Source organism: Macaca fascicularis, chromosome 3 (assembly GCF_037993035.2).
Source record: "Macaca fascicularis isolate 582-1 chromosome 3, T2T-MFA8v1.1".
In the NCBI taxonomy this organism is placed as follows: domain Eukaryota; kingdom Metazoa; phylum Chordata; class Mammalia; order Primates; family Cercopithecidae; genus Macaca; species Macaca fascicularis.
The window spans coordinates 177,231,973-177,376,151 of record NC_088377.1 but is presented as its reverse complement, the minus strand read 5'-3'; the positions used below and the strand labels follow the sequence as shown (position 1 = coordinate 177,376,151).

General features: G+C 40.8%; 3 protein-coding genes, 1 long non-coding RNA gene, 1 other non-coding gene and 2 pseudogenes across 16 annotated transcripts in view; 2 read left to right on the top strand and 5 right to left on the bottom strand.

Annotated features, from left to right (window-relative positions):
* The window catches only part of SLC13A4 (solute carrier family 13 member 4), a 46,799-nt gene extending 29,932 nt beyond the window's left edge, over positions 1–16,867 (top strand). For both annotated transcript variants that reach the window (XM_005550864.5, XM_005550863.5), the window contains exons 9-16: positions 2,959–3,078; positions 4,199–4,300; positions 6,014–6,115; positions 6,808–6,905; positions 7,120–7,244; positions 12,455–12,616; positions 13,869–14,006; positions 16,407–16,867. In XM_005550864.5, coding sequence (XP_005550921.1) covers positions 2,959–3,078; positions 4,199–4,300; positions 6,014–6,115; positions 6,808–6,905; positions 7,120–7,244; positions 12,455–12,616; positions 13,869–14,006; positions 16,407–16,544 — 985 coding nt within the window. In that variant the 3' untranslated portion in view covers positions 16,545–16,867. The remainder of the gene's footprint in view (positions 1–2,958; positions 3,079–4,198; positions 4,301–6,013; positions 6,116–6,807; positions 6,906–7,119; positions 7,245–12,454; positions 12,617–13,868; positions 14,007–16,406) is intronic.
* The window catches only part of LOC141409935 (uncharacterized), a 250,137-nt gene extending 230,283 nt beyond the window's left edge, over positions 1–19,854 (bottom strand). For 4 of the 7 annotated variants that reach the window (XR_012432907.1, XR_012432908.1, XR_012432910.1 and 1 more), the window contains exon 1: positions 19,685–19,854. This is a non-coding gene — a long non-coding RNA (uncharacterized lncRNA). Of the gene's footprint in view, positions 1–6,097; positions 6,883–10,818; positions 10,893–14,695; positions 14,735–19,684 lie in introns of those variants that run through there. The other 3 variants (XR_012432912.1, XR_012432911.1, XR_012432913.1) reach the window with 3 other exon arrangements.
* A 3,320-nt stretch (positions 19,855–23,174) lies between these two features.
* On the bottom strand, positions 23,175–36,152 carry STMP1 (short transmembrane mitochondrial protein 1). 2 transcript variants are annotated; one of them, XM_015447360.3, is made up of 3 exons: positions 35,583–36,038; positions 25,409–25,462; positions 23,175–24,136 (listed from the first exon to the last, which is right to left on the bottom strand). In XM_015447360.3, exons 1-3 carry the CDS (start codon positions 36,021–36,023, stop codon positions 24,062–24,064), a joined length of 570 nt encoding a protein of 189 aa, XP_015302846.3. In that variant the 5' UTR covers positions 36,024–36,038; the 3' UTR covers positions 23,175–24,061. The 2 variants fall into 2 exon arrangements, with proteins under 2 accessions (XP_015302846.3, XP_065398676.1); XM_065542604.2 differs by lacking the exon at positions 25,409–25,462 and having other exon boundaries at positions 35,583–36,152.
* LOC123572578 (U6 spliceosomal RNA) lies at positions 32,499–32,602 on the top strand. Its single transcript, XR_006697146.1, has one exon. It is a non-coding gene; the product is annotated as a U6 spliceosomal RNA (small nuclear RNA).
* Positions 36,153–37,398: 1,246 nt separating the features above from the next.
* LOC102140625 (large ribosomal subunit protein eL15-like) lies at positions 37,399–38,338 on the bottom strand (annotated as a pseudogene).
* An 8,659-nt stretch (positions 38,339–46,997) lies between these two features.
* On the bottom strand, positions 46,998–48,730 carry LOC135970254 (protein max-like; annotated as a pseudogene).
* Positions 48,731–50,695: 1,965 nt separating this feature from the next.
* Positions 50,696–142,942, bottom strand: NUP205 (nucleoporin 205). 4 transcript variants are annotated; one of them, XM_005550859.5, is made up of 43 exons: positions 142,898–142,942; positions 131,083–131,225; positions 128,007–128,178; positions 125,341–125,485; positions 124,602–124,761; positions 123,694–123,922; positions 122,782–122,961; positions 116,055–116,230; positions 113,385–113,501; positions 113,086–113,223; positions 109,898–110,048; positions 108,330–108,535; positions 106,808–106,990; positions 104,116–104,166; positions 103,331–103,540; positions 99,836–99,935; positions 99,298–99,435; positions 97,799–97,988; positions 96,337–96,457; positions 94,579–94,660; positions 93,909–94,073; positions 93,456–93,580; positions 86,791–86,905; positions 84,994–85,143; positions 84,333–84,404; positions 83,813–83,970; positions 83,377–83,457; positions 82,453–82,644; positions 81,415–81,682; positions 81,217–81,315; positions 77,852–78,000; positions 75,436–75,627; positions 74,426–74,547; positions 72,756–72,894; positions 70,150–70,276; positions 65,283–65,359; positions 62,856–62,984; positions 62,229–62,355; positions 56,065–56,231; positions 54,403–54,526; positions 53,833–53,961; positions 53,198–53,271; positions 50,696–51,041 (listed from the first exon to the last, which is right to left on the bottom strand). In XM_005550859.5, the coding sequence occupies exons 1-43, from the start codon at positions 142,923–142,925 to the stop codon at positions 50,889–50,891; spliced, it is 6,054 nt and encodes a 2,017-aa protein (XP_005550916.3). In that variant the 5' UTR covers positions 142,926–142,942; the 3' UTR covers positions 50,696–50,888. The 4 variants fall into 4 exon arrangements, with proteins under 4 accessions (XP_005550916.3, XP_065398675.1, XP_005550917.3 ...); XM_065542603.2 differs by having other exon boundaries at positions 122,786–122,961; XM_005550860.5 differs by having other exon boundaries at positions 122,797–122,961.
* Between the last annotated feature and the right edge of the window lie 1,237 nt (positions 142,943–144,179).

The window sequence follows — 144,179 nt, the reverse complement described above, 5'->3', positions numbered from 1 at the left end:
CGTACCACTGCACTCCAGCCTGGGTGACAGAGCAAGACTCCATCTCAAAAAATAAATAGATAGATAGATAGATAAATAAATAAAAATTTTAAAAAGAAAAAAAAGGGGAAAATCAAGTCATTAGAGCTAAGTGAGACTGGAGAAGTCTAAGACTCTGCAGGGAGAGCCCTGCTCAGGGAGCTCGCCCATCTGCTGGGAGGAAATGCCTCCCTAAAGAGGTGACCATGTGGAAACCTGAAGGACGGGAGTAAACTAGATGAAGGGAGATTATCCAGACAAAGAAAACAGTGCGTAGGAAGGCTCCGAGGCAGGACAGCAGAGCACATAAAAGAAAACGACAGAGGGTAAGAGGAGGCCAGGGAGCTGCACGGGCAGATCTCCAGGGCTTGGCAAGACCCACTGAGGAACTTGGACCACATCTGAAAGGCTTTGAGATGCTTTTAAAGAATTTTAAGCAGTTAGTGAGGTGGTCAGATTTATAGTTTTGAAAACTCATTCTGGATGAAAAAGACAAAAAAAAAAAAAGGGGGGGGGGGAACAGATTGGAAAGGAGAAAGCAGACAGCAGGAAGGCAATTCAGGACACTGCTGCAAAGTTGTCCAGGGCAGCCGGTGGCTTGGCTGACAGCGCAGTGGGGAGGAGGAACAGTCAGGTTTAAGGGAAACTCAGAGGTCACTTGCTGGGTCTCAGGAAGGTTAGACAGGGCCTGAGAGAGGGAAAGGCTGTCTGCGCCTCTCAGGCCCCTGCCCTCAGCAGGTGAAGGAATAGAGGGGAAAGAGGAGGAATGGGGTCTTGGAAAAAGTGGCATAGAGGCTGAGATGTCCAGGTGAAAACAGACCTGTGACTCTCAAGGGAAATATTAATGTTTAGGCTGAAGGCATAGATTTGAAGTGAGCAGCCTGCAGGGCTGGGGCCATGGGCATGCCACCGGTACTGGGACACGGGCCACCATGCCCAGACAGGCGTCATGCTTGGTTTAATGTTCTGCTGTCCCTGCCTGGATATTCATAATAACCTTTGGGTAAAGGGGCCACATATTCATTTTGCCTTCTGGTACGGGAAGTTACAGGAGTGGAGGAAATTACCTAGAATATACAGAGTAAGGAGAACAGAGGACATAAATATAAAGCTCACATATTTAACAGACAGAAGGAAACAGTATCAGACAGCAGAGAGGAAAGGGAAATCTAGTGCCACTCTACCCAAGGGAGGAAAGTATTTCAAGAAAAAGGAGCCGGGCGCGGTGGCTCAAGCCTGTAATCCCAGCACTTTGGGAGGCCGAGGCGGGCGGATCACAAGGTCAGGAGATCGAGACCACAGTGAAACCCCGTCTCTACTAAAAAAATACAAAAAAATTAGCCGGGCGCGGTGGCGGGCGCCTGTAGTCCCAGCTACTCAGGAGGCTGAGGCAGGAGAATGGCGGGAACCCGGGAGGCGGAGCTTGCAGTGAGCCGAGATCGCGCCACTGCACTCCAGCCTGGGCAACAGCGTGAGACTCCGTCTCAAAAAAAAAAAAAAAAAAAAAAAAAAAAAAAAAAAAAAAAAAAAAAAAAGGAAGTGCCTACAATATTTAATGTCAATGAATGATGATGCAAAGTAAGGATGAAAAGGTATCCATTAGATTTGGTGACATGGAGGTTACTGGTGATGTAGGCAAGAGGACCTTGGTCAAGTGGTGGGAGAAGCCAGATTCTGGTGAGTTGAGGATTCTGGTGAGTGAGAAAATAGAGAACTGACTGTGAAGGGAAGGAGAGATGTGGGATGATAATAAAAGTAAAGTAGAGGACGGGCACTGTGGCTCATGCCCGTAATCCCAACATTTTGGGAGGCCAAGGCAGGCAGCTCACCTGAGGTCAGGAGTTCGAAACCAGCCTGGCCAACATGGCAAAACCCCATCTCCACTAAAAATACAGAAATCAGCTGGGCATGGTGGTGTGCTCCTGTAATCCCAGCTACTTGGGAGGCTGAGGCAGGAGAATCGCTTAAACCCAGAAGGCAGAAGTTGCAGTGAGCTGAGATCATACCACTGCACTCCAGCCTGAGCGACAGAGCAAGACTCTGTCTCGAAAAAAATAATAATAATTTAAAGAAAAAAAAAAAAAGGAAAGGAAAGCAGGGTCAAGAAAGAGTTTTCAAGATGGGAGACATTTAAATGCTGGTAGGGATGATCCAGATGAGAGGGAAGTTAAAGATCTGCGAGAAGGGATCACTGATAGAGGGATGTCTCACACCTAGAGGAGTTTTACACCCAGCCCCGAAAACAGAGACCCAGGGAAAACACAGCGTAGGTCATTTAGGCCTGAGCCTTGTCTAGGCAAAAGCCATGGCTCAAACGGCCTGGTCCATCCAGGCTCCACAGGAAACAACACTTGGGCTGGGGAGCCACAGCTCTGCCTGCTGATGAATGAGCAGTTCGCCAAACAAATCCCCTCTACCCTGAGACCAGTGGATGTTTAATAAAGATTTGGAGATTGCAAGTCCTGGTTCTCTTATGGGCACTGTAATATCTAAAAACTTCATTAAGCCCTAGAGCTTCAAATTCTCCAGAACTGTGTCCCCCAGTCAAAACTTACATTCCTTTGGTGATTTTAGAAACAAAGTATACCAAGCTGCTCCTTTTTCTGTTGTCTTGAAAACCAGATGAATAAACTTAGCAGAATCTTTAAGGGCAAATACGTCCTGAGTCATTCTCTTGAGTGCAAAGTAAATACACTTTAACAATATGAATTTTAGTTGTTTTGATTCCTTTTCTTAGCTAGTTTCATGATTCTTGTCTGGGCTCTCTACAGTTGCAACTGTCAACTAAATGAGTCTGTAGACAATGTTTTACCATACTGTTATCATTATCTCCCCACTTAGCCCAGCTGTATGTTTTAGGGAGCATTTGGCATACTACCCCAAAATACCATATGGAAACCCTCCCTTTTCTAATTGCTGACCTGCTTCTTTACCCTCCAGCCAGTATCCAGCCGCAGAGGTGGTGAACTTTGGCACCTGGTTCCTCTTCAGCTTCCCCATATCCCTCATCATGCTGGTGGTCAGCTGGTTCTGGATGCACTGGCTGTTCCTAGGCTGCAAGTGAGTCCCAGGGCCCTTTCAGCAAAGCACTGAGGCCCCCCTGTTGATCCAAAGGCCATGGCATGGGCCCCGGATGGCTCTGTGCAAGGGGGACTGCTAGGTAACCACAGAGGATGCCCAAGGAGAATGCAGTGGCCTGGACTGAGAGTCAGGCGCTGTCTCTTCTAGACATTCTAAATATTTGTGAACTCTGTACTTCACTCTCAGCTCCACAAGAAATGTTCTTAATTCCAACTAAATGGTTAGAGAGCCTGTCCAGTTTATACAAAGTCTGACGTGAAGAGTATTTAATGTCGTTTTATTGCTCTCAAAGCATATAGAGTACTTCCAATTACTCCAAGAAATAAGAAATAAAAAATATGACTCCAAGTAGAATTTGCATTAGGTTTAACTTTATAGGCATGGGTGATTTATACTTAGTAGCCTGAATAAAATATGCTCAAATGCCTCAAAATAACAAGTCAGTCTACTCCAAATTTGATCAGTTTCAAACACATAAAGGGAAGATAATATAATGTTTTGCTATTAGTCCATATGCTCCCATTGGTCAAGAAATGTTCTCTGACTTTTCTTTTTACTCAGACTGTTGTCAAACCAATGACGTCTATATACTTCTTAACTCCAGTATTGCCAATATAAAACTAACACTGTGTGTTCCATATATGCAGATGTTTGTGTGTGTGTTTGGCTAGAGACAAAGCTTCTCTGAAGTAAAAATGTTAGTTATACATCTAGACACATAGTGGAGTAAAAGTTGTAGTTTATATACCTAGACACATATACCACATTACACTAATTATTTTACTTATGTAAAAGACAAGTAGGTAGAAACGACCCCACGCGAATACACGTGCACAAGTCCTTGAGACATCACTTCACACCAATATACCAGAGACAGACCCAGATGGATATCCCCAATAGTCTAGGGCACAAGGTTGATGAGGGTCCGGATAATGTGGCAGATAAAAGCCATATGAATAGGTGGGGGATAGAGGGATAGAGCATGTGAAGAGGAGAAAAGTGACCGCAGCAGGCGAGCGGTTTAGTAAATACCTAATATTTGATCTCTGGGCCTCAGAAGTGTGTTTTCTTTCATCATTTGCTCATTCTCCCCTCTCAGTTTTAAAGAGACCTGCTCTCTGAGCAAGAAGAAGAAGACCAAAAGGGAACAGTTGTCAGAGAAGAGGATCCAAGAAGAATATGAAAAGCTGGGAGACATTAGGTAAAAATCAGCCATTCCTCTTCTCTCCTCCTCCAGCAGAAACACAGCAGGTAAAGTGAGCACAGGAGGAGCCTTGTTCTTGACAGCCCCTGACACTGGGAGAATTTTCCACAACTCTGAATCAGGCATTTAGAAGATGCTATTTAATGCCAAAGCCAAGCTGGCCCAGATTTCAGGTGGCCACCCTTTCCCTTTGCTCCGTTTGGAGTCCAAGGTATAGCCGTGGCATGGGGTGGAGTGCTGACCATGGGGCAGACGGAGGCAGAAGAAGGGAAAGACAGCACAGTCACCCTCTTGGAAAATGTGAATTCCTTCCAAAGCCAGGCCTCCTCTCATTGCTCAGACATGCCACCACAGTGGTCCAGTTATCACTCCCAGGGAGATGGGAGACGCTGTGCTATATTTAGGGCAAAAAGCAGTATCAAAGACAGACTTGGAGACCGAGGGCCCAAGAAATCTCTAACCAACCCTCAGCCACTTCTATCAGCTTCTCCACAGGGACCCAGCTTCCTATTTAGTGCTATTTCTCCTTTTATGGCAATTGGCACACACAACTTTGCATAACACAATCCAGGTAGACACTGTCCTATTTAAAGCTTTAAGTTATAAAAGGAATACATGTACATCGTAGAACATTTCAAAAATACAAGACAGTATAAGAAAAAAATTAAAATTGACTGAATTCTTAGCACCCCGTGTTAACAAATGTTGACACTTCTTTCCATGCTTTTTTGTGCAAAACTCTATGTATTTTTGGTAAAATTCAGTCCACACCGAAACCATTGTATACCTTGCCTTTCTCAACTCAACACTGTACTCAACTCAACAGTGTACAATATGTTCCATGTCCTTAACTCTGCTGTGGAAACAGGATTATCAGTAGATGCATCTCATTTTAACATAGAGTTGTATCAAAATGTATTCAGTGTATGAAATATCATTGGATATACAGGATGCTTCCATTTTTTAATAGGTAATAAATGTCTCAGTATGCACTTCTGGTTAGATGATGGGAATGACCAACTTTTTTTTTTTTTGAGATGGAGCCTCGCTCTGTCGCCCAGACTAGAGTGCAGTGGCACAATCTTGGCTCACTGCAACATTCGCCTCTGGGGTTCAAGTGATTCTCCTGCCTCAGCCTCCCAAGTAACTGGGACTACAGGCACCCGCCACCATGCCCGGCTATTTTTTGTATTTTTAGTAGAGACGGGGTTTCACTGTGTTAGCCAGGATGGTCGCCATCTCCTGACCTCGTGATCTGCCCGCCTCCGCTTCCCAAAGTGCTGGGATTACAGGTGTGAGCCACCACACCCGGCCAGGGAATGACCAACTTTAAGGCTTCTGATGTATATCATCAAATGGTCTCAAAAAGGTTGTAGCAATTCCTCTTCCCACCAGCACAGTGTTTGGGGGTGCCTATTTCACGGCACTCTCCTTGTAGGCTGTATTTGAAATTATTTTATAAATGTACAGTGCTGTGTTCTCTTGCCCTTTCCACAGAAGTTTCTCCAGGGAACATGGTTAATGTCATGTTTTCTGGGGCCACTCAGTCTTCTCCTCATCTCACTGTCAGCCATTCATAGTGGTTAGGCAGTGAGTGTGTTTTATGTCTAGGGTATTGAAACTCTAAATACAGAAGCTTCCAGAAGCAAAGTGAAAAAGCTAGGAGAAATTACTCAGTTCCTGAGTGGGTCTTTCTGTTTTATTTTATAGCTACCCTGAAATGGTGACTGGATTTTTCTTCATCCTGATGACCGTACTGTGGTTTACCCGGGAGCCTGGCTTTGTCCCTGGCTGGGATTCTTTCTTTGAAAAGTAAGTGATATAATTTCCTCCTTAAGAACAACTCCCTCACCCCAATTCTTCAGGCAAGAACTACTGGCATCCTTCATAGACTCTCAGGGGAAGATATGAAGCCAGGAAGATTTCATTCCCTGGGGAATCCACTCTTTTTAGGGAGGCTGCAGTGTGAGATCAGGAAGGAAAAACTCCCTTTGGAGTCCTGGTCTGGGGCTGGGATCCAGTGCCGCAAGTGGTCTCATTACATAAGCTCTTGGAAGCTTGGTTACCTCATAGGTGGTTATGAGAGTTAAAGGAGAAAACATCTATAAAGTACCAACTGTAAAGAAAAGAGACCAACTTCTCACTTGAGAAGGGAGGCACATGGAGGTGTGGCCTTCATAGGAAAGAGGTCTCATCCTCTTCTATTCTCCTTTATCTAACCATCTTCACTCCTGATCACTCCTTCTAGGACTTGCCCCAATTAACGGGCTCACAAATTCACACCAAGACATCTACTCTAGCCAGGCCCTGCTTCCAGACATTCACCATTGCCCATTAAATCCACTGTGGATAGCATGGCAGCAACTGGCAAGAACTAAGGTTAATTTCACCTCTAGACTAAGTCCTAAAAAGAGGCACTGTGTTAGCACAGACTGCCCCGAGACATCGTGTTACTCCTGAAAATTCCTGACCCTTCTCCTCAGCGATGCTTGTCTCTTTACTAGGAAAGGCTACCGCACTGATGCCACAGTGTCTGTCTTCCTTGGCTTCCTCCTCTTCCTTATTCCAGCGAAGAAGCCCTGCTTTGCGAAAAAGAATGATGGTGAGAGAAGGATCAAGGGAAGAAACTGGGGGTGGCTCTAGTTGAAGAATCCCCAAATCAGACTAATACTCCCAAAGAGATTTACCAAGGTCCTTCAGATTCCCACCCCCCGAAATAGCAGTATCCCAAATCATCCACTTCACCAATTAGGTTCCTATCTCCACAAATCACGCCTATCAGGGTTTATCTGGCTTTACATCTCTCTCTAATCCAGGAGAGAATCAGGAGCACTCACTGGGGACCGAACCCATCATCACTTGGAAGGACTTCCAGAAGACCATGCCCTGGGAGATTGTCATTCTGGTGGGGGGAGGCTATGCTCTGGCTTCTGGTAGCAAGGTAATTCTTGAATTCCAATCTTTTTTTTTTTTTTTTTTTTTTTGAGACAGTCTTGCTCTGTCGCCCAGGCTGGAGCACAGTGGCATGATCTCAGCTCACTGCAACCTCTGCCTTCTGGGTTCAAGTGATTCTCCTGCCTCAGCCTCCCAAGTAGCTAGGACTACAGGTGTGCGCCATGATGCCGGCTAATTTTTGTATTTTTAGTAGAGACAGGGTTTCACCATGTTGGCCAGGCCAGTCTCGAATTCCTGACCTCAAGTGATTTACCTGCCTCAGCCTCCCAAAGTGCTGGGATTACAGGCGTGAGCTACTGTGCCTGGCTTGATTTCTGTTCTTATGGGTGAAATACTTTTCCAGCATCTTTACCTAATGAATCATTATGGGCATGGGAGGAAAGACTCAATGGACCTGAGAAGTAGATGTTCACCGAGTCCCTGGGAAGGGAAGCAATAGAGCAGCATGGATGTCCCCTCCTGCCCTAAGCTTCTCAGTTAGCACTACTGGAAACAGAGGAACAGATCGGCTGTGCCACACAATCATGATACATGGGCATCGATACTTCATCTATGGGGCCCATGCTGCTATAAGCAAAAGGTTTATTGGAGTTTGTAGCCATCTCCTTCTGGGATTTGACAGTGGCAATAGGAGATGGTAACAGGAGATGGACATCGGTAATAGGAGTGGTAATAGGAGAACTCTGTAAGGGACCAGAGATATTTCAAGTGACACATGGTGAACTATCTGTCCACAATACATAGACTGAGCCCCTTTGGAAAATCTAGGCTAAAGCTGATGTAAATGCTTCTTGATTTTCTAATTGGGAGGAGTTTGGATGAGATCTTTTAAGTGGGGTGGGGATGTGAGGGGATGGTTGAATTTCCTAAAGTGTTAGCCTTCCCTAAAATAGAAAAGAGTCCTAAGAATGAATTAGGTTAAGGTTCAGACTATTTCTCCCTCCAGCTTGTCTACGTGCATTATCCCATGCTAAACTTAGTTCCCATTTTTTTTTTTTTTTTTTTTTTTTTTTGAGACAGAGTCTTGCTCTGTCACCTAGGCTGGAGTGCAATGATGCCATCTCGGCTCACTGCAACCCCTGCCTCCCAGGTTCAAGCAATTCTCATGCCTCAGCCTCCCAAGTAGCTGGGATCACAAGCACACACCACCACACCCAGCTTAATTTTTGTACTTTAGTAGAGACGGATTTTCACCATGTTGGTGAGGCTGTTCTCAAACTCCTGGCCTCAAGTGATCCGCCCACCTTGGCCTCCCAAAGTACTGGGATTACAGGCACGAGCCACTGCGCCCGGCTTGGTTCACTTTTGATGGCCTAAAATACTATCTGCATTATTAATAAGAAGGTCACAGAATATTACACTAAGGAGAACCTTAGAAAGCATGAGTCCTATCTCCTGCCCATGGTGAGATTTCCCTCCATGGCACCTCTGGCTTGGACACTTCCAGTGACAAGGTACTCCCTGTGCAGGGAACAAAGAATAGTTGTTCCTTATTTTCAGCTCAGGTCTTCTGCATGTTGTCTGTCCACTGCTGGCTCTAGCTCTGTTCTCTGGGACCCTCTCCTAGCTAATAATTATTAACATGAAAAAATCAAGAAGTAGTGACCCATACCATCTGGGTCTCTCTCCTCAGGACTCACTACACTTGGCCTTATTCAAACATGGTCCACGGGGTGGCCAGTCTACTGCCAAGCAGAGTAGTTACATTACCCAAGCCCCATTTCTCAGCTCTGATTCAAGCAGCACCCTGCATTTTTATGGAAGCTTTTATAAAGCATCCTTGGCACTCATGTCAACAATTATATTACAACTGCAGTCAATTAGAACGCTTCATTCTTTTAACTGTTCATCATTACTAGACTTTCAACCCATCCTATATATATGCTATCAATATTTCTCATTCCAAGTTCGGAATATTTATATTTATCTTTATTTAATTTCAGTTGTTAGTTTTGGCCTTTGACAAGATTGGCCTGGCAATGTTTTACTTTTTTTTAACCAAAATTGGGCTGGGCACCGTGCCTCACGTCTATAATCCCAGCACTTTGGGAGGTCATGGCGGGAGGATTGCTTGAGTCCAGGAGTTTGAGACTAGCCTGGGCAACATAGTAAGATCCTATCTCTACAAAAACAAAAATTAGCCCAGTGTGGTGGTGTGCACCTGTAGTTCCAGCTACTCAGGAGGTTGAGGTGAGAGGATCACTTGAGTCCAGGAGTCCAAAGCTGCAGTGACCCAAGATCCCACCACTGGACTCCAGCCTGGGGGAGAGAGGGAGACCCTATCCCCTGCCACCAAAAAAAAAAAAAAAAAAAATTGTGCACATATTAGAGATAGTACAGTTATTTCTGTAAAGCCTATGCCTCTGCTAATTTTAGTAATAATTTGGGTAGCATATGTCATTCCTACTGAGTTTGAAATAATTTCAGTTTTGACATTAGTGAAGAAAATCCACTGTAAAATGTTTTCATAACAAGAGTTTAAAAAATTGAGACTTCCTTTGATTGTGTTTTTTTCTAACTTTGAAGTCTAATGTATTTCAAATTATAGTATAAAATCGTTCTGCTGGAAAAATGATTGCCACTAAATGATTTCACTTCACTAGGCCGGGCATTGTGGCTCACGCCTGTAATCCCAGCACTTAAAAGAGGCTGAGGCAGGAGGATCACTTGAGGCCAGGAGTTTGAGGCCAGCCTGGCCAACATGGTGAAATGCTGTCTCTACTAAAAATACAAAAATTAGCCGGGCATGGTGGCGGACACTTGTAACCCCAGCTACTTGGGAGGCTGAGGCAGGAGAATCGTTTGAACCCGGGAGGCAGAGGTTACGGTGAGCTGAGATCGCACCACCACTGCACTCCCGCCTGGACGACAGAGTGAGACTTCCTCTCAAAAAAAAAAAAAAATTTAGCCAGGGATGGTGGTGCACGCCTGTAATCCCAGCTGCCTGAGAGGCTGAGGCACGAGAATCGTTTGAACCTGGGAGGCGGAGGTTGCAGTCAGCTGAGATGCTGCCACTGCACTCCAGCTTGGGCAACAGCACGCAACTCTGTCTCAAAAAGAAAAAAAAATTATTTCACTTTACCTACCAGTACTATTTGGATAACATGTTAAGTAAAACTCTATTTCTTTATATAATGTACCATTTCCACTCAACTAACTGCTCTTCCTCCCCTGCCTCTGTCCAATGAGTGAGGTTTAATGTGTTACCAGAGGGAACAATTAAAGAGTTCCTGGAGGCCTTGGGGCTCTGAAACAAGCATTAATTGATGCAGTCTGCACAGACTGGGTTTGTAAGCTCTCAGTCAGTTGAGAGGAAGAAAAGGAAGAAAAGTTCTACAAGGTGAAGTGGCTACAACAGAGAGAATTCTGAAGGCCTTTGGTTGTCAGTTGTCTATGAGCTCGCCAGGAGGTAGCCAGGGTACTATAGAGATGAAATGAGCTTTTGATGAATTTGGAAGAGAGGAGAAAAAGTAACATGCTGACAGTGTAGGGAAGGAGGTCTTTAAGAGTAAAACATGTGTAGCAGGACTTAAGAGCTTGAGGAATCATAAATGTCTCACCTTGCTTTCTGCCCCTGCTCTCCATATCGTCATTATATTTGCAGTTTCTACGGTACCATGGGAAAAGGCAGAGCCTGTCAACACAGAAGAGACAGAGGAAGGGAGGCAGGATGCATATGGCAACCTGGAATTTTTAATACAATACTCAGTGATACCTTTCATTTTGTAGGAGACGGAAATAGCCCTCCCTATTTGCAGGTGAACATCTTACAACCAAATGAATCATTACAAGTGGGAATATTTATTTATTTTTATTTTTATTTTTATTTTTTTGAGACAGAATCTCACTCTGTCACCCAGGCTGGAGTGCAATGGCACAATCTCGGCTCACTGCAACTTCTGCCTCCTGGGTTCAAGCAAGCCTCCTGAGCAGCTGGGATTACAGGCACGTGCCACCACGCCTGGCTAATTTTTGTATTTTTAGTAGAGACAGTGTTTCACCATGTTTGCCAGGCTGGTCTCAAACTCCTGACCTCAAGTGATCCACCTTCCTCAGCCTCCCAAAATGCTGGGATTATAGGTGTGAGCTACCTCACCCAGGCAGAATGTTCATTTATTTAAGTGGATGTGTGTAACTGTTGCTAGTGGAATAAATTCAGGATGGTCAATATGCCTTCGTATCTGTGTCTTCAAAAAGCACTGGCAGGCCAGGTGAGGTGGCTCACGCCTATAATCCCAGCACTTTGGGAGACCAATGTGGGAGAATTGCTTGAGCTCAGGAGTTTGAGACGGGCCTGGGCAACATGGAAAGACTCTGCCCCTACAAATAAAAAGATCAGGGCATGATGGCATGTGCCTGTGGTCCCAGCTACTTGGAAGGCTGAGGTGGGAGGATTGCTTGAACCCGGGAGGTTGAGACTGCAGTGAGCTGTGATCATGCCGCTGCACTCATCCTGGACCCTGGGCAATAGAGCAAGACCCTCATCTTAATTAAAAAAAAAAAAAAATCCTGATAGTAGAACTAATGTCAGCCACGATGGGATTTGAACCTAAAACAGGTTGGGGCTGAATGACCAGCCTCCATGGCACTTAGGAGGCACCTTCTCCACTAAATGGAAATATACTTTTATCCCTCTCTACTTTATTACTCCTGTAAAACCTCCAGTGCTCAGCTCTGCCTGCTCGTCTCCCTAAAAAGACAGGAAAGGCTACTATCTACAGATGTTGATACATTTTTCCCGTTTTTAGGTAACAAAATAAACTGATTTCAAAAGCTGAATAAAGGGCTATACTTGGCCCTCTGTGAAGGGCATTGTCGAATCAATGCACAGGGTAAGGATGTCAGAGGCTAGAGAAAGGGTAATGAGATTGAAGTTGAGGAGCAAAGATCTCCAACCTCTGACAAGTTGTCATGGCAAAGTCCTAAGAAGGATCATGGCAATTAGGGTGGGTGGCTCTCCATGCCCCATGATGAAACCGAAAGACCAAATGTTGTACAATCATAAAAACCAATTTTCTGAGCTACAAAAATGATCGAATCATAAAAATCATGAACCCCTCTGGCTCCATTCAGACTAAAGATCAGAGGATCCCTGGTGGTCCAGCCTTCCAACATCCCTGACCTTCTGAATTCTAAGAACTCTAGCTGGGATGTGTTTCTCCTCCTTTCTTCTTACTGTAACACCTCTTCCTACAGAGCTCTGGCCTCTCTACATGGATAGGGAACCAGATGTTGTCCCTGAGCAGCCTCCCGCCATGGGCTGTCACCCTGCTGGCATGCATCCTTGTGTCCATTGTCACTGAGTTTGTGAGCAACCCAGCAACCATCACCATCTTCCTGCCCATCCTGTGCAGCCTGGTGAGTAGCGCGGGGCTCCCAGATGTCCAAACAGGCTGTCCCAGGGGCCTGGAGTGGCAGGCCTAGCTCAGGGCAGCTTCTGTGGCTGTAGCCTCTCCTCTGGTTACTGCCCACAGCCTTCACTGATTGGTGTTCAATTCCCATTTTGAAAAATGAAGTTTTTCAAATAGCAACTAGCAAATAAAAGGATTCACTAATAAATCACAGCAAGAGTTCTAGAAATCCTTGTCCAAAAGAGTAGGATTAGTTTAGGGGCAGCCCTGAGTAGAAACCAAAGAACATACAAAATAATCTTCAAACCCTATCATTTCAATTCCCCGCAATCATCATCAACCTTTCTCTCCTGAGATAAAACCTGAGTAGGGCCAAAGAGGTAGCCACAGAAAATGGAGGTAAAACACACACAGCTGCAAAGACTGAGATCACAACTCAGACAATCATCACAGCCTCCACTGAGATTCACTGTCCTCCGGGAAGTTCTGAGGATTGGGAGCAAGGTCAGCTTTGCTCCACAGCCTCAGACCAATTTGTTGTGAATGGAATAGGGGAGGGGAGCAATGGCCAGTTCTTAGCCTGGCCAAGCAGCCTGAAAGGTGATGCATCCGACCCAATGCTTCATCTGTCCCATTCTGGGAGGCAGAATCCAGGAGATGAAGGCCCCTCCCCACCCCAGCAACATAGTCTCCTACTGCTCTTTCTAACCCCAGCCCCACACTCTCTGCTCATTGCTCAGATGACCCCAACTTCTCCCTTCCGTCATCTTGCTTGTGTGAGCAAGAGAGTGCAGTTAAAACTTGGCAACATTGAGAGCAGGACCATGGATTCAAATCCCATATAAAACAATTATCTTCCCTAGGAAAAAAAAACACCTTAGTTCTGTACCCTAAGACTGAGGGATCCCCACTTCAATCAAAGCAACTTATTCATGAGATTTGGGTTTAAGGAAAGGAAGTCTTAGCTAAAGAATAAAGTTTAGGAACCACTTCCTTAGAATAACACCAAAAAAATCAAACATCCCTTCTAGGGAGTAACTCAAAGCCACATTTCCATGTGGAGCAAGTGAGCAGCATCAGCCTATTCAGGTTGCCAAGGGCACTGCATGCCCCCGAGGGCAGGGACCTAACTACCCCTCCACATAGTGTCCTGCTAAGGTTAGCCAGCACCAAGTCATCATTAAAGCATGCTCGTTACGTTAAGCACAGGAAATGCAAGCCTAATCTCGTGAAATGTTTCTGTGAATTCTCTCTTCTAGTCTGAAACGCTGCACATTAACCCCCTCTACACCCTGATCCCAGTCACCATGTGCATCTCCTTTGCAGTGATGCTGCCTGTGGGCAATCCCCCTAATGCCATCGTCTTCAGCTATGGGCACTGCCAGATCAAAGATATGGTGAGTTGGGGTGCCTCTCCCTGCCAGGCCCAGCTGCCATGAGGACAGGGATGACCAGCTCTGCAGCCTTCTTTCAAAGCTTATTTTGTAGCAGTGTCCCTGGCCTGTCAACACTAACCCAGTGTGGTAGCAAGAACAGCACTTATAAAAAGGTTTTTGGTTGGTCTGTAAGCACCAAGGATAGCAAGAATGTGCTCTCCCCAGCCCTTCCCTGGAAAGAAGTGGGTACCTAGGTAGAGAAAGCTGGAACACACAGGCTGTTGCCCAGTTCCAGAAGGCATGAGCCTGCGCAAAGTTTTGCCTTCGTTTCTTCATTAGGCCAGTGGAGACATTCATTGAGAAAGCTACTGGTTTATTCACAGAAAGATGAGAATGAGAAAGTGTATGAACATAGGGTGAAAGGTATTTTGAGAAAACAGGATTCTTCTGCTCAACTCACCCCCCAGGCAAGAAACCCCTGAAGCAACAATGGAAAATGAAGCATCCACCATTCATTTTCATTTTCAGCTGGGCTCACAAACGATGGCTTTGAGATATTTTGCTGCTGACTTTAGTGTTAGGTCTATCTACCTTCTGCTCCTCTACCTATACACTATACTATGTATACTATGCTGCTATACTTAATATCCAGGGCTGAGGGGGTAGAGGAGAGGATGGAAAACACTGATACAAATTACTGATGGTCTTACAATTTTTTTTTCATGGGAGCCAAACTTGTTCTCGCAGCCCTGTAAAGCAATAGAGGAAAGAAAGAAGTTTCAGGCTGGTGGCAGATATTCAGGTCCTTTTTTTTTTTTTTTTTTTTTTGAGACAGAATCTCACTCTGTCACCCAGGCTGGAGTGCAGTGGCGCAATGTCAGCTCACTGCAACCTCTGCCTCCTGGGTTCAAGTGATTCTCATGCCTCAGCCTCCAGAGTAACTTGGACTACAGGTGTGCACCACCACACCCAGCTAAGTTTTGTATTTTTAGTAGAAATGGGGTTTCACCATGTTGGTCAGGTGGTCTTGAACTCCTGGCTTCAAGTGATCCACCTGCCTTGGCCTCCCAAAGTGCTGGGATTACAGGTGTGAGCCACTGCACCCAGCCTATTCAGGTCCTTTTGACTATTCAAACTGCTCATCTAAGTCATCCGTGATACTTCCTGGAATGGGGTGTCCCAGTCATCCCTCTCCCCTCCCATCTTACTGAGTAACCCTCAGTCTGCTCACACTGAGCTCTACCCCAGCTCTCCTATCTCCCGCTTCTTCTGCTGTGTGTCCCCACCACTGACCTCTGGCTTTCTACACGGGAATCAAATGATCAGAGGCAGTAATTTTCAAAGGTACCAGGTGACAAGAAGTGAGGCAGTCTTGGGTTCTATTCCCAGCTTGGGCACGACCTTGACTTCAGTTTCCTCATCTGCTAAATGACGAGGCTCCAGCTGGATGCTCCATGGGGTCCCTTTCAACTCTAACACTCCTTAATTTAGCCCTGCTAGAACCTGCCCTTACACCTGTGGGGAAACATGGACTGTCCACCATGCCAAAATGCCCAGGGGACCCTCACCAGACAGCAGGAGAGAGAGGACATGCCTAGCCATTTGCTTGAAACAATTTCCCAGTATCCATTTTCCCCTTGCAATTTTCCCAACTTAATGCCAGCTAGTGACTTGTTTTGGCTACACGCTGTATGCCTGGTTACTCATTGGGAGGGTGCCAGCTATCCTTACAGGACACATTTTTCCATCTGGCTCTGCCAGCCCATCATCCCTCACCTCCCCCACTTCACCTGTGAGCGTCAATGTCAAGGCAGAAGTGAAAAGGGTCAGTCACTGAGGTGTAATTCCCTCAGAGGAAAGACGCAAAGGCCCCACTCCAGCTAGCACACCTGTGTCTCCTTCCTGAGGAAGAGCTAAGCAGAGGCAGCTGAACTGTTTCCCCAGGTGAACTCAAGGTACTCTGTTTCCACAAGCTGTTCCTTAAAAAAAGGTAACAGTAGCAAAGGCTTCATGTAATATAGCCCCTCCTACAAGTTCCCTGTATTGGCGCATAGGGGCTGAGAAGTTCCTGCTTTACAGAGATCTGGCTAGTTTTGTTCAGCACATTTCCCTAAGAGTGAGCTGCAGAAATACCTCTTCACGTTCCGTAGAGTGGGTGTTCCAAGTAATTAACACACCTTCTAGGCTTCCACTTGAAACCTAGTGAGAGTGCTGTGAGCATGAAGTGGACATGACTCTAACTGTCCCCTTCCCGCCCTACCACAGTCCTGTGCACCCTACAAGGCAATGCTAGAGCACACCAGACAGCACTGGGAACTAATCTGGGCCACAAGGCATAGGCTGCAGGAGCAGAAGGGGGACTTGGGGATCTGTGCTGCTGCTGGTCAGAGTGACTAGGGTGTGCTGGTTTGTGTCCTGTAGGTGAAAGCTGGCCTGGGAGTCAACGTTATTGGATTGGTGATAGTAATGGTAGCCATCAACACCTGGGGAGTTAGCCTCTTCCACCTGGACACTTACCCAGTATGGGCGAGGGTCAGCAACATCACTGATCAAGCCTAATGCAAGTACACAAACTGGCCCAACCACAGGAGCTGCCAGTACCCAGCAGAATCTGGACCACAGGCAAAGAAAACCACTAGGACCACCAGGAGCACACAACCCCAGACCCACGCCGGAGGGCATCCCTCCAACAGAAGATTCCACCACCTCAAGCGAACTGCAGGAATCCTCCAACAACCACAAACACATGCTTAGCTGTTAGTGTCTTCTTCTCGCCCTCAGCACCAGAGCTCAAGAAAACCTAAAGTTTCAATACAACCATAGGCTCACAGAAAAAGAAAATAAAAATTAAGTTAAAAAAAGAAGACAAAGAAAACCTAAAATTGTATCTAGTGTTTGTAATCCATTCATTCTGAAGACAGGAAAAGAAGGCCTGTCTTACTTGCCTTCAGAGGCTAAGCCGTGCAAACTCACTAGGTTTTATGTTATTTTTAATACCTTCTTAGGAGTGGAAGATACCCAAGCCATCCTACCAAGGCAGAGTGAAACCAGTGACATCTTTTTTGGGGGAAACCTCACCCAGAACTTGAAACCTAATTGTCAGCTCCTTTCTCTTGCTCTTTTTTTTTTTTTTTTTTTGGAGATGGAGTCTTGTTCTGTTGCCCAAGCTGGAGTGCAGTGACACGATCTCAGCTCACTGTAACCTCCACCTCCCAGGTTCAAGCGATTCTCCTGTCTCAGCCTCCTGAGTAGCTGGGATTACAGGCACGTGCTACCATGCCCAGCTAGTTTTTTGTATTTTTAGTAGAGATGGGGTTTCACCATGTTGGCCAGGCTGGTCTCCAACTCCTGACCTCAGGTGATCCACCTGACTCAGCCTCCCAAAGTGTTAGGATTACAGGCATGAGCCACCATGCCCGGCCATCAGCTCCTTTCTCTTAAGTGCTTCTATCCTAAGTTCCCTCCACAAGAAGGCATTCTTAGTAGGTCTTCTTCATGGCAATCAGTACTCTTTCATCACTACTTTGATTCCCTGTTAAGCATCTCTCTTCAATGGCTCCCCTTTACCTTGGCACCAAATTCCCATAAAGATATAGTGTTCCCTTTCAGAAAAAGGCTGGTGTTGTTCTATTAGTCAAAGGAAAGGGAAGTCGGCCGGGTGCGGTGGAGGCAGAGGCTGCAGTGAGCTGAGATCGCACCATTGCACTCCAGCCTGGGCGACAGAGCGAGGCTCCGTCTCAAAAAAAAAAAAAAAAAAAAAAGGAAAGAGAAGTCAAGAAAGAAGATACATTGAGATTAACATCTCTCTCTCCACCTGTCACTAACCACAAATCTATTGCCTTGGTTAAGTTTTGGGAGGGAGGGAAAACTTTCCTACCAGTCTTATAAGGGACACCAAAACTATAATTAAGACCACAGCACTATTATTATATTACACTGGCTTGCTTCTGGATATAATAAGTAGTTTGTTCCTGAGAAAACAAAGTACTAAGTAGTAGCCAATGGTCCAAACACATCTGTCACTTCCTACACATCCCTACATGAGCCCCTTGAGGGAGAAGAGCTGTCTATGCCTCTTGAAATCCCCCAGCAACTTCTACAATGTAGTAAGCTGTAAGTGCTCAATAAATGTGTCCCATGAGAAAAAAGCTGTCTGGAAATCAAGGCTTCTTTCTCCTCCTGAAGATCATGCCATTTTCTCCATGATAGATATCCTTGCTACATGACTGGCTATAGCTCTCAATCCGTCTAGTTTGTTGGCATTACAGATTTTTTTATTTCTACCATCAGTTGCTTGCTAAATATGTCTTAGGGGAAAGGGAGTCCCCTACAATTACTGCACTGTTTTAAGTGATTTTAAGTTACTATTGATAGCACGTGCAGTTTTCCCATAATAATTTATCTATAAAATCACTCCCTTAATTGATCAAGCATCCGTGAGTTGTAAAGTTTATTTTGGAGCAAAAGAAACAACCTCACACATCTGCTCCAACCACAGAATGTGACTGACCAGGGTTAACAGGAACATTAGTGCTTCTGCCCTGTGAGTTAGACCAAAATTATTTGTCCAGTGTAATAGTTAAGACCTCACAAGCCCAAATGAAATACCAATGTTAGGTAAGCTACAGCTGATTTGATCCAGCCAACATCTCTAAAGTCATTTGCTTTAAATTTTCAAAAGAGTCAGGGTGTTAATCTTATTATCAGAAGAGCCAAACATCACATTTATGACCCATCACAGAATGCAGATCCTTTGCCCTTAAGTCAGATAGTAGGACAAAGGTGTAGATAATCAGTAAGATTCTGGGAGTATAAGTAAAAAGAGAAAGAAAAGTTGATTTAGAATTAAGTGGACTTAGAATTACTGGCCAGTATTCAACTATGTGAGAACCTGACTCACTCCTGAAGGGAAAGCTGTGCCAGCAACTGCTGCCAGGTGCTCCGAGTAATGAATGCATTCAACTAGCCAATTTAGAAAGAGCGTTTATTTCAGTCTGGTCTACTAACTGCTCTCTGTTCTTTCCCAGAACTGGAGATTCAAGCCAAGCAAGGTTGCCCATTCCAGTGACAGGAAATGGCAGATATGATTAATAACTCCTTGTCATCTAAATCACTCCACTGTTGGATAACTTCTAGCCCTCCTTAATAGTCTTGTGTCTCTTGCAAATATAATTTAATTTTACCTTCTAATATTTTGTGGATGATGAAACTGTGAGTCAAAGTCACTAAGTATAGTTGCATCTTATTGTTAAGTCAATTCTTTATCAAATTTGCTTAAAGTTGCCTTTGAAGTTCCATTAAGTCAGACATAAAGTACATGGTACACAATCTTTCACATTAATATTTGCATATCACAAACACTCATGTACCATCTTTTAATAAATAAAAAGCAGCTAGTTTTCCTTCCAACGTCAGAACAAATCTGTATGTTCAGCTATACAATAAATGAGGTAGTTGGCTTCACATTTGGGGTCCGCGGTATTTGAAAAAGTCTCTAAACACTAGAATCACCTCAGGACAGCAAGAAACTCAAAACCATGAGAACACAAAGGGAACCGAGACCACCTGAGTACACAGGTAGCTCAGTGGGGCTGTCCTCACTGAACGAACACTGAACACAACTGCATGCACTATTTACGTGGCACCTTTTTTGGTCCCAGTCCTGTACAATTGTGTAAGATGATGCAACAGCACTGTACCTTTCATAAGATCCTCCCACTGAGGCTGTGATTCAGGCAGGCCCAGGACCCAGGGTTTGCAGCGTCCCACTCTGGGAATTTCCAGAAGGTCTCGCTGTTCTCAGTTCATTTTTCTTTCCCTGTGCCTTGCAAAACATGCCATATGTTAGGTCTTCAATGCTTGACTAAATACACTGCAACCAGATTTGGGAAAGGTATAAACTGAACACTTGAAAATCTAAGTGTCACAAACTCCCTATTAAGACCAGGCAAGATCTCAAAATATTTTCCCTTCACCACCCTATTCCTTTCCATAAGGCAAAGCCCTAATAGTCAATAGGGAAAAAAAGAACTCATTCATCTGTAAGGAATGGAAATGCTACATGCAAAACCCAAGACTGGAAGTTTAAGAAAAGCCTCATTTGCTTCCAGTACAGTATATAACGTTCCTTCAGGAGGAGTAACTCAGAAAGGCATTAAAAATGTGGGAGACCTCAGCAGAAAAACAAACACCAGCATAGTATCTAGGGAGTGAACGGCTTAGTGGAAATGAAAACATTACACATGTGTACATATGCTCTATGAGGCAACGTGTATAGACAACTAGAAAAACCACACAGCCTACTTTTCTCTACAGTCACACAAACTCATTGGGTAAATGAGTTAGAAAAGAAGAAATAAAATTGCTCCTTTAAATCAGAATCAGGTAACTGCTTAAATACATAAAATACCAAATCAGAAGAAAGGTCTAAAGATATAATTTTGGTAACTTCAAAAAATTCAGCCTCTTTTGACAATTTTAAATAAGGTTTTTTTTTTCTTGCTTTGTTTTTGTTTTGTTTGGGAGGATTACAGTTTAGGGATAAGCTTTTCAAGTTCACTGTATTTATTAAGTTTCCAGCACCAATCCTGAAGTCTTGTATTTCACATGTCAGAGTGATCTGCACTAGTATTTTGAGCAACTTTCATTTTATGATCAGATGTGGCAGAAGTTTTCCTACCCATATTAGTAGGAGTTTTCAAACTTTTTTTTTTTTTTTGAGACGGAGTCTCACGCTGTTGCCCAGGCTGGAGTGCAGTGGCGCGATCTCGGCTCACTGCAAGTTCCGCCTCCTGGGTTCACGCCATTCTCCTGCCTCAGCCTCCTGAGTAGCTAGGACTACAGGCGCCCGCCACCGCGCCCGGCCAATTTTTTGTATTTTTAGTAGAGACGGGGTTTCACTGTGGTCTCGATCTCCTGACCTTGTGATCCGCCCGCCTCGGCCTCCCAAAGTGCTGGGATTACAGGCTTGAGCCACCGCGCCCGGCTCAAACATTTTTTAAAGGAAAAAAAAAGGCATATCTTGTGGTGCTTCTTCCCACCGCTCCATTGATTTGTGTGGCAAGGGTTCCCACAAAATTCCCAGGGAAGGGGTAACTTTCAGTGTCACAAACCCCATTCACAGCAAGGATTTTCAACTGCACCCTAAAACCATGATGGTTCTGGGTTCCTCCAACATATAGCTCAGTGAAGATCATCTTGCCTGAGAACTCTGAGGTCCTTTTCATTGCTGCCAAGAACATAAAACTAGGAGAGGGCATCTGAATGGTGAATGCGAAGTCAGCCTGCACTGTGTAGCAGTACACATGATGAAGCTGAACTTAAGAACTGATCTGCTGGATGGATCCCACTGGTAGAAATGGTCTCCTTGGCAAGGTTAAGTGTCACCCCTAAGGGAAGCCCTAAGTCCAAATGAGCCTTGTTTATAAGGTATAATACAAAGAGACCTAACTTCTAATAGCTAAGTGACCTCCCATCCCAAAGCAGCCACTCTGGGAGACCACATACACCATAGCAATGCTATCATGGTTGGTAACAAGGAATCTCCCTTTGGAAACAGCTTTCTAAGCTTCTAGCATTTTTAATACCCACAAGGTAAACCTTCATCCTTTGGGGCTCTAGTTCATTGCGCTAACAATTCAAGATCAAATCTTGTGAGCCAGATGGTATGATCCAGGTGGATACTGTAAATTTTCATCAGTATCAAAAACAGTGACTACAGAATAATGACAAATTTTTTGTGTTGTTCATAAGCTGATTCCAAAAGTGACTGCAGAACTAGCCAAAAAGCAACAAGTTTGTACTAATAGCTACTATTTATTAGATAGTCTGCAAAGCACTGTGCAACATTACATACATTATCTCAATAATTTTTTTATGAAAACCCCATGAGGTGGATATTTACGTCCACATCTACAGATAATGCCAGAGTTTCTGAAAGAATAAGCTACAAACCCCTCTGACACACAATTTACCTATTAAATGAACCTAAAAGTTTAAAAAAGCTGGGCGCAGTGGCTCATGCATGTAATCCCAGCACTTTGGGAGGCTGAAGTGGGCAGATCACTTGAGGCCAGGAGTTCGAGACCAGTTTGGCCAACATGGTGAAACCTCGTCATTACTAAAAATACAAAAATTAGCCAGGTGTGGTGGCAGGCACCTGTAATCCCAGCTACTTGGGAGGCTGCAGCCCGAGAATCACTTGAACCCAGGAAGAAGGGGATGCAGTGAGCTGAGACTGTGCCACTGCACTCCAGCCTGGGCAGCAGAGTGAGATTCTGTCTTGGGAAAAAAAAAAAAAAAAAACTTAAAAAAAAAAAAAAAAAGAATAAGCCACTTGCCCATGATCACGCTGCTAAGAAAAGTCAAACCATAATTTAATCCTAATCTGTCTCACACACAAAGACAACCTTGACAGGAATAAAACTTACTTCCATGTAGGAGAGATGCAACTCGTCAAAGAGAAGCAGAATCACTTTATCACATACAGAATCAGTGTCATTACTGTCTGAAAAAAGATGCTCTGCACAATTCTGCCAATGTATTGATTCTGAACCTGCCATGTCTTCAAAAATGGCATTATTAGTGAAGCTGCTCAACAAGCCCTCTGAAACAAAACAGCTAATGAAATGGGTATTTATATTTAGTCTAAACTATACTTTTAGGACTTTATCTTATAGCTCTATCCTGAATCGATATGTTTAATAACATTAGGAATGAGGTTATCATTGTAACAGCAAAAGAACAACCTAAGCATTCACCAGTAGCAGATTAAATCAATTATGTTGTATCTATTCAAAAAAATATTAGGCAGTCAAAAAAAGAATGAGGTTCCTTGCTACTTACTTGCTGATATAGAATGATCTCCAAAAAAAAAAAAGAAGCGAGGGTCAGACCTCTGTGTATAGTTACTATTTGTGTTACACATGTTTGTTTAGGCACAGACTCTTTCTCAAAAGTGTAAGGCAAAGTGGTAACAGTAACTTGTCAAAGAGGAGCCAGGAGCCAGAGAACAGGGGTGGGAAAGGCCCTTTACGTGAAATTACTTTTGTATCTTGTCCTATGGGAAAAGTTAATTATTCAATTTTTTTTAAATTTAAAAACAATACAAGCTGATTATACATTTGACAAATACAGGGAATTTCTGACTGCAGGATAAAACAAAGCATCAACTACAAAGAGAAGCAGAAATTCTTCTTGAGCTGCTGATTTTACTATACATTTGGGCTACATTTTTTCTTAAGAGAATCACTACAAAGTAATAGTACAAATACCTTTTTTAATGTGAAAAGGTATAAAATCTCCTTTAAAAACTTTTCACTTATCCATCACATAACATCAAATGTACCTGTAATCCCAAGTATGATTCTTCTGAGAAGGAAAAGTCAGATCAAATACATCATTAAGGAAAAACATGCACACTAAATAGACTACGAACTCTACTGGGACAAAGACCATTATTTTGCATATTTTTTCATTCCCCAATTCCTGACAGGATTCTCAGAATCATTTCTTAGTTAATGAACAGCAAATTGACTCATTGGTTAAATTAGCAACTACAGAGCTGCCTAACAGCAGTACAAAATAAATGAATAATTCACCAAAAACTAGCTCTAGATATTAATTTTAATTACTTTGTAGCAACATAATTTAGTACCAAATGTTTAAAAAGTACCCATTATAATTGCTAAACTGTGAAGTCACTATTATTTGTATCTGACCAGCTATACAAAACTCATCTGTTTTTCTCTTGACAAAAGGTAGTAAAAATCGCAAACAATAAAGAAGACGCTACTCATTAAAAGTCATGTTTACTAATCTAGCACCATAATTCCAGTCTTAGAACCTCCCATGCAGTTGGAAAGGGAATATGGGAAGAGGTGAGTATGTTGGAAATGTAGGGTAGTTCTCAAATTGGGGCCCCATTTTGCTTGCTCTAAAGCAAAAAACACAGGGTCTACCAAAGAAGAGAAGTGCTAAGGCTGGAGTCGAAAACAAAAGCTTTTGGTTCAGATGGTAAAGGAGGCCCTCAAGAGCAGTAGAATCAGTGTATCCCGAAGGCAGTGCTGGAGGCAGTCTCATGCACTAGGGGGTTTCTTCTTGGCATCCAAGTCCTTTTTAATTTCTTCAAGTTTTTTAGCCAGGTTTGGTATCTTTAAAGAGAAAAAAGATTATTATAATTTTGCATCTACCTAATCAATATTCTTGTACTTCTTTTCCTCCAAAGATAAATGGTTTTACAAGCTTTTATCTTCCTCCGAAAGAGATCTCCTAAACAGTGGTTCTTTTTGCTTTCTTTTTTGAGATAGGGTCTCTGTCACTCAGGCTGGAGCGCAATGGTGCAAACATAGGTCACTGCAGGATTGACCTCCAGAGTTCAAGCGATCCTTCCCGCCCCAGTCCCGCAAGTAGTTGGGACCACGGACATGCCACCACGCCTGGCTAATTTTTTATTTTTTGTAAAGATGGGCTTTTGCCACATTGCCCAGGCTGGTCTCAAACTCCTGAGCTCAAGCAATCTGCCCACCTCGGCCTCCCAAAGTGCTAGGATTACAGGCGTGAGCCACTAAACCCGGCCAATAGTGGTATTTCTTAGCCTCATAACTGCATAGAAAGATATCAGAAGTTGTCAGATAAGTATGCTTCTCTCTGAAAGCCACTTCTACTTTTGTATACCCACTTCCACTCGATCTGGTGCCAAGTAAAGGTTGTGAGTATAAACAATAAATGTGACATAATATAGCCTTTGCCTAGAAAACTATGACTCAAACGAAGGTTGACAAAGGAATTCCCTTTGTCATACAAAAAGCTTTACAACAAGACAAATCAATATCATGTTTCCCTTGCTTGTCTTTTTCAAACACCTGTCCAGAATCCCCATTCGTAGGCTGCTGTACCACCTGGTTTTCAACATCGCCATCTATAAAGCGAGGTTAATACAACTTCACAAAACTCTGTCCTCAAATGTGCTACCCTTAGAATTTTGAAGATGGAATACAGATCTATATTTTTCAGTCCCCCTACCCAGATGCATCTCCAAAATTCTAAGTCATCTCTACTACTGGGTAGTGGGGCTGAAAATATTATCCAATTAATCTTTAAATTCTCACTTATCACATGATTTCCCTAAGAATTTTAAGAGCCCAACTTAATATTACTCTGAGCTAACAAGCCACAGCTAAGGATCTTCATGAGCCCAGCTGAACTGAAGGGATTTTTCCCTCTTGTGGTGATACGGAAGAGGACAGATGTTTCATGAGCTGTATTACTTTTTCAAACAATGGCAAACCATTCTCAATATTCAGGAGTTTGCCTCAGCCCTATGGACCTCATTTATGCTGGAAGTCACACCTTACCTCAAACAAAGAAAAGTCACTCTAAAACAGTTACATGGAATCAAGGCAGTCATGGATATGGCCACTTACGTCATAGTTCTGAGCCAGATACATTCCAACCACGTTGCCCAATGTAAATCCAAGCTGAAAAAATAGAATAGTAAGAGTTACAGTGCATACTGAGTCCTGTGCCAGTATGATTCCAAATTAAAATACGAAGACAGTATCTTCCTAAGAAGCCTAGGACAGTTAGAAGACCTTAATGTCCCGTCTAGGGCTGTGTACAACATGAGAGTCACATTTTTCTTCTATAAACACAGAGATGCCCTCTCCAGAGGCTAAAGAGTATACAAAAGAATAAATGGTGACACCAACCAAATGTAAGAAAAAAATAAAACCGCAAAAAATAATAAATGGTAACACTGTATAAATCTACCCTAAATTCTCTTATCCCCTCACAACTCACATAAATACTTGACTACAAGTTCTGGAAACTCAAGCCAAAGTTCAGATTTTTCTTGTGGAATGCTGCAATTTTTTGTCTTTTTTTGGTTATGGATATTGTTATTCCTTTTCAAATCAAATCAAAGTTATTCATAAAAGTTATACTATAAAAATACTTTCTAAAGTATTCACTCAAGGCCGGGCACAGAGGCTCACACCTATAATCCCAGCACTTTGGGAGGCCAAAGTGGTGGATCACTTGAGGTCAGGAGTTTGAGACCAGCCTGGCCAACATGGTGAAACTTCATCTCTACTAAAAATACAAAAATTAGCCAGGCGGGGTGGCTCACACCTGTAATTCCAGCTACTCGGGAGGCTGAGGCAGGAGAATCACTTGAAACCGGGAGGCAGAGGTTGCAGTGAGCTGAGATCATGCCACTGCACTCCAGCCTGGGAGACAGAGCAAGACTCCATCTCAAAATAAATAAATAAATATTCAGCCAAATCATAGGATCTCAGAGAATGAAGGGACTCTTCACAGTTTACAATCTCTTCATAGTTCAAACAGAGGACCTTGAGGCCCAGGATGGAAAGGGACTTCTCCAAGGACATTCACAACAAGGAGGACAAGACAATCTACATTAGCTTCACACTCAAAAACTAAAATATGTGATGAGAGAAAAGAAGAGAAAACTCTGACACACCACTGAGAGCACATATGGCTTAGCACTCTGCCACAGGTACAGTCTAACATGCTAACAGGTACAGTCTGGCAGAATATTTAAGGTCGGTGGGAAACACAGTGACAAGAGACAGGTGCAACATTTAGAAAACTTTAAATATTTATCCCATTTGGTGACTATTTTCCTAAACAAAAACTGGTTCATGAAATTTAGATATACCCAAAAGGGCCAAGGCTCCTCAGCTTTGAGTTTTAATGATAATAATTCCCTGTTTTCCTCTGGTAATTAAGAGGCTCCATCTGGAGCTTAATTTTTCATTTTATAAATTCAAACTAGCATGAATTTTTTTCATCATTTTCTTTAATCAGTGTTGCTTTTATTCAATCAATACACAGCAGAGAGGTTTTAAAAAAATAAAGTGTGGCACTTAACACCATCAATCACACATGGCGTGACTGAACCTTATCTTCAAGTTGGAGATGCACATAGGGGAACAGAATGCAGCTGAGTTCTTAGTACGCTTTAAACTTACTAAGCTTGAAACACCAAAAGCATAATTTAAATTGGTTTGTTATTAGCAAAAAAAACATAGAAGAGGCTATCTAATCTCTAATCATAGACCATTCTGATCATTTGATTAATCAGATATGGCCTGCAAAATCCTACTTTTACCAATGTTGCACCTTGAAGCAGAATGATTTTTTTCTCCTATGGGTTGAAACCAGTTAGGAAGAGGTTTTCCAAATCCAGAAGGAGTATTAAATTTGCTTAAAAGAAGAGAAAAAAAAAAAAAAATGAAAGTATTAGCTCTAACACCAAAAAGAAAAAACATGGGATTTTAAAACTTTCAAAAGAAATAATCGAGTTCGGTTCCACCACTATCAGGCAGTGTGCCTAAAGCAAGACACTTAACCTCTCTGGATCTTTGCTGATTTGAGCTTCCTGATTTATAAAACATTATACTCACAATGTAATGTCCAGCTCCAACATTCTAAGATTCCTAGTTCTTACCATATCTGTCTCTAAACAAATGTGGCATGTCTAACGTGGCTTCATTTTGGCAACTTCGCCAGGCATCAGGGCACATGAAAAACTCATGATTATTTTAAAACACAACACAAAACAAAAACCATAAGCCTCTAAACAAATCATATCCAATTCCAGTTTCAGAATACTACCAGATCTACCAAAGGGGTCTTTTAAGATTAAATACACAAGAAAAATGTCACTAAGACAAATGTTTCCGAATACTACCGGATCTACCAAAGGGGTACTGTAAGATTAAATACACAAGAAAAATGTCACTAAGGGAAAAATGCATGAAGCCAGAAAAGCATATACAGTATGTTGTTCATGGGATGGTCAATAGGCATGTTTACACACAAAAAAAACCCCTAAATCTGAGGAACAGTGACTCAGTCTGAGAGGTTAGACTGGAGTCAGATTATAGGAGGTCTTGGATGAGTCTGAAACCTCGTGGTAGGCCAAGAATGCCTAACTTCTTCCAGGCCAAGACCTGGAAACCTCATCAGTAGTTCTGTCAGGTGAATGCCATCACAATGCCCTGCTTCCTCTACATGGTCACCTGTTAGTATTCCCTGTAGAGAAGACTGTGGCATAAGGAGTGCAATGCCTTCTTCCCAAGCTCAATACTAAGTGCATTACTATCACACCCTCTCTGCAATAATTTTGAGACTTTACGGGTATGAAAAAGTAGCTTCTTTTCACAGGAACATTGGGGACAATTAATGGTACAACACTGCAAGTTTGAAAACAGAGGACTGAGATGAGGAAAGTAGTGTACAGGAAAAATAGATGGGAAGAAGATGCTGGAGCTAAGAGCCTCAAAAGGGAAGTCTAGACTGGCACAGAACAGTACACAACAGAAGAATTGCATTGTCAGCTCTATAAATAGAGAGTACACTAAGAATCAGTGAAGCTCCACAATCCATTATCCACAATTCTGAAACCCAACTCAATCCAAACTACATTACATCATAACTCATTTGGTAACAAAAGCATACCTGACCTGAACTAACAGCAGACTATTTATAGTCATTATCACATTTTAGTGTGAATAATCATTTTTTGCTATAGCAATAGAAATCTTTAAATATAGGATCCTGCCTTAGACCTCCTCACTGGAGAATATGTCTCACAGCAAAAATATTAATACATTTGATTACAAAGTGCTATCCCAGATGCTGCTGGGGGTGTTAAGTACCGAGGTACATGATGCAGCTTATTACTTTTCTAAAATCTAAAAGAAATCTGATTTCCCAAATACATACGGCCCCTAAAGATTTTGATTAAGGGACTGCAGACCTTAATATACTAAAAATCAACTTCATATTTAGCCCCATGAAAGGATTAAAAATGATCTCTGCCCTTAGATAACTTATATGATGAATAGGAAGAAATGCTAGGTAAAATAGTTGTATAACAACAGAAGGCAGGACCCCGCACAGGATTTTCAATGTTAACAGATGCTCCAAAAATCAGAACTAGGCCATGCATTAAGTGGCAAAATGAATGATACAGAAGTGATTCTTTTAAGAAATCATACTTGAAAAATATGTACCTCAGGTTGATATTAAAGGCTCTAAATATGCTAAGTGTTCACATTTAAACTGGTGATATGGTTTGGCTGTGTCCCCACCCAAATCTCATCTTGAATTCCTACATGTTGTGGGAGGTAACTGAATCATGGGGGCAGGTATTTCCCATGCTGTTCTCATGATAGTGAGTAAGCCTCATGAGATCTGATGGTTTTATAAAGAGGAGTTCCTCTGTACAAGCTCTCTCTTTGTCTGCTGCCATCCATGTAAGACGTGACTTGCTCCTCCTTGCTTTCTGCCATGATTGTGAGGCCTCCCCAGCCATGTGGAACTGTAAGTCCATTAAACCCTTTTTCCCATATAAATTACCCAGTCTCGGGTATGTCTTTATCAGTAGTGTGAAAATGGACTAACACAACTGGCAAGGGAAATGTGAAGAATACTGAATGTGGAAAATCAAGGCACAAGATGGGAATGGAGATGTGATGACTGGCATAAAAGAAACAGGCCTGACTGGAAAAGAGAATTTGAGTTAAAGAATGGAGAGAATTAAGTATGGAAAGCTGGGCAGGGCTAGATGATGGGCTTCAAACAGCAGGTAGGGCAGCCAGGCACAATGGCTGTGCTTGTAATCCCGGCACTTCGGGAGGACAAGGCGAGAGGATAGCCTGAGCCCAAGAGTTTGAGACCAGCCTGGGCATCATGGTGAAACTACATCTCTACCAACAAAATGCAAAATTAGCCAAGTGTGGTGGCATACATCTGTAGTCCCAGCTACTCTGGAGGCTGTGGTGGGAGAATCACTTGAGCCCAGGAGGTAGAGGTTACAGTGAGCTGAGATTACGCCACTGCACTCCAGCCTGGGCGACAGAGGCAGGGGAGTTTCCTTCACCTGCAGTTGTGGTAGGGAGCCACTGACTACGCTTTGCCCGCAGCAACATGATGAAAGCACTGCCTGAGAAGCATTCTCCTGGTACCTATACTCAGAAAAGGCTGAGGAAGCAAGGATCTACTAGATGATGAAAAGATGTAGGAATTAAAAACGTAATTTTATTTATTTATTTATTTTTTTTAAAGAAAACTAAGTACCTATTAGAGAAAAGCTGATTACTGTGGTGGCAAGCAAACAAGACTGAATTGTTTCTATTGATCAATAAAGATCAATGGAATAGAGTGGAGAGCCCAGGAATACACCATAAAGGCTTATTATGGTCAAGTGATTTTCAACAAGAGTGCCAAGGCACTCAATATGGAAAGAACAGTCTTTCCAAGAAATGGTGCTGGGAATAATCTTTTCAAGAAATGGTGCTGGGACAATGGGATATCCACATGCAAAGAATAAAGTTGGACTCCCACCTCACACTATATACAAAAATTAACTCAAAATGGATTAAAAACCTAAATGTAAGAGCTAAAACTATAAAACTCTTCGAAGAAATCATAGGCGTAAACCTTCATGAGTGGGGCTGGGCAAACAGTTTTCTCAGATATGACACCAAAAGTACAAGTAACCAAAAAAAAAAAAAAAAAAAAAATTGGACTTCATCAAAATTAAAAATGTCTGTGTTTCAGAGAATACCATCAAGAAAGTCAAAAGACAACACACAAAATGAGATAGAATATTTTCAAATATATATCTGATAAGAGATCTGCATCCAGAATATATAAATAATTCTTACAACTGAATGACACAAAAAAACTCAATTTAAAAATGGGCAAATTGGCCAGGCACAGTGGTTCACGCCTATAATGCCACACTTTGGGGGCCAAGGCGGGTGGATCACCTGAGGTCAGGAGTTCAACACCAGCCTGGCCAACTTGGTGAAACCCCGTCTCTACTAAAAATACAAAAATCAGCCAGGCATGGTGGTGGATGCCTGTAGTCCCAGCTACTTGGGAGGCTGAGGCAGGAGAAACTGCTCGAACCCAGGAAGCAGAGGTTGCAGTGAGCTGAGATTGCACCACTGCACTCCAGCCTGAGCGACAGAGCGCAACTCCATCTCAAAAATAAATAAATAAAATTAAATTAAAATTAAAATGGGCAAATGACATGAAAGGATTTCTCCAAAGATACAAATAGCCAACAAGCACATGAAAAGATGCTCAACATCATTAGTCACTGAGGAAATGCAAAGCAAAAGCATAAGGAACCACGTCACACCCACTAGAATTGTTTTAACAAAAAGAACAGCTACAACAAATGTTGCCGAGGATGTGGAGAAATTGAAACTGTCATACATTACTGGTGAAAATGTAAAATGGTGCAGCTACTCTGGAAAACAGTCCAAAAGTTCCTCAAAGAGTTGAGCATAAAGTTACCATATGATGCAGCAATCCCACCTTAGGGTATATAACCAAGAGAACTAAAATACACATCCACACAAAAACCTGCACACAAATATTCCTAGCAAGATTACTCATCATAGCCAAAAGTGGAAACATCTTGAATGTCCATCAACTGGTGAAATAATTAACAAAATAGAAATAAACGTAACAAACAAGGTGCAAGATAATTATTCAGAAGTTAATGAAAAGACATGAGACCTAAATAAATGAAGAAATGGATCATAACAGTGAAATAGTAAGGCCAGGCATGGTGGCTCACACCTGTCATCCCAGCACTTTGGGAGGCGGAGGCGGGCAGATCACATGAGGCCAGAAGTTTGAGACCAACCTAGCCAATATGGCGGAACCCTGTGTCTACTAAAAATACAAAAATTAGCTGGGGATGGTGGCACACGTCTGTAATCCCAGCTGCTTGGGAGGGTAAGGCACGAGAATTGCCTGAACCCAGGAGGCATTGGTTGCAGTGAGCTGAGATTGCGCCACAGCATTCCAGCCTGGGTGACAGAGGACTCTGTCTCAAACACAAAACAAAACAAAGACATAATAGTGTAAAGGCTTCAAAAGCATAAGTCATCAGGAGGGCCTCATGGAAAAAATATCAGAGTGGGACCATAAAGAGCATTTAGGAAGGTAAAAAGGATAAAAGGAAAACCAGCCAGGTGCAGTGGCTCACGCTTGTAATCCCAGCACTTTGGGAGGCCAAGGTGGGTAAATGACTTGAGGTCAGGTGTTCGAGGCCAGCCTGGCCAACATGGTAAAACCCCATATCTACTAAAAAAATAAAATTAGCCAGGCGTAGTGGCACATGCCTGTAATCCCAGCTACTTGGGAGGCTGACGTAGGAGAATCACTTGAACCCAGGAGGCGGAGGGTGCAGTGAGCCAAGATGGCACCACTACACTCCAGCCTGGGTGACAGAGTGATATTCTGTCTCAAAAACAAACAAACAAAAGCAATAAATCACAATAACAGCATCATAGGCAGTGTGCACAAAGCCCTCAGCAGTGCCATCATGTTAGCTTCCCTCCGAAAGCATCCTTACAATAACTCTAGCTAAACCTTACGAATAAGGAAGCAGTAGCTTTCCTCAGGTAGTGTTGGTTACTATCTGCAAAGAGGTGTCTTCTACTGTGGTAAAAGAAAGAGGGGGTGCTCACTTTGGCAGCACATACACTAAAACTGGAATGATACAGAGATCAGAATGGCCCCTGCGCAAAGAGGACATGCAAATTCCTGAAGCAATGCATTTTTTAAAAACAGTCTAGGAGCAGTGGCTCAAGCCAACACTTTGAGAAGCTGAGGTGGGAGGACTGCTTCAGCCCAGGAGTTCAAGACCAGCCTGGGCAATATAGTGAGACCCTATCTCTACTATTAAAAAAATAATAATAAAGAGGAAAAAACTGCAGTAAAAGAAAAGGGAAAAACCACAGGAACAAGGTCTCTTCAAGATAGAGACAATGGGCAAATATTTTAACCTGAGGAGGAATATGAACAATGGAAGGAAGATATCACCAACACAAGCAAACACAGTGGTTTTCAAACTGTGCTCCACAAATCACAACTGTAGGAGAAACATCTTAGAGGGTTCCTGAATATGTAATGACAATGCACCTGCTTAACTTGTGACTGTTTCATCACTTCTAAACCTTTCCGATCACCTACCCTTCTGTAAGAAGCTAATCCCCACTTCTGAGAAGTAACCAATCTGGGTTCAAATGACACCCTGCAAAAGAAAAACTGAACACTATCTGAATCCTTGTTGAGTGCCCCTGTTTTTAAGTTTTTTAACGTGTTAACTCATTTTTAATCCTCACAACAAAACCGTGAGGTGGGTTTGCATTTTCAGGTGTGGAAATGGGAGCACAGAAAATTTCAACAGCCCACCCACGCTACCACAACTTGAAAATGATGGGACGCAGGGTTCAAAGTGAGAAGTCTGACTCTGAAATTTAACCTCTTAAACACTAGAACGTGATGGTCATTGTTTTATAGATGAAATGACTGAACACAAAGAGAAATACTTGCTCAACTTTAGAGTCAGTGGCTCATTTGACAGAGGTGGAATCAATGTGAAAAGTAGTGCTATCCACTTATTTAAAAAAAAAAAAAAGCAGTGAGGTGGGAGACCAGAGGGTGAGAGAACATCAGGGTTCCAGTTACTTCTGAGCTAGGAATATAATGGACAGCTTTAGCATCTCTCCTTAAATGCCGAGAATTCTGAATTCTCAAATCAGAATATGACCAGGTACAGTGTCTCATGCCTGTAATCCCAACACTGTAGGAGGCCTAGATGAGACCTGTCTCTACAAAAAAAAAAATTTAAAATTAGTCAGGGGTGGTGGTGTGGGTCTGTAGTCCTAGCTACTACTAAAGAGGCTGAGATGGGAAGACTGCTTGAGGCCAGGAGTTAAAGACTGCACTGAGCCATGATTGTGCCACTGGACTCTAGCCTAGGTGACAAAGAGAAACCTTGTCTCTAAAAAAAAAAAAAAAAAAAAAAAATTACGCAGTAAAAGTTTATTGCAAAACCAAATAGACCCATTCAGCAAAACCACTTAGAAAGTTAATTGTAACTGAGTCATGTCCTCTCAGTTTATCAATGAGCAACAGATACAGCAGGCAGCTCAATTACATCATCCTATACCCTGGAGCTAAGTGATACCGCTTTTAATCTAGTGTTTACTACAAGAAAATGACTGTCATTATTCTGAACTCACAAACTAACACCTAGTTAGGACACTACAGAAACTCCTAGAGGCAAAGAAGCAGCCGTCTTAGCTGGGCAGATTAAGGACACTCTTTTGACTAATTGGATTTAACAATCCATTACCATCTTTCAAAAGTACAGAAGAGGCACGTTTTGTGTTTTAATCTTTGACAAAGATACAGCATTTGGGACCAGGTGCGGAGGCTCACGCCTGTAATCCCAGCACTTTGGGAGGCTGAGGCAGGCGGATCCGGAGGTCAGGAGATGGAGACCATCCTGGCCAACAGGGTGAAACCCCGTCTCTACTAAAAATACAAAAATTAGCTGGGCCTGCTGGCGCGCGCCAGCTACTCGGGAGGCTGAGGCAGGAGAATCGCTTAAACCCAGGAGGGGGAGGTTGCAGTGAGCTGAGATCGCTTCACTGCACTCCAGCCTGGCGACAGAGCAAGACTCCATCAGAAAAATAAAGACACAGCATTCGGGCAGGAGCGGTGGCTCACGACTGTAATCCCAGTACTTTCGGAGGCTGAGGCGGGTTGATCACTTGAGGTCAGGAGTTCGAGACCAGCCTGGCCAACTCAGTGAAACCCCGTCTCTACTAAAAATACAAAAATTAGCCGGGCATCGTTGCGCGCGCCTGTAATTCCAGTTACTCGGGAGGCCGAGGAGAGAGAAGCGCTTGAACCCGGGAGGCGGAGGTTCCCGTGAGCCGAGATCGTGGCACTGCACTCCAGCCTGACGACATAGCGAGACTCCGTCTCAAAAAAAAAAAAAAGAATTAGAGGTTGAAAGCACCAAGTTTTGAGTGCACAATAGCTTGGCAGAAAAACTTTCACTTGAAAATTTGATGAGCAAGTCCTCCTGGAACCTTCACTAAGCAATCTTTGAAATATACCGAGTTTTGCCAGAAAACTCGTTTTTAACTCAAATAAGGAGCCAGGAGAAACAGTCTGCTTACTCATGCTTAGTCATTTCGGGAAAAATTACGTGTATACCAGTGTCTGACTCATTCCTCCAAGTCTGAAAGGTCTGATGAGGACTTAGCCTCTCGGACTTTGTGAGGTGGCTAATTTACGGTTTATTTCTGGCCCTCCTACCTCCTCAGAAATGCCAACTAGCAAGGCTCCACAGCAGGGACCGGCCGGCGACTATGTAATGGAACAGGAGCGCAGAAAGAAAGGGGGGCGGACTACGAAAAATCATCAAGGACCACACAAGCTTTAATACAAGTATTACACAATAAGCGCGGGGCGCGGCGCACAATAAGTGGCTCTGGAAACGCACACTCTCTGACACCTCAAAGTTTTAGGGACTTGGATGGATGCAGAAAAATAGGGGCAAAGGGATTTTCTGGGGAGGCAGGAAGAAAACGGCCGCCCTGAGAGGCGACGACCAGGCGCGGGGGCCGAAGGGACAGCGGGACCCACGCCCAGGCCGGGTCGGCGGGGTCGGCAGTCCTCGAGGGGGAAATGGGATCCGAGGCACGCCCCAGGCAGCGGGCCCCGCTCTTCGGCAGCTCCACTCACCAGGAACTGGAGCATGATGTCGGTGGGGAGGGCGAGGAGGGCGCGAAGGACTGCTGCAGCTCCGCGGGCCGGTCCGAGCCTACCTCCCCATGCGCGGGGGGCGGAACGCCCCGTCGACTTCCGGGTCACACCCCGTCCCGCCCTGCCTCGCTCCTCCCGCCCAGCCCGCGCCCGGAAACGACTCGCAGCGACGCAGCGTCCCGGTTCCCCCTGGCGGAGCGCGTCGGCCTCACAAGCTGAACCAGCCGGGCAGCGAGGGCGCGACAAGACTTGCGAGGAGCCAAGTCCCGAGCCTGGCTGGGCAGCTTTGAGCATCCCGCCTCTGTAAACCTGGGCCGGGGCCCAGGAATCTGTGTTATTCTCAGCACGCGGACGATTCTGATACACAGCCCAGCTTAGGGCTCTCTGGCCTAGAAGGACTGCATGAGCAGCGGGTCCCATCCCTAGGTTCGCAGCTGAATCGTGGGAGCTTTTGCAACATCCTCTACCAGTGCCCAGCTGGACTTTGCGGGGAAGAAAGAAGGCTTGTAGCTCGCAAAGCTCCGCAGGTGTGCTGTGTCATCAGCGTTGAGGACCCAAGGTGGAGAGGCTGGGTGTTTAAGAGGCTCGGATGGCGGGCTTTGGAGTCTGGTGATACCGGATGGGGCCCATGCTGCCGTGTGCCGCACGCCAGTCACTGAGATGATGAGTTTTGCAGCAGAGAAAGGGTTTGTTCACCAGGCAGCCAGCCGAGGAGACGGGAGAACAGATCTCAAATCTGCCTCCCCAAAGATGGGTTTTAGGGATATTTATGGGATAGAGGAGCAAGGTGGTCTGAGGTGTGGGGAAAGGCGATTGGAGGTCAGGAAAAGTTTGTCAATGGGTGATCTGCGGGAGGTAGTCAAGCTTCATGGCTCTTCATAGGATACATGGTCACAAAAGGTCATCCTTAGCATGATCTGAGGGTGGAGGTTTTGGCCCTCTAATGTCAGAAGGACACCCATAAGGCTTTCATGCAGGCCCAGTTGAGGGGTTGGTGGTCCCGGCTGTACAAGAACTGACCCAGGCCGGGCGCGGTGGCTCAAGCCTGTAATCCCAGGACTTTGGGAGGCTGAGACGGGTGGATCACGAGGTCAGGAGATCGAGACCATCCTGGCTAACACGGTGAAACCCCGTCTCTACTAAAAAATACAAAAAACTAGCCGGGCGAGGTGGCGGGCGCCTGTAGTCCCAGCTACTTGGGAGGCTGAGGCAGGAGAATGGCCTGAACCCGGGAGACAGAGCTTGCAGTAAGCTGTGATCCGGCCTCTGCACTCCAGCCTGGGCAACAGCGAGAGACTCCCTCTCAAAAAAAAAAAAAAAAAAAAAAAAACCCCAACTTCCTGAAAAACAAGAAACCTTATCAAGCAACCCAGATGTCAGAGATGTTATCCATAAGGAAGCCAGTGGGAGCTTAGATATATATTGTTTAGCTCTGTGACTTTAGCTATATGGGTTTGATTAAAAAACTAAGAGCAGGTGACTAAAAACAAGTGAGAGAAATTTCATTTGGCAGTCCTCATCAGGTTGACCCTCAGTTTCACTGGCTCAGCTGGGTTTCTTGCCTAGCATGGCCATAGGTCCTGTTGACAATTTAGTATCTCATCGCTACAAAGAATCTGTTCTTTCAGTCTTTTGGTCTGTGTGTGTATGTGTGTGTGTTTTCTCTCTCTTTTTTAAAGAATTTATTTTAAGCCTATTATACCACACAGTATGTTTTAAACACTAACTCCCTAATAAGATAAAGCAAAGACAAAAAAGTTCATCTTATTAGAAACAAGATATACCATCACTTACTGTCTTCAAACATTATTGCACTTTAATTTTCATAATTTGACAAAGCATTGATGAAACAATCTGCAGACTAATTTTAACAAACAACACCTGTAAGCAGACATGACCGTCCTAAATTGCTTATTAGGTATGAATTTTACAAACTACTTATATTTGCGGTAACGGTAGAGCTGGAGAGTATAGTGCCTTCTCCAAGCTGCCCAGCAAGAACCATCAGTATGGGGGAACTTATGACACTTTCCAAGGCCACGGCTCTTTCGGCCTGCAGCTGTCAGCCCACACATCTCCCTGTGTTTGTGGACTGGTTTGGTGATCGATTGGGTGTCAGGATTTCTTTTGATAACTTTGTGGAATGGATCAATGAGGATAACCTCAAAATATTTGTATGTAAAATCTTCACCAACCCAGTAAGAATTCAGGACTTTTAGAGCCCCACAGTTGTGTCCGACTCACTCCTCTGCAATGGACTGAAGGCTTCAAGCAAACTTTAGCTGGTTAACACCATGATGGACAGGCTTGCTGTAAGTTGCACCCTTAGGAACTGGGCGTTTTCGGCCACCACGGCGAACGCGAATCCTATCTATAACATAACCTTGCTTGGCCTTGTAGCCCAGCTGGTGTGCTTTATCAGGCCAGGTGGGGCAGGGAGCCTGCGGAGAGCAGAGAGCTGGAGGTACTGCCAGCAGCGGACCCTCAGAAGAAAGCACATGACATCAGACTGCTTCTTCCTCCATTGCTCCTGGATGTACTTGTATGCACCCATTTTGGCTTGCCTGATGGATGCTGCCAGACAGAAAGGAAAAAGCCTTACTCCCCCTGGTCTGTGTTTTAACATTAATGCTGATCAGTTGTTGCATTTAAACTGCAAAGGAGAGGGGATATAACGAGGCATGTCTAACCTCTCATACCATCATGTCTGGGAACTCAGTTTTAAGGTCTTGCTGGAGTCCCTTTGGCCAAAAAGAGGGTCTGTTCAATCAATGGAAGGGATTTAGGATGTTTAGTTTACCTAGCTATAGGAATTTAAGCAACGTTTCCTATTTCTGCTTTTCTCCAAACATCTTTCATTGTTCTGTCTTCCCCCACCTGCTTCCTGGTTTTTCTGCTTTCCAGCATATTGCCACTGCAACCGACCTGAGTTTATTTATTAAATGGCTAACCAATAGAGACACTCTATGGTTATCCATTTGTATTAGTCTGTTTTCGCACTGCTATAAAGAACTCCCTAAGACTGGGTAATTTGTAGAGGATAGGCATTTAACTGACAATTCTGCATGGCTGGGGAGGCCTCAGGAAACTTAGAATCATGGTGGAAGGCTAAAGGGAAGCAAGGCACATCTCACATGGTAGCAGGAGAGAAAAAGGGAGAGGGGAGCTGCCAAACACTTTTAAACCATCAGATCTCTTGAGAACTCACTATCACGAGAACAGCATGGGGGAAACTGCCCCCATGATCCAATCACCTCCCACCAGGTCCCTGCCTCAACACGTGGGGGCTACAGGGATTACAATTGGAGATGAGATTTGGGTGGGACCACAGAGCCAAACCATATCACCACTTAACAAGTAAACTCAAGTAAGTTGAGTTTACTCAGTAGGATCTCTCTCTCCTTGCCATTTTCGAATGCAGGGAAAGGAAAACTGGTGGGTCAAGATAGTGGCAGATGCTCCACAATCAACTACAACTAGAAAGGGCAGGGTCTCTTTGAACTAAGGTGGCTGCCAAGAGGGAAGAGGGAAGGGATGCTAGGAGATGGCTACAACACACCATACTTTCCAGTCTGTCCAGGTTAAAATTTGACTCAAGACTTAACCCGTGCTTCTCAACTTTAATCTTCATTCATATCACCTGGGCATCTTATTAAACTACATGTTCTGATTCAGTAGGTCTATGGTAGGGCCTAACTTTCTACATTTCTTTCAACCTCAAATGATGTTGCTGGTCTATGGACCAGACTTTGAGTTGCAAGATGCCAGACTGTGAGCTACATTAAGAGTGAGGTCTTCACCTGTTGAGCTCATGACTCCATCCTCAGCGCTCAGTGGGTGTCTGGCACAGCCTCTCAACACAACATAAGGATAGTTATTAAAATGTTTTTCGTAGGACCTTATCCTCTCCTTAAGATAAAGGCTTAAATGAAGCCCGGCTTTCCCTCTAAGGCTTTTTCAAAGGTATTTTCTCTAGCTAACCACAGGGCATGGAGAAGCAAGGCAGGACTCTTTTGCTCCCCACTGCTACTTTCCGAATTATCCCTTCAATATCCTTATATAAAAACACTTCCTTTACTTTCCTGTTTGCCTTTAGCCCTTTTTTTTTTTTTTTTTTTTTTTTTTTTTTTTGCAACAGGGTCTAGCTCTGTTGCCCAGGCTGGAGTGCAATGCCACGATCTCAGCTCACTGCAACCTCCACCTCCTGGGTTCAAGTGATTCTCCTGCCTCAGCCCCCTGAGTAGCTGGGATTACAGGCGCCCGCCATCATGCCCAGCTAATTATTATATTTTTAGTAGAGACAGGGTTTCATTGTATTGGCCAGGCTGGTCTCAAACTCCTGACCTCGTGATCCACCCGCCTTGGCCTCCCAAAGTGCTGGGATTACAAGCGTTGAGCCACCGCACTCAGCCTACCTTTAGCCCTTCTTAATGTCTTAATCTATTGATTTCTGAGGCAGTCTCCTCATTCACTGAAGGCTTTGGCATCTAACCCACGGCCTTCCTTTCAGTGCCACGTTATCATAATCTTGGGTGACTTCAAGGCCGTATACACTTGTACTTTCCAGAACTCCTTCCTTCCAGTGACCTTCACCTTCACCCCCCTTCAGCAGTGCTCTGCCGTGATCATAACACTTTGTCATATCGTAGACCTGTGAAGTATACCCCAAAATCCTACCTCCTCTCCTATCAGCCCTTTGACTTTAGCCAGATCTCCACTCAGCTATTCCATATTCTCATGAGCTATGTGCTCCCTTCTGGAAGGCTTCAATCCTTTTCTGTCTAGTCTATACCCCAAGAGACCAGCACTTTAAGGACTGTTACTCTCAATTCTCTTATCCAGTGGTCTTCTCTGATACTTGCCTTTTAAATTCTAATTTTTGATCTCCACCTTTTCCAGTCCCATACCAGTGATTCTAAGCACCAAATGGAGAAAAGAGGGATCATTCAGCAAATGATATTCATCTAACTAGGATCATTACCTGGAAAAAATAATGATGTTGGGTTCCTACTTCACACTTTGCACATAAATTACAGATAACATAAATGGCACTGCACACATAAATAACAGCTTAAACAAGACAAAAAATGTTAAAATCAGTAGGAGAAAAAGAGAGAAGTTATTTTATAATCTGCAAATGAGAGTGGAAGCTTTTTCACATGACCAACATGATACAAAATCCAGAAGCCATAAGAGATTGAGAAAATCAACTACATAAAAATTTAAAAATTCTGTAAACACTTTTTGTGAAACAAGTGACAGAGCTAACTTCATTTATATAAAGATCTGCTACAAATCAGTGAGCCCAATGGCTCAATAAAATATGGCCAAAGAATTTGAACAGTCCACAGAAAAGGAAATACAAATGGTTCAAACATATGAAAAGATACTGTGGGTAGCATTTACATTAATACTAAGAGAAACGTGGATTAATACTATAATGAGGTACCATTTTTCTCCAAATTGGCAAAAATCAGAAAGGTTGGCCGGACGCGGTGGCTCATGCCTATAATCTCAGCACTTTGGGAGGCTGAAGTGGGCAGATCGCTTGAGTCCAGGAATTTGACACCAGCCTAGGCAACGTGGTGGAACCCCATCTCTACAAAAAAAATACAAAAATTAGCTGGCTGTGATGGTGTGCGCCTGTAGTCCAGCTACTTGGGGGTGCTGAGGCAGGAGGATCGCTTGAACCCGGGAGGTCAAGGCTGCAGTGAGCTGTGACTGCACCACTGCATGCATGCCAGCCTGGGTGACAAAGTGAGACCCTGTCTCAAAAAAATAATAAATGAAATAAAATTGAAACAGCTTGATAACATACTGTGTTGGAAGAAGTGGGGGAACAGGCACAGTTTACACAACATTGAGGGGGTAATGAGTTGTTACAACTTTCATGGAGGCAGTTTGGCCAGAACTATAATTTTAAATAAGCATAACTTTCTCCTAGCAATTGCTGAAATTATGCTCAAAAACATTCATGGTAGAAAAAGGTTGGAAACAATGTTAACCAATAAATTACTGATTAAAATAATGCTATATATCTACATTGAAATACTTGTGCAAAAGAAAAGAGCTTTATATGTGCTGATATGAAAATATCCTCAAGTGAAAAAAGCAAGGTGTTGGTATGCTACCATTTGAGGCATTGACAAAGGTATCAGTGGGAAGGAGTGTGCTATTCAATAAATTACAAAATTATCCATATGAAAAAAAGTAAACGTAGCTTATACCATTCACAAATATCAATGCCAGAGAAATTAATGACCTAAGGAGGAGGCAACATTTTTAAATGCCAAAAGAAAACACAGAAGAGTATCTTTATGATTTCAAGTGGGAGAAAATTTTTAGATAAAGAGCACATACCATCAAGGAAAAGATTTGACACATTAAAATGTAAACAAGTATACCATAAAAAAGTTGAAAAGATAATCCAACAGACTGGGTTATCTGAAAAGAGAAAACTGAAAAAAATTGAAGCCATACTGAATGGCTTCAATTCAGCATATGTAATTCAGCAATTACACATAAATTCAGGATGTGTAATTACCTCCTACACATCAAAAAGAAAAAACCCAATAGAAAAAAAATGGGTAAAGCTTTTTAAAGGGGGGGAAAGAATGGTACACAAACTATGCAAATCAATCAAGGTAACATTTTATACCCATTAGACTGGCAAAATTAGAAAGTATGATGACTGGGCCGGGCGCGGTGGCTCACACCTGTAATTCCAGCGCTTTGGGAGGCTGAGGCAGGCGGTTCACGAGGGTAAGAGATCGAGACCATCCTGGCCAACGTGGTGAAACCGTGTCTCTAAAAATACAAAAATTAGCTGGGCATGGTGGCATATGCCTGTAGTCCCAGCTACCTGGTAGGCTAAGGCAAGAGAATCATTTGAACCCAGGAGGTGGAGGTTGCAGTGAGCCGAGATCACGCCACTGCACTCCAGCCTGGCAACAGAGCGAGACTCCATCTAAAAAAAAAAAATTAGCCCAGCATGGTGGTGTGTGCCTGTAGTCCCAGCTACTGGGGAGGCTGAGGCAGGAGAATCGCTTGAACCTGGGAGGTGTAGGTTGCAGTGAGCCGAGATCGCGCCACTGCACTCCAGCCTCGCAACAGACCTAGACTCCATCTAAAAAAAAAAAAAGGCCAGGGGCGCATCCCAGTTGCAAAGTTTTTTAAGAACAAGATATTTGAAGTATCCCTCCATGGATCACTTATTATAATGGGAAACATATATTTTACAACAAAGATGTGTGTCAAATACCAACTTAACCAGGTGGTCAAGCTTAATATAATTGGACACAATGATATGCACCTCCTCCTGATGTGATCCACCGAAATCAACTGTACAAGGGTGGTATTCTGGCCACAAGTGTTTAACCTGAGTCTAATCAAAAGAAAACAAATTGTAGGACCTTTTCCAAAACAGCTAAAAAATGTGAGTTATAGGCCGGGCGTGGTGGCTCAAGCCTGTAATCCCAGCACTTTGGGAGGCCCAGGCGGGCGGATCACGAGGTCAGGAGATCGAGACCATCCTGGCTAACATGGTGAAACCCCGTCTCTACTAAAAAATACAAAAAAACTAGCCGGGCGAGGTGGCGGGCACCTGTAGTCCCAGCTACTCGGGAGGCTGAGGCAGGAGAATGGCGTAAACCCGGGAGGCAGAGCTTGCAGTGAGCTGAGATCCGGCCACTGCACTCCAGCCTGGGCGACAGAGTGAGACTCCGTCTCAAAAAAAAAAAAAAAAAAATGTGAGTTATAAAAGCCTCCCATCCTCCGAAAAGCCAGGGAACCGTTTTAGAATAAAAATTGACTAAAGAGATAGCTAAATATTGGGCCGAGTGTGGTGGCTCATGCCTGTAATCCTAGCACTTTGGGAAGCCGAGGTGGGCAGATCATTTGAGGTCAGGAGTTCGAGAGCAGACTGGCCAACACCGTGAAACCCGTCTCTACTAAAACAAATACAAAAATAGGCCGGGTATGGTGGTGCACTCCTATAATCCCAGCCACTCAGGAGGCTGAGGCACTAGAATCACTTGAACACGGGAAGCAAAGGTGGCAGTGAGCCAAGATCGAGCCACTGTACTCTAGCCTGGGCAACAGAGCGAGGCTCTGTCTCAAAAAATAAAACAACAAAAAAAAAGAGATAACTAAATATAATGTGTGATTCTTTTTTTTTTTTTTTTGAGACGGAGTGGCGTGATCTCGGCTCACTGCAAGCTCCGCCCCTGTGTTCACGTCATTCTCCTGCCTCAGCCTCCCAAGTAGTTGGGACTACAGGCACCTGCCACCACGCCCGGCTAATTTTTTGTATTTTTAGTAGAAACGGGGTTTCACCGTGTTAGCCAGGATGGTCTTGATCTCCTGACCTCGTGATCCGCCCGCCTCGGCCTCCCAGAGTGCTGGGATTACAGGCGTGAGCCACCGCGCCCGGCCAATGTGTGATTCTTAATTGGATCCCGGTCAAAAAAAAAAGTTATCAAGTGCATTTTTGGAACACTTGAGGAAATTTTAATGGAAAGATTAGATATTTTTATTGTATTTTATTGTCAAATTTCTTGGATATGATAATGGTGTTGTGGTTAGGAAGGAAAATATCCTTGTTCTCACTTGCTAAAATAGGGATAAAATGTCATAATGTCTACAATTTAGGGAAGAAAACTAGTGTATATACACAAAAAAACAAAGCAAGTGTGCAAACTGTTGACAACTGGTGAATCTAGGTGAAAACTGTATGGGTTCATGGTACTTTTCTTCCAACTCTTTTGAAGATTTAAAATTGTTCAAAATAATTGGGAAGGCCGGGTCACACCTGTGATCCCAGCACTTTAGGAGGTGGAGGCGGGCAGATCACCAGAGGTCAAGGAGTTTGAGAACAGCCTGGCAAACAAGGTGAAACCCCGTCTCTACTAAAAATACAAAAACTAGCCGGGCATAGTGGCGGGCGCCGGTAATCTCTGCTACTTGGGAGGCTGAGGGAGGAGAATCACTTGAACCCGGAGGCGGAGGTTGCAGTGATCTCAGATTGTGTCACTGCACTCTAGCCTGGGTGACAGAGCAAGACTTAGTCTCAAAAAATAATAATAAAATAAATAAGTTGAGAAAATACTAGACAAATATTTAGAAAAGGTTATGTTGTATATTAACAGCTGTTAAAGCTCAGATAAAGTTCAGACATAATTTTTATATTACCAACTGACCAAGACTACAGTAGTAATGACTGGGAAGAGTGTGTACCTCTTTTTGATTTTCTAACCCACCAAACTGATTCACTCAGTAAAAATGACATATTTAAATCCTACATGTGTTTAAAATTTAAATGTAGCTTTTAAAAACAAACTATCCAACACCTGGTTTTATCCTCTTTGCTTGCTTCGCTGAAGAGTGCGTGCTGCACCTGGCGCCCCCTCTGCATGCCCCAGGTAACAGAATGCAGAGGTCAGGCTGAATGTCAGCCTCTCCCCGCTGTGTCACACAAACATTTCTGGTCAGCAGCACCATGCAGCTGCAGGCCTGCCCGCCACTCCCTCCCACACACTTCTCCACTGCCCCAGATTCTGATCCACAGTCAGTGGTAATTTGGGACAAAATGGTAAGAAAACAATATGAAACGTAGTAAATCCAAAATCTTTATTTTTTTAAGACTATAGTCTTATAGTAAAGGGAGGAAGCCTTAACTTGCAAGACAATTCTTGCAAGGATCTGTACAACATACTTTTTATTTCTATAGAATGGAATCAAACCCAGACAGAGACTACAGAATGTATACTAGAAATTAGCAAATGCCAGGAATGGAGCAGGAAAAAGACAAGTGAGGCATAAACACACAAAACCCTTCACTGGGATCTGTTGACCGCAGCCAGAACCAGGGCTGGATCACACAATGTAGGCAGCTACCAGGGCCACAGGAAGGGAAGTAGCTAGGGCAGGGAAAGGCCCACACTGGGATACGGGGTTTAGCACCAGGTAAATTACTCTTGGTATTTACATACAAAATCAGTTGGCTCTATTTCTTAGACATACACACAGAAAGGAAGATTTGATCATTACTTTATGAATCTGTTATTTTGCAATACCGGTATTATTAAGAAATAGGGACAATTCACTCAGATTCAAATTTCAGTAGCAGGAAATAAATATCAAAATACCATCATTGGCCCTCAATACAAAACCTCTACAACACCCAATATTACCCTCCCTGCCCAACCCCAAAGGATCACTCCCTGGTGGCTGCCACTTCACTGCTGCCATCTCCAATACATACCACGGTGTCATGCAGCCCTCCTTAAGGCTGGCACCGTAGGCTTAAACAACTGGCTGAGAAGCAGGAGTGAAACACGCCAAAGGCTCTGTGCTGCAAACACGACCCCTCTTTTTTTTACACCACAAACTTCTTTAAGGATCTGGTCACTCAATTGGAGTGATAAATAGCTTTTTAGAAAAAGAGGAAAAAGTCCTTAAAAAGGAGAAAGTGTAAATCTGATTACTCCAAACCAGTCATCTTTTTTTTTCTTTGAGATGGAATCTTGCTCTGTCACCCAGGCTGGAGTACAGTGGCGCAATCTCGACTCACTGCAACCTCTGCCTCCCGGGTCCAGGCGATTCTCCTGCCTCAGCCTCCCGAGTAGCTGGGACTACAGGTGTGTACCACCACGTCCAACTAACTTGCATTTTTCAGTAGAGACCAGCCAGGCTGGTCTCGAACTCCTGACCTCAGGTGATCTGCCCGCCTCTGCCTCCCAAAGTGCTGGGATTACAGGTGTGAGCCACCGCACCCGGCCCAGTCACCTTCTTAAAGTAGAGCAGTTCACAGATTCTCAAAGTCTATTAAACAGAGGTGAGCGTGGACCTGGAGGCAGCCTCGGGGGGGCAGGTGTCCTCCAGGCAAGTGCCTGGCAGGGCTGGAGGCGCTGGTGGAGTGGGCTGGACACTGTGCTCAGAGGTCAGGCTGGTTATCTGTCCTCTACAGAAAAAGCTGCCAAGCTAGGGTGTTTTGGTCTAAAAATTATTGGTGGGGACAGGGAATCCCTGAAGGGAATACGTTTGTTTGTTAAAAAAACAAAAACAAAAACAAAAACAGTTATAGTGGAAATGGGAAAGGAGCACAAGAGCTTTTTTTGGGGGATGGGGTAGGGAGGGGGACAGACTTTTGCTCTGTTGCCCAGGCTGGAGTGCAGTGTTGCCATCTAGGCTCACCGCAACCTCCATACCCTGGGCTCAAGCAATTATCCTGCCTCAGCCTCCGGAGTAGCCAGGATTACAGGTGTGCGCCACCAGGCCAGGCTAATTTTTGTAATTTTAGTAGAGACAGGGTTTCACCATGTTGGCCAGGCTGGTCCCGAACTCCTGACTTCAAGTGATCTGCCCGCCTCAGCCTCCCAAAGGCGTGAGCCACTGTGCCACGCCCCAAGAGCTTTTACATAAACATGTAAAAAACATTTTTAAGGGAGAAAGAGAAAAATAGTCTCTGAAATGGTTCTGAGGAAATGGAAAGAAGGATGATGGAAACAGTCTTCATTGCTGGTCTGCCCTGAGTAACTCAGCTGGCCTCCATCTGGAGTTTCTTCCTACTTCAGGGCTCTTCATGCTCCAACTCTGAGCTGGAGTCGGAGCCCCCATCAAAGGCAGAGGTGGTGCTGCCCTTGGCATTGGTGTAGAGGATGCTGTCTGAGGAGGGATAGTTGGCCTGTGGCTGGGCACTTGACCTCCCCTTCAGTGCACGGACTTCCTGCTTCAGAAGAGCATTCTACCGCTGAGGTCATCGATTTCTCACTGGCGTGTGGTTTTTCCCTCCACATATGCTGGATATACTCTATGGCTTTGTCTAGGATTTGGGCCCCGGATGCCTTCTCTCCTTGGAGTATTGGGACTGAGTCCCACAAACTGAAAGCTGCCTTTGATGTGGTCCCTACGATTTCATTCCAGTGCATCATGATGTGTGGGGAAAAGAAAGAGAGATCAGCCTGTTACTGTGTCTATACAGAAAGAAGTAGACATAAGAGACTCCATTTTGTTCTGTATTTGAGATGCTGTTAATCTGTGACCCTACCCCAACCTTGTCCTTGCAAGAGACATGTGCTGTGGTGACTCAAGTTTTAAAGGATTTAGGGCTGTGCAGGATGCGCTTTGTTAAACAAGTGCCTGAAGGCAGCTTGCTGGTTAAAAGTCATCACCATTCTCTTAATCTCAAGTACCCAGGGACACATACACTGCCAAAGGTCGCAGGGACCTCTGCCTAGGAAAGCTAGGTATTGTCCAAGGTTTCTCCCCATGTGATAGTCTGAAATATGGCCTCGTGGGAAGGGAAAGACCTGATTGTCCCCCAGCCTGACACCCGTGAAGGGCCTGTGCTGAGGAGGACCAGTACTAGAGGAAAGAAGGCCTCTTGGTGGTGGTTGGCAGTTGAGACAGAGAAAAGCATGTGTCTCCTGCCAGTCCCTGGGCAATGGAATATCTCAGTGTAAAACCCGATTGTATGTTCCGTTTACTGAGAAAGGAGAAAACCGCCTTAGGGCGAAAGGTGGGACTTGCTAGCGCAATGCTGCTCTTTATGCACTAAAAAGGTTTATGAAGATGTCTGCATATGCATATCAAGGCACAGCACTTTTCCTTAAACTTATTCATGTCACAGAGATCTTTATTCATATGTCTTACTGCTGACCTTCTCCCTATGATGATCCTATTATCCTGCCACTTCCCTTTTTTCTAAGATGGTAAAGATAATTATCAAATAAATACTAAGGGAACTCAGAGACTGGTGCCGGCGTGGGTCCTCTGTATGCTGAACGCCGGTCCCCTGGGCCCACTTTTTCTCTCTATACTTTGTCTCTGTGTCTCATTTCTTTTCTCAAGTCTCTCCTTCCACCTAACGAGAAACACCCACAGGTGTGGAGGGGCAGGCCACCCCTTCATCGATGGGCCCATTTGTCAGCCGCAGATTGAAATCTCTGTTGTAGCTTGTCACTCTCCACCTCGATGTCATCATTATCAGTCATTTCCTACAACTCAGGGAGCAGCCACTGCAGCAGCAGCAGCCAGGGAGGAAGAGGGATAGAGGAATCTGAGGAAGTCACTGACAAGAAGCAGCAGAGTTCCCCTGCCTACATACACGCACTCACTTGCTCTCACACACACAAAACATGGGCAAGAACCACCTCCTCACTCCCAAAATCTCAGTTCTAAATTTAGCTATATGTCTTATCTGTTAAGAAGGCTTCATACTTCAGAAGTTTATAAAATGCTTTGATTTCACGCCCAGGCTCTTTGCTAATTATTTCTAGGTTCATGCCTGTGCTCCTGATGATAGAGATAATCATATACGTGACCAGCAGAGCAATATGCACTGACTACATTATGGATCCATTTATTTATTCTTTCACATCCAGGACTTCTATTTATTAACAGAATGTTTTCCAGCTAATGTTTATATCTGGTGGGCAGTAAATTAATTACAAAATATAACATTGACAAAGCCTTTATATTTTTCTTTTTTTAAACCTGACAGCATAACTTTCTCTAAGATAAAGCTATTTTAAAAAGATGCTTGAAGGCCAGGTGCAGTGGTTCACGTCTGTAATCCCAGCACTTTGGGAGGCTGAGGCGGGCAGATCACTTGAGGCCAGGAGTTCGAGATCAGCCTGGCCAACATGGTGAAACCCCATCTCTACTAAAAATACATTAGCTGGGCATGGTAGCACACGCCTGTAATCCAGCGAGAGGTGGAGGTCGCAATGAGCCACGATCATGCCACTGCACTCCAGCCTGGGTGACAGAGTAAGACCCTGTCTCCAAAAAAAAAAAAAAAAAAAAAAAACCCAAAACCCAAAACCAATGCTTGGAAGCCATAGAAGTTTTAAAACAACAACACTAGGCTGGGCGCAGAGGCTCACACCTGTAATCCCAGCATTTTGGGAGGCCAAGAGCGGGTGAAACCCCATCTCTACTACAAATACAAAAATTAGCTGCGTGTGGTGGCGGGCGCCTGGAGTCCCAGCTACTCGGGAGGCTGAGGCAAGAGAATCGCTTGAACCTGGGAGGCAGAGGTTGCAGTGAGCGGAGATCGCGCCACTGCCCTCCAGCCTGGGTGACAGAGCGAGACTCTGTCTCAAAAACAAAACACAACACTATAACACTATAGAATAAGTATCAATTTTATTCTATAGTGTTATAGCGTTTATTTTGTTACTACATGAAAGTGAGGACTTTCTCCTCTCAGCAGTCTCTCTTAAGTATTAGGCTGAAATAATTGCTGGCTGGAAAAGGAAATTTGCAGTTTCAGATGATGTAGTTACTTGAACATGAAAACAACTGGGTAAGAAATAGAGTGGTGATCATGTAAATGTTTTGTCCTAGTGATAGCCATCATATTAATTATATGAGAAATATTGGCAGATGATTAATTTGAGAAATTTCACAATCATTTCTAAGGAACAAATGCAAATTACTGTAGAGTCAGCTCTCCATATCCCCAGGTTCAACATCTGCAGATTCAACCAACCACAGATCACAAATTTTTTGGGGAAAAAAAAAATATAACAGTAAAAAATAATACAAATGTAAAAACATAGTATAACCACTATTTATATAGAATTTACATTGTATTAGGTATTATAAGCAATCTAGAAATGACTTAAAGTATACAAGAAGATGTATCTATATTATATGCAAACACTATGCCATTTTATATAAGGAACATGCATACCAAAACATAGGTTTTGGTATCCGTGGGAGCCCTGGAACCAGTACTCACCAGATATCTAGGGACAATTGTATTGTCAACTTACATGTAAAAAAGAAAAAAAAAGGCAAAACCTAAATAATTTTAGGAAAAAGCTTAACTTTTTCAGACATTTTCACAGTATTGAGTACACCATTCTATAAGAACATGGCTATAGTTTAGTAACCCTGAATATTGTAATAGTGCAATGTAGCTACAAAGGGTAAAAAAATTAGAATTTTCAGACTATGCCTTTAATTTGGCATTCAGAATAATATCTCTATGGGAAAATCACCACTGTTGAAGGTTTATTTGTCAGATTCCTGATAATACTGATCATTTTCTAGATAAAAGATCAAAAGATTAACCATACATTTGCTTTGTTTTTTTAAAAAGTATTTATTTTTTACTAGTGAGGATGGAACTAGGCAAAGTTTACAGAAAAGATGTCCATATACAAAGAAAGAAATAGCAAAATATTTTTGGTCATAATTTAGAAAGAAATTAATCTATAAAACGGAGACAGTTCTCCCCAATTCATCTCTCTCATAGAAGAGCATAAGCACGGGCTCTCAGTTCCTTGATATCCTCAAGAGGCCACGGATACGTCTGACAAGAGCCTGTATGAAACTATATCGAGATCGAACTTTTGAATATAATCCTTCAATGTCCAGGAGTTTCTTTTGTAATGATTCTCCAAAAGCACTGATTGCATCAGCCTGAAGCTAGAGGTGACACAAAAGACATTTTGTTAAAATTGTTGTCTCAAATATTCCTTTTATTCTAAGTCTTCCAATTTAAAACACTTTAGAATTTTTGTAATGTGGTTCTTTCAATGTAAAATACTTTTGAATTTTTGTAATGTGCTACTAAATTAACTAAACATTCACATTTTCTACCTTAGAATTTTTTGGTTTAATTCTCATGTTTTTCCTGCTTTCTTGTCTTGTATACATTTAAAAACCTGCTTTAAATAGCAATGAATGTTGATGCTGATGCTGATATACTAACATACAAACAAAAACATTTCCTAAAGGGCCATACAAGAAGTCAGTAAGACTGGGAGGGAGGGAGGGAGGGAAGGACGATGTGGGGAAGGAAGGGAGGGAGGGAGGGTGGGAGGGTAGGTGGGAAAGAAACTTTTACTTTTTATTTCATTTTGCATTTTTTAAAAACCAACTTGCATGCTTTTGTTTTTTAAAAATATTCATGTGCGGATAAACCTGGTATATGCTTTAGAATTAATATATATTCTAGAATGCATATGTAGTTTCAGATGGATATTTTTGATGTTATACTAAAAGACTAAAATTAAGTACAAAATTAGATGAATCTACCTGTTTTCAGTTTTGCATTAAAATCACAGTACAAAGTGAGATTATTAATCCTGCATTTTTTTTCTAGCTTTTTTACAAAGCAGTCTAAATGAAATAGTAACAGTTATTACTTCAAAATATATTTATTTTTGTTGTCCTAGCTACTCAGGATGATGAGGCAGGAGAATCACTTGAGCCCAGGGGGTTGAGGCTGCAGTGAACTGTGGTCACACCACTGCACGAGAGAGCGCCTGGTAACGGAGTAAGACCTTGTCTCTTTTAAACAAACAACAAACCTCTGAATATCTTTGACTAATTTTGTACATGGCCTCAATTAACACTAGTTCTCCTAAACAAGCCTAGCCACAAAATTCCTTTTATTTCCTATTATTCACCAAAGAGTCCGGATTAGGATGGGAGCGTGGTATCCATGATATCTAGCAAGGTGTGCTTTGGAGGTTGCTGTAACTGCACCTTTCATTCCCAACCTTGTTTTAAGAAAAATAGCAAAAAGAAGGATTAGGGAGGAGCAGAGGCTTTATCAAATCACGGCTAAGGACATGCAGATGGCTAGTAGAGGATCTAGCTGTAATTCATTTTCCCCAACATCACACACCCTGATACCTGCTTTGTTAGAAACATAACTTTGCTATCAGTTTAATACGAGGTTTTCATTGTAATTGTTTTTGGCATGCTCTTCATTCATTCCAACACTATTGATCAACAGGTTAGTAAGAGCACAGTGTTGTGTACTATGGTCTACTACAGCGCGATTTGTATTGGCTGCTCTCAATCTCACCATTAAATGATTTCCTGAAAAGTAAGTGCTGAGTGATACTTTGTACCTAAAAAGTTCTACAAAGCTAATCAAAAGATACCAGGAGTTTCCAGATCTTAATGCCTACCAATCACGGAACACTTACCATGTTCTAGGTACAACATTAGCAGCTTCACATACATGAAACCTCACTTAATTCTGACAAAACCCTTTGAGGTTGAATCATCCCTCCTATTTCTTAAATTAAGAAATTGAGGCTCGGAAGTTAAGTAAGTTGTTCAAAGTCACATAGCTATTAAAATGGTCAAGCTAGAGTTCAAACCAGGTCTCTATAAGCAACCCTGAAAATCATAATCTTATGAACATACCAGGCTTTTCCTTTTACTTACTTATATTCATTCATTTATTTATTTATTGGAGACAAGGTCTTGCTTCACTCTTTCATTCATTTATTGGAGACAAGATCTTGCTCTGTTGCCCAGGCTGCAGTGCAGTGGTGCGATCACAGCTCACTGCAGCCTCAATCTCCCAGGCTCAAGTGATTCTCCCACCTCAGCCTCCCAGGTAGCTGTGACTACAGGTGCATGCCACCACAGTACGCCAATTTTTTTTTTTTTTTTAAGAGACAGGGTCTCACTATGTTGCCCAGGCTGGTCTCGAACTCCTGGGCTCAAGCAATCCTCCCGTCTTGGCCTCCCAAAATGCTGGGATTACAGGTGTGCACCATCACGCCTAGCCCTTTTACTTTAATAAAGAAAAATAAAAGAATATAAGAATAGAACTTTACCTGGTCTAAATCATGTTGGCTCACTATAGCCAGCCCACTTCTAAAATCTAGATTGGTTTCTGAGGCGAAGGAATCTAGAGATAAAAAAAAACAGAGTCATACCGGCTGTGCAAGTACACATCTACCACACAGTGGAGGAACCTGATGACAATGAACAATAACAATAGTACCATGAAAAACATGGCTCAAGATTGGGAACTCAATTTTCAACTTGTAGCAAATGGAAGCCCCTAGAAAGCATTTCACTGGTCCAGACCAGGGTTCTCAGCTCTTCTCTATTTCTTTCCACCTAAGGGATCCAACACATGCCCATCAGTCACAGAGACCCACTCTAGCAATAAGAATCAGCATAATAGCAGACCTACTCCATTCTTCTAGAGCTGGGTCAGTCCCTAACTGCAGCAAGAAGCTGAGGAACAGCTGATGAGCAGGCTCTAGAATATTCTTATGCTCGGCACAATGTCCCGTGAACAGAAAGTAAAATGCAAGAAATAGCTACGTCTAGTGACTAAGCAGCTCTTGATTCACCCAATTCACTCTAAGTAATCTGGAAACATAAATAAATAAAAACGTTACTAGCTTTTCAAGGCACAAATAGGTATTTATGGTTCATTAATTTTTAGCAGAAAGTTTACCTTGCAGTCTTCTGCTTTTAAACAAGGTTCTCGAGGCAAATAAGGAATCTTGAGAATCCGTGGGCATGCAATGTAACAAGTAGTACTCCAGATGGCGCCAAAGAATAAATAGGCAGGTCTCTATGATAACTATATCAGAGCTCAGATTAAAGGAACATAATCTCATCAAATATTTTTTACAAACCAGTTTCTGAGGAGGAGAAAAAAGGAGAGACTGCACTCACTTAATGAGGTAGCCACAGCCTCAGTCTGACAGACAGGGTCCCACTGAAGGCTCAAGAGGAAGCAGCAAGCTGTGCTGAGGAAGGAGGTGGGGGTCCTGTGCCAGCAGTCTCATGTCCCTACCTTCTTCCCTGACAGGAAGTGCCCATGTATATTATCAGTATTACCAGCTACTCTAAAAGATAAGAACAAAAAAGTACAATTTGGAAATACATTAGGCATTTACTGGGAAAAAATTAAGTTTATATCTCCTTCCACCTGGTTTTGGTGCCCAAATAATGAGAGAATAAGTGAAGAGTTCCTACATTTCAAGGTCATCACTCAAGTGCATGATTTCATAAAGGATACAAGAACAAAGGGAAAGCAGTTTAGCTCGATTGTTGATCACCTTCACCAAGCGCCGTCTTGCTAGAACATATTTCTGGGCAGTGGAGATTTTATCAACACCAGCAGGCATCACAGACTGACACAACTAGAAGAAACAAACGTGGTTATTAGAATGACATCAACTGGAAAAAAATTTTTAATGAAAAACTACTATCAGCAGGTCACCGTGGTAAATGCTGTGAAAACACTCGAATTTAAACATCCTTGCAGATAAAGAGTTTTTTATCTAAGAAGCTAGCAATTTTAAAAAATTAGAGCCAAAGAAGCAAATTCACAAATGAACATTTATCTGCTGCATTTTGAAAAAGTCTGTCCCTGAAACACAGTCAGGGTTGCTGATGAAACCCTGAATTTCCTGTCACATTAAAACAAAGCAAGACAAAACGATAGGTTTTTCAAGCAGTAGCTATAAGAATCCCATGGAGAATTTCTAACAGTTGTCAGGTATCTCCTGCAAAAAATACAAGGTAGACACCTAGAGCATAACTAAAATATGACCCTCAACCAAAGCTCCCATGACCACTTCTCAATGTGGCACACACACGAGCACAATGGTTCCAGCTAATGTTCCAATGCTGGGTTCCACGGAAGGTGTACTGAAGTGAGGCTGATGGAAGGCCACACACTTCATGATAATGATGCAATTTCTCTTGCAAGTACAAGCATCACTGATTAGCTACACGTTAGAGGAAGGACTGCCAGGCATAAACCCAAAATTTCAGGGGTTCCCTAAACCCAGTCATTGACTCCTGCCTCACCCTGTTCCTGCCAGCTACATGCCTTTGGGTGTGTTATGCAAGTCTGTGCCTCCGTTTCCTCACGAGAAATGAGAATAAAAACAATATCTGCCCAGGTGTTAGGTAGAACATGTAGTTCGGGGCCTGGCATGTTGTAGACACTCAATAAATGTCCCCTGAGATTACCAGAAGAGTGGCAAGAGGGAGTAGGCATGGACTACTCAAAAGAGTAACATGGAAGTTTTTAGAAAGCTTGGTGCAAACCAGGAATGATAAAGTGGTTCAACATCCAGGCGGCCACAGGACACCAGGAAGCTTCAGCACTGCCTTAGGAACTGGCCAAGAGATGCCTTACGTTCAGCTGTGCCAAATGGAAAAGGCAGCAAACTACTTAGTAGCAATCCTGGTCATTCAGCATCTTCAGTTATTAATACAGTAAGTAGAGGGAATGATTCTGGGTCACTGAGAGAAGGCAGTCAAGTCTCATATGCTACCAATTTTGTTTGAAAAATTTGCTAAACAGATATTGAAGATGCTGACGGCACAGAGACATTTACCTAAGTTCTATTAAAAAAAAATCTGCAACAGAAGCCTTTCTCAGCACAGATTTTACAGTATAAATGACCCAAAACTCTTCATTCAAAGGCCAGCTGCCTTTTTATTTTTTTGAACAGGTGCTACACTTCACTGTTTTTCAGTCAAGAGTTTCTATGCTTATAAGGCTGGTGCTATGGCGAAAGAGTCTTCTTCAAATCACACAGAAGAATCATTCCAATTCCTCCAGTCATAATGTATACACCGTCTTTACTCAGTCTGAGACCAGCACCCTGGCCCTAGTAACAGCAATGATTTCTCAAGTCCCCCCAGCTCATTATAAGATTCGTACCTCTTTTATCTCATCTGGGGGAAGCTGGTCTACATTCTGTAGCTTGCTGACACTCTGTCGATGACTGTCATAATAGCTGAAGAAATCATTCGCACTCTGTTTCAGCAGGTAGACAATAATGCCTAAACCAGGCAGGCGCCAGTATGGAACCACTGGAGCTTGGGTATCTAATAGAGGTGATGAGATAAAACAATGTTCCACTTATAAGCATTTCATGTGAATTTCAAATGACCTGTTTTAAAACAAGGCATGCCCCAGAATTTAAGGACATGTAACCTGTCATTAAAACCAACCCAAGATTACTTTTAAATACCATTGATAGTTTAAAGAACAAATGGTTAGGAGCCACTGTAATCAGGTACATACATAAGGCTGGAGATCCTGCAAGAATAAAGAAATCTGACTGATGCACGTTGGCAGAGTCTACCTTTTATTAGGCAGAGAGTTCTTTGAGAACTCTATCAAAGTATAAACCTTACACACACACACACCTCCACATAAAAAACAATATACACAATTTTGGGGTTTCTTAACACCAAGTGAATAATTTCTGCCTTGCCTGATGGCTCTAGTTGTATGGATTCATTTCTGGTCTGCATCCTTCTGGTTACTAAATTGCCAGTTCAAAGTCATTTCTCTTTCAAAGAGACAAGAACACTAACTGAAATATTCAAAAAATATAAATGGATTTAAACTTTAAAAAATCTTTTACCACAACAACTACATTACGGTAGTAAAACAAAGTGATCTGCCTTTTACCTGGCTACTGGCTAATGAAGACACAAAGGAACAGTGGGATGTCATAAAAGCTGTTTGCAGAGGGAAAACTAGAAAGCAATAACAATATTATCCTAGGACAGGCACAGTGGCTCACACCTGTAATTTCAACACTTTGGAAGGCTGAGGAGAGAGAATGGCTTGAGACCAGGAGCTCAAGACCAGCCTGGGCAACAGAGACCCCGTCCCTACAGAAAAGAAAAAAAAAATCATCCTAGCGATAATCTGTGTAGTGCAATTAGAACAATTACCTCTAGTGATTTCGTGGAAACACTGTGGCAACTTCTTTTCTTTTCTTTTTTTTTTTTTTTTTTTTTGAGAGGGAGTCTTACTCTGTCATCCAGCCTGGAATGCAGTGGTTCGATCTTGGCTCACTGCCACCTCTGCCTCCCAGGTTCAAGCGATTCTCCTGCCTCAGCCTCCCGAGTAGCTAGGATTACAGGCACATGCCATCACGCCCAGCTATTTTTTGTATTTTTAGTAGAGACGGGGTTTCACCATGTTGGCCAGGCTGGTCTCGAACTCCTGACCTCAGGTGATCCGCCTGCCTCGGCCTGCCAAAGTTCTGGGATTACAGGCATGAGCCACCACAGCTGGTCCAACACTGTGGCAATTTCAAGTTCAAATTGGAGATAATCTTTGTTTAATGACCCAAACTGCCATGAATACTGAAGGCGAGATCTGCATTTGCTTTTTTCTTCACTAACAACTCCCTTAACTTTGCTCTAAAGTCAGACTCATATATCTTTCTTTCTTTCTTTCTTTCTTTTTTTTTTTTTTTGAGACAGGGTCTCACTTTGTCACCCAGGCTGGAGTACAGTGGCACAAACAGGGATCACTGCAGCCTTGACCTCCTGGGCTCCAGTGATCCTCCCACCTCAGTCTCCCAAGTAGCTAGGATTACAGGTGCATGCCACCACACCCAGCTAATTTTTTTGTATTTTTTTTGTAGAAATGGGGTTTCGCCATATTGCCCAGGCTGGTCTCTACCTTCTGGGCTCAAGCAATGCACCTGCCTTGGCCTCCCAAAGTGCTGGGATTACAGGCGTGAGCCACCACACCTCGCCAATCCCATAGATCTTTATACAGAGGGGAAGAGACAGAAGAGTCCCTTGTCTGTGGACGGTGCCACCAACTAGGACATCCTAGACAAATTCAATTTGCCAGGTATCCTCTTCTAGTCTACAGCAAAGATGTGACAGTTTTCACAATACATTGTTACACAGAGCCTTCTCCTAGTGAAATCAGGTATCCTGGTCCCCAGATAACATTTGTGTGATCTCTATCCTGGTAGGAAGATATCCACAAAGAGGATGATAGAATGCTTGGAGGACTCCAGAGCATTTCAGGAGTTCTCACCCTACTAATTTGTCCAAGTCTAGAAAATATTTGCGCATTTCGAGGCTATTAGGTTTGCATAAAACAGCCGGGCGCAGTGGCTTGTGCCTATAATCCCAGAACTTTGGGAGGCCAAGGCAGGTAGATCACTTGAGGTCAGGTGTTTGAGACCAGCTTGACCAACATGGCGAAACTCCGTCTGTACTAAAAATACAAAAATTAACCAGGCATGGGGCGTGTGCCTATGGTCCCAGATTCTCAGGAGATTAAGGCATAAGAATCGCTTGAGCCCAGGAGGTAGAGATTGCAATAAGCAGAGATCATGCCACAGAACTCAGCCTGCGCGACAGAATGAGACTCTGTCTCTAAAATAAAATAAAATAAATTCATCGGAAGAGAGCTTGCCATTGCTTCCATTTTACGGATAAGAGAACTAAGGCACAAAGAGGGTGATTAACTTTTCCAGAATTATACCAATAAGTTATTTGTAGAACTGGGATTCAAATCCAGGCAGTTTGTCATTAGTCGATTAGGTTGAACTGCTTCTTTATATACCACATACCTACTCACGCACGTGTCTAGAATTGGAAGACAAAAATATGGTTGCTGACCCTAAAAAGAGTCTAAGAAAAATTGGAAAAATAACAATTTCTAAGACTCAATGGGCTGGGCACGATGGCTCACGCCTATAATCCCAGTACTTTGGGAGGCCGAGGCTGGCAGATCACCTGGGGTCAGGAGTTCCAGACCAGCCTGGCCAATGCGTGAAACTCTGTCTCTACTAAAAATACAAAAAATTAGCCGGGCGTAGTGGTGGGTGCCTGTAGTCCCAGCTACATGAGAGGTTGAGGCAGAAGAAGGGCGTGAACCAGGAGGCAGAGCTTGCAGTGAGCTGAGATTGAGATCTGCCACTGCACTCCAGCCTTGGCGACAGAGCAAGACTCCGTCTCAAAAAAAAAAAAAAAAAAATTAGCCAGGCATAGTGGCAGGTGCCTATACTCCCAGCTACTTGGGAGGCTGAGGCAAGAGAATCGCCTGAACCTGGGAGGCAGAGGTTACAGTGAGCCAAGATCGCGCCATTGCACTCCAGCCTGGGGGACAAGAGCGAGACTTCATCTCAAAAAAAAAAAAAAAAAAGACTCAATGAGTTCGCCTTCAAGTATTAAAGATCAAAGACTGATAGGATATGGAAAAGATTAGCTCAAAATGAGAAGCAACTAAATAAAATTTTAATAATGACCAATGAAACATTATTAGCACATGATTAATATTAAAGAATACAAAATTACATTTTTGTTTGAAAAATCTTATGTTCAGGTTAAATTTGTGTTACAAGGTTAGTTTCAAGGGGAAAGAAAGGAGCCCTTTTGAGGCAGAGTTAGAGGTCTCCATCAAGCTATTGGCCTTCAGAGATTAATAAACAGATTGATGTCCATTTTCAAACTGCCAGATGGAAAGGGGATAAATCAGGTTATAAGTTACTGCTGGCCGACAGGTCTTTGGATAGGAATCCCAATCATTCCATGCCATTCCAAAGTGAAATGATCTCTTTTTCACACTGGTTGAGCCACTTGGACTAGAAGGATAACTTTCCCCTCATGCCAGTGAGGACATGCAGATATTGGAATCCCCCCATGGTGGTTCCTTTTTATACTATCTTCCTGGCAGCAAACTTTTTTTTGTTGTTAGAGTCATGGTCTCACTCTGTCACCCAGGCTGGTGTGCAAGTGGCATGATCTTGGCTCACTGCAGCCTTGAACTCCTGGGCTCATGTGATCCCCCTGCTATAGTCTCTTGAGTAGCTGAGATTACAGGCTCAGCCATCATGCCTGGTTCCAACTTTCTGAACACAGGAGAAAACAAGAACTATGTAGAATTAACTTGTTTAAGTCAAAGGAACTGTTTTACATGTCCAGTCTAATTTAACTATTTTACTCCATAAAATGGAATTACAAATCTTTGTAGCTACCTCCCTGGTTTCTTTAAGACATCCTTTCACCTAAGACTACTCCCTTTGAATCACTGAAAGATACCTTTAAATAAAGGTATTTTATTAGCTATTAAGGACTTAGTTTGTCTTAATATGACAAACTAAGATTCTACCAGTCAGTACTCTTCTCCCCCATCCATGGCATAAAACGAAAAAGCCTAGACATAATACAAACAAAAGCAGACACTGGTAGAAGGCAGAACTTTTGTGACAAAAATCAGAATAGTAGATGCCTGGACTAGGGTCGAAGGAAACAATCAAATGCCATCAAAGGCAAGAAGAAATCTTTAAGGAACAGGGAATTGTTCTGTATTTTGGTTATGGTGATGGTTACCCAACTTTATATAATTACCAAAAAGCATTCAAACTGTATACCTAAAATGGGTGAATTTTGTGGTACATAAATTACAACAACAACAAATTTAATACTACCAGCTAGGACATTTTATAATAGAGTTTGTCTAACAAAGTTCTTAACATAATTTATATAGGATAAGGTTGAATGTTGCTAAACTAATACATTTTTCTTTAAGTTTTGGGATACATGTGCAGAACATGTAGGTTTGTTACATAGGTATACATGTGCCATGGTGGTCTGCTGCACCTATCAACCTGTCATCTAGGTTTTAAGCCAAACATGCATTAAGTATTTGTCCTAATGCTCTCCCTCCCCTTGCTGCCTATCCCCTGACAAGCACCGTTGTGTGATGTTCCCCTCCCTGTGTCCATGTGTTCTCATTGTTCAACTTCCACTTATGAGTGAGAACATGTGGTATTTGGTTTTCTGTTCCAGTGTTAGTTTGCTGAGAATGATGGCTTCCAGCCTCATCCATGTCCCTGCAAAGGACATGAACTCATTCTTGTTTATGGCTGCATAGTATTCCATGTTGTATATGTGCCACAATTTCTTTATCCAGTCTATCACTGATGGACATCTGGGTTGGTTCCAAGTCTTTGCTATTGTAAATAGTGCTGCAATAAACATGTATGCATGTGTCTTTACAGTAGAATGATTTACAACCCTTTGGGTTAAACTAATTTTTTTTTTTTTTTTTTTTTGAGACGAAGTCTCACTCTGTAGATCAGGCTGCAGTGCAGTGGTGTGATCTCAGCTCACCACAACCTCCACCTCCTGGGTTCAAGCAATTCTCCTGCCTCATCCTCCAGAGTACCTGGGATTACAGGCACGCCACTGCACCTGGCTAATTTTTTGTATTTTTAGTAGAAACGGGGTTTCACCATGTTGGCCAGGCTGGTCTTGAACTCCTGCCCTCAGGTAATCTGCCTGCCTCAGCCTCCCAAAGTGCTAGGATTACAGGCGTGAGCAACTGCACACCCGGCCACTAATATATTTTTCATAATGTCATTTTATACTATTATTCTACTAAACACATATATTTTGTGATTAAGTAATTTTCAGGGATAATAAGATCTTGAAGAAAATGAAAATGTGACAAAATTTTTCTCACAGATCACAAAGACTTCCTGAAATCACCAACAGTCAATTCCATTATCCCCACTAAGATACTAACGGGGTTTTTCTTCTGAGTGTTCCATAGGATAACAGCTTTACCCATTATCCTGCCCCATATTCAAATATTCCCTACTGAGTCATTAAAGAATCACAGGATAAGTTGGCCTAATTAGTATCTAAATTGTATTTTGTTATGTTATAGAAATTTGGAGCTATAATAAAAAACCCAGTTTAGACACTAAATTCAGCTTAACATGATTTAACATATAAAACTGTTTGTTGTATTTTCATCTTTTTCACCCAGCCGACTTACTCCCCAATTTAGATCCTTTGAGCCCTCAAGTGCTATTCAAAACATGGTTCCTCTAGATTAACTCTCGGTAAATCTTGAATTTCTCTGTTCTCTCCAGTCTTATACATAAGTCTAATAATAATACCTCCTGCTCAACTTTAAAACTTGTTTAAAATGTTTCCCATTAATGACACTTAAAGAAAATACTGCATCTTAATGGAGCCAAGCTGGAGAGCTATGTCATAACCATAGCAACTTAGTTCCTTCAATACGGAATGAAAAACTAAGCTCACCTTGCCGCGGTCCATCTCTGTTAACTGTTTCTGAAAGGCTAGGAGTGAAGAGACACACAGCATGCTGGAAGGTAGGAGAACTCTGTAACATGAGTGACTGGCAATATTCCATTACATTGGCACAAATCTATAATCAAAAACCAGCAGTAACAAAAATGTTAGACCCTGAAATGCCTTAATTAGCATGAAAATCGAGATTTGAAGAAGAAAAGGTTATAAATCAATCTGTAAAATGACTCACATCTGTTTTTTCTTTTTTTTTTGAGATGGAGTCTCCCTTTGTTGCCCAGGGGCTGGAGTGCAGTGGCATGATCTTGGCTCACTACAACCTCCGCCTCTCGGGTTCAAGCAATTCTGCCGCCTCAGCCACCCCGAGTAGCTGGGACCACAGGCGCATGCCACCACGCCCAGCTAAATTTTTTTTGTATTTTTAGTACACACAAGGTTTCACCATGTTGGCCAGGATGGTCTTGAACTCTTGACCTCAGGTGATCCGCCTGCCTCAGCCTCCCAAAGTGCTGGGATCATAGGCGTGAGCCACCGCACCGGTCCCGCATCTGTTATTTTTATCAACATTTTCTAAAAACATAAAAACCTTAGAGAAGTCACATGGTTCTTGCCCCTTACCTGCTGCATAGCCAGTTCAATCTCATCTTTCTTGCTTACTTTATCTCCCTCCACATTATCGTCTTGAAATTTAAACTGACGCAGTCTGTCAGAGCCACCAAAGCGACTTAGTAGTCCTAAGCACTGGCGCTAAGAAAGAAAAATATATCTTGTTGATATGTAGTTAAATGTATTTAAAATTAGTAACCTCTCTTTCTTGAGGGATAAAGGAAAAACTCAGTGAAGAATGGAATCATTCCTTAAAGCATCTAATATCTTACTTAAAACTGAGCCAACTAAAAGTAGCATTATTAAAATTCAACTTTGTGCAAAGGTATTTGATTGGTAGCTAACAGATGAAAAGAGTACCATCTTTTTTAAAGCAATAAATCCCAGTATCATCTAAATGTTTGCCAAATAACTTTCTGCATTATATCAAAGTATGTGTTAATTCTTTGGAAGATACTCATTAAATGAAAAACAAGTTTATAAACAAAAGAGAAGCAAAATGAGAGGGCAGTCACAAGATGGACATGTCTGTGATAATTTTGTCTACCAAGGCACAAATCTAAAAGCTATTGTTCCTGTGGTTGCTCCCAGGGACTTCGTAAAGGGGTTACAAACACACAGATCATCTTGGAAGATAAATGCAAATGTCCCAGCTTCAAATGTTAATACTTCTCACCTGAGAATACAGTATTTCCCATGGTTCTCAAAGAGAAAGGACAAGCTTTTCAATACTGGCAGTATATCTAGAGGTTAGCTGATGGCTTTGAAATTAGAGACATGGGTTCCAATAACAGGTACAACGTTCTGCTCTGTGACCTGGAATAAGTTACTTAATTTCTCACGCCTATATGTTTACATTTCTAAAGTGGTAATAACAATTCCTATCTTATAAGATGGCTGTCAGGATTCCCTGACACATGGTATTTTATTTAAAGTGCTTAGCACAATGTTCTGCACACAATAAATGTATTTTAAATGAAACGTGTATTTTAAAAATTGGTAATACCATATACAGATTTAGATGTATAGAGAGCTATACACATATATAATACACAATGTCTTATTATTTTATTTATTTATTTTTGAGACAGCCTCTTGCTCTGTTGCCCAGGCCGAAGTGCAATGGTATGATCTCAGCTCACTGCAACCTCTGCCTCCTGGGTTCAAGCAATTCTTGCACCTCAGCCCCGCAAGTAGCTGCTACTACAGGCATGCACCACCACCCACGGCTAATTTTTGTATTTTTAATAGAGATGGAGTTTAGCCATGTTCCCCAGGCTGGTCTCAAACTCCTGGCCTCAAGCGATCCATCCACCTCGGCCTCCCAAAATGCTGGGATTACAGGAGCGAGTCATCCCAACCAGCCGCAGTAAGTTTGGATAAGGCAGAACATATTAATGAGACTATAATATAAACTTATTTTGCCAAAATAGTTATATTTATGTTTAACATTTATAAATGTGTGTTTGCCGCTTCTCTTACAGATAAAATAGATGCACTCAAACATTTCCAAAGGTCACCTTATGAAAGATCCATCAAAAAGGTGTCTTCCGCCATACCAATGAAAGATGACTTAAAAAACCCAAAGTATTTGGGTTTTGTTGGTGAGAGTCCAATCTTTTCTGGAATGCTATTTGACAATTATGATGTCAAAATGTACTATGTGTATACCCTTGGTCCCAGTGATACCATGTGCTATTTACTCCAGAGGAAAATATGCACACAAAAATGCTAATATTAGCATTTTTCTTTTGAAATCTTGAAAAACACTCCGTGAAAAAAGGACTAGTTAAGAAAATTGTTGTATCCAAAACAATGGGATATAAATGCTAGTACATAAATATTAAATATAATTACTCTGCAGTCAATAAAAAGTAAAGATGCTCAGATCAAACCAGGCCAACAGGCTCCCAGAAAGACTGATAAAATATCTAATTGACAAACTAATATGTTAGAACATATTGAGAAGAGATTACAAGATCTTGTAAAGAGTTTGGGGATAAATTAGTAATAAGTACATAAAAACCAAGTAAATAAAAAAGAAAACTCTAGGGCAAACAGTCTGCTTGTGGCTTATTCACAAATGACATTTACACAGTCATAATAATGTAACACTTAACATTAATGTAACCAAAACTATGATGTAATTATATTGAGTTTCAGGGGGTGTTACAGGAAATGTATACATTGTATGATGGAAAAAAAGGAGTAAAAACATCTAAATTCTCATATCCTCCCCATCCCCCAACAATGGAAAGTCAACAGATGATTACTAAAATTAGAAAATCAAGAAGCAGCAATATAAGCGTATTATTTAGAAATACCAAAGAACCAAAACAGTTGAAAGGGGTTTCCCAAATCTAGGGGGTACAATGGGGAGGATGGTATATTTTGTAACGTGTCTTATAACTGCTATTTAAAGAAATAAGAATCAGTTACCTGGAATCTTCCAATATGTCCCTGTAGCTCCATTAGAGATCCTTCATTTACATCAACGTCAAGTTCACTTAATATCCCTATAAAATGTAGAATGCTTTACAACATACTATAGCAAACAAAAACATTAAAAACTAGGAAGAGAGGTTCTAATATCTGACATTCTTCTTGTGCATGAACAGATATTTTTGCCATAAAAAAGTTTCAAGAACTATGACTTTACAAAGACTGTAAGGAACTGTAAGTACCTGTTGAGAACTATGATTTTACAAAGATGGTTAAGTAAGTATATAATAACAGCACCGGTACATGTGCATTCACACCCAATCTAAAATGCAGAGTGAATTGATCTTAAAAGGCATTTTTAGTTTTCAAGAAAAATTTAATTTTTTTATAATGATAAAAGTAATTTTCTAAATTACTTTCTTATAAAATGCATTTCTTTTTAACCCCTCTAAATATATACAATTTGCTTTTTCTTTTCCCCTAGGCAAAGTACAATTTAAAAAGAACACAAAAACATTTCCATTCAATGTCTTAGTTTGGACCCATTACAAAACTCCTAAATCAAAATGACCCACCTCTAATAGCACCATAGCCTCTCCTGATTTCTAATGAGCCTGCAAGTGACCCTAACATGTCATTCTCCCCATCAGTTTGTTTCCTTGTTCCATCACTAATCATGCTGAGGAATACCCACCTAAACCTATCCTAGCCATCAAACTTCGTATTCGTATGTGTTTTCAGATTCCTTTAATTCACTTCATCCTCACTTCCAAGCATAGACTCCACAGCACAAACCAAGAACCTGATCCTTCTCTCCTCATAATGACAAGTCCTCCTCTTTTTAGATTAGCTCAGCCCTCAACACAAACTGACAGAAAATCCCATCATCTGGTACATGCGGGTTCGTTATACCTCCACACCTGTGCCTTACTGCTTCCCGAGAGCCTATCCTGTCCCACCTTCAACTCCTCTGAGAGTCTCCTCCCAGAATTGCTTGCTTTCTCTTCTAACATACTAAAATCTACCCTGCCACAGAAGAGTTGTCCTATTTGAAAACAGGCTCAACTCTTTCTTGTACTCCAAAACCAAACAAAACCAAACCAAATCAAGCAAAAACTTGGTTAGTATCAATTTTTTGAAAATTTTTCTTTAGTTGCTGCTTGTATTCATAATTCTTATGCCCTCCTTTGCCATCTGAACTCCTTGAAACCTGGATTTTTCACCTAACACTATCATGAAACTAAGACTTTTTCCTCTTTGTCCTCAAACTTGCTGAACTGTGCACCAGGTATTGCTGTTTCAAAGTTCACTTTCCCCTGAATGTCAACTGCTGCCTCAATTTAAAAGGACTTCCAATTCTCAGATTCTGTAAGATCTTTCTGTTAAATGCCATCTAACTATTCTATGTAAATCAATCACTCTCAACTCCAAAATACTTTTCAGAGTATCTGTGAGCCAGCTGGGCATGGTGGCTCACATCTGCACTTTGGGAGGCTGAGGTGGGAGGGTTGCCTGAGTCCAGGAGTTTGAAACCAGCATGGACAACATAGTGAGGCCTCGTCTTTATTTGAAAAAATAAAATTAAATATATATATATATCTATGAGTCACAGAAACAAAATTAATCTGCTGATAAGATTTGTGGAGGTACAACATACACAGTGGTGGGCTAGGCAGCATGGCAGATACAAAGTTACAAACAGAACTGCAATCTAAGCGAGCATTTAAGACAAATGTGCATAAATTATAGTATATTATAGGATAATACAGGGCTGAACTGTATACAACAGGGTTGATAAGAGTATAACTTGTTTAAAAGTGTTTTCAAAAGTTTGGAAGGATATTTGGCATTATTTTTAACAAAAATGTTAAGCACATATATTTCTGACAAGTACTGCCAGGAATTTATCAAATCTATCAGTTCAAATGGACAAAAATGGGGCTGGGTGCAGTGGCTCACGCCTGTAATCCCAACACTTTGGAAAACTGAGGCAGGATTGCTTGAGGCCAGGAATTCGAGACCAGCCTGGGCAACACAGCGAGACCCTGTCTCAACAACAACAAAAAATTAAAAATTAAAAAAGTAATAAAAACAAATGTACAAAAATATATATGAATGCATATGTAAATACATAGCTAAATAGTAAGTACACACACACACATATACACAAAGTTATTAAATGCCACATTGTTTAAAATTTTAAGAAGCTTGGAAACAGTCAACATGTCAGAGAATCTGATTAAAAAACAAAGGACTAGCTATGCGTGGTGGTGTGTGCTGTATTCTCAGCTACTTGGGAGGCTGAGGCAGGAGGATCATTTGAGCTCAGGAGTTCCAGCTATGATCGTGCCACTGCACTCCAGCCCGGGTGACAGAGTAAGACCCAGTCTCTAAAACAAACAAATAGGCCAGGCATAGTGGCTCATGCCTATAATCCCAGCACTTTGGGAGACTGAGGTGGGAGGATTGCTTGAGGCCAGGAGTTCGAGAACACCTAGGCAACACAGCAAGACCCTGTCTCTACAAAAAATAAAAAATTAGCTTGGTGTGACAGCATGTGCCTATATTCCTGCTTACTTGAGAGGCTGAGGTGGAAGGATCACTTGAGCCAGGTAGGTCGAGGCTGCAGTGAGCCAAGATTGCAGCTTTGCACTCCAGCCTGGGTGACAAGAGTGAGACCCTGTCGCCCTAAAAATAAAAACAAACACAAACAAAACAAGTGTCTGCTTAACTTTTCCACAACTGGAAAACTAGGCAGTCAATTAAAAAGAATGGGCAGGAGCTAAATGTGCTGATGAGAAAAAATCTCATGGAGACCCTGCAATTTACAGAAGTACATTGACAGTAATTAGTTAAGTCCTGGAAAAAATCAAAGGAAAAACCATTAGGAGTTCCACCCCACAACACTACAGGACCTTAGTAGAGGCAAGAAGGCTGGCCTGACTTGGTATTATCTTAGGACACTGGAATGAACTGGTGAACGAAGCACACCACAGGCTGGGTGGAATGGACCCTGGGATCTCCTTGGAAGAAGCACAGGCTCCAAGTAACTCAGCCGGCACTGTACTCAGCCCTGGCCAACTCTCAATTTCTCTCAACCCAGAGGGCTCAGCCACCGAGACAGCCCAGACAAAAAAAATATTGGGGATTATAGGGTGGATTCAGAGGTTGCCTCAGATGTCTCCAAAGCAACATAAAAATGGAGGTAATATAGCCTAGTAGTTACATATATAGATTCAAAAGATGTACTACCTGGGAAACTCTATACTATCCAGTGTTATCTGTGTGACTTTGGACAAGTTAACCTTCCTGTGCTTCAGCCCCCTCAGCTGTAAAACGTGGAAAATGACAGTTCTACCTCATAAGACTGCTGTGTCTTCCAATCAGTTATCATGTCAAGTATTTAAAACAGTACCTGGCACATACATGCTTAATAAATGTCAGCTACTATCATTTATATTACATATTCTAAGCAAAAGAAAATCATAATCGGCGGTCCTGTCATTAAAGAACAAAGACAACCTTTAGACATTCTTAAACATTAGAGAATTTCGGGAATATGAGACAGCATGCTTTTTCTTGAGGGAATGAACCTCAGTACAAATTAAAAATACCAAGAGATAAATCAAAAGAAATAATTCGTGAATGGTGACGCCATGGTGGGGAACACAACTGTTTTGCAGTGAATCCATGTAAACATACAACTAAAACTAAGTAGCTGAGGATATTATGGTTGCATAACAGATGTAAATGTTACAAAACCTGACAAGGTTAAAATGATATAAGTAAACATCATCTGAGGGTGGAAGAGGAAGTGTAAAAGAAGTCATCATTTCATCTTTCCCATCAGGGAGTTAACTGATTCTAAAATTTACATGTAGTAAAGGAATTATAAGGTGAGGGAAGTAACCAAAATATCTTAATAATGTTTCATAATTTTTTTTCTTTAAGGTGATCTTTTAAAAGGTGACATACTCTAGTAGTAAAGAAACATTTGTCTGGAATTTGGCAATTCCTTTCATTTCTCTTCAATTAGATTTTTGTCTGTTAAATTCATATAAAATTCACATGTATACATATGTAACAAACCTGCACGTTGTGCACATGCACCCTAGAACTTTAAGTATAATTAAAAATAAATAAATTCATGTAAAATTAAATATTTGTTTTTTAAAACAGCATGTAAAAGGTCATCCTATTCTCATTAGTTGCCTCTGTATGTCTCTGTTGCTTTCTCTCTCTCCCCTTCTCTCTCTCCCTTTCTCAAAGTACATAAAGTGATGTTTGAAAATGTATCAAATGTCAACATTTGGTAATTTCTAGGTGGTGAGATTTTGAGTGTTTGTTAGTTATCTCCTTTTGAATGTTTTTATAATGAGCATGTATCTTAAAAAAAAAAAAAAAAAAAAAGAGACATCTTGCTCTGTTGCCCAGACTGGAGTGCAGCAGCATAATCTTGGCTCACTGCAGTCTCGAACTTCCCAGCTCAAATAATCCTCCTACCACAACCTCCCAAGTAGCCAGGACCACAGGTGAATGCCCTCAATACCTAGCTAATTTTTTAAAATTTTTTTGTAGAGACACGGTCTCTCTATGTTGCCCAGGCTGGTCTTGAACCCTTGGTCTCAAGCAATCCTCCTGCCTCAGCCTTCCAAAGTGATGAGATCACAGGTATGAGCCACCACACCCAGCCAAGCATGTATCATTTTATAAATATAAACTTATTACATAAATAAAGGCTCTGTTAGCAGTACTAGTTTCAAATAAGTCATATATAGCTGCAAAGTAACAAAAAACCTCATTTTATTAATTTATGGCAGTCAGTAAAGAATTATTCAAAGTCCTTTCAACATAATCAACTCACCAGGAAGTGCTGCTTTACTTATAATTCCTGTCAGCAGAGCCAATTCCTGCAAAGACCCAGCACTAACATCCTGACAGCGCAGAATTGCTTGTATGGTATCAGAATGTGAAATAAGAAACTGCAATACCTAAGCCATTGAAAAGGAAGAGGAACAGAAAAAACGGATGTAGAAGTAGAAAATTATATTATAAATGCATAATTCATCTTATAAATAATGTTGAAGGAAATAATTCAATAAGTGACGAAGAATACCAGATAAGCAACTGTTTTCTGTACTTACATATTTATTTCTTCAGGAAGTAAACATTTAAAATTCACAAGACTAAAAGGATTATTTTAAAGTTTGTAAGTTAATACATCTGGAGACTACTGTAGAAGAATATAATGCAGAACTACTGTATGAAAACTATTATCTGATGGCCGGGCGCGGTGGCTCAAGCCTGTAATCCCAGCACTTTGGGAGGCCGAGGCGGGCGGATCACGAGGTCAGGAGATCGAGACCATCCTGGCTAACAGGGTGAAAACCCCGTCTCTACTAAAAATACAAAAAATGAGCCGGGCGCGGTGGCGGGCGCCTGTAGTCCCAGCTACTAAGGAGGCTGAGGCAGGAGAATGGCGTGAACCCGGGAGGCGGAGCTTGCAGTGAGCCACTGCACTCCAGCCTGGGGGACAGAGCAAGACTCTGTCTCAAAAAAAAAAAAAAAAAAAAAAAAAACCTATTATCTGACCACTATTTTCTTTCTTTTATTGTTTTGCAAATGAACTAGAGTAAGAATTTAAAATAAGTGGGTATAAAAATGACTACTGAATTCGAGAAGCTGCTCTATGAAAGCATAACTAGCATGACATGGGGAAATCACATAAAAGCCTTTGTCTAATTCTCCTTTTTTTAAAAAAATTCACTTTTATTATTATATAATAGAGATAGGGGCCGGACATGGTGGCTCACGCCTGTAATCCCAGCACTGAGGGAGGCCAAGGCAGGTGGATCACTTGAGGTCAGGAGTTTGAGACCAGCCTGGCCAACATGGTGAAATGCCATCTCTACTAAAAATACAAAAATTAGCCATGTTTAGTGGTGCACACCTGTAATTCCAGCTACTCAGGAAGCTGAGGCACGAAAATCACTTGAACCTGGGAGATGGACGCTGCAGTAAGCTGGGATCATGCCACTGCATTCCAGCCTGGGTGATGAAGTGAGACTCTGACTCGGGGGGGGGAAAAAAAAAGAGAGAGAGATAGGGTCTCACTATGTTGCCCAGGCTGGGCTCAAACTCCTGGCTAAAGTGATCCTCCCACCTTGGCTTCCCAAAGTGTTAGGATTATAGGCATAAGCCACCGCACCTGGTCATAACTCTCCTTTCAATGCGGTTAAAAAAAGGAGATGTAAATCCTGACCTCCAAACTCTACCCTTCCATTTTGGCATTTTATAGTATATACTCATGGAGTCCTCTTTCAGTATTTTCACTTAGGAATATCTCAACTAGCTTACAAACATGTTAAAGGCAGAGTATATGCCCAAACAAGCCAAGGATGTGAATCACTCAGAATTGTGATCATTTTTGTCTTTTAATAAAGATTCCTAGCCTAAGCTTATAATGGCTGGTCACAGAACTCAGTCATCTGTGCTTTTCTAAGAGGCTCCTCAGGTGATTCTGCTTCAGTCAATACAAGATTGGTGTTAGGGAACCAATGTCTTATATCATAATGTCCCACTTCTACTAAAAAATCTTAATCTCAATCTAGGAGAAGACAGGCAAAGTCTCTTGAGTTTTAAAAAGTACTAACTTGAAGACCACATAGGCCCAAAAGAAGTAGGAAGTCAACCCAGATTGATGTGGTATAAAATAAGGTGCCACTTTAGAACAGCAGCATCTACCTTGGTGAGATGGCCTAAGGCCTAATGGTAGAGAAAGCACAAAAAATGACCAGAAATCAAAGTGTTTTAGGACACAGTTCCAAAATATAATAAAGCAATACAATAAAACATTGTGGATTCATAATGATAAGCCTAATTAATCAATGAAAGGCTAAATTACATATAAAATTAATTTTTAAAAAAATGTGCATTGGAACATTAGAGTGTTTCACTGAAAAGCAATCAAAATAAAACTAATTTCTGGTGTTTAAAAACATTTTGATAGCAAAATCACTCATTTAAATTATTTCATTCTCTATCACATATAAATGCAGTATTATCATCTATCAGTTTCCCAAAGTGCCGGGATTACAGGCGTGAGCCACCATGCCTGGCCTGCAAGGCCTAGCATAGCCCTCTCTCAATAAATATCTGGTTAAATTACATTTTAGAAGCCAGCTTATTCCTATCACAATAACTGCCTTCTTTTACAGAAGAACAAATTTCAATCTCTTGCTTTCTGTCTCATGATTCTATTAATTAGCTACAGTGTTTCATTCAAACAAAAGTATAAAAATGGGCCAATGTAGTTAAAAACAAAGTACAGAGGCCTCTTTTCTCTACCCTGCTCCGCCACAAGCATTAGGACTAACGTAAATTCACTTAAGCATTCTACATGTAAGGTTTCTGTACTTATAAAATGAGGATTTTGCTCTAGACAATATCTAAACAAAGGGTTCACCTTACCTGCCCTGCTGCCTGCAAGTGCTGGGCCATACTAGATGTGAGGATGACCTGGCACAGCTGGAGAGCTGGGAGGAGAATCTGGCGGTAGCGATCCACTGGGGTAGGGATGAACACTGGAGGGTCTCTCATGCCAAACATGCTTGATTTATTTCAACCAAACAAGGAGAAAACATTCCAAGAATTAAGGTATGCTCTCGGCAATTCCTTAACATTGATATGGCAAATAAATCACAGCCAACTGATTAAGATGTGAAGCTACTAGTGAGTACTCTGCATCCCACATATACATCCTTGGTCCAAAGAAAGAAGTGTCTTCCTAAACTCATAGCTTAGTTAGTAAAAACAGTTACTTGAATTCTGAAAAATCTTATCAAGGAAAACCTATGTAATTTGACAACACAATCTTGAAACTTCCCAAACATTTTTATTCTTCTCTAAATGCTCCCTTGGGCCATATAGGCTGTCAGTAAGAAACAGATTTAAAAAGTTACTTTCCCTAAAATTCCCTCTCCTCTACCCAAGCCAAAAATCCACTATGCTGCCCGTTGTATAGGGTGAGTACCACTTATCCAAAATGCTTGGTACCAGCAGTGTTGCAGATTTTTTTGGATTTTGAAATATTTGCATTATATATACTTACTGGTTGAGCATCCCCAATCTGAAAATCCAAAATCCAAATTGCTCCAATGGGCATTTCCTTTGAGTACCATATTGGCACTCAGAAAAGTTTGGGATTTAGAAGCACTGCAGATTTCAGATTTTCAGATTAGAGAAACTCAATCTGTATAAAAATAAAACAAGATTTAAGAGTTAAAATGAGACTGTAAAATCACTTCACCTTTAAGAGTAGGTCTCAGAATACTGTATTAATAAGCTAATATTTATTGTAAATGTTTACATTTAAATTTTTAGAGCAAAAAAATGGCTGCCTATTGAGCGGGAATGAAAGCAGAATATGAAAATAAAGTAAGAGAGAGGCTTTGTACAGACAAGTGATAATAACCTGCCATGAACTAATTAACTTTACCTAAGGTGAAAGTAATAACTTTCATGTTGGAAACTTTAGACAGCAATACTAAAATAAATGTTTTTCCCCTGGAGATAAAATAGTTCTGTAGTTAAGCCTTAAACATTCAAATATTCAAGTTGGTAACAGATACTTTTAAAACAATTACTAAACTCAAACTAAGTATTATTTACTTCTAGGAAGGTATGCTGACTGCCTCACAATGCTGCAGTCATGTAAACAAAAAAGAAAATCAAATCAAATTTTCCACATTCAAACTGAACTAAGAAATCAGCTGAAAAGCTCAAAACTTGAAAACAATTCCATTTGAAGCTTTTGAATTAGTAAGCAGTAAGCAAAATATTGAAATAAGAAAAAATATACATAAAACCTAAAATCCTATTCAAATCATCCAGAACAGGAAAGCCGTAAAAAATTAAAATTTAATTACAACTCTTAAAAAATTCTCTCCCACCCCTACCTACTTTTTCCCTAGTAGCAACTTCCATTTATTAGTAAATGACAGGGGCACAGTATGAACAAAAAACCCCACATCAAGATGAAAGAGAACTGTTAAGTGGCAAAATTATGTTTGGAATTTTTTTTTTTCCCTTAATAATCCTTTACTGGGAGCTTAACCAAATTAATCTATATAGACACTTACCTCTGTGGGTCCGTTTCTGGGCGCATGTCATAGACTTGGCATTGAGCTAGTCTCACAATCACCCCTGATCTTAGCAGCTCTAATGCACCCTGCTGTATCTTTGCCACTCTTGTGAGAAATGCCTAAGGAGTTACGAGAGAAAAAAATCATCAGTGCTGAAATCACGTCCAAGGGCCTCAGAGAAAAGTGAAACACTTTCATGGCACATTTCTCGTCCTTAGTTATCACTGAAGAGAAATCTGGGCTGGTGACCAGGTTACATTATACCACTGTCTTCCTAGGATTTTCATGAGGACTCAGTGTTCAACATATCTAAAGTACCCACAGACAGTAGCTTCCAGGACTCAAGTATTCATTTACAGTGCGGGTTCTGTTATTACCATGTGCGCCCATGGAGGGCAAGGAATTTTGTCTGTTTTGCTAACAGCTATGTCTCTAGTATCTAGTGCCATGCCTGCCATTTTGCAGGTATTTAATAAATACCTGTTAAATAAATGAAGGAGGGAAAAGGAGTAAATGAAGAATCTTAAACTTCAGTGCTTCTATTATTGCAACATTTGTGATCCTTTTAACCAGGAGGAAACAGAAATTAAAACAGATTTGCAGGCAAAGAAACAACGAATTATATACTATATTAAAAATGCTGTGTTTAGAATAGAACCAGCATATCTACATGGAAATTTTCAATCAGCAACGACTACAGTCTGAATTGTATTGTGAGAGGACAATTTTGCTCTGTCCTCATGGAGCACTGGCTGTCATACTGCCATCATGAGCAACCTGAATGAGTGAGGGAAGCAGCAGTTCCATTATCCAGCTGTCCCTTGGAGGAGCATTTCACCCATCTTTTGCACACTAGGAAGATTCCTAAGTTTAAAACTCCTTTAAAAAAGGATTCCAGCTTATGATAGAAATATTCAAAATGAATGCCACATTCATTTTCTTTAATACATCTATAGCCAAGAGAAAATGACTTCTTGATCTAACACCACATGTCTAGAAGGCCTTACCATTTTAGATTCATAAGTATAAAGTGCTTTTAAAAGGGGAGGCTGTGGCATGAGTAAGCTCTGCAAAGTACGGTCATCTTCTACCAAGCTGTCTACGAGGACCTTCAAGTAGCCACTGTTAGAAAGATACAAAAGCCACTGCTGCTGTTTATCTACGGAGACAATCCGATCAAGTAGAGCCAGGGCCAGCATCTGAAGGAAGAATAAATTAAAGTCCAAAACAAGTAGATGCTACCAAAATCAACAACAGTAACTGACTTTATCTGGAAATATGAAGACTTTTTTTCATAAAGAGAATGTTGCTTGCAATAAAATTTCCTTTTTTCTTTTCTTTTCTTTTTTTTTTTGAGAAGTTGAAAACTATGGGTCCAGAATCTCAATTTATCAATAAAGGAAAGCAGTCAGGTAAACATTTATTTCCAAAACAAAACCTAACACGTTAAAATAGTGGCATTAGATATATTTTAGTAGAGTCTAACATTGTTGGCGAGAGAAAAGAAATTTTTTTAACAGCTGTTTTTTCTCATTGTGAAGTTTTATAATGCTTATTACAGAAAACACAGAAAAGCAGTAACTAGGCTGGGTGCCGTGGCTCACCCCTGTAATTCCAACACTTTGGGAGGCAGAGGCAGGCGGAACACTCGAGGTCAGGAGTCCCAGACAAGCCTAGCCATTAAAAAAATTAGGCTGGGCGCAGTGGCTCACACCTGTAATGCCAGCACTCTGGGAGGCCGAGGCGGGTGGATCACGAGGTCAGGAGTTCAAGACTAACCTGGCCAAGATGGTGAAACCCCGTCTCTACTGAAAATACGAAAAAAAATTAGCTGGGCATGGTGGCAGGTTTCTGTAATCTCAGCTACTCAGGAGGCTGAGGCAAAGAATTGCTTGAATCTGGGCGGTAGAGGTTGCAGTGAGCCAAGATCATGCCACTGCACTCCACCCTGGGCGACAGAGCGAGTCTCTATCTCAAAAAAAAAAAAAAAAAAAGATTAGCCCGGCATGGTGGTGCATGCCTGTAGTAACAGCTACTCGGGAGGCTGAGGCAGGAGAATCACTTGAACCTGGGAGGTGGAGGTTGCAATGAGCCATAACACCACTGCACTCCAGCCTGGGCGACAGAGCAAGACTCTGTCAAAAAAAAAAAAAGAAAAAAAAAAGAAAAAGAAAAAGAAAAGTAATAACTACACAGTCTGGTAAATGCAGTTCATCCATTTTGGTCTGTTTCCTACCAGCATTTTTTCTATGCATACAAATATTTTTAAATTTTTAAAACATAATTAAAAGGTGGCCGGGAGTGATGGCTCACGCCTGTAATCCCAGCACTCTGGGAGGCCGAGGCGCACAGATCACGAGGTCAGAAGATCAAGAGCATCCTGGCTAACACGGTGAAACCCTGTCTCTACTAAACACAAAAAACTAGCCAGGCATAGTGGCAGGCGCCTATAGTCCCAGCTACTTGGGAGGCTGAGACAGGAGAATGGTGTGAACCCGGCAGGTGGAGCTTGCAGTGAACCAAGATTGCGCCAGTGTACTCCAGCCTGGGCAACAGAGTGAGACTCTGTCTCAAAAAACAAAAAAAGATAACTAAAAGCTTATGACAGTTTATTTTTTAAAATCCTATTTCCTATGGTCTTCAAAAACATGATTTAATTGCTACATAACGTTGCTACATAATTTTCCATTAAGAAGTTATCTTCTCACTGCATCATTACCAATGTGCCACAATACTGCATAAGAAATATAAATGCTCCACAAAGCAATTAGGCAGACAAAGATATATTTGGTATAAGGCAATTTATTCAGTATTCTCTTAACCAAAGATCTTTATTAAGCAGCATTTCTGTTGTTTCTACCAGTCAACCTCAAAATTAGCAAGAAGATAATTCTGAAAGGCAATTCTGAATTAAGATACTAACAAAATAAAACACAACATACGAATAAATAAAATAGAAGTCCCAAATTATAGCAAATAAGAAAATACACTATATTATAAAAAATAATTCTTAATATGCAACATATATTATTAGAAGTTGAATCAATTTATTTTATTTTGTTTTTTGCAGCAGGATCTCACTTTGTAGGCCAGGCTGGAGTACAGTGGCTTGATCACAGCTCACTGCAAGCAACCTCTGCCTCCTGGGCTCATGCAATTCTTCCACCTCAGCCTCCCAAGTAACTGGGACTGCAGGTGCATGCCACCATGGCTGGTTAATTTTTTGTATTTTTTGTAGAGATGGGGTTTCACCACGTTGCCCAGGCTAGTCTCAAACTCCTAGACTCAAGCTATCTGCCCACCTCGGCCTTCGAAAGCACTGAGATTACAGGCATGAGGCACCACAACGAGTCGTGAATAAGTTTATACTTTAGTAAGTCAAAATACTTATTCAATTACAATACTAAATAAGAGTCGCTTTACCCTTCCAATCTCATGACCATCACAAGCATCTCGACAGACCACTTCCATGAGGGCGGCGCCATAACTTTCAATAATGGCTATGTTTTCTCGCTGTAATTTGCTAAATACATCTTCAGGGGCTGTCAGTCTTTCCCACATGGTTTTCTTGGCTAAAAGGATTAAAACAGAAAAAAACACTCCAGTGGAAAGCAGTGTAATAACTGAGTAATTATACCTCACACGCTAGATGTGAGCTGAGAGAAGGGGAAAAAAAAACACACAACAACAAGATCCTTCCATTACTGCTTGTACACAAAGGCCCACTGACCAATGGGTCCAAGCAGGTTAACTCTAATAACACAATGCACCTATTTCATGCATAGCTCGTACCACTAAGATAACAATTGTACCAGGAAAAGGATAAACCATTCTTAAAGAGATCAAAATGAATTACAAGACTCCATGAGAACCAACGTCCTGTATTTATCCTGCTAATCAATCTTTTTTTCTTCTTCTTTTTTGAGATGGAGTCTCGCTCTGTCGCCAAGCTGGAGTGCAGTGGCTCGATCTCGGCTCACTGCAGCCTCCACCTCCTGGGTTCAAGCAATTCTCCTGCCTCAGCCTCCCAAGTAGCTAGGACTACAGGCGCACACCACCATGCCCAGCTAATTTTTGTATTTTGAGTAGAGATGTGGTTTCACCATGTTGGCCAGGATGGTCTCAATCTCCTGACCTCATGATCCCCCCACCTTGGCCTCCCAAAGTTACAGGTGTGAGCCACTGTGCCCGGCCGCTAATCAACCTTTTATCTTTTGAGATCTTTGAAAACTGTCAGGCATGGTGGCTCACACCTATAGTCCTAGCACTTTGGGAGGCCGAGGCAGGCAGATCACTTGAGGTCAGGAGTTCAAAACCAGCCTGGCCAACATGGTGAAACTGTTTCTACGAAAAATACAAAAAATTAGTGGGGCGTGGTGGTGCACACCTGTAATCCCAGCTACTGGGGAGGCTGAGGCAGGAGAATCACTTGAACCCAGGAGGTGGAGGTTGCAGTGAGCTAAGATCACGCCACTGCACTCCAGCTTGGGCTACAGAGTGAGCCTCTGTCTCAAAAAAAAAAAAAAAAAAAAAAAGAAAGAAAATTTAGCTAGAAAGGATCCGATACAATGTAGACAAAAATCTGCCTCCAAAAAAATCAGGTATTTTTATTCTTTTTTTAGTTGAAATACTTATTAAAAATAAAAGCATACCCATTATAAAGGTAATTTAAATATAAATTTAAATATACAATGATTATGAACAGTATGATCATACATTTTATGTAAGACTCATAAATACACTCTTAAGAGTCTTTAAAAAGGTTCACAAATACATTAAAGAAAGCAATAATTTGTATTTGAAACTAATCTCGGCCGGGCGCAGTGGCTCAAGCCTGTAATCCCAGCACTTTGGGAGGCCGAGACGGGCAGATCACGAGGTCAGGAGATCGAGACCATCCTGGCTAACACGGTGAAACCCCGTCTCTACTAAAATTACAAAAAAAAATAAGCCGGGCGAGGTGGCGGGCGCCTGTAGTCCCAGCTGCTCGGGAGGCTGAGGCAGAATTGCGTGAACCCGGGAGGCGGAGCTTGCAGTGAGCGGAGATCTGGCCACTGCACTCCAGCCTGGGCGACAGAGCCAGACTCCGTCTCAAAAAAAAAAAAAAAAAAAAAAAAAAAAGAATCTCATTTTTCCAACTACTACATAGCAGCAATTTTTAAACTGGCATCTCGATGACTTCTTATAAAATGCCTATTGTAGAGCCCCACCTAGTGGTTAAGTGGTGACTTGGCCAATTCAACCAAATGGAATGTTAAAACACACACACACACAAAAGAACAATGTGGGAGGTGCTGAGAGTGGAGAAATCCCATCACTATCTCTTTTCTTAAAAGAAGCTTGTGTTTGCTTAAAAAAACTTCTCTGAACTATTCTGTCATTTTTCCTCACCTTACAAATATTCTCATGCATTATTTATGTGGGTGCTACATGCCTATAAATCTACCATTTGGCTATTACTACCTTCTCAGGTACTATGTATGGCATAAGACACAACCACCATAAGAATAATGAGATCAATTGAACTTTACGTACACAGTGGTTTTTAACAGTCTATACAAAATAACACTCACAAAGGTGAAGAGTGCAAAGAAAGTCCATTATCAGAAGGTGCTCTGACAACTTAACAAATAGCAGAATAACTCTGAATGACTTGATCGAACATCAAATGTCTATAAAGTATATAAAGCATTATATACTGATCTGTTGAACACTTAATAACATTTTCATGTCTTAAGATTAGTCTCAATTAAAAATGCTAACTATATTTAGAAAGCAGCCATTTAGCAATATTTTAAATATGCCTAACTTTTGACCAAGAAATTCCACTTCTTGCAATTTATCCAAAGAAAACCTCACTAGTACAAAAAGATACATGTATACTATTGATGAGTTTATACTGGAGAAGGTCATTCGTTTGCATCTATTAAAATAAAAGTACATACTTTTTCACATGGAAATTCTACCATTAAGCAGCATCCTTTCTGAGAAATATAGGCATATAAAAAAAATTGATGTAGCATTTTTGTAATAAAAATTTAGAAACAATTGAAATGCCTATGAATAAGGAAAATGGCTAAATAAGTGTTTCATCCATATCATGGAATAACAAAGACTTTTTGTGGCTTTTTTTTTTTTTTTTTTTTGAGATGGAGTTTCACTCTTGTTGCCCAGGCTGGAGTGCAGTGGCATGATCTGGGCAACCTCCGCCTCCTGGGTTCAAGCGATTCTCCTGCTTCAGCCTCCCGAGTAGCTGGGATTACAGATGCCAGCCACCGTGGCCGCTAATTTTTTGATTTTTAGTAGAGATGGGGCTTCATGATGTTGGCCAAGCTGGTCTCGAACTCCTGACCTCAGGTGATCCACCGGCCTCGGTCTCCCAAAGTGCTAGGATTACAGGCGTGAGCCACCACGCCAGGAAGAGATATTTTAAAAGAATCAACTAGATATGTACTCTGATGTAGCACAAAGGAAAGAAAGACGTTGGGCCATTCTATGTAGAGCATACTGCTCAGTGGGACTTGAGGCAAGTGAGGGAGTTACAGAAGTATATAAACCTAAAGTATTATTTGAAGGTTTTTTTAAAAGCAGTATTCAAGTATTACTTCATAATTCTTAAAAACTAAACATTCTCCCTCAACTTTTGAGTAAATGCTTTAAAAAATGACACCAACACTCATTTATTACAGTTGTGATTAGTCAAAAGATGGAGAAGTGATTTTTTTTTTTTTCAGTTTAAAGTAACCATCTCCCAATCCAGAAAAGATTAGGAATTGATCTCATTCTACCTGCTTCTAAGGTGTCTGGCTCATCAGGTCTCTGGGCAATCTGTAAGTAATAAAGCAGAGAGCCATACAAGTGAGTCCTCACTCGCTGGAATCCACCACCTAGGGAGATTAGGAAGATGTCAAATGAAAATCTTTTCTCAATTAAAGTTAAAACAAATACAATGGATAGAATTTATAGAAATTTTAGATGAAAAAAACCTGTCTTCAAAATGAAGTCTAACAGTTTCTTCAATATGATGTAAAGTGAAGAATCTCCAATAGAAGCAAAACCCACTAATGGGTTCTCTTCTGGAGGAGGTGAGGTGAAGGAACTATCAAGCATAAAAGCGTAATGGGCATCTGCTGGTCCCAAGACTGATGTTTGCTTCTGTTCGGTGAGGACGGCCTGGCTCAGGTGAGCAGTCAGTGTGAACACTGCCCCAGCGACTACAGGCATTAACTCCTGCGCTGCTTCATCATCCAGTATCTTAAAGGACAAGGGCAAATCAGAGTGAGAATCCTGCTTTCAGCTATAATCATTAACAAGTTTCACAGCTTTTTTTTTTTTTTTTTTTTTTTTAAGATAGGGTCCCGCTCTGTCACCCAGGCTGGAGTGCAGTAGCATAATCTCAGCTCACTTCGGCCTTGACCTCTTGGGCTCAGGTGGTCTTCCCACCTCAGGAGATTGGTCTCAAACTCCTGGGCTCAAGCGATCCTCCCACCTTGGCCTCTCAAAGTTCTGGGATTACAGGCATGAATCACTGCATACAGCCCATTAACAAGTTTTATATATATTTAGTTTGTCAACTGTGACAACAATATAAGAATGGAATACAGAAATTAGTCAAAAAAAAAAAAAGAAAAGAAAGAAAAAAATCTAATATATACAGAGAAATTTAAATATGATGCTAGGTAATGGGTGTTCTTAACCAGAAGGGATTCCTATCAGAATTCCCTAAGGAGGTTTTCTTTTTGAAATTCACATAAATGGTCTCACCATTACATTCAGTAGGTCTGGGGTGGGCTCTGTCCATGTTAACTTTTACAAAGCTCCCTAGATAATTCGGACACACACTCTGGTTGACAGTCACTACTGTACAGAATTAATCCCTTTCTCAAGGAAAGTCTTAATGTTGGTATTGTGCAATTCTATTTTATTCCTAATCAAAAATGGAAAACAATTGGGGTGCCAAAATTTATTCGTTTAAATGATACATATTTGTTCAGCAGTATAAAGTAATTTAGGAAGTATGTCACCTTATCATGCACGTCTTGTAAAATATCACGAATAATCAGTTGTCGATCCTCTGCCTGAATGAGGTCCTGGGGACAAGCTGTCAGTATAATTTCTACCAGTTGCCTCCACGACTCCAGAGCGTGACGTTTTGCATGAAGACACTGCAGCAATTTATTTCTTCCTACCACATACTGAAGTACAGTGCTGATTTCCTAAAGCCACAGGAATGGAATCACAAGGTTAAACAGGCAAATAAGGTCAGTTATCTGTCAGTTACTCAGAAAATATCTATTTGGAAACCTACTACATGCATGCCACGAAGCAGATATCTTTTCATATTATTTCAGTAGCCAGGGCTATAAAAATACTAATATATAAGGTGTGTATGTGTGTGTGTGTATGTGCATGAAAGGTAGGGGACAGAGGTGGCATAGATAAATTTGTATTTTTTGACACTATCTTCTTTCTCCTTGTACCTATCTACTTATACTTGCTTACTCTAGAGCACTAGAATTATTTAAACTCCAAGTTCAATGGCATGTTTCCCTGACATCTCTTTTATTTCTTTGCCTCTTGCTTTGGCCTGGCCAGCTATGTCTCCATGCATGTGGTTCTTCCCATCTGACCTCTTACCTGTAACTTTCCACTTGTGATGACAAATGACCCTCCTCTCTCACTGACGGGGACCAAGTGAGGTATAATACGAAATATGGTCAGGCTGCAAATCCTTAACTAGTCTAGCAGAAAAGGTGTTATTTATTTCGGCATACCAGATAGTTCAGCTTATAAAAGTTATAAAATCAAAAGTGAAAGACTCCCTAAATGTTTAATTTTTAGGTAGCTTACTAATTAGCAAACTACACGTTAATATACTATTTTAGTCTTTTCACCAGCAACCTAAGTAGTTAAAAGGTTGAAACGAACACATACTCAATAGAGCTTACCTCCATGAGTAGAGGTCTCTGTCCTATGGCTGCCATACCCTGAAGGGCATTTACTTCAGCTACAAGAACCCTATGAAGAAGCTGGATAATTAGGAAAAGAAAGAAAAATAAGACATTTCAGACACTGGTAGAACAATAACACCTAGCAATTATCATAAACTGCCCTAAAGGGAAAGGCGTCAGATACCTTTATATATAATCTAACTAGAGCAACGTCCACTTTCCAGGCCAAAATATTAAGTATCCCTTTTCAAGAAGTTAGTGTGATACATTAAGATTTATTTCAGGGATATTTTACAAAAACCATAGTCCTTCCTATAAACTAGTAAACCAATGTCTCTATCAGAAAGAAAACCTGTATGGTTCTATTTGTTTCTGATGACTTAAGGTCTGAGCCACTTGACACTGCAGATATGTACTTTAAAGCAACCCTCACCTTGACATTGCAGACTGTCTGTCCCCGTAAATTCTTGTGTTCACAGTTAGCAATAACTTGTTCAATCTGGGTCCGATCAAAAAAATCCAACTGCAAAGGCTCAGGGATCTCCTGACTGAAGTCAATCGAGTCAAGAATATTTAGAATTTTTCGACGTACTAGAAATAACAAAAAGTAATTTGATTTTACTTGGGACATCGAAAGGAAGGGCAAACCATCATATTCAGTTGATTTTCAAAGATAGTGCTATTTTCAGAAACAGCATAAAATAGTCAAGAAACTGAAAACTGTATTGGAATCTAAATTTGATTTGATTTCTGATACATCCATTAACAAAAATATTTTCTTTCCTGTTGTATAATCCTTTTATAAAACAATTTTCAGGTGGCAAATAATCCTTTATATAGCTTTTCTATACCAGTTCAGAGTTTGCAGGCACAGGCATAATAATCCCTTGAAGTTTTAAGCAATTTACTGTATGTCTATAAAATAAATTGATTACAAATTCAAAGGGGATTACCTTTCGTAGCAGCGTCAAAGTGAAGGAACCCAGAAAGAGACCTGTTTTCATCTTCCATTCCTCCTTCACCATCTGTTGGAACATCAATAATACCGAATCAGAAAAAGAAGAACATACTCTTAAAACTACATTTATTTGGAAATAACTAACACAAGGTATTTTATTTGTAGGTCATTGTTTCTGCATCAAACAGCCCTGTGCAAATGGATAATTAAAATGCAAAGATTGACGAGGACTTACTACCAACATTCATCTAATTCTTTCTGTCCCTATGGAATCCACTTCACTATTGTAAAGAGAATAATCTTTTTTCTCAAAAACGGCAAGATCCAATCATGCCAATGAGATGATTTTAAAAGTTTATACTTAATTTGCATGAATACATATTGAAATAGCTTAGGTCATGCTGGCTTAGTATGACAAACTCCACTGACAATTCTGTATGTAATACCGGTATGACTATAGTGTCATGTGGATGCTTAAAATAATAATAAATGTCAATCATAAGATGAGTTAAAATTTTTGTGTTTTAAGAAAAAAAAATTCTAAAAGTGAGAAGATAGTTTTGGTTTATAGTCACATACTAAGCACAAGCTTCACATTTGTGTTTGTCTTCACAACAACTAGTCACCAGCACAATAAAACAAATACCAATAATCACCTGAGTATGGTTTCACTGGCATGTCATCCAGTAAGAGGTGTAGGAGCCTCTGGGTATGTGACCGCTGACGATTCAGAGAGGTTACCCTTAGTTCTATTGAGGCAGTTTTCATAAGCCATGACATCTGGTTCAGCATAGATATTTCATATTCTAGAATTTAAACATGCAAATTTTGTTTCCCAGAGTAATAACACAGTATCAAAACAGACTTAAATTCTGTAATTCAACAGATATTTCCCATGTAACAAAGTCAATAATTTATGAAACTCAGCAACATAAAATTTCTCATCTGTAAAATTACAAGAGAAAAAAAAAGATACCAAGGAAGAAAAAATAAGCTAGTATAAATCTATGAAAGATGAGCTAAAGTAAATGAAGAGTAAAAGAGAATCAAGTTTTCATTACTGATTTTAATTTCACAAAGATCCTGAGTCTATCGTTTTTTGACACTGATATATAAAACAATATTTTAAAGTAATTTTCAAATACATAACTCAAAAACTATCAGTTTGGTTTTGATTTCACAAAACAAATACTTAAGAAAAATTAAACTTAAATTGCATGATTTTATAATACCTCAATTAAGGATGTGGTTTAACATTTAATTAAGGCTGAGAATCACTTATACAGTAGTTTTTATTTTTATTTATTTATGTTTTTTTGTTGAGACAAGGTCTCACTCTATTGCCCAGGCTGTACTTTAACTCCTGGCCTCAGTGATCCTCCTATCTCAGCCTACCTAAGCACTGGGATTACAGGCGTGAGCCATCATGCCTGGTCCCACAATAAGAGTTTTCTAATCCAATACTATTTTAATACGCTTGACATTGAAACCCTAAACTGTGATAGTATAAACATAAAATTAACCAAATAACAGTAATACTAATAATAATTTCAGGCAAAGCTAAATGAAGTTTTATAAAACACATACCATAATAGGTAAGATGTTAATTTTTATTTTTAATTAGTTAGGTGTAAAAAGAGGGTTTCTAAAAGCTTCTTATATAAACAAAATCACAGAACTAAAAATAAGACACTTATGAAAATAAAGTGAAAAACCTCTTGCCATTAGATAGCTCTCAGAGGTCTAACACCATTATGCTAAAAGGTAAATTAGATGCTGACAATTACTAGTAATAGAAATTTGTTTATGGCATGTGTGAGCCCCAATTTCCTAAAACATAAAGATGATACAAGCTAAACTTTTAAAAAAACTCAACAGACCAAGACTGTCTGAATATAATTTGAATTCAGAAAACTGTTAAAAGTTGGTCAAAAAGAAAATAAAGTAGAATCTTGATAACACTTCATTAGCCTGGAATAATTGTTAGTCATGTCAATAAACTAAGTTTAAACTGTTTTCTACCATAATTAGTTTTCAACTTTTCATTTTAAGACCTGAATTGGTTTCAATACAAACACAAGAAACGAAAGTATATCAGGATATTTTTTTTCTTTTAAACAGCCTGGGAAGAGAAAATCAGAAATCTCTGTAAAACAATTTTCATTCAAAACCTTTAAATTCCCATTAATTTTCTTATCCCTTCAACACAATCTTTAAATTTTATTTGCCGTAAGAGAATCAAATTCCATCCTTGACAGGCTATATTTAAATAAGTTTTTGCCAGCAGTTAAAATATCTTGCTTTTTTGAGCAGAAATTACAAAAGGAACCTAAAATAACAAAAAAGCTGAAGTATCTGAATTAGAACAGAATTCCCCCAAATATTGTATAAATAAAATAACTTAACATGGAATTACAAATGTGTTCTTATAATAAGTGAAAATAATGGCCTACCTTTGTTAGAAAATGGTAGATATTGCAACTGGGAAAATAAGAAATCCTGGCTGGTTCTCAAGTACCTCATAGTAGGGCCAGACGTATCAGAGCATGCACATAACTGATATATGACCTAAAGTATTAAAGTAAGAAAAATCCCTAAATCAGTCTTTCTGTGTTATACATATTAAGGTAACAAAATATGAACTGAGACCTACTAAGTGAAAAACTAGGGCCCATCAACAACTCAAGCAAAATGAACAAACAGATGCACAAAACAGAAGCTCAGAGTTACGAACAGTCCTTGGCAGCCTAGCTCAAGAAAAATACACTGAAATATGATTGAGTGTTGATGACATTACTACAGAACTATTATTAATATACTTATGAATACATACACATATAGTTAATTAGTAAATTTTAGTATTTTAGCTTAATTATCAGTAGCAGGCCGGGCCTGGTGGCTCACGCCTGTAATCCCAAAACTTTGGGAGGCCGAGGTGGGCAGATTACTTGAGGTCAGGAGTTTGAGACCAGTTTGCTCAACATGGTGAAACTCCATCTCTACAAACATACAAAAATTAGCCAGGCATGGTGGCATGTGCCTGTAGTCCCAACTACTCGGGAGGCTGAGGCAGAAGAATCACTTGAACTCAGGAGGTGGAGGTTGCAGTGAGCCAAGATCACGCTACTGCACTCCAGCCTGGTGACAGAGCAAGACCCTGTCTCAAAAAAAAAGGAAAGAAAAAAAAAATTAGTAGTAGTAAATTACTTGGAAATAACTTCTGAGAACCATACGAGTTATATCTCAACCTCAGGAAGATTAAAATTACCGAAACCAAAGCAAATGCAGAAATTACAAAGAAGATCCATCAATTCCACTAAATAACAATAAACTGAATAAAAATTTAACAAAAGAATAGATAAGAGAAAAAAGTTCTTATATTAAATATAAGAAAAAGTTACTAATTCTAATGTATATAAAGATCTCCATTACAGATATGAATAACATAAATATCTAAGTAGGTCAAAGGGTAAAAGACATTTTATGTGAGAAAAATAAAAGTAGCCCATAATCAAAAATGTCCATCTGTTTTCAGGAATTAAAAAAAAAAAAAAATCAAGATGATAATAGGTAGGTACCATATTATAAACCAGCAAATTTTTTTTTTTTTTTTTTTTTTTTTTGAGTCAGGGTCTCATTCTGTCACCCAGGTTGGAGTACAGTGGTGCAATCACAGCTCACTGCAGCCTCGACCTCCTGGGCTCAAGGGATCCTCCCAGCTCAGCCTCCCAAGTAGCTGGGACTACAGTAATTGCATACCGCCATGCGTGGCTAATATGAACATTTATTAGATGTTTTCCATGTACCAGGCACTTTAGACATCTTTATTCTGAGCACTGTTAGTACCTAGTATAATTGTTATGACTACTTGTGAATTAAAATCTAAAGTCAAACACTTCATAGCCTTTGACCCGACAGTCAATCTTCATTATTTTCAGATTCCATATTTACAAATTCACCTAACATGCTAAAATTTATTTATAATCCCCAAATCGATACTTGCAGTGCTTCCATGGTCCTTCATGTGCAGGAGGTAGAATAGCTACAAACTGCAGTCACCCAACTCTCATGCTCTCAAATGAAGCAATGCTTTTCCTGTTCCAGCTATCATACTATAAAAAGTGTCCTTTAAATGGTCTATTTAGTGCCACAGTTTTTGCATTTTTGTGCTTGTTGATTTTGCTGTTTAAAACAGCCCCCAAACATAGTGCTGAAATGCTGCCTCGTGTTCCTAAGTGCAAAAAGGCTGTGATATGCCTTTCAGATAAAATACTACATTAGATACATTTCGTTGAGGCTGAGTTATAGTGCTGTTGGCTATGAGTTTAATGTTAATGAATCAACTACATGAAGTAAGGTGTCTTTAAACAGAAACACACATAAAACATGATTATGAATTCATCAGTTGACAAGAATGTTGGAACCAGAAGCTTGTAGGAATCCTAGCCTGTATTTTCCACAGGGGCAATGAATTCACCAATTCAATGTTCACAATGACTTTATAAAACACAACTACTGTGAATATAACAAGAACTGACTATGAACCCTTGTCTGGAAATATATTCTCTTTTTTTTTTTTTTTTTTTTTTTTTGAGATGCAGTCTCGTTCTGTCACCCAGGCTGGAGTGCAGTGGCATGATCTCGGCTCACTGCAAGCTCCACTTTCTGGGTTCATGCCATTCTCCCGCCTCAGCCTCCGAAGTAGCTGGGACTACAGGTGCCTCAGAAGTAGCTGGGACTACAGGTACCCACCACCACTCCTGGCTAGTTTTTTGTTTTTGTATTTTTAGCAGAGATAGAGTTTCACCGTGTTAGCCAGGATGGTCCTGATCTCCTGACCTCGTGATCCGCCCGTCTCAGGCTCCCATAGTGCTGGGATTACAGGTGTGAGCCACTATACCCGCCTGGAAATATATTCTTAAGAAAAATATAAAACAACCAAAGATAATTTATTTATTTACAACCTTGCCTCAGTCTCCCAAGTAGCTGGGATTACAGGCACATGCCACAATGCCTGGCTGATTTTTGTTCGTTAGAGCTGAGTAAAAAAAAAAAAACTGGAAACAACCTGAATGTAATTCACATTGTTGCAGCAAAGAAAGTTTATACAGAGAGGAGTAAAAAGGGCACAAAATTTCATGTACACTAAATACAACTATAAACAATGTATATACACAGAGAGAGAGAAGACAAGGGAAAGAGTAAGCAGTTCTGCTACAGATGTACATTGACCTTTCAAACAGTTTTGATACTGTTTTGATATTCTATAAACAAACAAAAACTTAAAAAGCTAATACTGAACTTCTCAAAACAAAATCAGTTAGGTGTATTACTGAGCAAGTTAAAACACAAGAAGATACTCTAACATGTGGAAGAAATAATACTATTAGAAGAGAAATGCCGGGCACAGAGAATCACGCCTGTAATCTCAGCACTTTGGGAGGCCGAGGCAGGCGGATCACCTGAGGCAAGGAGTTTGAGACCACCCTGGTCAACATGGGGAAACCCCATCTCCACTAAAAATACAAAAATTAGCCGTGTGTGGTGGCCCGGGGACGCCTGTAATCCCAGCTACTTGGGAGACTGAGGTATCAGAATCACTTGAACCTGGGAGACTGAGGTTGCAGTGAGCCAAGACCATACCACTGCAATCCAGCCTAGGTGACAGAGCAAGACTCTGTCCTCCAACATTCCCCCCCACCAAAAAAAGAAGAAGAGGAGGACACAAAAAGTGAGTTCAAAAAGCACTACCAGCCATTTTACTAAGATGTGGCCTATATCCTTCCTGGTTTCCAAGACCAGGTAGAAGAAATCTCCGTTCTTAAAGAAAAGAGGGCAAAGGCACCAGGCCTGGTCTCAGCTTCTTCACCCAGAAGCCTTTGTGTTGCACGACAAGGAAGGTATCAATAAGGACCATTTCCCTTTCCTACAATCAGATTTATTTAAACTAACAAGCTCTTCTTACTTACAGGTTTAAATTTTTTTTCTGAAGCAGGGTGAAGCACAAACATATAGGTAAAAGCAGTATATTTAGTTATAAATGGAGCAGTGCTTTCTGTAAACAATGCAGATCTTGACTCATCAGGTCTAAAGCGGGGCCTGAGATTCTGCACTAATAAGCTCCTAGGAGATAATGCTGATGATACTGGTCTCTGGGCCATATTTGAGTAGCAAGGTCACAGAGCATATGTTATGGTCAGGCGCGGTGGTGCACGCCTGTAATCCCAGCACCCTGGGAGGCTGAGGTGGGTGGATCGCCTAAGGTCAGGAGTTCGAGACCAGCCTGGACAACATGTTAAAGCCCTGTCTCTACTAAAAATACAAAATTAGCCAGGCATGATGGCACATGCCTGTAATCCCAGCTACTTGGGAGGCTGAGGCAGGAGAATCGCTTGAACCTGGGAGGTGGAGGTTGCGGACAGCTGAGATCGCACCACTGCACTCCAGCCTGGGCAATAGAGTGAGACTCCATCTCAAAAAACAGTAACAGCAACAACAACAAAAAACCAGAGAGTATGTTATAAACTGGTAGACTGCTGGTATGGACACGTTTTCCTTGGCCAGTACAGTGTTCTAAAAATTAGAACAACTTTCACAAAAATTCAGATTTCCAAATCCTTTTAAAAATTAATAAATATAAATAAAAATAAAAATTCAGACAATCTGGCCCAACAAATCCTGCACTCTGGCATGGTAAAATAAGCCAGAGTTTAGTAGGAAGGCATGTGCTCTCCAGTCGCCAGATTCTCCCTTCCTCCTGGCTCCCTTCTTAACTGGACCCTGGCTTCATTCATTTACTTTACCTGCCATTAGCCTAGGTGTTAAGCTTATCAATTGTTTCTACTTATATATCAAATTCTGTAAATCTGTGCTAATACGTACATCAAATTTGTTCTCCCATTAAGGAAGAATTAATTTTGATTTATAAGAAAACCTAGCTACAGTACTTACAGTGAAGGGATGTTTGGACAGAGGACAGAAAAGATAGCAAAGAATTACAAAAAGAAAAGCAGGAGATTAACAAAGAAAAACCCAACACTAAGAGGTTAGTCATGCATTTCTTTTTTTTTTTTTTTTTTTTTTTGAGACAGGATCTTGCTCTGTCACCCAGGCTGGAGTGCAGTGGTGTGATCTTGGCTCACTGCAAGCTCCACCTACCGGGTTCACGCCATTCTCCCACCTCAGCCTCCCAAGTAGCTGGGACTACAGGTGCCTGCCACCACGCCCGGCTAATTTTTGTATTTTTAGTAGAGGCGGGGTTTTACCGTGTTAACCAGGATGGTCTCAATCTCCTGACCTCATGATCTGCCATTTCTTATCATAAAAATGTAAATTTAGGGTAACACTTAAATTGAGAAATTAGTCACAGCTTATAAAGCCTAGTTCTTTTTTTTTTTTTTTTGAGACAGAGTTTCGCTCTTGTTGCCCAGGCTGGAGTGCAGTGGCATGATCTAGGTTCACTGCAACCTCTGCCTCCCAGGTACAAGCAATTGTCCTGCCTCAGCCTCCTGAGGAGCTGGGATTACAGGCATCCACAACCACGCCCGGCTAATTTTTTTGTATTTTTAGTAGAGATGGGGTTTCATCATGTTGGCCAGGCTGGTCTTGAACTCCTAACCTCAGGTGATCTGCCCACCTTAGCCTCCCAAAGTGCTGGGATTACAAGCGTGAGTCATTGCGCCCGGCCAAGCCTAGTTCTTAAAACACTTATAAAATGAATAAAACAATAAATAAACAAAAATGAACAAGCAAAATGAAAGTTCTCATTATAGTTTACTTATTTATTTATTTTTATTTTTTTGAGACAGTCTTACTTTGCCACCCAGCTGGAGTGCAGTGGCATGATCTCGGCTCACTGCAACCTCTACCTTCTGGGTTCAAGTAATTCTCATACCCTAGCCTCCCAAGTAGCTGGGATTACAGGCACATGCCACCACGCCCAGCTAATTTTTATATTTTTAGCAGAGACAAGGTTTTGCCATGTTTCCCAGGCTGGTCGCCAACTCCTGGCCTCAAGTGATCCAGACCACCTCAGCCTCCCAAAGTGCTGGATTATGGGCATGAGCCACCGCGCCCAAGCCCAGCCCTCATTATAGTTTAAATCTTAATCTGACATTCTACCACCTAACATAGTTGTATATAGGACTTCTTAATTTACTTAGTTATTAAAAAGTGCTTTCTGGCCAGGCACGGTGGCTCATGCCTCTAATCCCAGCACTTTGGGAGGCCGAGGCAGGTGGATCACAAGGTCAAGAGATCGAGACCATTCTGGCCAACATGATGAAACCCTGTCTCTACTAAAAATACAAAAATTGCTGGGCATGGTGGTGCATACCTGTAGTCCCAGTTACTTGGGAGGCTGAGGCAGGAGAGTCGCTTGAGCCTGGGAGGTTGCAGTGAGTTGAGATCGTGCCACTGTACTCCAGCCTGGGTGACAGAACGAGACTCTGTATCAAAAAAAAAAAAAAGTGCTTTCCCAGCCTGGGCAACGTGGCAAAACACCATCTCTACTAAAAACACAAAAATTAGTCAGGCATGGTGGGACACACATATAGTACCAGCTACCTGGAAGGCTGAGGTAGAGGATCATCTGATCCAGGGGAGGTTGAGGCTACGATGAGCTGTGATCACACCACTGCACTCCAGCCTGGGTGACAGTGAGACCCCATCTTAAAAAAAAAGGTGCTTTCACTTACATTCTCATTGAAGTCTCTCAACAGTCCATTTCAGATTGAAAAACTCAGACTCAGAGACATTTCATGCCATGCCCAAGGTGACTTTGCCTGTCATGGGGCAGAGATGGGAACCAGAGGTCTTCTGACCCATCAGAAGGAGCTACTTTAAACACAGCACTGTTGAAAAGTTTCTAAACTGCTGGTAAAAATCCATCACAAAAATCTATTTCCTCCATTTTTCAAGTGATTAACATAAGATTTGGATCTATAAGATCTTGGGGTTTGTGCTTTATGGATTTTATCCACAAATGAAAGACAGGTCAAACTGCTAAATGAACTCATTTCAACTAAGTCCTACTGTTATACTGTCATATTTGTGGTGTACTCATGTACCTGGTCAAGTTTCTTCTATTAAGTACCACAAAACCCAGTTTTCTGTGTACCTGATAACATAGCTCAGCCAGTTGAGGAGATTCTCGCACTGCCACTGGGCCTGTTCTCCCTTCCGTTCCTTTCTCCAAGATGTTTAGGATGGCGTGAAGGCATGTCCGAGGGCAACCTAACACTCCTACATTAAACCAAAAAGAAATTCAACTTTTCTTTTAGAATTTCTGCATTAAAATCTTAGATTGCCTTTTCAAAAGTTAAATTCTGTAAATATACGCTGTACTGTAAACACTCTTTCAAATACTGATACGGAAAATTGATAAAGGCTGATTCTCTATAGCTCAGTTTGTCCAGTTTGTTCTAAGCCCTAAAGACTGACCCATCCATCACCTTACCTTTCATACACTTTTTCTTTGAATGAATTATCCCATGAGCCCAGAATGCAATAAATGACCCCTGGGATACACAAATATGGATGGAAAGAAATGCCTTTATGTCTTAGGCTATACCTGGATCTTGTAGATTTGTAGTACTGACAGGTTTCTTCAATTCAAAGCCCAACAAGTAGAGAGCAAGATTGGGTGGATTGCATTCCAGAGAGGTAATGAGAAGATTCAAGATGTGGATTCTTGTTTCATAACGAATTGCAACTAATTTCTTTTCAAGATCTGACCCTTAATGCAGAAATCACAAAACAATGGAAAAATAACATAAGTCAAATAAAAAATACAAAACTTGTATTCCAAATCTCCATGTTTTCTTTAGATCATTTGCCTGATTATCTATCACATTCGTTTCAGATTTATTTAAAGAGAATCCTAAAAACCTTATAAATTTACAAGATGAGTACCCTTTATCTGAAATGTATGGGACTAGAAGTGCTTCAGATTTCAGATTTTTTGAATTTTAGAATATTTGCATTATACAGGTTGAGCATCCCTAATCCAAAAATTCAAAATCCAAAATGAACCAATGAGCATTTCCTTTGACAGTCAAGTCTGTGGTGCTCAAAAGGTTTCAGATTTTATTCTGAACTTTGTATTCTCAACCTGTATTCTAGCAAATTCTCAATTTCTCTTACACCATCACTAAACAGTTAACAATTACAAATGCTTTCTTTAAATTAAGCATATATAAAAAGTAAAAGAATGCATGTATGCACATTAATCTAACGCATACCCTCTTCCAGACGTACAAATTCTTCTGCATCTTCACAATCCAAACACTCCACAAATCCAGCCATTAGTTTCTGACTTATACTCTGAAGTAACATGAAGGTAAAAAATGACAAATTACTACAGGTTTCTAAATATTAGAAAAACTGTGATTGATATATGTATAAACATTCATCCATAAAGAAAAATAGGCAAATCTGCTTAGGTATTTACATTTTAGTTACATTTTTAATAGAAAACTCAGTTCCTTAAGTTGCCATAATTTAGCTCTCCATACAAATAATTAAAGAAACAAAAGTTTTATAAATTTATTGATTTCAAAACTTGCTTCCTAATTTTCCTTCCCAAAGAATCAAGCTAGTTAAAAAAAAAATCACATGAAACTGCTGTTTACTGAGCTCTTCATTATACAGTCAATGTTTTGAGATCTTAACTAAAACGTAAAATAAAATTTTCATCTTCTCTCTTTAGAAATGTATTACTTATCACTCGTTTTCTATTTCTGAGCTGATTTTGCCTTTAATAATCTAGGAGGATGTTAAATCAGTAATAATAATTTACACCAAAATCAACCAAAAAAAATCAGCACATCAAAAACCTATAGCATCCCCTGATTATCACATGGTTTCATAAACCTCATCCGTAAGCCACAGATGAGATTTACATTTATAGTGGTTCTCATGATGGGTGGTACCACCACTCCAAAGGGAACTTAGAAATAAGTGGAGTCATTTAAGTAATCACAACTAGAGGTTACTACTGACAGATAGTAGTATCTAGGGATACTAAAGGTACTAGATGTGAGGGACTATAACACAAAAGAAGATCTATGCCATCAACATGCCAGAAAAGTCCTTATTTCAAAATAGGGACTCTATGAAGGACTACACAACAAAATCCTTCAACGAGGCCAGGCACGGTGGCTCACGCCTGTAATCCCAGCACTTTGGGAGGCCGAGGTGGGAACACTGCTTGAGCTCTAGAATTCAAGACCAGCCTGGGCAACATGGTAAAATCTTGTCTCTACAAAAAAATACAAAAAAACTAGCTGGGTGTGGTGGCATGCGCCTGTAGGATCGCTTGAGCCTGGGGGCAGAGGCTGCAGTGAGCTGAGATTGTGCCACTGCACTCCAGCCTGGGTGACAGAGCGAGTTCCTGTATCAAAAGAAGAAAAATAAAAATTCTTCAACTAGCTAAAACAGTGACTGCCAACATAAAAACAATGGGATGAAATGTTCATAAAGAAAAAAAGCAGATTCAGCAATTGTAGGTATTCAGTGAACAGAACTATTATAAAATGAATAAAAAGAGGAACTCCTAAAAACACTCTGCAGTGTTATCAAATGAAGTGACACACAGGTGGATCACAAGAAAACCAGTGAAGTAGACAACTTAAAACAACGAGATATTCAGAACTGCAGAGGCTCACTTAGAACACAGGCAACTGACAGGTCGGGAGCAGTAAACAAACAAGTTACAGCAAACCTAATAATTTTAAACGTGCCTAGAGTAGCAGTGGTTGTGTTAGGCTATACAGTCACATACTATAATATATGCAGTAACACTGCGAATAGCATCATCTTCAAAGATAAGTTATAGCCAAGTTTGTGGGTAGGTTTTCACCCATCCTATAGAAATATACTTACTCTTAATGAATTTTTCCACAACCAAGAATATGATACCTCTATAGACACTATAACTTTCATATATAGTCAAAATGCACAATGCACCAAAAAATAACAATAGCAACAAAATCAGTTACCTGGTCATGTGTGAAATCTCCAACCAACTTTATCTGAATATTAGAGTTGCAAGAGATACAACAGAGGATCTTGGCACTTTCAAAAGCCAATTCTGGATTAGTATTGCCATGATACAAGTATCTTTAAAAAAAGAAAACATTTGAGGAACAGCGATAAAATTTTTGGTGTCTCACTATTCCCAATAAAGAAAATGTAGAACCAGGGCTTCCCCTGCCCATACAGCACTTTGAGGTAAATTAGAAAAAGTTGTCCCCTTCTAAACAGATGCAGTCTGTTAGGGGTCGAATCATGTCCTTGGCCCCAAAATCCTTATGTAAAGTCTGGCTAACCCAGTGACCTTATTTGAAAGTAGGGTCTTTGCATACATAGTCAAAGTTCAGACGAGGTCATTAAGGAGGGCCCTAATAAAATATGACTGGTGTCCTCATAAAAAGGGTAAATTCAGACACAAACATACACACACAGGGAAAATGCCATGCGGCACTGAAAGCAGAGATTGGGGTGATGCTTCTACGAGCCATGGCATATTAAACCACCAGAAAGCTCAAGTTTTCTGTGCCAAGTTTGCTTCCTGTCCAGCCCCATCCTCCAAACACCTAGTTTCCCTACAGGAGACAGACAATATTGTCATTTTCGACTTAGAGATTTCGGTTGGGCACGGTGGCTCACACCTGTAATCCTGTAATCCCACCACTTTGGGAGGCTGAGGTGGGCAGATTGCTTGAGGTCAGAAGTTTGAGACCAGACTGGCCAATATGGTGAAAGCCCATCTCTACTAAAAATACAAAAATTAGCTGGGTGTGGAGGTGCACATCTATAGTCCCAGCTACCTGGGAGGCTGAGGTGGGAGAATCACCTGAGCCTGGGAGGCGAAGATTACAGTGAGCCAAGATTGCAGCACTGCACTCCAGTCTGGGTGACAGAGCGAAATTCTGTCTCCAAAAAAAAAAAAAAAAAAAAAAAAAAAAGACTTGGATTTTTAGAACATGGAAGAAATTGTAAGGTTCAGAGTAATTAATATCAGGGTAGCTAGAGAAGGCAAGAGTAAAATGAGGCCAGGCGCGGTGGCTCACGCTTATAATCCCAGCACTTTGGGAGGCTGAGGCTGGCGGATCATGAGGTCAGGAGTTCGAGACCAGGCTGACCAACATGGTGAAACCCCGTCTCTACTAAAAATACAAAAATTAGCCGAGCATGGTGGTGCTCACCTGTAATCCCAGCTACTCAGGAGGCTGAGGCAGGAGAATCACTTCAACTCAGGAGGCAGAGGTTGCAGTGAGCTGAGATCATGCTACTGCACTCCAGCCTGGGCGACAGAGCGAGACTCTGTCTCAAAAAAAAAAGTAAAATGAGGCAAAAAGAAAAAAAAGTAATGCACTAGATATCTAACCAGATTTGAAAATCAAAGCTAGAATGTCTATATCTGTTTATTTCATTTCTCTACCTACAAAGGTAACTTACCTGGCAATGTTTACCACATTATCTGCCTTCTTAGTTCTGGGATTAATTCCCTGCAAAAGCTGTTCTAAAGGAGAGACTATTAGAGCCAGTTGACTTTCTCTTAGAAGGTCCATAAAAAGATTTTCCTTTTGCAGAGTAAGATTGAGAAGTGCAAGGCAATGCTGTACTGCTTTCTCCAGGTGTTTTTTCCCTATCAACCAAAAATAAAGTTAGAAAGTTCTAAATTTATCTTAAAAACTCACAGTCAATTCTTGGGAAAACAAGACAAATGACAAGTTTTAGATTTTCAAATCTAGAGATTTAGACTCTTGTTTCCAACTTTCAGCAGCAAAACCTAGAGACTTAAGCTCTCATTGTTTCAAACTTTCAATTCCAACTTCACAAAACCATTCATCTAGGCAAGTTACTGTTATTTTGCAATCCAGAATACTTCCATGGAATGGATTCTCAAGTCACTTCTCCTTTATCTTTTCCCTTATTGTTTAGAGCAATGGTTCTCAATGGGGTGACTGAGCCCCAAGGGACATTTGACAATGTCTGGAGGCACTTCTAGTTATCATAACTGGAAATGTGCTACTGGCATCCAGCTTACAATACACAGGACATCATCCACAACAAAGAATTATTCAGCTCAAACTGTCAATGGTGCCAAAATTGAGAAACTCTGATCTAAAGTAAGACAAAATCATTGTGGAAAATAAAGCAGAAAACAGAAACAAGGATCACCCATAATCTTACTGACCAAATTTAAAACTGTGGCCTGATTTTTCTTACAGTTTCTTACCTGTATATTCTGACTATACAGTTATTGTTCATATGTTTAGAATCTCTTTTCTCATTTTGATCATACCCACATTAAGTAAAGGTAATATAGCATCATGGTAAAAAGCATGAGCTCTGGAGCCAAACTGACTAGGTTCAAATCCCAGTTCCCACATTTGCTAGGGAAAGCCAGTGTAACTTCTTTGTATTTCAGCTTCTTTATTTTTTAAATGAAAATAATAAGATCTAACATATTTTTGAATAGATTGAATGCATTAATATATGCGATGTGCTTTTAAAAGAGCCAAATACATAGTAAGCACTCAATAAATAATAATTAGTGGTAATAATAACAAGTAAAATGTATTGACCACTATGTATCAGGCACTATAGTAAATGCTTTTAAAAATATTATGGGGAGGGAGGGGGGGCAATGGACAAAAAAGTATTTTAAAGTTGGGGATGTTAAAGATGTTAAAATGATAGAAAGATCATTTCACTTACAAAAGACCCTGCAGTGAAACACAGTTACACTGAGAATCTCTCTGTACTTTAGTCTGTTTTTACTTACAATACACTCTCGTTTAAATGATTCATTGAAAACACCACTTCAGATACAGAGAGAGAATCTTACAGGGAAAAATGACCTCAAGAGATCATCTATTTCAAATTCTCAGTTTACAAAAGATGAAAACATCAAAACTGTTTGCAAGACATGAAGACTTTTAAGTATATACCAGGAAAGGGGGCATAGGTGTCAAGCTGCTTAACTCCTTCTTCCAGTAAACTGAGAGCAAGCTCCAACATTGGTGACTCATTCAGCAGATGATACATCAGACTAAATCCAGGTGGCTTATAGGCTATGATTTCTTCTCCTAAATAGAACATAACATTTTCCAAGAGATGATGGGTTAGTATTTTTGTCACACCCTTGATTTATATGAAATGTATGAGACTTATAAATTAGATGGCATCTAAATAGATAAAGGCAAGTTTCAATTTAGAAACACAACAGTAATTCTCCTAAGGGTGAATCTGCATGAAGCAATTAGTCAACTATTCTGTTAACTCATTAAAGAAACTGTAATGCAGTGTTCTTGATCTTCCATTCAATAATTTTTTCTCTTGAACAGAAAAATTAAAATGATCAAAACAATGAAACAAAAGATTAAATTCTAATTTAAAAGTATAATTTTAAATTTATGTATCACATAGTCATAATTTATAAATTATAAATAATTGATACCTTATTTGAAAGTGACAGAATTAAATTACCTTGTAGTTCCACAAACTGGTCTACAAAATCTTCAAGCTGAGGCTCATAATCTCTGAGCAATTTATAAAACACCTCCAAAACCACCTCAGCAACTTCCCACTATAGAAAGATACAAATATGTCAACAACAATAAAACAGACCAAGGTGGTGGCCTTGCAAGGCTTTTCCCTCTTTCCCCTTCTTTTGCCAGTAAATGAGTGAAGTTTCTTATCTACTTTATTCACTTAGGCTAAGCAATATAGAAATCCCAATTCATGTTGCTTTATTTTGCTAAAAGATAATGAATTGGCTCATTTTCAAGGTAAAATATTTTGAATTCATTATTCTTAAAGATATATTTTTATAGGAGATGTTTGGAATTCATTAATACATTGACAACATTTAGTATCTAGTCATATTCAATTTATAATTAAACATCAAATTTGGACACTTTTCAAGTGCCAAATATTTCACATTTTCTCTAAGATGCTCGGCTGCATGGAAACTGAGAAATCATCTCATCTAAACTCCTTATAAGTGAAGCAAGTGAAGCTCAAAGCAGTGAATGAATTCCCCAAGACCATAAAGTCTGGCAGCAAACAGGCTGAAAGTCGAGCCCAGGCCTTCTCGTTCTTAGACCAGGGTTCCATCCATGGCTATAGTCAAAGAAGGTAAGAAGACACAATCACTGGTAGGCTTGCCCCAAATAATCCCATTATTGCCTTCTTGTTCAAAATGTATTTAAAAGCTATGTACCAGTAAAGAAAAATACCTGTGCCAAAAAAATTATATACAACCGCATAGCCAGTAAAATTAAAACTTTGCTTAAAAACTCCACTACATAGAATTTTAATAAGACTGTGCTGGTCATTGTAGACAGGGTGGTTTTTTGAATTACTATTTTAAAATTATTATTTCCACTGCACATTAATTGTATCAAGGCTGAGTTAAAAAATGGGACTATAAAGTGACTTTTTCATTATTTTTATATTATTCACTGTTTTGCACTTTCCAAAATGTTCAAAAAAATTTATTTAAATAAAAAAGGCATATTACCACATAATAATGGATTTAGGACTGGTAAACATACTGATTGCCTCTAACACCTTGTTATTTATCTCAATCCAAAGCACTGTTTGTGTGAGCAGCTAGTGTCCTAAAATAGTCATATAAATTCGATCTTAAGAACACTTTCAAGTAAAACAAATTCACAACATTGAGGGAAAATTTTTTAGAGTAAGTAGGGGTGGAACTGAAATGAATGGCAGCTAGGGAAAAGCAGCAACACTTGAAGTGTGGCTCTGCATGGGTGAAAAGTGATGGCATCTGGAGAGAATATGGCTGACTAATGCTCTAAACACTCAGATCACAATGATCTTTTTAAGAAAAAGCATGTAAGACATTTAAAACAACTGTAAAAAAAGTACCAGAACATTCTGATGAAATGAGTGCTGTAATTATCAGCACTCATTATTCATCTGAAATGACTTTATTCATGAGGCATGGTTGCTGTGATTGTTTTCTTCCCATCAGGAAATATATGTCAACAAGGTAGTTCTAGAGCTTAAGTAAAATTTATACTCCATCTCAGTGTTCATTTTTACAACCTGGCAAGCCAAAATGCTAATGCAATTGACAAAAAAAAGAACTTCAATTATTTGTGTCTAAATATCAAAAACAAGCTATATCCAATGACAGGTCAGTGAAGAAACTATGCTAGATACAAGTAATAGGTTTTATGCAGTCACTAAAAAGACTATTTTCTTTTCTTTTTTTTTTTTTGAGACAGAGTCTTGCTCTGTCACCCAGGCTGGAATGCAGTGGTGTGGTCTCGGCTCACTGCCAGCTCCGCATCCCGGGTTCACACCATTCTCCTGCCTCAGTTTCCTGAGTAGCTGAGACTACAGGCGCCCGCCACCATTCCCGGCTAATTTTTTTGTATTTTTAGTAGAGACAGGGTTTCACCGTGTTAGCCAGGATGGTATTGATCTCCTGACCTTGTGATCCACCCGCCTTGGCCTCCCAAAGTGCTGGGATTACAGGTGTGAGCCACCGCACCCAGCCTAAAAAGACTATTTTCAAAGAATATCCTAGGATATGAAAAAAAATCCCCATGATGCTAAGTGGACAAAAAAGAAACACAAAGTAATATAACTAATTATCTCAAATGTTAATTAAGTGTACAGGCATTAAAAAAAAGACTAAAAGTAGTTATTCTTCCCTTGGCAACAAAATTAAGGATGGTATCATTTCTTCATATACATATATACACACACACACATATATATACACACACACATACATATAAATATATATATATATATATTTTTTTTTTTCAGATGGAGTCTCGCTCTGCCGCCCAGGCTGGAGTGCAGTGGCGTGATCTCGGCTCACTGCAACCTCTGCCTCCCTGGTTGAAGCAATTATCCTGCCTCAGCCTCCCAAGTGGCTGGGATTACAGCTGTGCGCCACCATGCCTAGCTAATTTTTGTATTTTTGTAGAGACAGCATTTCACCAGTTTGGTCAGGCTGGTCTGGAACTCCTGACCTCAAGTGATCTACCCGTCTCGGTCTCTCAAAGTGCTGGAATTACAGGCGTAAGCCACTGTACCTGGCCTTTTTCTTATATTTTTTGTATTTTCCTAATTTCTCCAAATTTGCATTAACTAAATTATGTTTATCATCATTAATACAACACAAAAAAACCCAACAGGGTCAAAAACAGCCAACTACCAAAATAAAGCAGAAATGTTCCTATAAGATACAACCAAGAGTATTATTTAAGGTTAATAAACAGTATTATAGACTAACGTGAATTACATCAGAACCTAGAAGAGTCTCTTACATAGCTTAGTGGTTATGAGCTTGGATCTGGAATCAGAGTCCTAGGTTCAAATCCTGGTCCTGGACCTTAGGCAAGTTCCTTAACCTTGCTAAGCCTCCATCTGTAAAACGGGAATATTAAATAGTACCTGCCTCATGGTAATATTGGAATTATATAAAATGATATATATAAGCTCACTGGTTAGTGTCTTGCAACCAGAGCAAATGTGTCATAAAGATCAGTGCTCTCTCAGCCTCTATCCATGGCAGACATGCCTAATGGATTACAATACTCCTTCCCCCTAAGCCAATACTCCACAATCCAGTGCCACTAATCAATAGAAACTGGTGTGCAAGTTTAAACTTATTTCAATCCCTAACCTAAACCATTCCAATTAGCAGTAGTAGTGTGTTTCCAACAAATGTGACATTTTTTGTTCCATTTCAGTCAAAAAGGATCTGAATATGAACTCCTATCGATTAGATTAATGATGACTAATGTCAGTGCTTGGGTTTTCATGATCAAATTTATTTTTTAGTGCACATAAACTAATCAGACCATAGATATTTCAAAATAAAGACTGTGAATTTTACCCCCTTTCAAAAGCTAACATGAATTTAGCACCGTATACTTCTGATAAAAGAAAAGCAGGAAATGCATAAGGAGATAAAAGTTTTTCTCTGAACGTAACCTTTTCAGCTGCTCTCCGGTAAGCTCTCGTACGGAATCGTAGAAACACAGAGTCTCTAAGGAACTGCAAATAAGGGTCAAAGCCAGGGGGCCGCAGTCCAGCACCCAAATTAGAAGGAAATGAGCTCTCCACCAGGGTACTAATGAGCTGGCAAAAGGCCCGAGTCAACGGGTACTCTTCACACCGGGATTCTATTTCATTTAGTTCAACCTTCCAAATAAAAAGAAAGAAAACTTGGTAATAAAAACTATTAGCTATGAAGTGCAGAGTATTATGCAGACATTAACTTATTAATAGTGCTAACTCACACCAAAAGACATAACAGATATTTCTGTTTTTTATTTAGAGGAAAAGATAAAAAAGTATTACATGAATCCAGATGAGTCAGATGGAAGAACTCCAAATTCCCACTTATTGTCCCCAAACTTGAATTAAAAACAGAAATCTTTAAAGTTTCTTTTAAAAGAGAGGGAGAATTAGAGAGAAAAGAAAACAATTCTCATTTCAGGTTGACTCAAGTAATCAAATTAAATTGAGTTAAAATCAAGAACTTTCCATTTGGATGGCTGCCATGTAACATCCTTTTCTAACTCTCAAACACTAAATATTTTGGTTCCTTTTATTAAAAGTTTCATCTCTATTTCAACACTGATTAGAAAACCCTTCAAATAAAAATACATTAAATTTGAAAATTATGGAAACATAAAAGGGTAAGAATGATTCATAGACTTCTTATCATTACATGCATGAATGAATTAGCATTTAAACTAAAAGGAAAACTTTACCTCAATACCAATAGCTTGCCTCTGGCTTGGAATCCTCACGGTCTGCAGTATCTTAAAATAGTAAGAAGTAGATGTCAGAAGCACTCCTTATTCATCAATGAATATTAGTGGCTTTGCAATATAATATTCACATATCCCACTGGACCCACAGATCTCACAACGTCCATTAAAAAGACAATCAATTAGTCCCTGGATGGACTTTCGTTAGCAGTTCTGTCAGGTTGCGATAGAACTTTTGACTGCCTGGGGTTCTAAAAATTGGTAGTTTCTAAGAACACACAAGACATTTTTCCAGCAAATTTCCTCTCAGATATTCTAGGAAATGAATCTTTAAAAAGGATTTATGGGATGAAATCTCACCAGTGTTCAAGATATTGGACTGTTAACTAATCCTACTGATGGCACAAAAAACCCAAAAAGTAAACTTCTTTTTCTCTTTCCTTTTTTTTTTCTTTTGAGACAGAGTCTCGCTCTGTCGGCCAGGCTGGAGTACAGTGGCATGATCTCAGCTCACTGCAACCGCCGTCTCCTGGGCTCAAGCAATTCTCCTGCCTCAGCTTCCCAAGTAGCTGGGACTACAGGCATGTGTCACCATACCCAGTTAATTTTTTTTTTTTTTTGTACTTTTAGTAGAGACAAGGTTTCACCATGTTGGCCAGGCTGGTCTCAAACTTCTGACCTCAGGTGATCCGCCCGCCTTGGCCTCCCAAAGTGCTGGGATTACAGGTGTGAGTCACTGCGCCCAGCCAATAAACTTCTTAAGAACGGGTTTGTTAAAGGAGGCTGAAGTTTTGACTTAAGATGTTCTGTCCAGACCTTGATATGGGCCTAAGTAGTTTATGGTATAATAAATAATGCTGCTGTCATGATACTTTACTTTCTTGCAAATCAAAAGTATACTAATTAGGTAGAATCCTTTAAAAACAATAGTGTTGCTCTAAGGATACAAATGTCTAAACCCAATCACATTTGATTTCAGGTGTAAAGAAGCACTAAGCCTGTAAGACACTAGTAAGTATTGGTACACTCAGGAATCAAAAGGTGAAGTATCAATAGTAAGCCAAAAGTTACTCAGCCTCTCAGCAAACCCCAACTCCGTTAATTATTATGTTAACAAAGTATCAATAACATCTTCAGGATACATATGTTAGAAAATAATTTAGAGTACTTCACTGCTTCAAAATGGTTGCTTCCGGCTGGGCATGGTGGCTCATGCCTGTAATCCCAGCACTTTGGGAGGCCAAGGCAGGCAGATCACCTGAGGTCGGGAGTTCAAGACCAGCCTAACCAACATGGAGAAACCCCGTGTCTACTAAAAATACAAAATTAGCCAGGTGTGGTGGTGCATGCCTGTAATCCCAGCTACTCGGGAGGCTGAGGCAGGAGAATCACTTGAACCCAGGAGGCGGAGGTTGCAGTGAGCCGAGATCACACCATTGCACTCCAGCCTGGGCAACAAGAGCAAAACTCCATCTTAAAAAAAAAAAATTTTGCTTCTATGAATAATGAGTTAGAATCTCAGACTCTCTTAAGTTGTATTACTTCCAAGACAGATATAATCCCACCTAACCATTTTCCTAGAGATACGTCTATAAAGCGCATCTGTATTTTCCTTTTTTATTTTATCACATATAAAATAATTATACCTGATAGAAAATTTTTAACGGAGCTTATCTTTAGAGAAAAGAATGTTAACAATTTTGAAGTTAAGGAGACTTCAAACATTATATCATCCATTTACTTCCCCATATCAGCATAGGTACATTCCCTCAGGGTACGGAAGTAAAAAAATCAAACTGTAACATTCCCTTTCTGCCCAAAGTTAAGATTATGGTCCTGGAAATAAACCTTCATAAACACCAATAAAAAGTATTCTAAATGCTGTTAAAATTTCTCTGCAGGCTAGGTGTGGTGGTTCACACCTGTAATCCCAGCACTTTGGGAGGCCAAGGAGGGCAGATCACTTGAAGCCAGGAGTTCAAGACCAGCCTGGACAACATGACAAAACGCCATCTCTACTAAAAATACAAAAATTAGCAGGGCATGGTAGCGCAAGCCTGTAATCCCAGCTACTTAGGAGGCTGAGGCACAAGAATCACTTGAATCCGGGAGGTGGAAGCTGCAGTGAGCTGAGATCACACAACTGCACTCACTCCATCCTTGCCAACAGAGCGAGACCCTGTCTTTAAAAAAAAAAAAAAAAAAAAAATTATGTGCAAACTTGAGTTACACCTGCCCTTTAATGGAAAAACAACCCCAGTGACCATGTAGCTATATAGAGATACTTCACTCTTCTGGTATAGGGCAGGAAAGAGCAGATAAGAAAAACAAACATTCCCCACATTTAATGAGTGCAGGTGACTTGTGAGGGCTTACATCAGCCTGGTTTAAAGACAGAGTGGAGGAATTCTGTCCATCTAGTAATATCTTATAGACATTGAAAAATAAGGTCTTCAGAGAGGTACAGTACATGAAGAACCAATCTCTGGTAATCTAGTGAAGTTATCAACCAATCTAAGAAAAAACCCAAGTCTATTAGTTTCTATTGCTATGCTCAGTCCCTAAACCGTAACTCTAGTGGGGATGTTCATGATGTACTATAAATTCCAATCGAATGCTCTTGCTTCTACGGTATTATCAAGCCCAACTTTCCACATTGGGATAATATAAATATGGGACTTCAGAGCCCTACCTGAGTGTATTCCAATGACTGCCAGAGGGAAGCAGCAATTTCAGGAGATTTTCCAAAAGCTGCGAGTGTCTTCAGTAGCTCAGCTTTTAGGACAGGGGGAATACTGCATTGGAGGAGTCCCAGAATCACCACAACAGGGGTCCACTGAGGGTGTTCACAGAGTGCCAAGCGAGCATTTTCACTCTAAGAATTGACACAAAAAGAACAAGACTTCCCATTTTTAAAAGTTAAGAAAATGACCAGCAATCATCTAAATTGCTATCATTTATACTGAGTCCTCATAGGTTTAATATATACTAAAACAAAAATAAGCCTATCATTTATGTTTGAAGTCTACCAACACATCAAATCAGGTCACTCATTCATTCAAAGTAAAAAACTGGAGGAGAAATAGACTTTGTAGAATTACTTTTGCAGTTCCAAGTATGAGAAATAATACAAAGATAAATGGTCTGCAAGGGTTGGATAAATCTTACCTAGGCATCTTAAATCCTTTCTGGAACAATATATTACACTGCAATATAAAGTATGAATGAAAAAAAATCTTGTCCTTTTCTCGAAAATATGGAGATATACAGTATCAAGTATCATAACTTTTTTTCATTTTTCGTTGATATGTAATAACTATATATATTTACAGGGTACAGTCATATTTTGATACATGTATACAATATGTAATGATCAAATCAAGGTAATTAGGATACCCATCATCTAACATTTCTCATTTCTTTGTGTTGGGAACATTCAAAATCTTCTCTTCTGGCTTTTGAACATATACAATGAATTACTGCTAGTTATATTCACCCTGTAGTGCCACAGAACACTAGAACTTTCTTCTTCTCTATGTGTTACTTTGTATGTTAACTAACCCTTCCCTATCCTCCCCTCCCATCTCCATTTTAATTCAGTGAGAAATAGTTAATAACTGACATTTTGATGCCTAATAATGTTAAGTACTATTAGAAAAGCCAAAAACTTAGAAGTTCCTATTCCTACGCTTCAGAGAGAATGTCAGACTATTCTAGTGAACAATAGACATAACTAAAAGATATTTCCGAGTTGGGAAATTACATACAGTCATGAAAATAATGTTTTTTACAAAGATCAATTTGGTAGTGGCAGGTAAAATGGTTTGGCATAAGGAGAGGAAAAATAATTCAGTAAATAACTTTCAATTACAATATTCTTTATGTATACACACATAAATGCACACATACACCTCTACACCTATGCTGGAAACCTAGAAGCATATGCATCCAACAACCAGTTCTAATTTGCCCTTATGACTATTTTCTTTCAGGCTCAGGCTATTATTTTTATACTAAGATTATGCCAATGAGCAGGGCTACCATAACTTACACCCTCTAGAGATCAAAAAACAAAAAACTTAAGGGCAGAATGCTATATATCTATCTACATAGGCTAAGTTTATTACTCTTAAATTAAAAGAAAATGTTTGAGGCTCTTAAAATGCTACTGTGCTAGAATAAAAATAAAATTATGCTGGGGATGAGTTACCTACCCAAGTAATGATGGTAGATGTGAGCTGCAAAAAAGCAATCAATCCATCTTGCTCCTTCTGGGTGATGCCACGGGAAGGAAGGTGACGGTACTGAACGCTATCTGCACTTGGAAGATCCTTCCGAAGGTGTTCATGGTAAAGCATCAAGGAGTGAAAGAAATGTTCCCAGGAAACAGGACTGCCACCTGCTCCCTGAATATTTTCAACTATAAAGAAAAACAGCACAGAATTTTCTTTAAAAAACATCTAAGCATTTGCTGGGAAATGGAGAGAAAATTAATTTAAAACAATAAACTTTTTTGAGACAGGTTCTCACTCTGTCACCCAGGCTGGAGTGCAGTGGGGCAATGTCGGCTCACTGCAACCTCTACTCCCCAGGTTCAAGCAATTCTATCTAAACCTCCCAAGTAGCTGAGCTTACAAGTGTGCACCACAACGCCCTGCTAATTTTTGTCTTTTTGGTAAAGACAGGGTTTCACCATGTTGGCCAGGCTGGTCTCGAACTCCCGACCTCAAGCGATCTGCCTGCCTTGGCCTCCCAAAGTGCTGGGATTACAGGCATGAGCCACTGCACCCAGCCTAAAACCATAAACTTTGTTTGCCTTTGTCTTAGCACAAAGGCAATCTTTGTCCTGGATTAAGTAGTGTGCTGAAAATGGGTTAGAATCCCTCTGTGAGCTAGAACTCTGGATTAATTTTTCCTCTGGATTAACTTTTACTCAAGAAAGGGGCTACTGCCCATGTAAATGAAAGGTAATTTACTTTGGATGTCAGTTACCTACTTCACATCCAGGAGAGTTCTCTGTGCTCTCATGTAACTAACTGTACAGGGCTGCTTTTTTCCACAGAATAATTCGCAAATGTTGAGCTTGAATTCCCAAAGAAAGAGGTAACTACAGTCTTAATATGTGAATTACACTACTCCATTGCCTACCAGGCATCAGAAGCAAAAGCATAGCACACAAGACTGGCAGGCTTGACAAAGTAGTCGTAACACTGGCTTTGGAGCCAAGCCAATTTCAGCTCCCATCACGGCTCCCCAGATAGCTGTGATGTTGGGTAAATTCCTTAACTTCTCTAAACCTCAGTTTCTTCACATATAAAGACAAAAATATCTACCTAACAAAGCAGATGCTTAATTTCTTTTCCCTAACCAAACCAGTCTGATAATCAAATAAGAAAATTGGGAGAGGGTCAAGAGACAAATTCTAAGTACTTAAATTAAGAAAAAAAAAAATACAAAGATAAATTAATCAAACTTATAAGGCAAGGGCATATGCTTTCTTTGTGGACCAGATGTGTTACAGAAAATTTTCATACATTAATCTGATTTGTCAAAATGAACTGTATTTTATAAAGGAGAATGGCGAAACTCTCCAATCTGTGAGACCATAATCACAGCATCACTATGCATAAAGCTGTATGCGTGCTTCTTTCACCCTATTGTTATGAAAATAATTTATACCTCTGGTAGAATCTAGTTCAAATACCAATGTTCTTAATAGGTACTGGGATACTGAACTTAAGAGTATAACAACAAACTTTAACAACATCTACATATTCCTTACCATGACTACTACCATTGACTTTGAGTAGGCTGAAACAGTAGTGGGCACACTGAGGCCCATTGGCCAATCCCTGGAGCATTTTCAAATAAGGAATATAAATAGTTGGAGGCAACAGGTCACCCATTTGCCTAACAAACTTTGACAAGACAACCTGAAAAAGAGAGAAACAAATGGTTTATATAATGTATAGCTTAACTTTAAGGCAACACGGACTAGCTAATAAAGACTACATATAAACTAAAAGTAGTGCTCTGACTTAACCCTCACAACAAATTTAACTGATATTCTATTTATGAAAAATTGTTTCAGCTTGCCGTTAGCAATTTAATGCAATTATAAAATAATATCTTTATGAAATAAAAGTACATTTAAAAAAAAGTGCCTCAATGTCACAAAATATAAGACCACTCAGATTTTTAAAATATAAGACACGTGACATTTACTCATCCAAAACCAACTGGCAATTCAAAGGTACACTTAAAATCTAGAGTTCCTATATCCCAGCCAAATTAGTATGAAGACCTAAGAACTTGAAATCATTTTTGATGGTAACTTAAGTATATTCTCTTCTGTGGTCCCACCAATGCCACATTCCCATACTCCTGTTCTTTAAGTCCACTTCCTAATTTTCCCTTTTTTCTTCCTTATACCTTAAACCTATTATCAACAACTAACAATATTATTCAAACTCACTAGTTGGAACTGAGAACTGAAAATACTACTGATGTCTGGAAATCACTGTTAAATCAGCTAGGTTAAACAATGGTTTGGCCAGGTGCACTGGCTCCTGCCTGTAATCCCAGCACTTTGGGAGGCCGAGGTGGGCAGATCACGAGGTCAAGAAATCAAGACTATCCTGGCCATCATGGTGAAACCCCGTCTCTACTTAAAATACAAAAATTAGCTGGGCGTGGTGGCATGCACCTGTAGTCCCAGGTACTTGGGAGGCTGAAGCAGGAGAATCACTTGAACCCGAAGGCAGAGGTTGCAGTGAGTCAAGATCGCTCCACTGCACTCCAGCCTGGGCGACAAAGTGGGACTCCGTCTCAAAATAAATAAATAAATAAATAATAATAATAATATAGTAGATGAAGCAAACATCATAAGATGGTAACTTAAGATGTGAAATTAAAATATGTGGCATTGCTTATAATAATCCCCTCTTCCACGTTTCAAATTTTTCGTAACAGCAAGCTTTCTTAAAAACTTCAAAAATTTTTTAATAAATCCTTCTCCAAAACATTCTTTTTCTTTTGAGACAGGATCTTACTTTGTCATCCAGGCTGGAATGTAGTAGCACAATCACAGCTCACTGCAGCCCAAATGATCCTCCCACCTCAGCCTCCAGTGCAGATGGGGCCATAGGCATGCACCACAATGCCTGGCTAATTTTTAGAATATTTTTTATAGAGACAGGGTATCGCCATGTTGCTCAGACTAGTCTAAAACTCCTGAGCACAAGCAATCTGCCTACCTTGGCCTCCCAAAGTGCAAGGATTACAGATGTGAAGCACCAGGCCCAGCTCAAAACGTATTTTTTAAATGGGAAAAACAGTGAAACAATACAGTTTAAAAAGTGGCATCTGGGCCAGGCGCGGTGGCTCATGCCTGTAATCCCAGCACTTTGGGAGGCCGAGGCGGGTGGATCACCTAAGGTAGGGAGTTCGAGACCAGCCTGACCAACATAGAGAAACCCCATCTCTACTAAAAATACAAAATTAGCCTGGCATGGTGGCGCATGCCTATAATCCCAGCTACTTGGGAGGCTGAAGCAGGAGAATCGCTTGAATCCAGGAGGCAGAGGAGGTTGCGGTGAGCCAAGATTGTGTCATTGCACTCCAGCCTGGACAATAAGAGCGAAACTTCATCTCAAAACAAACAAACAAAAAAAGGCATCTGATCTGTAGTCCAGAAAAAATAAAAAATATATGGCATAAAAACTTCTAGAACAGAAATCCCCCAAAATGAACACTTACATGGCAATCTCCCTCCAATACTTTTTTTTTTTAAAGAGACAGGGTCTCACTCTGTTGCCTAGGCTGGAGCGCAGTAGTATAACCATATCTCACTGTAACCTCAAACCCCAGGGCTCTTGCCTCAACCTGAGCAGCTAGGACTACAGGCTCATGACACCACACTGAGCTAGTGTTTTTTGTAGAGATGGGGTGTCGTTATGTTGCCCAGGCAGGTCTCAAATTTTGGCTTCAAGCGATCCTCCCACCTCAGCTTCCCAAAGCACTGGGATTGCAGGTGTGAGCTATTGCATAGCAATTCATTTTATTTGCCTCCACACATCATACTAAAGTTAATACAGAATGAACTTTAGCCTATATTATCTACAGACTCATAGGCATTTGGCCATCAATTAAAATGTTTAAGACTTCTCCTTTAATACTTATACCTCTCCTATCCCCCCAAACTTGAAAAGATTGTCATGCCTATGGAGAACTAAAATACTAATAAAATTCAAGTGGAGCACAGTGGCTCATGCCTGTAATCCCATTGCTTTGGGAGGGCTGACTGAAGCCAGGAGATCTACACCAGCCTGGTCATCATAGCAAGACCCTGTCTTTTAAAAATAAATAAATAATAAAGAGACTGGATGCCTTTCTGCCTCTAATAATTCAACATATATCTAGTATCCAATAAAGGACTGACTACTTAAACTTCAAAATCAACAGAACTTAAATTTTAAGAGTTTCAAATTTTCTTTTATAAAAGAGAAAAGTAGGCTGGGCACAGTAGCTCATGCCTGTAAATCCAGCACTTTGGGAGGCCGAGGCAGATGGATCACTTGAGCTCAGGAGTTACAAACCAGCCTGGGTATCATGGCGAAACCCCATCTCTACAAAAGATACAAAAATTAGCCGGGTGTGGTGGTGGATGCCTGTAGTCCCAACTACTCTGGGGGCTGAGGCAGGAGGATCACTTCCACCTGGGAGGTCAAAGCTAAAGTGAGCTGAGATTGCATCACTGCACTCCAGCCTAGGTGACAGAGTCCTCTGACACTGTGTCTCAAAATAAATAAATAAATACATACATAAAATTTTAAAAAGTGTAAATCCCTAAAGGTTACACTAGTGATCATTTGTGTTAACAGCAATAAAATCAGGATGTAACATCTTTCATGTTTTCAAGACTCTCTATCACAGTACCAGAGTATAAAAGAGGAAAACCTAAAGTCTTACCTGGCGTTGAGGGGGCCGCTGATGAGCCACCCCTAGATAAGAACCCATGATAGTCGGAGTCTGAAGAGGCTCTGTGGGACACCAATATTCTAGAGCAAGCTCCAGATGAAAAGGGTTCTTTTTATATAGCTCGCCAATCTGCAAAGAGTAAGCAAAGACTGTAGGGAAATGTCTACGACTCAAAAATTACTTTCAATAAAAAAGGACATTTAAAGTATTAGACCTGAAATTTTCCAAAGTTAGGGGAAAAAATAATGAAAGGAGGGAAAGAGGACAAGCTTTCTAATAGAATGGCTTACCAATAGCATTAAGTGTTCCAGGTCCCTTCTAAGTGAAATGGGGGGTTCATTACCCATCTGCATACTCATGTGAATCATTCGAGCATCTTCATCTGCCCGATTCCTCAGCTGTTTCACCTATTAAATTTATTAGATATAGTTTTAATATGTAAATGTATCGTACATGCTAATAACAATGAAATCAGGCAACTGTCTTAAAGTGATCACATACAAGAAATATATTGTTTAAATATCTATTCCATTTTAGGTGACATGAAGAAACATGCCAGGAATCTTATTTGCAATATTACTATCCATAATTTATAATATCTTAAAACTTCAATGCATTTTCCACTACAGAAAAGTTGAACTTAACTGTAGTGTTTCTCGATGGGGACATTACTGACATATGGGCACAACATTTCTTCACTGGGTTGGATTATCCTGAATATTCCAGGACATTTAGCAACCCTGGAACTACCTACCAACTATCAATAACAACACCAGAGTCATCATAACAAGCAAAACTGGCTCCACTCATTTCCCAAACACACTCTGAAGAACATTATACCTCAGTTGAGAGTCACTGCTTCACAACATTTATGTGAACTAAATGCCAACAAAAATAAGAAACAAATTCTGTTAAAAAAAAAAAACAAAACAAAAACATAGCTAGACAAATCCACAATTATTGTTGGAAATACCAACACTCCTCTGTCAATATTCAATAGAACAAGTACACAGAAAATCAGTAAGGATATGGAAAACTTGAAAAACAGCAAACCAACTTGACTTAATTGACACTTATACAACATTCCACCGAACAGCAGCAAAATATGTGTTCCTTTCAGGTGTACATGGAATATTTACCAAGATAGGCCATATTCTGAGCCATAAAACAAACCTAAACAAATTTAATACAACTGAAATTCTACAAGGTATGTTCTCTGAGCACAATGGAATTAAACTAGAAATCTGTGACAGAGATCTGAAAAAGTCTCCGAAAAATTTGGAAATTAAACAACACACTTCTAAATAACCCGTCAATCAAAGGAGTCTCAAGGAAAATTAGAAAACATATTAAACTGAACAAAAAAAGAAACTGCAACATATCAAAATTTGTGTGGCATAGCTAAAGCAGTGATTGGAGGTAAATGTACAGCATTATTAAATGTTTATGTTAGAAAAAATAAAGATTTAAATCAATAACCTAAACTTCTATCTTAAAAAACAAAATTAAAGGAGCAAATTAAACCCAAGGCAAAGGGAAGAAAATAATAAACATAAGAGCAAAAATCAATAAAGGTGAAGCAAAATATAAGAAAATCAATAAAGCCAAAAGCTAATTCACTGGGAAGATCAATAAGATCAATAAACTTCCAGCAGGGTTAATTAAGAACCAGGGGAGAAGACACAAATTACCAATTTTAGGAATTAAAAAGAAAAATCACTATAGATCCTATAAAAATAAAAAGAATACAAGAATCTTAAGGGCAAATTTATGATAATCAATTTATACTTTTCAGGAGATATGGTATCAAAACTGCACAATATATTACAAGTATAGACCTTTTAGGGTGCTTTTAAAAAATATACATTTGAAGTAGGTGGTTTTATAATATAAACACAAAAAAGATGTTTTTCTCCCTCATTTACTTCCCACCAACATTTGATGGCTTCTTTGGCACAAAACAGCACAGAGACCATATACTATAAGGAACTGTTTGAAATGGCTCTAAGAATTGCTTTTCAGATGACAGTTACAGCTCAAGCCATCTACTCAAAAGTAGCCTTATTATTTTATCTGTATCCATGCTGAAGCCCTTTTATACACCGCAATTCAGAATCTAAACAATTGGGCCAGGTGTGGTGGCTCACACCTGTAATCTCAGCATTTTGGGAGGCCGAGCTGGGCAGATCACCTGAGGTTGAGAGGTCAAGACCAGCCTGGCCAATACAGTAAAACCCCATTTCTAATAAAAATACAAAAAAGTAGCCAGGCGTGGTGGCGGGTACCTGCAAACCCAGCTATTTGGGAGACTGTGGCAGGAGAATCGCTTACCCAGGAGGCGGAGATTGCAGTGAACCAAGATCACACCACTGCATGCAATAGAGCAAGACTCCGTCTCAAAAAAAAAAAAAAAATCTAAACAATTATCTATAAAATGCAAATTTTCCACTGTGCCTCTTCCAAATCATGTATAAAAATATTAAATAAAGCAATCTTGGCACTAATCCTTAGGGTAGAATGGGGTTAGTAATTTTCTACCCACAGAAGCATTCTCATTTACTAATTACTTCCTCATTTATAAACCATTCAGTGTCAAATTATTTCTTTCTACTGACTTATCCCCAGTTAAGAGGACGTATTTCCACAGAACAGCAGCAAAATATGTCTTCCTTTCAGGTGTACATAGAACATTTACCAAGATAGGCCATATTCCGAGCCATAAAACAAACCTCAACAAATTTAGTACAACCGAAATTCTACAAGGTATGTTCTCATACCTTGTAGAGACTCATGACTTACTTCATGAGTCACAAACTGATTCACAAGATGTAATACAACTACTAGCAAATTTTAGTCTGTATTAAAAATTTTTATTAGTTTCCAAAACATAAAGCTAATCAGTTTCAAATTATTTTATAAAATTCTTCTATTATTTACTTATCCTACATTATTACACTTACCTTCATTGGCATAAGTGCAAGGAAATCTGTGATGAGATTATGGACTCTGCGAATATAAAATTCTTCCTGATAAAAGTATTCTGATACCACTACAGATTCCGTGAGGAACAGGAAAACGTTGTCAGCAATTGCGAGTTCTGCCATTGCTTCATCTGCCTCTGTGAATTCTGCCAGAGCTAGAAATAGATTTTAAAACACAGTACATGGAGGAAAAGTCATTAACCCAGATTGTAATTATATCTCATAATACTCTGCTGATGGTTCAGACATCTTCCCAGCCTTCTAGCATGTGCTATGCACAAAATGAAACTATATATAACTGTAATTGACTCATAAACCCTAAAGAACTCATAAACCCCAAATAACAATATACTCTGAATGTATATTAGAAAAATACATACTGTTTGAAATAATAACATAACTAATGAAAATTACTTTAGAGATGTGTGATGCAACACTGATGTAGTCAGGGAGCTATTATCCAAACATTCACATATTAAAATGATGTTAAGGCTTTAATCCCAATGAAACCTCATGGGTCATCTGAAAAGTCTTCAATCCAAGACCAAAACCTGAACATGAATAGGTAAGTAAGTATACTAATTTGGTAACCAAGTAGCTGAAATTTAAAAACTAAATTTTAACTTGAATATAAACTTGTCTAACTAATTTTTTTATATTTTATTTGGCAAATATCCAATACATATCTAAAAATAAGTATAATAAACTCCACATACCCATCATTTGTTTCAATACTAACAATTTATGGACAATCTTACCTCATCTATATCTTCCCCCTCTCCACCCACACATATCTCATTAAAGCAAATTCCAGAAAATTTAACATTTTACCAGTAAGTATTTGCAGTGTACAACTCAAAAATATACCTAAGAAACAAGGCTGGGCGGGGTGGCTCACGCCTGTAATCCCAGCACTTTGGGAGGCTGAGGTGGGCGGATCACCTGAGGTCGGGAGTTCAAGACCAGCCTGACGAACATGGAGAAACCTCATCTCTACTAAAAATACAAAAAATTAGCCAGGCGTGGTGGCACATGCCTGTAATCCCAGCTACTCAGAGGCTGAGGCAGGAGAATCACTTGAACCCAGGAGGCGGAGGCTGCGGTAAGCCGATATCACACCATCATTGCACTCCAGCCTGGGCAACAAGAGCAAAACTCCACCTCAAAAAAAAAAAGAAAGAAAGAAAGAAAGAAAGCAAAAGTAAAAATTCACTACATACATACACCACCATTATCATACCTTTATTTTATTTTATTTTTTGAGACAGCGTCTCGCTCTGTCACGCAGGCTGGAGTGCAGTGGTACAATCTCAGCTCACTGCAACCTCTCCCTCCCAGTTCAAGCAATTCTCAGGTCTCAGCCACCCAAGTAGCTGGGATTACAGGCATGCACCAACATGCCTGGCTAATTTTTGTATTTTTAGTAGAGACAGGGTTTCACCATGTTGGCCAGGCTGGTCTTGAACTCCTGACCTCAAGTGATCCTCCCAAAGTGCTGTGATTACAGGCGTGAGCCACTGCGCCTGGCCATTATATCTTTAAAACTAATTCCTCAGCTGGGTGCAGTGGCTTGTTCTAGAGTGACTTACTCTGAGTTACATTCAACTTTCTATTAAGAGTATGTCATAGGTTACGGTGTATCCTTCCATCAAGAAACATATTGCTGATTACTGCTTTTAAATTTTAAATATAGGCCGGGCGCGGTGGCTCAAGCCTGTAATCCCAGCACTTTGGGAGGCCGAGACGGGCGGATCACAAGGTCAGGAGATCGAGACCAGCCTGGCTAAATACGGTGAAACCCCGTCTCTACTAAAAAATACAAAAAACTAGCCGGGTGAGGTGGCGGGCGCCTGTAGTCCCAGCTACTCGGGAGGCTGAGGCAGGAGAATGGCATAGACCCAGGAGGCGGAGCTTGCAGTGAGCTGAGATGCGGCCACTGCACTCCAGCCTGGGCGACAGAGCGAGACTCCGTCTCAAAAAAAATAAAATAAAATAAAATAAAATAAAATTGCTAGGTAATTGTGTGGCAATCTGGCTTTGAAAAATACTACACAGCTTATTCTGTTTGACTGTCATACAGACCAAATACATAGTCTGCTACCGAAAGTACATTTTCATTGCCTTGAAAAGGGCCAGAACAGATAAAAGCCAAGACAGTCTCAAACGGAGGAAAACATATGATTTGTAGTTATTTATTTATTTATTATTATTATTTTTTAGAAGGAGTCTCGCTCTGTCGCGGAGGCTGGAGTGCAGTGGTGTGATCTCGACTCACTGCAACCTCCGCCTCCCAGGTTCAAATGATTCTCTGCCTCAGCCTCCCGAGTAGCTGGGACTACAGGCACGCGCCACCACACCTGGCTAATTTTTTGTATTTTTAGTAGAGACAGGGTTTCACTGTGTTAGCCAGGATGGTCTCAATCTCTTGACCTTGTGATCTGCCTGCCTCGGCCTCCCAAAGTGCTGGGATTACAGGCGTGAGCCACCGGGGGCGCCTGGCCTGTTTTTTTAATGTTTTGTTTTGTATTTTGAAATAAAGTCTGCATATCAGCCAGGTGTGGTGGCTCATGCCTGTACCCAACACTTTGGGAAGACAAGACAGGAGGATTGCTTGAGCCCAGGAGTCCAAGACCACCCTGGGCAACACAGTGAGACCTCATCTCTACAAAAAAATCAAAGAATTAGCTGTGGTCCCACCTACTTGGGAGGCTGTAGTGGAAGGATCACATGAGGCCTGGCGGTTGAGGCCAGTGAGCCATGGTCACACCACTGCACTCCAGCCTGGGCAGCAGGGTAAGACTATCTCAAACAACAAACAAAAACCTGCATATCTACCCATATTATACAAAATCCGTAAGAGTAAAATATTTTCTTAATTCTTTAGTATGACTAATAATAACGATTACTAAAATTACTAATTATTAAATATTTTTAATAACAATAAATTCTTTCAAACCTTTACTTGAATTCAAAAACACCGGAATTAAAAGAGAATCAACTCAAAGATTACGTCCTTTATTTTTTTTGAAACAGTCTTACTCTGCTGCCTAGGCTGGAGTGCAATGGTGCAATCTTGGCTCACTGCAACCTCTGCCTACCAGTTTCAGCGATCCTCCCGCCTCAGCCTCCTGAGAAGGTAGGATTACAAGCATGTGCCACCATACCCAGCTAATTTTTATAACTTTGGCACAGACGAGGTTTCGTCCTGTTGGCCAGGCTGGTCTTGAACTCCTGACCTCAAGTGATGAGACTACCTCAGCCTCCCAAAGCACTGAGATTACAGGTATGAGCCACTACACCCGGCCAAAAATTACTTCTCGAAGACCATTTAGGTAATAAGGCACCATTAATGAATTAATATAAATTGAGTTTCAATGCCTAAAAACATTATGCTAAAATTCTGTAAAGCTCAGTGAAATTACAAAGATGCTTGGTTTTTGTTTTTAGGTTTTTCTGAAACAGAGTTTCACTCTGTTGCCCAGGCTAACGTGCAGTGGCACGATCTCAGCTCACCGAAACCTCCGCCCCCTGGGTTTAAGCAATTCTCCTGCCTCAATCTCCCAGGTAGCTGGGATTACAGGCACACGCCACCATGCTTGGCTAATTTTTTTGTGTGTGTTTTTTTTTTTTGAGACGGAGTCTTGCTCTGTGCCCCAGGCTGGAGTGCAGTGGCGCGATCTTGGCTCACTGCAAGCTCCGCCTCCCGGGTTCACGCCATTCTCCTGCCTCAGCCTCCCGAGTAGCTGGGACTACAGGCGCCCGCCACCTCGCCCGGCTAATTTTCTTGTATTTTTAGTAGAGACGGGGTTTCACCGTGTTAGCCAGGATGGTCTCCATCTCCTGACCTCGTGATCCGCCCATCTCGGCCTCCCAAAGTGCTGGGATTACAGGCTTGAGCCACCGCGCCCGGCCAAATTTTTTTGTGTTTTTAGTGGAGACGGGGTTTTACCACATTGGCCAGGCTGGTCTTGAACTCCTGACCTCAAGTGATCTGCCCGCCTCAGCCTCCCAAAGTGCTGGGATTACAGGCATGAGTCACCACACCCAGCTGATGCTTGTTTTTTTAATTTTTTTTTGAGATGTGATCTCACTCTGTAACCCGGGCTGGAGTGCAGTGGAGCAATTTCAGCTCACTACAGCGTCTGCCTCCTGGGGTCAAGTGATTCTCCCGCCTCAGCCTCCTGAGTAGCTGGGACTACAGCCAAGTGCATGTCACCACGCTGGGTTAATTTCTAATTTTTTGTAGAGATGAGGTCTCACCATATTGCCCAGGTTTGTCATGAACTCCTGGGCTCAAGCAATCCTCCTACCTCGGCCTCCCAAAATGCTGGGATTAGAGGCATGAGGCACTGTGCCTGGCTTCATGCCTTTTATAAAATAATATAATAAACACATTTGATAAAAGTTTCAGAAATCTATGAAGAGAATAGAAACCAATTTTTCAAATTGAAGATCTGAGTTAAAACTTGTCCAGATTATTTCAAGAAGTGACCATTCTGCAAATAATACAAGCTATTCAATTTTTCTAACAATTTTTAAAATGCAAATTAACAGAAAAAATTTTATAGTTTAAAAGTTCTAACTATAATACCCCTAACTATTTAAGCTTATAAAAGGGTATGAGCATATAAAATCAAAGAGATTAAGTAGCCAAAGATCTGGGACTTGAAACTTGGGCTACAATTCCTAACCTATTTTTACTATTATTCTACAGCAAACTACAGCATATTCTATTAAACCTTTCAAAATTAGTGCAATGGTATGGGAAATTATAGCATAAGATTGTGACTAGATTATATAATATTATAACTATCTATGTATAACTATATTATATAGCTAATATAAGATATTAACTATCACAGCCGGGCATGGTGGCTCGCGCCTGTAATTCCAGCACTTTGAGAAGCCAAGGCGGGCAGACTGCCTGAGCTCAGGAGTTAGAGACCAGCCTGTGCAACGCAGTGAAACCCTATCTCTACTAAAATACAAAATATTAGCTGGGCGTGGCAGTGTGCACCTATAGTCCCAGCTACTTGGGAGGCTGAGGCAGGAGAAGTACTTGAACCTGGGAGGCAGAGGTTGCAGTGAGCTGAGATCATGCCACTGCACTCCAGCCTGGGCAACAGAGATTCCATCTCCAAAATAAAATTTTAAAAAAAGATATTAACTATCACATAGCCACTTAAAAGGTTAAAGGGTAACTTTATGTCAGAAAAGTAGTGAAGTAAGATTTATAAATGAAGAGGGTATGCATAGGTAAGAAACAGAATTTGTACAGGAATGTAAAAGTCTAATTAGCTATCAACATTTAGATATATAAACTGATAGATAGAAATTAAGTGGCCAAGGAAAGACTCCTAACACAAAAAAAGCTTTCTGCAAACACCTTGGGAATAGCATGACACTAGTGAAAACAAAATGTTCTGGAATTACATAATTGATAAGATACTAGAATCTGTTGATACTTTAGGATTAGAAAACTGACATAAATTGTAAACTTGAATAAAGCCTTTCCAGATTTACCATAAAAAAGATACAGACGACGACAATTCTTTGAGCTTCGAGTTCCATGTACAGTCCTCATTCTGTTAGAATAAACCCCTACTAATATGACAATTAAATAATGTAAATGTAAATAGCAGAATAATATATGCTACAGTGAGTTAATAGCTTGTTAAAAGTCAGTATTCTGGTCAGGCACCGTGGCTCACGCCTGTAAATCCAACACTATGGGAGGCCGAAGCAGGTAGATCACCTGAGCTCAGGAGCTCGAGACCAGTCTGGTCAACATAGTGAAACCCTGTTTCTACCAAAAAAACAAGATTAGCCGGGCGTGGTGGCATGTGCCTGTAGCCCAGTTACTCAGGAAACTGAGGTAGGAGAATCACTTGAACTCAGTAGGCAGAGGCTGCAGTGAGCCGGGATTGAGCCACTTGTACTCCAGCCTGGGCCACAAAAAAGGGGAGTCGGGATTCCACATCTGTTCTTGACTGATCCAAATATCTCCCTTTTAATATACTGTATGGGAAAAAAAATTGTTTTTAATTTGACACAATGTGAAAAATTAGTCTGTGAACAAATCAAGAAGGAAAATGTATAAAAATAAAAGGAATAGTAAATTTTAATTTTAAAAAACATTTAAGGCCAGGCCGGGTGGCTCATGCTTTGTAATCCCAGCACTTTGGGAGGCCAAGGCAGGCAGATCACATGAGGTCGGGAGTTCAAAACTAGCCTGACCAACATGGAGAAACCCCGTTTCTACTAAAAATACAAAATTAGCCGGTGTGGTGATGCATGCCTGTAATCCCAGCTACTTGGGAGGCTGAGGCAGGAGAATCACTTGAACCCAGGAGGTGAAGGTTGCGGTGAGCCGAGATTGTGCCATTGGACTCCAGCCTGGGCAATAAGAGCGAAACTCCATCTCAAAAAAAAAAACATTTAAGGTGACACTGTCATTCCAAATTTTAAACGCATACCCTGAAGGTAAAAGAGCATTGTCACTGGCTCCAAGAATGGGAAATAGTATTTCATACAATATTTTTGAGAAACAAGGAGAAAAAGGTCTGTATTTCACTACTACACTAAAAAGTTTCATTTAATATAACTCTGGGTATCTTCCTATGCTTGTGCTTATGTATGTCAAGGATAAGACTCCTTCCAAAAACTTCATTAAGTGCTAACATGCTGTTTCTCATAACAAAATTACCTACAAGCAATTCACCTGTCACATCAGGTAGCTGGGATATTCCCCTCAATGCCAGTGCCCAGGCAAGTCTAACAGTGGCTTGGAGCCCAGGCAGTTTCCAAAGCTGAGAGTCCTGAAGACGAGAGTGAATTGTTGCAATGTACTGTTTTTCTGTCAACAGTGGAAGTTGATGAATCATATCTGAAAACACAAAAATAGACCACTTTACCAAACACCAGATAAATTCTCACTTCTGATACACAGGAATAATGTCCGGAAGTCAGAAAATCTGAGCATTCTCACAGAAGAATAATGACTAATTAACATTAATTTCTATAAACCAAAAGGTACACTACTGTTGATTGTACACATACTAAAAACAAAAAAAGAAAATGACAATAATCCTAAATTTTAATTTCACTATTTTCAGTTATTTTTATAAGTGCACTACAAATAAACTAGAAAAAAGTTAAAGACATTCATTTTTTTCTGCACATAAATTCTAGAATATTAATCATGCTATCTAAAGATCATAAAAATTTTATTTACTTCATAGAAAACACAGGTCAAAGATAACATTACTGAAATGACAGTCACTGTCTCTCAGAATGTTTTAATAAAAAGTTTGAAAATATAAATAAATGGTAACGAAACAAGCAATTAAGTAAATTAGGCATGTGCAATCATGAACATGTATAATATATGCTTTAATACTTTCCATTCCAAATCCCCCCAAAAAACAGAAATAATTAACAGGACTGCAGTTGTTTTTTAAATGTGATCTTATATATAAATATTCAAATATGAACGGATTGCACACACAGGAACAGAGCATTCTATTTTAGTAGCTAAAATATCATCCTTTTTAAATGTTATCCCCACAATTTTAAGTCTGACTTTTTTTAATGTAGGTAAATGTATAAAACTCAATACCATCTCGTTCCTCTGTGCTTTGCTCTATAAAACTGGTATCAAAACAGTACAGAAGCGCCATAAGAAGAGCCAGATTCACTGCGTCCAGTGAGCCATTGGCCTCAACTGTCACTCTTTCCAAATGTCCAATAAGGAGGAGAGTGTCTTCTTTGCCTAAAGGTGACTGGCAAGCCCAGGCAAAAAGGCTTTCTGCAAGAGACTGCCTGCACTCCTTAATGAGATCAGAAACCTAGAAATAAAAACATATGACTATTAGCATAAACAAATTACAGTGAAGCCTGGTCTTATTCCAAAGTACAAACTACCTTTTACAAAGGCTAAAAAAAAAAAACCTATCTAAATCCACAAGTGATCCTAAGATGTCACCTCTGGAATTCTGAACAAACCCTATTGTTTATTTCTTATCCTTAAGTTCCTTAAGAAATTGGGATGACCAATTTCTTGTTCACTTCATAAAAAGAGCTAGAATGGCACATAAATGACTATACAGAAGCTGAAACAACTGCAGGTCAATTTTATGGACACAGCTGACTACAAACTTTAATATACATTATGAGCTGACTATAATCAACAATAATTTATTGTATACTGTATTGTCAAACAGTAGTACAGTGAATTTTGAATGTTCCCAACACAAAGAAATAATAAACGTTTGAGGTGATGGATATGCTAATTATGTTGATTTGATTATTACATATCATACATATGTATCAAAATATCACACTGTACCCTATACATATATACAATTTTGGGTCAAAGAAAAATAATAAAAGCAAAAAAAAGAAAAGTGGCAATCACACATGGTGTCACTACATAATTCATCTTGAAAAACTGAATATTCTAATTGTCATGTTTCTGCCTCTGAGATTTGACAGACAACTCATGAATTGATTTCATTGAACCCTTGCCTCTTTGCGATGTTTTTCACTGCCCAAACCTCTCTCTCGCTGTAGTTTCTCAAACTCATTATTCACATCAATCTGTGACACCAGGGTAAGAACTTTGTAAGTCAATCCTTGCTCCATCAGCTCATCTGTAAAGCGTGTTGTCATTGAAGCCAGCTCTGGACTGTAATGAAAAGAAATCAATAAACTATGTTAAACAATATTGCTCATGCTTCTTCATAATAATAGATATAGCAAACGCTCTTTTTTTTGAGACAGAGCCTTGCTCTGTCACCCAGGCTGGAGTGCAGTGGCGTGATCACCGCTCACTGCAGCCTTGACCTCCCAGGCTCAGGTCATTCTCCCACCTCAGTGTTCCAAGTAGCTGGAACTGCAGGTGCATGCCACCATGCCCAGCTAATTTTTCTATTTTTTGTAGAGATGGGATTTCATCATGTTGCCCATGCTGATCTAAAACTCCTGAGCTTAAGTGATCCTTGTAATCTGTAATCTGTAGACTATAATCTGTAATCTCAGCACTTTGTAATCCAAAAATAGTTAGGGCCACTGCATCTGGGTCCAAATTATTTTTTATTTATAAACACAATAAAACAGATTTAAATTGTTATATCTTTCTTGGCAGAATGAGAGAGTATATTACTCAGCTTGTTACATACTGCTCAGATTGTATATAAAAAGGGAAATATTGTCATTCTTCAAGTAATTTCAAATTAACCCCTGAAATCCCAAGAAGTAAAAAGACCTGAGTTCTAGGGTCCATGTCTTTCCCCGTCTAGACTGTATCAAGGCTTTCAAGGAATTCGCAATGCATCGCTTTCCATCCCAGTACAAAAGAACAGCTACTAATCCTCTGGTAAGGCCAGGAAAATGTGGCTGTTGGTGCTCTCCTAAAAAAGGAAGTTGAGAAACAATATTATTAATAAACACATATGTGTTTAGAAAGAGACAAAAATCAATTTAACAACGTTCAGTTCAAAGAATCACAGTCACTCAGGGCTTAAGGGGCCGTGGGGTCCTCTACTACAAACATCCATCTACTGTCTAACTTCTTGCTCAACATATTCTAGGGCCATCCAACTTATCCCTAAACACCAGCAGGGACATGGAATTCACCATTTTTCCATACTCCCAATTTTTAACTCTCACACTCACCCGTGATTTTCTACATACTGGGTGAGAATCTTTTGGTCTCACTGTTGTCCACTGAATTTAATTTTATTCAATGCCCATTTTACTATCTCATATGGAATCTTTCAAATATTTCTAAATTTCTTCCCTCAGAATCTTCTCTGAATAAATAACCTTTTTATAATTCAAGTTCATTCACCATTTTAACCGCTCTCCTTTGAATGAGTTCTACTTTTTTTTTTGAGACGGAGTTTCACTCTGTCACCCAGGCTGGAGTGCAGTGGCGCGATCTCACTGCAACCTCTGCCACCTAGGTTCAAGCAATTCTCCTGCCTTAGCCTCCTGAGTAGTTAGGATTATAGGCACTTGCCATCGCTCCTGGCTATTTTTTGTATTTTTAGTAGAGACGGTGTTTCACCATGTTGGTCATGCTGGTCTTGAACTCCTGACCTTGTGATCCACCTGCCTTGGCCTCCCAAAGTGCTGGGATTACAGACGTGAGCCACCACCCCCGGCTAAGTTTCACTTTTTTTAAGAGTACTTTGCCTATAGTTTCATTTTCATTTCCTATAGCTTTCTTTCCCCCTTACTGCAATTACTCCTCCACTCTACTACTTTCTGTTCCCCAAATTCATCACCTTGCTTCACCCTCTTGCACAGGCAATTTCTTCTGCCTGGATGCCCTTCATCCTCCCAAATAACCACCTATTCCACCTGATGTATGCTTACTCATTTTGCAACATCTACCTTAAACTTCATGATGTTGTTAAGACTTCTCTGTATAATCAAGGTCCATCTAATACCTTCTCTCTGGACCATCTCTAAATCTTGCACAAAACTGCATCAATGTACTTAATTGTGTCAAAATCTTTTGTTTCCACATCATTCTCAATTATTAAAATATGAGCTTTTTTACATTAGTTGAGATTTTATTCATCTTTATATCACTGGAGTGATATAATTAACACCATGCCTGGCACATGGTAGGTATAGAAGAAATGTTTGTTAAATGAAAGTTCTGAGTTAAACTCAAAACTCAAGCATGTCTAGTGAACATCCCCCTCATTCTCAATATCATACTTCTTTTAATGCAGTCTTAGGTCAAAAAGGATTTTGGCAGCCATATATTATTTTTAGACATATTAAAATTTGTTCAACTGAAATGCCCATATTTTCTTCAAATGGCTCCTCCGTTATAATCAAAACAAACTACTTATAATATAGAAATTTTTCTCTCTTTTCTCTATACAGCAACCAGAGAAATAATTTCAGAGTTAGAATGAATTATGTAATGTCTCTGCTTAAAGCCCTCATCAACAACTTTCCATTGCAATTAGCATAAAATCCAAATACCTTTCATAGTATGCAAAATCAAACATGCTCTGATTCCTGCTGTATGTGCATCTTCCTTTGCTTTCCCTCTAATTAATGATGCTCCAGCCCCAATGGTCTTTTTATCCTTAAACACGCCTTTATTCCCACCTCAAGCACTGGCTGCTTGCTCTCCCTGGAAAAGCCTTACCCAATAGGTCTGGGTGGCTGGAACCTTCTCATCATTTGGGTCACAAGTCAAATGACCCCATCTTAGAGAGGCTTTCTCTACAGACCCTACTTAGAGTTGCCCTAGTCAGCCTCCACCTCTCTATATCCCACTGCTTTATTTTCTTCCTAGTACTCTGTATTATTGAAATCATCTTCTTTTTCACCTATTCACACATTATCTGAATTACTCTCTCAAAAAGAAATTCCCGAAAAGCAGTGACCTTACCTGCCTACTCACTGACAGCAAGGGCTTTGTGCTATAAAATTTCTGAGACGTCGTTAACAATTCTGATCACTAATGACCTTACCTGCCTACTCACCAACAATTAGTGCTTTGTGCTATAAAATTTCTGAGATGTCTTTAATAATTCTGACGCTAAACTGAAGCTTTCCTTTCAATCAAAGGTTAAAAAAGGCTAGCCAGGGGTGGTGGCATGTGCCTATAATCCCAGCTACTCGGGAGGCTGAGACAGGAGAATCACTTGAACCCGGGAAGTGGAGGTTGTAGTGAGCTGGTATCGTGCCACTGCATTCTAGCCTGGGCGACAGAGCGCGACTCCGTCTCTAAATAAATAAATAAGCAAAGAAAGATTAAAAAAGGAAATATTTTGAACATGGTTTTACCAAACTGCATCCTTAAAAACTATGATAGAATCTAAACAATAAACTATTTTAAACTATAAGTCATTTTATAATTTTGCATTATTTTACCACTGTTTCAGTTAAATGTCAACCTACCAGCAAGAAGAAGCTCAACAGCTGCCAATTCTCCAATATCAAAAAGGTCACTGAGAATAAAGGCTTCTTTAATGAGCTGTTCAGGAAGAAGTCGAGTTCCCTGTTGACCCTGAATGGCGACTCCCTCTGTACTGGCTTTCTGAACCTTCTCATGCTGTTGAACATTTTTTGGCTACAATGATAAAATTGTAATTGTTATGAAAATAGCACACTGGAGACAAGGTCCCAAAGTGTTACCTACAGAAGCTTATTCATGATAATTCAGCCTGGTAACATGACAAACAGAAGTATTTCTTATCATTCTTAGGAGCAATGACCATCTTTTTATTCTCCATAATAATTGCACATTTTAAAATAACTAAGAGTATACATGGATTGTTTGGAAAACAAAGGATAAATGCTTGAGGGGATGAATGATACCCCATTCTCCACGATGTGATTATTTCACACTGCATGCCTGTATCAAAACATCTCACGTACTTCATAAATTTAGAACAGACCTTTATGAGGTAATAGTTTACGTAACCTTAAACTTTTTATTCCAATACGACCTTGTCAATAACTGTGACTGCTAAACTCTGAACTAAAAAATTTGGAGAAAATATACAAAATAGCATACTATTTTTCAAGTTTCTACAGAACTTTTCAACTATATTATAAATAAAAATAACAAGGTCTTCAAATGGTACATAACAAATGGATATATGAACTGTTTAATTACTTAGTAGAGCAAGTAACTGTTTATTAATGTTACATAAAATGTGGTCTTATTTCCTAAAAGATTATTTGGCGCAAACATTTAACATATGACATACAGTACAGAATGTACTGTATGTCATAAAATCTAGTTTCAGAACTTAAAGGTTACACATTGGTCATTGAATCTAGCTCCTCTATTACAGATAGAAAACTCGACACCCGGATAAGTCAGGTAACTTATCTGTGGTCATAAAACTCTCTAGTGGTAGAGCCAAGACTGGAAATCACCTCAACTGGCTCCCAGGCTGGGGCTCTTTCTACTAAAAAAAGCAAAAAAAAAAAAAAAAAAATAGCTAAAAAGCAAAAAGCCATTTCTTGTAATGCAATCCCATAAATAGTTCTTAGATGGCTTCCTTGCTGTATACAAAAAAAAAGTGCCAGACTGGGTGTGGTGGGTCACGCCTGTAATCCTAGCACTTTGAGAGGCTAAAGCAGGCAGATCACTTGAGGCCAGGAGTTCGAGACCAGCCTGGCAAACATGGTGAAACCCCATCTCTAATACAAAAAAAATTAGCTGGACATGGTGGCAGGCATCTGTAATCCAGCTACTTGGGAGGCTAAGGCCGGAGGATTGCTTGAACATGGGAGGGAGGCTGCAGTGAGCCGAGATCGTGCCACTGCACTCCAGACTGGGTGACAGAGTAAGATTCTGACTCACACACACACACACACACACACAAAGGAAAAGTGTCAAACAACAAGAAAAGCATTTTCCAAGTTTGAATCCCCTCCACTAAAGTACTCTATTCCTATTGCAAAGAATTTCAAGATGCAAAAAATAAAGATACACAAGAATTAATTCGTTCCACTAACACAACTTACATAATACTATAAACACTGTAAAATAATACTTAAAATGTTAACGCATATCTGGAAATAAACAAAATAATCAATCTTAACAAGCTTAGATGTATTACCAACTAGAGGTCAGAAATTCTAAGGCAGTTAGTATTTCTGGAATACACTAAATTTCTTAAATAGTCTTCAAATATTATTAAGTTTACCTCCTAGCTAAACATAATATTAACTTTTTTTTTTTTTTTTTTTTTTTTTTTTTTGAGGCGGAGTCTCGCTCTGTAGCCCAGGCTGGAGTGCAGTGGCTGGATCTCAGCTCACTGCAAGCTCCGCCTCCCGGGTTCCCGCCATTCTCCTGCCTCAGCCTCCCGCGTAGCTGGGACTACAGGCGCCGCCACCACGCCCGGCTAATTTTTTTTGTATTTTTAGTAGAGACGGGGTTTCACTGTGTTAGCCAGGATGGTCTCGATCTCCTGACCTCGTGATCCGCCCGTCTCGGCCTCCCAAAGTGCTGGGATTACAGGCTTGAGCCACCGCGCCCGGCCCCATAATATTAACTTCTATGGAGAATAAAGACATAATCATTTCTCCTAAGAAAAATTCCATTAAAATCACAGCAGGGCACAGTGGCTCACATCTGTAATTCCAACACTTTTTGAGACCAAGGCAGGAAGATCACTTGAAGGCAGGAGTTCAAGACCAGCCTGGGCAACATATCTAGACCCTATCTCTAAAAAAAATTAGCTGGGCATGGTGGCACACACCTGTAGTCCCAGCTACTCAGGAGTGAGGAGCCAGAAGAACGCTTGAACCCAGGAGTTTGAGGCTACAGTGAGCTATAATCAGGCCACTGCACTCCAGCCTGGAGGACAGAGCAACACCCTGTCTTTAAAAGATATCTAGAAAAGAAAATCACCGAATCACTGGAGACAGGTAACATATTTTCATTACATACATTAAGAGTTTACTTCCAAAGATCTACTATTTGATAGCACAACAGGGTGATGATAGCCAATAATAATTGCACATTTTAAAATAACTAAGAGTATAAATGGATTGTTTGGAAAACAAAGGAAAAATTCTTGAGGGGATGAATGATACCCCATTCTCCACGATGTGATTATTTCACACTGTATGCCTGTGTACCTCTTAAATATATACATCCTTTATGTACCCACAAAAATTAAAAATTAAAAAAATGTTTTTAAAATAGTTTTTGCAGCTGGCATAGTGGCTCACGTCTGTAATCCCAGCACTTTGGGAAGCTGAGGCAGGAGGATCACTGAAACCAGGAGTCCAAGACAAGCCTGGGCAACAAAGTTAGACCCTGTCTTTTTTTTTTTTAAGTGTTTAGGGGCACATGTCATCAGGACTTCACGAGACTATGTCACAGTAAATAAATTTCTGAAAAGAATCCAAAAATTAAAAAAAGAAGAAGAAGAAGAAGAGTTTACTTGCTTCCTCAATCTTTAAAAAACAAAAAACAAAAAACAAAAAAAAACTGAAAAAGAAAATTTCTTACCGGATTTTTGAACAATGAGATGAAGTCAGGTTTGTGTTTCTTTAATATCTTATCAAGAAGGTGAACAGCTTCAGGTTGTCTTCTCCAAAGAGCATTTCCCACTTTATGCCAAATGTCTTTGTAAGGACCCCATAGACTAGCAGCTTAAAAAAAAAAATAAATGAAACCACCGTCAAAGAAAACATACACTTGAAAAATAGTATGAGGTTACCATCTACACATTTTAGTTACACTCACAGCTACTTTTTCATCTAGGAAGGTATCTTAATTAATATAATTATCAATTATATTATAAATAACTATAATTAGTACATTACATTAACTATATTAAAAATCATTTAATATAATAAATGATTGATATATTGATTGATATATTATATTGATAATGATGATTGATATAAATGATAATTATATATCAATGTGCTGATTAAGAGACACTAATATAAAAGCATAGTTTATTAAAATTCTCAAGCATTGATATAAAGACATCACTTTATCTGACTCATAAAATAAATCCTGACTTCAGGTCAGGCACAGTGGCTCAAGCCTGTAATCCTGGCACTTCGGGAGGCCGAGGCGGGCAGATCACCTGAGGTCAGGAGTTCGAGACCAGCCTGGCCAATATGGTGAAACCCCGTCTCTACTAAAAAGACAGTAATTAGCTGGGCGTGGTGATGGGTGCCTGTAATCCCAGCTACTCAGGAGATTGAGGCAGGAGAATCACTTGTATCCAGGAGGCGGAGGTTGCAGTGAGCCAAGATCGCACCACTGCATTCCAGCCTGGGCAACAGAGTGTGACAGCATCTCAAAATAAATAAATAAATAAATAAATAAGTGGATCTCTGGCCAGGCGAGGTGGCTCACACCTGTAATACCAGCACTTTCGTAAGCTGAGGCCAGTGGATCACCTGAGGTAAGGAGTTCTGACCAGCCTGGCCTACATGGCAAAATTCTGTCTCTACTAAAATATACAAAAAACTAGCTAGGCATGGTGGCGCACACCTGTAATCCCAGCTACTCAGGAGGCTGAGGCAGGAGATTTGCTTGAGCCTGGGAGGTGGAGGTTGCAGTAAGCCGAGATCGTGCCACTGCACTCCAGCCTGCGTGACAGAGTGAGACTCCATCTCAAAAAACAAAAAACAAAAAAATTTAAGCTCCATAAATTAACAGTAAAGTATCGAAGAAGATAAGACAAACAATCCTTGTCTTAAAGCTCACAAGTTGGGGAGATACAATGCACATAAGTGAAATATTCCAGTAAAGGAATATGATTGTTGGCACAAACAATAAAATAATTTCAAAAGATCAAACTGATGGTCAGAGTTGGCTAAGGAATGGCTGCACTCGTGCAGCGTTTGAAGGATGAGGAAAATCTGGGCAACAAACAACAGCTAAGAATAAGTGTGAGCAAAGGATCAGAGACAGGTGTGAGGGTGTGAAAGAGAATTCACAGAGCAGTAGCAAGATTAAAGAGGCAGAAGTAGTGCTTTCAAACTCTGACTATAATCCATAGTAAGAAATATTTCACGTTTCAACCCAGTACACATGTATATACAAAACTGAAACAAAAGTATTATATAAAATACTAAAACTCAGGCTGGCTCTCACCTATAATCCCAGCACTTTAGAAGGCCGAGGCGGGGAGATCACTTGAGGCTAGGGGTTCGAGACCAATCTGGCCAACATGGTAAAAACCGGTCTCTACCAAAAATACAAAAATATTAGCTAGGAGTGGTGGCACACACCTGTAATCTCAGGTACTCATGAGGCTAAGCACCAGAATTGCTTGAACCTAGGAGACAGAGGTTGCAGTGAGCCTAGATGGTGCCACTGCACTCCATCCTGGGCAACAGAGCAAGATTCTGTCTCAATAACAACAATAAAAAACTAAAGTAAATTCATTTATTACATTTAATGTATGTATATTGTGTTCTGATATTTTGTGTTCTATCCAATTTTTGGTGAGGGGTCCACTAAATTGATTTTATCTTTATTGTTTTTAAGATACAGTCTCACTCACTCTGTCACCCAGGCTGGAGTGCACTGGCACAATCTCCGCTGACTACAACTTTCACCCCCTGGGTTCAAGTGATCCTCCTGCCTCAGCTTCCTGAGTAGCTGGGGTTACAGGCGCGCCACCACGCCCATCTAATTTTTGTATTTTTGTTAGAGATGAAGCTTCACCATTTGGCCAGGTTGGTCTTGAACTCCTGACATCAAGTAATCTGCCCGCCTCGGCCTCCCAAAGTGCTGGGATTACAGGCGTGAGCCATGGCGCCCAGCCTCTAGTAAACTGATTTTAGACTCACCATTTAAAAAATATGACCCTAAAGCTAAAGTTTCCTGTTTGGAAATAAGCAGATAAGGTAACCCTGTGTTTAGACTCTGAAGGAAAAACTGGTCAAAACCAATCAATTACTCAACAGATGAAACTTAAAACTAACTATAGCCTAAACATTAAAGATTGTAAACAGGTTAAACTGCTGAGAAAACCCAAATCCAAATAAAGTTACCAGGATATAAGAATAACATGAAAGATAACTGTAATGTAATTAAATACATCATAAACCAATGAACAATGATGTCAGATGATGCAATGTAATGAAAAAAAAAATTTTTTTTGAGACACGGTCTCACTTTGTCGCCCAGGCTAGAGTACAGTGGCGCCATCTCAGCTCACTGTAGCCTCGACCTCCTGGGCTCCTCCCACTTCAGCCTCCTGAATAGCTGGGACTACAGGTGTGCAACCACAACCGCCTAATTTTTGTTTTTTTTTTTTCTCCTTTTTTTGGGTAGAGACGCGGTTTCACCATGTTGTCCAGGCTCATCTCACACTCCTGGACTCAAGCAATCTGCCCACCTTGGCCCTCCCAAGTGCTGGGATGAAAGGCATGAGCCACCACACCCAGGCTGAAAAAAAAAATTGTAAAGGGGAGATATACAGGGAGAGGATGGACTAAACCAGTGGAGCTGGATCATCTATTCATACTTTCATTCACTATCAAATATTTACTGAGGGACCTTATAGATATAGACTGAGCAAGACAGACAGAATCCCAAGCCTCATGGAATTAATAAATTGATAAGACTGACAGACATTAAACAAAGAATTCCAGGCCAGGTGCAGTGGCTCATACCTGTAATTTCAGCACTTTGGGAAGCTCAAGTGTGCAGATCACGAGGTCAGGAGTTTGAGACCAGCTTGGCCAATATGGTGAAACCTCGTCTCTACTAAAAACACAAAAATTAGCTGGGTGTGGTGGTGCACACCTCTAGTCCCAGCTACTCAGGAGGCTGAGGCAAGAGAAATCGCTTGAACCCGGGAAGCAGAAGTTGCAGTGAGCTGAGATCGTGCCACTGCACTCCAGCCTGAGCAACACAGCAAGACTCTGTCTCAAGAAACAAAACAAAACAAAAAAACAAAGAACTCCAAAGATATCAGTATAATAAAAGATATGATGAAGTACAGAGTGCTATGAGAGTATATGAAAGAGAGAACCTATTCCGAAGATTAGGGCAGGAAGTGAAGCGTCAGGTCTTTGATGTGGGGATGTGGAAGAATGGGAATCTGCATATCTAGATCTTCCTTACATAGAGAGATCATCCAATTCCCCGCTTTGCTTCTCCTGCTTTGGTCCCACACTTGCCAATCTTCTGATTAAAAATATAGCTCGACATACAAATTTCTAGTATGAAGAAGGTGTTGACAAAGCAACGTGAATACCTATGCAGACATACTTCCCATTAAAGAGCAATAACTGGCGGACAGGGGTGGTGGCTCATCCCTGTAACCCCAGCACTTCAGGAGACCAAGGCTAGGAGTTCGAGACCAGTCTGGCCAAAATGGTGAAACTCTGTCTCTAGAGAAATACAAAAATTAGCCAGGCGCAATGGTGCACACCTGTATAATCCAGCTACAAGGAAGTTTGAGGCACAAGAATCGCTTGAATCTGGGAGGCAGAAGTTGCAGTGAGCTGAGATTACACCACTGCAATCCAGCCTTGGCAACACAGCAAGACTCTTTCTCAAAAAACAAACAAACAAATAAATAAATAAATAATAAAATAATAAGAGCAATAACTGGCACACTGGCTTACGTATCTGTCTTTTCTGAATTTGATTAGCGAATAATCAATGAATGGGACCTAATCAACTCTAAATACTCTGAAAAAAATCAGATTTCTGTGCCTGCCAAAATGAGGACCTAGATCCTGGTGACTAGCTGACTTTCCTCAGGATGATTTTCTTGGCCCTCTCTCTAACTGCAAAGGATAGAGTAGGTTTCAGCCTTGGATTCCAGGCCCATGATGGAATTTTTCCTATTAGTAAATGGCAGTTTCCAGTAGTAGATGACAAAATGAAACTGGCATCGTAGGACAATGGTGTTCTAGTGTGGCTGATAGACAAGAACAGGCAGTGTCAGGAAACAAGGATAATAGGTAAGTAAGCCACTTATAAGAAAATGGAACCCGGAGGTCAAGGCAGGTGGATCACCTAAGGTCGGGAGTTCAAGACCAGCCTGATCAACATAGAGAAATCCTATCTCTACTAAAAATGCAAAATAAGCTGGGCGTGGTGGCAGGCACCTGTAATCCCAGCTACTCGGGAGGCTGAGGCAGGAGAATCGCTTGAACCCAGGAAGTGGAAGTTGCAGTGAGCCAAGATCGTGCTATTGCACGCTAGCCTGGGCAACGGGAGTGAAACTCCAACTCAAAAAAAAAAAAAATTATATATATATATATATATAAAAGAAAATAGAACCTAAACTAGGATGAGGACAGTACAGGAGGAAGAAAAGGTCTGTTAGTAACAGAAAGGACTCAGAATAGGTTATCAAATGGCACAAGGTATAAAGGGAAGGTATTAATGATGACTCCTGCGCAAATCTGAAATATACCTTACCAAAGACATTTCAGAAATCTGATGAAGTGCTGACAAAAGTTAATTTTCTCTCCTTCATTTTAAATATTAATTAATACACAATAGGACCTCTGAAAAACTAATAAATTTCCTTGTACTATACATATTTAGTGTAGTAAGCTCAGTGAATGGTAGGGAAAAATCCAATTTTTCCCCCAATAATGGTAGGCATCCAATTAAAGGTCAAAACTCTACAATAGGCCAGGTACGGTGACTCACACCTGTGATCCCAGTACTGTGGGAGGCCAAGGGAGGCAGATCACTTGAGGTCAGGAGATCGAGTCCAGCCTGGCCAACATGTTGAAGCCCTGTCTCTACAAAAAATACAAAAAAAAAAATTAGCCAGGCATGGTGGCGTGCGCCTGTAATCCCAGCTACTCAGGAGGCTAAGGTGGGAGAATCGCTTGAACCCAGGAGGCAGAGGTTGCAGTGAGCCGAGAGCACACCCACTGCACTCAAGCCTGGAAGACAGAGTGAGACTCCATCTCAAAAAACAAACAAACAAACAAACAAACTCAACAATAAAAAAACAAGTACACCGGCCTACTTAGTTCGTCATTAATATCAACATAGCACCAAAGGGCCAGGCAAGGTGGCTCACACCTGTAATCCTAGCACTTTGGGAGGCTGAGGTAGGCCTCCCAAGGTTCAAGGAGCTTAAGTGCAGGAGTTCAAGACCAGCCTGGGCCACATGGCAAAACCCTGTCTCTACTTAAAAAAAAACAGGCCGGGCGTGGGGGCTCACGCTTGTAATCCCAGCACTTTGGGAGGCCAAGGCAGGCAGATCACAAGCTCAGGAGTTCAAGTCCAGCACGGCCAACATGGTGAAACCCCATCTCTACTAAAGATACAAAAAAAAATTAGCTGGGCGTGGTGGTGCACACCTGTAATCCCAGCTACTTGGGAGGCTGAGGCAGGAGAATCGCTTCAACCCAGGAGGCAGAGGTTACAGCGACCTGAGATCGTGTCATTGCACTCCAGTCTGGGTGACAGGGTAAGACTCCATCTCAAAAAAAAAAAAAGCTGGGCATAGTGGCTTGTTCTATAGTCTCAGCTACTCATGGGAGGATCACCTGAGTCTCAGAGGTAGAGGCTGTAGTATGCCATGATTGAGCCACTGCAGTCCAGTGTGGGCAAGAGAGTGAAACTTCGTCTCAAAAAAGAAAAACAAAAAACAAAAACAAAAACAAAAAACACCAAAGGTAGCTACAACAGAGAGTTATCTTCAATCTGCCTTGAGTTTGACCAATTTTAGTAAATACCTTTTTTTTTGTTTGTTTTTTGTGACAGGGTCTTGCTGTCACCCAGGCTGGTGTTCAGTGAGGCAATCACAGTTCACTACAGCCTCAAACTCCTGAGCTCAAGCAACCTCCTGCCTCAGCTTCTCTAGTAGCTAGGATTACAGTTGCGCACCACTAGACCTGGCTAATTTTTGTATTTTTTGTAGAACTGGGGTGTTACTATGTTGCCCAGGCTCATCTTGAAGTCCTAGCTTCAAGTGATCCTCCCTCCTCAGCCTCCTAAAGTGCTGGGATTACAGCAAATACCTTTTTACTGATTACAAATGAAGGGACACTATAAATTTTTCAAAATTACTAAATATGTACTTTTAACATGTAGTTTAGTCAGTTGAGAAATACATTTCTTTTCCTTAATGTTTAGGGATACCTCCAGCAAATCACATTTACTCACTCACTCACCATGTGTAAAGTACTGGTAAGATTACACTGTAGTAAGGAAAAACATTAATCATAATCATACATAAATGTAAAATCTGGTCAGGCGCGGTGGCTCACGCCTGTAATCCCACCACTTTGAGAGGCCAAGGCAGGCAGATCACGAGGTCAGGAGATCAAGACCATCCTGGCTAACACAGTGAAACCCCATCTCTACCAAAAATACAAAAAATTAGCCAGGCGTGATGGCATGCGCCTGTAGTCCCAGCTACTCGGGAGGCTGAGGCAGGAGAATCGCTTGAACCCGGGAAGCGGAGGTTGCAGTGAGCCGAGATCACACCACTGCACTCCAGCCTGGGCAACAGAGTAAGACTCCATCTTAAAAAAAAAAAAAAAGTAAAATCCGACTGTGGTCAGGATATGAAGGATATGAAGGAGAGGTAGCCAGGGCAAGAGATCACATTATAGGGGAATCTGACTTAGCCAGAGAGGCAGGAGGAGAGAATTATCCATGAGGAAGTGATAACTAGGCTGAAATCTGAAGAACAAAAGTGGTAGTTAACTGACAGGTGGGAGGTGAAGACATGCATTCCCGGAAGAGGACATGTGGGTTTCTATGGCAAGAGGGAATGCGACATGTCAAAGAACTCAAAAGGCCAAGAGAGCTGCAGTACAGAAAACGGGTTTGGCAAGATCATCACATAGGGCTCACCTGCCCACGTTAAAGAATTTTGATGGCTGGGCGTGGTGGCTCAGGCCTGTAATCCCAGCGCTTTGGGACACCGAGGCAGGCAGTTCACGAGGTCAGGGTATCAAGACCATCCTGGCCAACATGGTGAAACCCTATCTCTACTAAAAATACAAAAATTAGCTGGGCGTCGTGGCGAACGCCTGTAGTCCCAGCTACTCAGGAGGCTAAGGCAAGAGAATCGCTTGAACCCAGGAGGCAGAGGTTTCAGTGAGCCAAGATCACGCCACTGCACTCCAGCCTGGTGATAGAGCCAGACTCCGTCTCAAAAGATTTTGGTTTTTACTCTAAAAGATCAAGTCAAATGAAGATTTAAAATATGAGGACTTTTTGCTCATGCCTATAATTCCAGCACTTTGGGAGGCCGAGGTGGGTGAATCATTGGAGGTCAGGAGTTCGAGGCCAGCCTGGCCAACATAGTGAAACCCCATCTCTACTAAAAATACAAAAATTAGCCAGGTGTGGTGGCGGGCGCCTGTAATCCTAGCTGCTTAGGGAGGCTGAGGCAGGAGAATCTCTTGAATCTGGGAGGCAGAGGTTGCAGTGAGCTGAGATCATGCCACTGCACTACAGTCTGGGCAACAGAATGAGCCCATCTCAAAATAAAAAATAAATAAATAAATAATTTTTTAAAAACGGACTTTCTGAACTACAAGAAACAGAAGTTAACCCTATTGAGAGCTGTTTACAAGGATGGAAGAGACCAGAATGGGTGAAGGAATAGTAGGTATGAAGAGGGAGTCAGTGGGCTGGGCACAGCAGCTCAGGCCTATAATCCAGCTACTAGGGAGGCTGAGGCAGGAGAATGGTTTAAACTTGGGAGGTGGAGGCTGCAGTGAGCTGAGACTGCACCACTGAACTCCAGCCTAGGCAGAGAGAGGGAGGCAGGGAGGAAGGGAGGGAGGAAGGAAGGAGATGGAGTCAGTGAATACTAACAAATCTTTTGACAGGTTTTACTAGGAAGAGGACAGTAAGTGGAGTGAGGCATGAGATTATTAGTGGAGAGAAAGGAAAGAGCAAGACAGAGAAGTGAATATATAAGACAAAAAAGGGTAACAGAAGAAGAACACGATGGGTGGGATTTACATTAGATAGGAAGATAGAGGAAAACTGATTCAAAAGGATGCAGACACACCTAGGTTTATAGGTTTGAGAGTGAATAAAGGGAGTTTATGCAGGTTGGTTCCTATTTTTTCTGTGACTAGAAGTCTGAGGGTTTAGTTAGTCGCAGGTTGAAGATTTGAAGAGTGTGGAAAGGTCTGAAGTAGTCACTGCTGTGAATGGACGAGGTGACCAGACTATCACAGAAGGACTGCCAAGCAATGTTAATAGTTGCTTATTCACAAGTATGTGAGTGTACTCAGCCAGGTTGATACAGGTCACAAGACCAGTTGTTATACAGCTGAAATACAAGCATAGGTCTTTTTTTTTTTTTTAGACAGAGTCTCGCTCTGTCGCCCAGGCTGGAGCACAATGGCATGATCTTGGCTCACTGCAACCTCTGCCTCCCAGGTTCAAGCGATTCTCCTGCCTCAGTCTCCCAAGTAGCTAGGATTACAGACACCTGCCATCATGCCAGGCTAATTTTTGTATTTTTGTAGAGACAGGGTTTCACCATGTTGGCCAGGCTGGTCTCGAACTCCTGACCTCAGTGATCTGCCTACTTCAGCCTCCCAAAGTGCTGGGATTACAGGCATGAGCCACCACACCCGACCAACCATAGGTCTTAGAACTCTACAATCTCTATATTTTTTCCTTACAACTCTAAGATGTTTGATTTTTTAAAACTAATTTAAAGGAAGCACATAACACAGAATGCAATCTCCACATATTTTAAGTGTACAGTTCAGCAGTGTTAAGCATATTCACATTGTGCAACAGATCTTCAAAGCTTTTTTCATCTTGCAAAATAGAAACTCTATGCCCCCTAAACAACTCCCCATTTTCCCCTTTCCCAGCTCCTGGCAACCACCATTCTACTTTCTGTTTCTATGAGTTTGACTACTTCAGATACCTCATATAAGTGGAATCATGCAGTATTTGTGTCTTGTGACTGGCTTATTTCACTTAGTATGTCCTCAAGATTCATCCACATTGTTTTATGTGACAGGATTTCCTTCCTTTTTAAGGCTGCATAAAGATATTATGTATATGCATGTATACGTTATGTATATGCATATACATTATGTATACTGCATGTATATGACACATTTCCTTTACCCACTCAACCCGACATTCATTACTTGATGGAAAAAGAGTTCCTTCCCTACCACGTTTAGTTTTTTAAAAAAACCACCTCCTGACTCTTGGCTTTTAAAACTCTTGGTTTTACCGCTAACACGGTAAAACCCCGTCTCTACTAAAAATACCAAAAAAAATTAGCCCGGCGCGGTGGTGGGCGCCTGTAGTCCCAACCACTCCGGAGGCTGAGGCCGGACATTCCTTGAACCCGGGAGGCGGAGCTTGCAGTGAGTGGCGATCGCGCCACTGCACTCCAGCCTGGGCGACAGAGCGAGACTCCGTCTCAAAATAATAATAATAATAATAAGCCAGGCTAGCCAAGCATGGTGGCAGGCGCCTGTAATCCCAGTTACTTCGAAGGCTGAGGCAGGAGAATTGCTCGAACCCGGGAGGCTGAGGCTGCAGTGAGCCGAGATCATGCTACTGCACTCCAGCCTGGGTGACAGGGTGAGACTCCATCTCAAAAAGAGAAAAAAAAGAAAGGAAAATAAATGTATATACCCTGCGCGCTGGCTCACACCTGTAAACCTACCACTTTGGGAGGCAGAGGCAGAAGGATAGCGTGAGGACAGCAGTTCGAGATCAGCCTAGACAACATGGAGAAACCCTGCGTCTACTAAAAATACAAAAATTAGCCCAGCGTGGTGGCACGTGCCTGTAATTCCAGCTACTCGGGAGGCTGAGGCAGGAGAATTGCTTGAACCTGGGAGGCAGAGGTTGCAGCGAGCCGGGATCGCATCACTGCACTCCAGCCTGGGAGGCAGAGCAAGACCCCATCTCAAAAACAAAAAATTAAAAAATAAAATAAAATAGAGAAATTATATATAACCACACGTATAACACGCAACCCTTGCTTTTAAGCATATCTAATTGGGAAGGAAGGACAGCAATATTAAGCATGTAACTTCATTACTAACCTTCTAATATATGTCTAATATCATAAAATGAATTAGGTTGTGCTTAAGTAGTAGCACTAAGTAGTTTAAGCACCTAAGACTGGCTTAGAATCATTAGATGTTTAACTCTGGGGACATTACGTAACTATTTGAAGTCTCTATTTCCAAATCTGTAAAATGGTGTATTTAACAGCAACTACTCCAAAGGGCAACTGAATGAGATAAGCACAATAATAAGCGTAAAGCTGGGATATAGTATGTGCTCAGTAAGCATAGCTTTCATTATAATTTATCACAGCGTTTCTGAAATGATTTGATTTACAAAGCAGATTTAGACAACTTTTCGAGAATATCAGTCCTGTGGAAAATAGAACCAATACTTTAAAAAGTGACTGTAAAGAAACAGAAAATGCACCCAGGAAAGAGTCCTTTTAAGTGAGATTCTTACAAGCATTTATCACACAAATGTACTCTTAATCTTGCCCGCGAAGTTCTGAGCATCTCAACCGAGGCATTAACATTCTAAGCGCCAAATTCTTTCCCCGGACTGCTCTGCCCATGAAGGACTTTCTGCATCCTTGCTCCGCCTACTATGCGACAGCAGCGTACCCCAGGAAATATGACAATCAAAATGCACTCACTCATTCAGACACCACTGGAGGGCGGTACCGCCCGAATTGAGAATCACCAAAAGAGGATCCACCCCAAATCTTCCAGAGTTCCTTTACTACCTTCTAGATTCAATTCCACCCCGAAAATCTACAGCTCCAAAGGTACAAGAATATCCAGGGCCTAACCACACCCGCAGAGTTAGGAGACGTCCGCTGAAGCCCCGCCACCCTCTTCCTGACCACCTTTCAGATGGCCGACTTCATCATCGGGAGTATTCGCTGCCTGCAAGATCTCCCACCCTCTAAGAACACCGGCGCCTACTTTCAGCCTCTGCTCGTGGCTGGAAAATATCTCGGGTCCTTTGGCTTCACTGCTGAAGACCTGACGCTATTCCGGCGAAATCTGGACCACAGACGCACAGTGGAACTTGGGGGTAAGGGGGCCAGGCTTAGCCCTGGGCTGTGAGAGATTAAACACCTGGGTCCAGCGGCCCAAGCCTCACTGCCTCGACTCTCAAACGCCAACTCAAGGGCTAGAGCCGCAGCACCGACGCGCGCCATTCAAACTGGGGAGGGGTGAGACTCTAGGCCCAGAATTAGGGAAAAGGAGGCACCGCACATAAGTTGGGTCCTAGACTCCGAGAAACCCCACGGTCTCGTCTCTCCCTGAAGACCTGGTCATCGCTCAGCTCAATCATCTCCTTTCTGTCTGGCCACACTTACCCGAATTTACCGCCAAAGGCGTCGCCATCTTAGAGGCGCACTAACAGAGCCCTTCTGCCGCATGGAGGCCCCAGGAAGGGGTGAGGCTGCCCTGAGTGAAGCCTGAACAAAAAGGCACCAGGCTGTCCCCTCCACGCTGGGCCGTCCCAGGCGTACAGAAGGCTCCAGAATCTGCTCTGGGTCACAAGTATCAATTTTCATTGGGATTATTCCCATTCAAATAAGGCAAGGGCAACCACTTCAGAGACACGAGGTCCTCGATCGGACGTTCATCGTGTAGTGCATCCTGGGACTTGTAGTTTCTTTCTAATGATGAATTGGTTAAGTGGAGAGGAAAAAGTAAAGTGGAATAGAAAAAGATATTCTGAGAGTAGTTATTAAAATGACGCCCACTTATGAGATTATAAAAGCCGTAAATTCAAATCATTAGCTCCGTTTCAAGTTCAATCTTCCTTACAGTGGGGAGTGGAGTAAGGTGTGAAGTGTCTACACCTCAAAAAGTCATTGACCAGTTAAAAACTAAGTTTCCGTGACATTTCAATTTACCAAGTATGTTGTGTCAACATAGTTGCGTAGAGCGAAACAAATCATAATTTTTAACTATAAAATTTTCAAATGGATACAAAATTAGCATAGTGAACAGGCAGCATCAATAACGTGGCCAATTTCCCACCACGGCAGCCCCAACCCACCCTTACCACCCCAGCACCTTATCCTCCCCACCCCCCGCCCCCGATTATTTTGAAACAAATTCCAGACATATCGTTTCATAATCACCAAGTATGTTTCTACCTGAGCAACCAAAGTAGCTGAACTCTCTTTCCTCAGTTGTTAAATTTTAGTTTACTGATTTTCAAACTAAAATATAATCATTGCTATTTACAGCTATGTATTAAGAATTTTACAGCCATTATTTCATTTAATCTCTGCAAACCATTCTATTGGGAAAATGATCTGATTATAGCTATGTCAGCGATGTTCCATGTGCCTTACAATCTCATTGTATCAACTCTCCATCATTCCCATTTCACTGTTGGAAATTAGAATCAAATAATTTAGACAAAAGCACAGAGTATGTTAACAATATCCAGAACTGGCTGGGTGCGATGGCTCATGCCTGTAATACCAGCACTTTGGGAGGCCAAGGTGGGCGGATCACTTAAGGTCAGGTGTTTGAGACCAGCCTGGGCAGCATGGTGAAACCCCGTCTCTACTAAAAATATAAAAATTAGCCAGGCGTGGCGGCACGCACCTGTAACCCCCAGCTGTTCGGGAGGCTGAG

Excerpts from the sequence above, each read along its gene's own strand:
- STMP1 (XM_015447360.3), bottom strand. The coding sequence starts at position 36,023 with ATGGGACCCGCTGCTCATGCAGTCCTTCTAGGCCAGAGAGCCCTAAGC. Across the intron at positions 25,463-35,582 it reads ACATCATGCTCCAGTTCCTG|CTTGGATTTACATTGGGCAA; the intron begins GTGAGTGGAGCT and ends CTATTTTTTCAG. Across the intron at positions 24,137-25,408 it reads ATCTGGCTCAGAACTATGAC|ATACCAAACCTGGCTAAAAA; the intron begins GTAAGTGGCCAT and ends TTCTCTTTAAAG.
- NUP205 (XM_005550859.5), bottom strand. The coding sequence starts at position 142,925 with ATGGCGACGCCTTTGGCGGTAAATTCGG. Across the intron at positions 131,226-142,897 it reads GCCTTTGGCGGTAAATTCGG|CTGCTAGTCTATGGGGTCCT; the intron begins GTAAGTGTGGCC and ends TTTTTTTTTAAG. Across the intron at positions 124,762-125,340 it reads ACATGGACCCTAGAACTCAG|TCCAGAGCTGGCTTCAATGA; the intron begins GTCTTTTTACTT and ends TTTTCATTACAG.